Here is a 144,179-nt window from a genome sequence, read left to right as displayed (position 1 = left end):
GATGTTCGAGGGAGAATTCGCGACATGGAAGAAACGCGTGGAGGTATTCTTTAAAATAGGCTTTGCATTTCTTTTAATTATTAAATATGATTTTATAGCTTCCAAAGACCCATAAGGAAATGAAAAAGAAGAATACCAATGAACCAAGAAGGAGCAAGTAGACTTCGCAGCAAATGGAGGAGCTGAATTCCATCTGTTGAGCGTGCTACCTCCACAAGAAGTCAGCAGAATCAACACCTATGAATCGACAAAGGAACTTTAGGAGAAGTTCCTAAAGCTACACGAAGGTACCTCTGAAGCCAAGCTCATAAAACGAGATCTTCTCCGGAACCAACTAACCAACCTCCAGATGAAAGAAGGAGAGTCAGTGGCACACCTGCATGACAAGCTGAAAGAGTTAATAACCGAACTTATGAATCTCAGAGAATAGGTGACAAGCTGAGATTCATTAAGGTATGATTTAAATGCTTTCCCTAGGACACAAGATTGGACATCTATAATAGATTCTTATTATATTTCAAAAGATCTAGAAGTAAGTGCTTTAGAGATTTTATTTTTTACTTTAGAACTTTACGAATCTAGATGTACAGAGTTGAAAAAGGAGCCAGTCAGAACATTACTCTGAAGGCAAGAATAGATGATCAAGATTCCGAAACACCCATCAATGAAGATGAAGTGGCATTAATGGTAAGAAAATTTAGTATGTTCATTAAATCTAATAAATTTACTAAGTCACAGGTGAAAAAATACTTTCGAAGCAAAAGGAAGGTTCGATGCTACAACTTCCATGGAGAAGGGCACATAAAGGACGATTGCCCTGATCTAAAGAAGAAGAAGAAGGAAAAGGGTAAAAGACCAACAAGATCAAAGCATAAGAATTTGAAGGTCACATGGGATGAATTATCGCCCTCCAAGTCCGAGATCGAAGTTTACGCCGGAATAGCCCTGATGATAGATCACTAGAGGGACATTAAAAGTTCTTCCGAGATGAGCATTGACGAAGGGAGAGGATGCTATGAAGAAAGCAATGACGAAGGGGAGCATCAGAGCACGAGGTAAGTGAGGTACGTGCTTTATCTTCTGAACAATCTTAATTACGAGTTTATCAAAATACTTTCAAAAAATATGTGTAAATTAGAAAAAGAAAATGTTGATTTGAAAAGACAATTAGCTAATGCATGTCCACTAGAATTGTTTGATAATTTAAAATTAGAAAATAAAAAATTGAAAACACAAATAGAAAATTTAAAGATAACCATGCATGTTCTAACTATTTTCAAAAATCAAAGTTTAAAAAATATGGTAGAATTAATTGATACATTAGAAATTACTAGGGACAAATTAGGAAAATTCTTAAAAATTATGTATCTTCCAAATTTTTAATAAATCCAGTAGGCAGGAACCTATATTGGGTTTCAAAATTCTTTTTAAATTAAACTCAATTATTTTATTAGGATAGAAATTGTCTCAAATTAGAAAAATATTTTTCTCTGTTCATATTTTGAGTTGAAAATTTGTTTCTATGCTATCTGATGACTTTGAAATTTAAATTTATTTCACAGACTTAAATTTTAAAAATCATATTTTTATGTGATAAAATATAATATTCTCTATCCTTGTAAATATTTTTAATTTTTTTTTAATAATGTTGGATTTATTATAAATTACTTTCCGAAAAGATAAATGTTAATATTAAAAATTCAAGAAAATGGAAATTTTAAAAATTTTATTTTTTTGTTATTCAACAATATGTCTTATACATCCAGGAAAAATAATAGAATTTTTAGAGTTGATTTTTTTTAAAAAAAAAGAGAGATTTATTTTTAAAAATTACTATCTATATTGAAATAATTTATTTATTTTAGAAAATAAAGTATTTCTTTGTAAAAAATTTTATACTACTCTAACTCATTCTGTTTTTCTTCAAAAATATTTTTAGGATTTTTCAAAATCAATAAGTAATTTTTAACATTATTTTTGTCAAAAATGGAGATCAATTAGTAAAAACAGCATCTTTTCTAAAATTATTTCTGAAAATTATTAGATTAATGGTAATCATTGTTATGAGCCCCTAAAAAAAATTCAAAATTTTCTAATAGCTTATTTTATTTTTTGAAGTGATCAAAGGGAAAGAAATAGGTAAAAGTTAAGAGGGATTAAGGGGGAGTTAGGATAATTTTTTAATTATCCTTGTACTTATTTTATTGTACTTATTTATCATAGTTAACTTCATTTATCATGTTATTACTTGCTATTTAACCATAACTTTAACTTGGGTTGATGCACATCAAAAAGGGAGAGATTGTAAGTGTAGGGGATCAGACGGACGGCTAAAAAAGGGGTTGGATAGACAGCATCCCCAAATCGATTGCTTCTTCCTACAGTTATTAGTTATGTAGCGGAAATACAAACAAACAAGTAGAAAGCTAATCTAAATACAAGACAAGAAAGAAATACAAACCACTAACACGTTTGTTTACGTGGTTCGGAGATAGCTTGTTTCTACTCCACAATCTCTCAGCATTCAGACCCTTACTTTTATAACTCACTTGACGCTTCTTTGCAGCCTTGACCTCTTGCATTTAAGCCTACTTCCTTTGGCTCTCATCCCTCGGATGCATTCAAGCCCATGGCTCATCCCCAATTCCATCCTTCGTGTATGCCTTGAAGTCCCTTCCCTCGACCCTTATCCTCATTGTCTTGTCCATGGTCCCTCGGATGCTCCATCCTTCACCGGACCCGAAGCCATCAACCTGAGTCACATATGTATCCTGCAAACCTGCACACTCAAATACATATATCAAATACAAGGGTGAACCTAACTTAAACCCTTTACCCAAACACCAAAACACATAGTCATACGGACCATTGGGATTGCTCCAACAATCTCTCCCTTTTTTATGTTTGTCAATACGTTTAAGTTAGGGAAAACACATAGCAAATAAACATGCTAAGAATAATAGACTTACGTTGCCAAGGCTACACACTTGGACTTACACCGCCGAATGGACTTAAGTTGCCAAGGCTACACACTTGGACTTATATCGCCGAATGGACTTACGTTGCCAAGGCTACACACTTGGACTTACACCGCCAAATGGACTTACGTTGCCAAGGCTACACACTTGGATTTCTATCGCCAAATGAATAATGCAAACATGCATTGGAACCTATCCCAAGGCTCCCCCTACACCTAAGCTCCCCATTGAGCTAGGAATTTTACCACAGGGCTATTTAAGAACCTATCACAAGGCTCCCCCTACACCTATGCTCCCCATTGAGCTAGGTATTTTACCATCGCAAAGGTATTTTCAGCTTTTTCTAACTAAACCTTACTTCTCCCCCTTTGCCTAATATCAAAAAGCTCCAACAATATCCCAATTATCGAAACTTGATCACCAAACTGACCATAAACTCGTGTATTTATCCCCCATGGATCTCATACACATATACGAGTTGACCTGGTCAAATCCAATGCTAAAAATAGTTTCAGGCTGGTATCAGTCGACTACCAGAAGTACCAGTTGACTGCCCTTATCGAAATCAACACACAGAAGCATTCTGTATTCGATATTCACTGTTACCAGTTGACTGGTAATTGTACCAGTCGACTGTCACTCTTCTCCAGCCCTTTTCAATATTCTGAACCCAATTTCAGAAATGTGACAATAATTCCACAGACATCCAAAAATCTCCATATTTTATGGAGAGGTGTATTTTATCAGTGTTTACTTGGAAAAAATACATTTAAAATGTATATATCTCGGATCCTAAGATTGATACAAAACTCAAAACTAGCTAAATGGTTCAATTGAACCTTGACCTAAAGTCCTAGTTTTGGCTTCCTCTTGATGTATTTGCCCATTCTAACCCACAATACACCCCTAGCATTGGTTTATATGGCATCTATACATCCAAAATCAATTATTATGCAATATGACCTCAATGTCATATTTTCAAGCATGAACCCCTACTCAATTGTGCCAAATCTCTAGGTTTGAGACTCAAGCCCGTCTCTAAATCTTTTGCCACATTTCATGACCCAATCTAGACTTCCAAGTAAAATTCACTTGAGATTCATTGGCCATGGGTCCCAAATTGACTCTTTGAGCTCTCCCTAGAGCTCTTAGCCTTAGCCACCTCCCTAGGAAACTCATCCACAATCGCTAGGCCACATCGGTGTACCTCCGGTAACACTTAGCCAACAAACCTAACCTTCTTAACCTTGGACATCTTGTCCTTGGTTAATTTCTCCTTACCTTTAAATGACTTTCCCTTGTCATTTATTGACTTCTCCTTGCTATAGTCATATGCAACCCTAACATAAGACTTTCCCTTAGCCTTGGAGATATTATATCAGTATCCTAAACCTGATCTATCATTGTTGAGATTTTGGCTACCCAACACCATACTTAACCCTCTAAACCCAACATTGAATCTATCTAGGATTTTCTCCAATTGATCAAGATTTGCCTTCAAATCTTGATTTTCCCTTTCTATGTTCCTAACCCTAGAATTGGCTTGTCCACATTGGACATTCCTAGACCTACTCTTCTTAGGCATGTGTCTCCCCTTCTTGGGATTAATGTCTTGGTTCTCCTTAGGTCTATCATTTCTATATTTTTTATGAATTGATCTCCTAGGGTTATCTCTAACATTTACCATATTCCTATCATGATATCTAAAGCTAAAATTTTATATGGGTAAATAATGGAAATTATTTCTAGCATACATGGGAGAATAAACATTTGAATTACACTTCAAATTAGGGTATACCTCCCTTACCCTTGAAGCTCCCCCTTGAGTCTTTCTTTTCTTCTTCTCCCATTTCTTTAGACGTGCAAGCTTCTTGATCTCGCTCTTCTTGGGACATTTGGTGTGGTAGTGGCCCTTCTCCCCACACGTAAAGCATACAATGCGCAATCTCTTCTCCTTATTCTTCTTGGCACCATCATTCCTACAACCCACATTAGTATTTAAAATAATTTGAGTGAGTTTAGGAGTTACCTCTTTCTTACCCAATGGGAATCTACTCTTGTAGTGTCCATTTTCATTGCACCCAAAGTATATTATGTGGTCCTTTGACTTTACTTCGGTGAAGGTGCTCACTAGGTTGATTTCCAAGACTTCTTCTCCTTCTTTACTTGTCATGGATTTTTCTTCAACCTTTGAGGATGTAGATGATGCCTCATCTTCCTCCTCCTCCTCCTCGGATGTTGAGCATGGCTCAACTTCCGTTTGCTCCTCCTCAACTTGAGCAATTAAACCCATCTCCTTGGGTTCTCCTTCTTCGTGTGTAGGTATAGGTTCTTTCCAAGGAACCTTTTTTATCTTGCTCCACAAGTAATGGATATTCTCATATTCACCTACACGACTCATCACATCATTAGAAAAAATATCAATTAAAATCGATATTACCTTATCATTTGCCTTCGAACACGATCGTTGCTCCTCAGTCCAATAACGCAGTCAGAGTATTTTTCCCTTCTTGTCTAGTGGAATTTCAAACGGCTCCTTGACCACTATCATGGTGTTCTAATCCGTATCAAAGAAGACCTCCATCTTCATCATCCAATACGTGATGTCCCATAAGCCTTCTCCTTCAAACTTCAGCGGGACAATCAACTCAGCCATCTTCTTAAGCATTGCTCTTCTCGACGGTTAGTCCGGTGAAATGCGTCCTCGATTTGATACCACTTGTAGGGGATCAGATAGCCGGCTAGAAGGGGGGTTGGATAGACGGCGCCCCCAAATCGATCGCTTCTTCCTACACTTGTTAGTTACGCAGTGGAAATATAAACAAACAAGTAGAAAGCTAATCTAAATACAAGACAAGAAAGAAATGTAAACCACTAACACGCTCATTTACGTGGTTCGGAGATAGCTTGATCTTACTCCACGGCTATCCGTATGGTGGACGATCCCTTAATTCGTCAGTGGATTAATCCTTAGAAACTCCGGCTAGCACAATTCTCCTTGTCAGTGGAGAAACCTCGCCACAACTCAACCAAGAGCAATCGGATTGCTAGAGCACTAGTTGACTACTAATTAAGGTTAACCACCATTGATTTCGCCAACTATAACCAAGCTCCCAAGACTTGGTTATATATGCCATGGGTTGAAAAACCCCGCCTACCAGTCGACTAATGAAAGTGTCAGTCGACTGCCCTCTGTGGAGATTCGACCGTTATAGTCCAACGGCTCGATACTAGTCGACTGGTGAAAGTACCAGTCTATTGCTCCACACTGGTTGAGTGATCAAAAGCATTCTATTCGCTCTCAGTCGACTGCCCAGTCGACTACACTTATCAACTGATGAAACCACCAATCAACTGATATCCGAGTACAATCTCTTATCATTCAGACCCTCACTTTTATGACTTACTTGGCATTTCTTTGCAGCCTTGACCTCTTGCCTTCAAGCCTACTTCCTTTAGCTCTCGTTCCTCGGATGCATTCAAGCCCATGGCTCGTCCCCAATGTCATCCTTCGCGTATGCCTCGAAGTCGCTTCCCTCGGCCCTTATCCTCGCTACCTTGTCCACGGTCCCTCGAATGCTCCATCCTTTACTGGATTCGAAGCCATCAACCTGAGTCACATGTGTATCCTGCAAACCTGCACACTCAAATACACATATCAAATACAAGGATGAACCTAACTTAAACCCTTTGCCCAAACATCAAAACACATGGTCGCACAAACCATTGAGATTTCTCCAACAGTAAGTACCCCGTTGTGGTTTGGATGTGGTCAACCCAGTTAAGTTAGGTCCTATTGTGTTTAATCATTGTGTCTAAGTGTGCAGGAGCTTAGGAACACAAGAAGTTGAGCGAAAGATGCAGCTAACGAGAAGGATAGCACAGGAAGGGAGTCGATGGGCTCGGGTCATCCGAAGAATGAAATACTGTGAAAGAGTACACCGGCAAACGAGAAGGGTGTGTACGGTAGTTCGAGGGACGAGAAGCCAGGGAGAAAAGCTGCTCAAGGAGAAGGTCGGAGTTGGGTTCAGGTAAGCTCAACTCCGATTAGCCGAAGAATCACTTACGCAAAGAACTACCTAAAGAGATCGGCGTTTAGCTGAGTTGCACTATGGAAGGCACCTTCCATGGATGGAAGGCACCTTCAATGAACAATACAAAGACACCTTTCATCCATGGAAGGCGTCTTCCGATAGCCATTTACCGCGGATAGAGTTTTATCCATTGTGGATAAAACTTATCCGATAGAAGGCACTTTGGACCATCTTGGAGGCGCCTTCAAGCTGCGAATAGAGTTTTCCAGGGGTTATAAAAAGACCCCTGGACTTCTAGTATTCATTTTCTAGTTCTTTTCTAAGAATTCAATGAGTGTAAGAGTCTTCTCCACCTTAAACAAAGGAGATTTTTAGTGCTTTTTCATTTACCTTAGATTAACAACCACTTAGATTGTAACCAAATAAATTCTTCTACCTCTTTTATTTTGTAGGTGTTCAATTAACCTGTTATAATTGTGTGATTGCTACTAATCTAAGTTGAGAGATCGGGAAAGGTTTCTTTTTATATTTGATAGGCAATTCACCCTCTTTTTACTGACCCTGCAACACCAATAACAGTAAGTCCTTTGATGTTTGTTATTCTTTATAGGAATTACCATATCACGAGAAGAAAGTGAAGAGAAGACTTCGATGTTATTGCTCTCAGTTGTGAGGTGAATTTCTATGGCCACATCATTGTGGTGAGATTTCCACGCCGCAACCATTTCATCCCTTGATCTTGGACTAGGGTGCCGTTGTGGGAGAGAAAGAGTTAGCCGTTGAAAGGTGTGGTCCGAGACCAAAAGAGTTAAAATCGATGCTGATGGAGGTTTTGGTCCGAGACCAAGGGAGTTATTGTTGAGTTTTGTGTTTTTAATTCAAACTATTTTTCTTATTTTTTGTTGTTGTTATGGTAATGCATATGTGTATGCATTTAGTCCCACATTGCTAAGCTAAGAAGGTTGGAAGACCTTATATATGGAGCCCTTCCATCCTTGCTTAGCAATGTTAAGGGGACCTACACGCATGCACGGGCCGAGCCCAAATCAAATGGTTTCGGGGGGTTCGAGCCGGAAATCTATAAACCGGGCGCGACGCACGCGATCATCGTGCTCAAGGGGGTGCAAATCTCCGGCTCGTGGGTCTCACGCTTGTAGGCGGTCTGGTTTATTTTTGCCAGTCTTTGGTTTGGTTTGGTTCTGTCCCGCTCGCATGAGGAAGTGACGCACGGTTTGTTCTTGTCCCGCGCGCTTGAGGAAGCGACGCATGGTTTGGTTCTGTTCGCGTATGAGGGAACCAACGTGAGGTTTGGTTTTGTCCCATATGAACCACGCGAGGTTTGGTTCGCTGGCAAAGCAGTGCTTCGGTTCGCTGCAAAGCAGTGCTTCTCTTCGGAGTGAATAAATGTTGCACTCTCAAACAGTCTGTTCCACATTACTCTGCTCTCTGAGTTTTGCGTGCACTGCCTTCTCTTCTTTTCCGAGAGCTTTGTATGCGCTACCTTCTCTTCTTTTCTGAGAGTTTTCCCTGTCCTGAGGCTTGGTGTTCCGCGATCTAAGGTTGGGTCCGAGTGCGACGTTCGTCTTGGAGTGCACCTACGGACGACGCAAGTGGTTGTCAGATCTTGGGAGAATTTTGCTGGAGAGCCTCTGCACCGTGAGCGACAATATATTCTCTAAAGACAGTCGGCACGCCGACGCTTCAACCGGGAGATAACAATTTCTAGACCTTACTCTTTTATTTACTTGTTTATTGCATGCTTGCTATCTTAGTGCAAACAATCTACAACAACTTTAGAGAATATATTGTGCCAGCATCAATAGACATGGTAAATGATAGGGTAATGGGGTTTGATGAGGCTAGCGCCAGACCCGAGAGATTTTTCGGGCAAAACTTCAGACGTTGGCAACAACGGATGAAAGTTTGGCTTACTACGCTAGGGCTATTCTCCGTTATAGAAATAGATCCTCCTTCACCTAATGAAGAGGAACCTGCCTATAGTGCTGTCTTACAGAGGTTTAAGCAAAGGGATTATCTCTGCCATGGGAGGATCCTGTCTGCCCTCTCAGACGCACTATTTGATGTATATTGCTCAACGGCTTCGGTTAAAGAGCTATGGAAATCTTTGGATAAAAAATACAACTCCAAATATTCTGGTTTAGAAAAGTGCACTGTGGTAAAATTCCTAAACTTCAAAATGGTTGAAGGGAAATCTGTGGTTAAGCAGACACATGAATTCCAAGTTCAAATTCTTGGTCTTGCTGAAGTAGATATGTCATTACCCGAAAAATTTCAAGTCTTGTCTATCATTGAAAAATTGCCTCCGAGTTGGGAAGATTTTGGCATGACTCTTAAACATAGGAGAGGTCGAAACTCTCTAGAAGATTTGATGATTGCCTTAAATATCGAAGAAGAACATCAGAAGCAACATAAAGATGATGATAAAACAATGCCTATGGATTTTATTCCAAAGGCAAACGTAGTAGTCTCATCTGACAAGAATAAATTCAAAAAACAGAAAATGAAGAACAAGATGAAACCCAAACCAAAGGTTCAAAAGAAAAATAGAACCAAGCCGTGCTGGGCATATGGACAAGTTGGACATTATGTCAAATTCTGCCCTAAGCAAAAGGACAAGAAGAAAAACCAAAGCAATACGTCCAACACCAAGGCACAAGCCAATGTTGTGACTGCTAGTGACGGCATCAGCAATAGGTTTATTACCTTCAAACCCGAACTAAACTTGATCTATCAACCCAATGAATGGTTAGTTGATACAGGTGCTAATGTGCACTATTGTGCTGATCGCTCTGCCTTCCTTACTTATCATGTAATTAAAGGCACTTCCGTGACTATGGGGAACCATTCTGCAGCTAGGGTGTTTGGGATAGGACAAGTTGACCTGAGGTTCACCTCTGGAAAAGTCCTGTCACTGCATGAGGTGCATCATGTTCCAACGGTCCGTCGAAATTTAATTAGCGGGTCAAAGTTAGTCCACGCTAGTTATCAGTTGAACTTTAAATGTAATAAAGTTGTAATATTACATTTAGGAACATTTATTAGAAAAGGTTACCTTAATGAAGGTTTATTTAAACTCAATGTAGAAAATGTTACCTTAAATAAATCTACTGATATTAGTTGTTCATATAACATTGAGTCTTATGACATATAGCATGACAGATTAGGACATGTCAATTTTAATATCGTAAAAAGGATGATGAATCTAGACATGATTCCTAAGCATGCTATAAATGACAAGAAAAAATGTGAAGTTTGTGTGCAATATAAACAACCCCGTAAACCCTTCAAATCAGTTGATAGAAATTCTGATATTTTAAAATTAATTCATACTAACTGTTATGAGTTTAACGGTGTAATAACAAGAGACCATAAAAGGTATTTCATTACCTTCATTGATGATCACTCTCGTTATTGTTATGTTTATTTGCTGAAAACTAAGGATGAAGCTTTAGATAAATTTATGATTTTTAAATTTGAAACTGAGAATCAAACAAATAAATCTATTAAGAGGTTAAGGTTTGATAGGGGTGGAGAGTTTACCTCGAACCTATTTTAAAAATTTTGTCAAGATACAGGTATAATTCATGAGGTAACTGCTCCATATAGTCCTCAATCCAACGGTATAGCAGAACGGAAAAATCGAACCCTTGAAGATATGATTAATTCCATGTTAGCCAGTTCTGGGTTACCCAACTTCATGTGGGGGGAGGCTCTATATACTGCATGTCATGTATTAAATAGAGTCCCCATGAAGTCAAGGGATAAAAATCCATATGAGCTTTAGAAAGGCCGGAGGACAAGTTTGAAATACCTTAAAGTGTGGGGGTGCCTTACAAAGGTACTAGTACCTGAACAAAGAAGGAAAAAACTTGGTCCAAAGACCGTAGATGGTATCTTCTTAGGTTATGCTCAAAATAGTATTGCATATAGGTTTCTGATTGTTAAATCAGAAATTTCTAGAATAGATGTGAATACTATTGTAGAACTTCGTGATGCTACATTTTTTGAGGATATATTTCCTATGAAGATGAGAACACCTCAGTCTATATCTAGAATTCCTACTAGAGATAAGCCTGCTTCCGTAGAGGTCTCATTATCTGTAGTAGGTACACCTTCCTCAAGTCACTCTAGACTAGATGAATCTAGTGAGTATACAGAACTGAGAAGGAGCAAGAGGCAACGTGTGTCTACGAATTTAGGCCAAGATTTTATCACCTATAATATAGAAGGTGACCCTGTGACATATAGAGATGCTATGGCTTCTCCTGAAGCTAAGCACTGGAAAGAGGCCATTAAAAGTGAAATGGACTCTATTATCTCTAATGCCACTTGGGAGTTGGTAGATTTACCTCCTGGGTGTACTACTATAGGATGTAAATGGGTGTTTAAGGAAAAACTAAAACCTGATGGGTCAGTAGATAAATTCAAAGCCCGCCTAGTTGCTAAGGGATTCAAACAGAAAGAAGGGATTGACTATTTTGATACTTATTCTCCTGTTACCAGAATTACTACAATCCGAGTGTTAATAGCATTGGCATCCATATATCATCTTGAGGTTCATCAAATGGATGTCAAAACGACATTCCTTAATGGAGATCTTGAAGAAGAGATATATATGGATCAGCCTGAGGGACATGTAGTTTCTGAAAATGAGAATAAAGTCTGTAGGTTAGTCAAATCTCTTTATGGTTTGAAGCAAGCCTCAAAGTAGTGGCACGAAAAATTTGATATAGTTATGCTATCGTTTGGCTTTGAAATGAATGACTTTGATAAATGTGTGTATGCTAAAATGAAAGGTGATAATTGTATTATCTTATGTTTATATGTAGATGATATCCTATTTTTTTGTTCTAACCTTTCTATTATTAATGACACTAAGGCTCTCTTAAGTGGTAAGTTTGATATGAAGGATATGGGTTGTGCTGACATGATTTTAGGGTTGAAGTTGACTCATTCAACTGATGGAATAGCAATTTCTCAGTCACTCTATGTTGAGAGAGTATTAGAGAAATATGGCTATAGCCAAGTTAAATATGTCGTCACACCCTATGATCCTTCAAAAACTCTCCACAAGAATAAGAGTGGTGTGGCAGTGTCTCAATTAAGATACTCACAAATAATAGGTAGTCTAATGTATTTAGCAAATTGTTCTAGACCTGATATTTCTTTTGCTATAACGAAATTGAGTAGGTTTATCAGCTGTCCGGACAGAACGCATTGGGATGCATTAGATAGAGTACTCAGATACCTAAGAGACACTATATCCTTGGGCTTGTGGTATGCAAGATTCCCTGCAGTCCTGGAGGAATATAGTGATGCTAGTTGGATGGCTGACACTGCTGAGTGTAAAGGCGTTACTGGTTATGTCTTTACACTTGGAGGCGGTGCAGTTGCTTGGAGGTCTGTTAAATAGACGATTATAACCCGTTCTACATCTGAGGCAGAATTATGTGTTTTGGATACCACAATAACTAAAGTTGATTGGCTTAAGGGTCTTCTTTCTGAAATTTCCTTGATGATGAAGTCAATACCTTCTATTTCAGTACACTGTGATAATCAAACAACAATAGCTCATATTAGAAGCTCCAAGTATAACCAGAAACAGAAGAGACATGTACGAATAAGATTAAAGTCTATTCGTGAGTTAGTGTCTCTTGGAGTGGTGTCATTGGACTTTGTAAGTTCAAAGGACAATATTGCTGATCCACTCACTAAAGGACTTGATTCTGAAAAAAATCAAGATATCCATTAAGGGAATGAGACTGAGGCATATCCTGGTTTCATCTATAGCGGCAACCCAACCTATCTGATTGGAGATCCCAAGAAATAGGTTCAATGTGATATAAACAAGTTATAAGGGTGAACCGTAAGCATCAAATTGATTGAGATGTAATCTCACAGTCTCTTCCCTAGATAGATACTTGACTACTAGTAAGGATGAGCTTAGGAGCTCTTAATGAGTTCAAGGTCTTAATGATAGGATGCTCGCAGTACATCCTTGGAGAACTCACCTATGTAAGTGTAACTGTGGGACCGCAGTGTGGGGGGTCTAGGCAACTCTCCTTAGCACTTATGAACAAGATTCGGTGGCATGGCCGTAATGCACCAACCCAGAAGGATTCAATCGTCACCCATGATGAGTTGTTACCAATTGATTTTTCACATATAAAAGGTTTAAGTTCAAAACTGAGTGCTCTTCAAACATATGTGAATAAGATTGGTGTACTTAGGTGAAAATTCAAACCGGAAGATATTTTCACTAAAAGCTCATTGCAACCAAGCTTCAGGACAAGTCTTTGTTTTCGACCAAAATAATTTGAATTAGTGGGGGATTGTTGAGTTCTGTCTTTTTAATTCAAACTATTTATCTTATTTTTTTGTTGTTGTTATGGTAATGCATATGTGTATGCATTTAGTCCCACATTGCTAAGCTAAGAAGGTTGGAAGACCTTATATATGGAGCTCTTCCATCCTTGCTTAGCAATGTTAAGGGGACCTACACGCATGCGCGGGCCGAGCCCAAATCAAGTGGTTTCGGGGGGTTCAAGCCGGAAATCCATAAACCGGGCACGACGCACACGATCATCGCACGCAGGGGGGTGCAAATCCCCAGCTCGTGGGCCTCAGGAGGTCTGGTTTGCTTTTGCCAGTCTTTGGTTTGGTTTGGTTCTGTCCCGCGCGCATGAGAAAGCGACGAGGTTTGGTTTGTCCCGCATGAACCAATGCGAGGTTTGGTTCGCTGGCAAAGCAGTGCTTCGCTTCAGAGTGAATAAATGTTGCGCTCTCAAACAGTCTGTTCCACACTATTTCGCTCTCTGAGTTTTGTGTGCGCTGCCTTCTCTTCTTTTCTGAGAGTTTTCCTTGTCCTGAGGCTTGGTGTTCCGCAATCTGAGGTTTGGTCCGAGTGCGACGTTCATCTTGGAGTGCACCTACGGACGACGCGAGTGGTTGTCGGATCTTGGGAGAATTTTGCCGGAGAGCCTCTGCACCGTGGGCGGCAATATATTCTCTAAAGACAGTCGACACGCCGACGCTTCAACCGGGAGATAATAATTTCTGGACCTTACTTTTTTATTTACATGTTTATTGCATACTTACTATCTTAGTGCAAACAATCTACAACAGTTATATCTCTAAAAAGAAAGTTTATTTTATAACCTCATATGGTCATATAAACTGCAACTAACAGATACAAAAACAAGTCCCGCCGATACAAAGGGCACTGCACAATGTTCGACAACCAGCCCTGCAATCTGAATCCCCCTGGCAAGTCGACCCCGTGGGTCATCCGAGCCGGTATGGGACGGGAGTTGCTGCAATGAGGCCGCCGGGTCGAAACTCAGTGGCAGCGGGGGAATAAATCCCCTATCCCTGTATCCCACCCGGTCCGTCCCATACTAGCTCGGGTGCTGTGATTTACCTCCCTCACGATGGCCGTGGGTCCGGTCGGTGGGGGTCTTGGGGGCGAGGGCTTCGTCTTTTTGCTGCAATGAATCCCCCTGACAAGTCGCTAAAACTTGGTCACCACCTGCATCATCAGCTTTGCAGACCACAATACCTTCAACAACAAAATCAAACATTACTATGATATATGAATATCAGTGTGTTTGTGTTTATTAACAACAAATCAGGACTAAGAAAGTATGACTCACTCGGAGTGGTGGCCACTAAGAGCACTAGCAAGAAGCAAGCAAGAAAAGCCTTGTTAGCCATGAAACCTTCTTTGATGTTTTCCTGTGAAGGTGAAGAGGGTTTACATGAGTTTATATAGGGCAGAGGAAGGATATGGAAAATGAGGAAAGTAGCCATGTCTAGCTTAAATACAATGCTTGAAATGAATAAAAATATCTCTTTTTGTTAATATTAATAAATTGTTTTTTTAATTTTGTATTCAAATCCTATAGTTTATTCTTACTTAAACATATTTTTCTTTTTTTTTCTAAATTAAGGTTAAAAAATATAAAAAATAATATTTATGGTTCAAATGGATTGACGTGTATGGATTCCTCTCTATTAAATGTCTTTTTTACTAATATTTATCTATTTGAAAGATCTTTGGAAAAGTCAAAAACAAATGGTGAATTGATTATTTCCAATTTGTTTTAGAATTAAATCAACAAATATATTATATATGATTAATAGATTTATTTATTAAGTAAAAACATATTAGTATTATATATTTTGTTACTAATTGATGACTAAGAAAAATGTGGAACCGTCACATCAGCGGTCCCCCTAGAGCCGGTCCCATGGATATGGAGGGAGGTAAATGCAGATACACAGGTGGAAAGTGCATGGCGGAGACGTTAACCCCAGGCAGTGACACCCTGGGGATCGACCCCTGGATCTTTCAGCCACAGAATCATGCACTCCCCATCTGTACTACGCCCTGGGGACTAATTGATGACTAAGGCTTCATTTGGAGGGTGAGGAGAAGGTTAATTAAGGAGAGTGGAGGGGAACGAAAGGAAAGGGAAGAAAGGAATGGAAAGGAAATATGGAAGGGAGGGATGGTTGTTACCTTGAAAAGAGAGCTGAATTAAGGTTAAATATATAAATTTATAAGGATATTTTCATTTCTTATCTTATATATTAATTTATTTTTTTCATAGATAAGATTAAAATAAAAATTATTTTGGATTATTTTCAACTTCTCTTCTCAAATTAAGGTTGGATTATGATTGGAAGTTTGGGAGCTATATTAGGATCGGATTATATTAGGATGGATTGGGTTGAATGGATCCGGATTGACTTGAATTTAGAATTCAGAGATTTTTAGGGTTAATTAAATTTTATTTTAAAAACTTAAGACACCTATATAATAGTTGAAGCTTGTATATAATAGTAGAAGCTTAGTATATTATGATGAAATATTTAAGTAGGATAACGATGAGATAAAAATAAAAAATATTAAAAAAATAATAAAATATATATTTTTTAAAAAAATTGGATCCGTCGGATTATTCAAGTTGGTTATCAAAATTTGAATTAAAAATTTTTAGATGTGGTTTGAGTTCATATCCTATACATCTGAATTGACACCCAATGGCCCTACTACATCTCCTACCAAGCCGAGCTAAATAGTACTTTATTTGTTTAAGATGACAATCTTCGCACTAATGTAATCAAATTTATAATGTATATAATATATGTAATCTTTGATTATAAGGATGATTATATTCTTTTGTTTGATATCTATTATTTTTTTATAAGGAAAGTCGTATTCTTATAAAATCACAAAAATATCATGCGACTTCTATCGGCCGTCGTTGCACCTTTGCCGGAGCTACGGCAGCCACCGGCAACCAGAGGGCGCCATCGCCGGCAACCGTAGGTCACCGCCGTCAATAACCGCCGGTCGTGGCCAGCGGGCGATGACGACGGCGGCGGCGGGGGTGTCAACGGTAGGTGGCCGGTGGCGAGTAGCGGGCGGCGACCGGCCGGCAGGTTGAGGCCGACAGTCGACGAGCGACAACGAACTAGGTATATATTTGGCATTCGAATTTTTGATTAAACGATGATTTCATAATGTAATCGGATTACATAATATATGCTTTGTAATTCATATTACAAAACTTTACTATTTTTTTGTAATCGAGATTATATTATAAATTTAAAAATAAATCAAACAAAATAATTAATAATTGTAATCAGCTGGACACGTTACACTCTACCAAATTAAACACCACCTAAGACTCTTCGGAAGCTTGCCCGAGAAAGACACTGTTTCATTTCATGGAATGTGGTCATATGTGGATTTGTACAAAATGGAGGAGCCGCCAAAGCTAGCTCTGTGACTCTTTGATGAACTGATTCAGGTACACAGAAATGAAGTCATGCCGGATCATGTCACCTTTGTTGGTGTCTTGACCGCATGCTCCGATCCCATGCCGGGCTTATCCAAGCATGCAAACAGCACAAAAACTTGGTCATGTCAAAGCGCATGCATCTCTGAGCAACTCTATGTGTCGGAACCATTGAATTCTTCCAATTACGTTCTCCTCGCAAACTTGTATGCTGAAAACAAAGAGTGGAATGAGGCGATGAAAGTTAGGAATAAGATTTTGACAGTTGGAGTTCAAAAAGTAGTCAGCAGAAGTTGGATCGATATCAGAGGTCAACCTTATACTTTCTTATCAGCTGACACACATATAGCACAGTTTGAGCTAATCTCCGGGTTACTGGAGACACTGGGATTGATAATGCTTGACGAGGAACGGACGACTTAATCGATAAGGATGAAGTGTGGGTGATGCAATGATTCCCTTGAGGTTTAAGTTAAGCACGACTCATAAACTACATTCAACAAGTTTATTTCCCAGATAGAGATAACGGTTGTATTATTCTCTTCTCAGGTCCTAGGATTCAAGAAAATTGTTAGTTACTAATCAATCAAATTTATAGTTTGTGCGGCAGAAATCTACCACCTTATTCAAGATGACAACGAATCTTTTGAGATTGCTGAAGACCCCTCCTTCCGACGTGGTTGAATATGCAAAGAAAAAACACACGTAAGATCATTTGTTGGATCGCGGTGACCGGTTAGAAGGAGGGTTGAATAGTCTGAAAATAAAAATGCTAACCCTTCTCGAACTCTTAAATTAACACTTGCATAAATTAGCTAAAAGAAAATAAATCAGAAAAGACAAGGCACACCGGAATTGACTTGGTTATAACTGGGGAGGTTGTTAATCCAAGGAAGATGATCGCACTAAAAACTTCTTCGGATGGAGAAGCCTCGTACAGCGATAAAGCGCAGAAAACAGAAGCTATTCTAGAAATGGAGCGTACAAGTGTTGGATTACACAATTTCTGAGTTGTTGAAAAGCTTCTGGACCAAGGCTATATTTATAACCTTGGTCGGGGCACCCTGAGGGTTCCGAGCGCCCTAGGGGAGAATAAACTTTATCCCCCAACGTTTAGATTGAGTCAAAACTCGATCTAGTCAAAAGTCAACTCTGGGTGCCCCGGTACGCTCCGCGCGCCCCGGGCGGGAAAGTCAACCCCGTTGACTTTTTCAGCCCGGGTCTTCTGCTCCTATTCCGTTCGTCTCAAACCGAGTCTTTTGCTCGCTTGGGTGATCTCTGCCATCCGGAATAGGGCTCACCCGAACCCAACTTCCGGTCTTCTCGAGCAGGCTTCCGCTCCGGCTTCTCGTCCCTCGGAATCGCCGCGTGCTTCATTCTCGTCCGCCAGCGTACTCATCCACAGTTTTCGTCCCTCGGTCGCCCCCCGTGCCGACCTTCTCGCTAGCTGCGTCTCTTGCTCCTCGAGCAGTCTTCCGCTCCGGCTTCTCGTCCCTCGAAACCACCGCACGCTTCCTTCTCGTCCGTCGGTGTACTCTTTCGCAGTGCCTCGTCCCTCGGATGCACCGCATGCCGCCCTTCTCGCTAGCTGCGTCTTCCGATCGACTACCTATGCTTCTAAGCTCCTGCACACTTAGACACAAGGTTAAAAACACACAGGACCTAACTAAACTTGTTGATCACACCAAAATAACCTTAGGGTTCCAACAGAAGACACCTTCCATGGATGGAAGGCGTCTTCAATGAACAATACGAAGACACCTTTCATCCATGGAAGGCGTCTTCCGATAGCCATTTACCGCGGATAGAGTTTTATCCATTATTGTGGATAAACTTATCCGATGGAAGGCGCTCTGGACTATCTTGGAGGCGCCTTCAAGTTGCGGATAGAGTTTTCCAAGGGTTATAAAAAGATCCCTAGACTTAGGAAATAAACAACAACTCTAGTATTCATTTTCTAGTTCTTTTCTAAACATTCAATGAGTGTAAGAGGTTTCTCCACCTTAAACAAAGAAGATTTTTAGTACTTTTTTATTTACCTTAGATTAACAACCATTTAGATTGTAACCAAGTAAATTCTTCTACCTCTTTTATTTTGTAGATATTCAATTAACCTGTTATAATTGTGTGATTGCTACTAATCTAAGTTGACAGATCGGAAAAGGTTTCTTTTTATATTTGACAGGCAATTCACCCTCTTTTTATTGACCCTGCAGCACCAATACCAGTAAGTCCTTTGATGTTTGTTATTCTTTATAGGAATTACCATATCACGAGAAGAAAGTGAAGAGAAGACTTCGACGTTATTGCTCTCGGTTGTGAGGTGAATTTCTGTGGCCACATCATTGTGGTGAGATTTCCACGCTGCAACCATTTCATCCCTTGATCTTGGGCCAGGGTGTCATTGTGGGAGAGAGAGAGTTAGCCGTTGAAAGGTGTGGTCCGAGACCAAAAGAGTTAAAATCGATGCTAATGGAGGTTTTGGTCCGAGACCAAGGGAGTTATATCTCTAAAAAGAGAGTTTATTTTATAACCTCATATAAACTGCCACTAACAGATACAAAAACAAGTCCCGCCGATACAAAGGGCGTTGCACAATGTTCGACAACCGGCCCTGCAATCTGAATCCCCCTGGCAAGTCGCTAAAACTTGGTCACCACCTACATCATCAGCTTTGCAGACCACAATACCTTCAACAACAAAATCAAACATTACAATGAATATCAGTGTGTTTGTGTTTATTAACAACAAATCAGGACTAAGAAAGTATGACTCACTCGGAGTGGTGGCCACTAAGAGCACTAGCAAGAAGCAAGCAAGAAAAGCCTTGTTAGCCATGAAACCTTCTTTGATGCTTTCCTGTGAAGATGAAGAGGGTTTACATGAGTTTATATAGGGCAGAGGAAGGATATAGAAAATGAGGAAAGTAGCCATGCCTAGCTTAAATACAATGCTTGAAATGAATAAAAATATCTCTTTTTGTTAATATTAATAAATTGTTTTTTTAATTTTGTATTCAAATCCTATAGTTTATTCTTACTTAAACATATTTTTCTTGTTTTTTTTCTAAATTAAGGTTAAAAAATATTAAAAAAATAATATATATGGTTCAAATGGATTGACGTGTATGGATTCCTCTCTATTAAATGTCTTTTTTACTAATATTTATCTATTTGAAAGATCTTTGAAAAAGTCAAAAACAAATGGTGAATTGATTATTTTCAATTTGTTTTAGAATTAAATCAATAAATATATTATATATGATTAATAGATTTATTTATTAAGTAAAAACATATTAGTATTATATATTTTGTTACTAATTGATGACTAAGGCTTCATTTGGATGGGTGAGGAGAAGGTTAATTAAGGAGAGTGGAGGGGGACCAAAGGAAAGGGAAGGAAATATAGGAGGTAGGGATGGTTGTTACCTTGAAAAGAGAGCTGAACTAAGGTTAAATATTTGAACTTATAGAAATATTCTTATTTCTTACCTTATATATTAATTTATATTTTTTTTAGAGATAAGAGATAAGATTGAAATAAAAAATATTTTGGATTATTTTCACCTTTTCTTTTCAAATTAAGGTTGGATTATGATTGGAGGTTTGGGGCTATATTAGGATCATAATGTTATGATGAAATTGGTTCGAATGAATCCGGATTGACTTGAATTTAGGATTTAGAGGTTTTTAGGGTTAATTAAATTTTATTCTAAAAACGTAAGACGCCTATATAATAGTTGAAGCTTGTATACAATAATAAAAGTTTAGTATGATTATGATGAAATATTTAAGTAGGATAATCATGAGATAAAAATAAAAAATATTGAAAAATAATAAATATATATATTGTTTAAATTAGATCCGTCGGATTATTCAAGTTGGTTATTAAAATTCCAATTAAAAATTTTTAGATGCGGTTCATATCCCAGACATCTGAATTGACACCCAACGGCCCTACCTCATCTCCTCCCAGGCATAGCTTAATAGTACTTTATTTGTTTAAGATGATCTTTACACTAATGTAATTAAATTTATAATGTAATTTTAATTACATTATTATGTTTAGTAATATAATATATGTAATCTTTGATTACAAGGATCATTATATTCTTTTATTTGACATCTATTATTTTTTATAAGGAAAGTCGTATTCTTATAAAATTACAAAAATATTATGCGACTTCTATCAGCCACCATTGCACCTTTGTCGGAGTTTGCTGCAGCCACCGACAACTAGAGGACGCCACCGCTGGCAACCGTCAGTCAGTGTCGTCGATAACCGTCGGTCGTCGCCAACGGGCGACGACGACAACGGCAGTAGGGGCATCGACAGTAGGCGGCCGGTGACGGGCGACGGCTGGCTGACAGGTTGAGGCCAACGGCCAACAAGCGACAACAAACTAGGGGTATATTCAGTATTTGAATTTTGATTAAACGATAATCTCATAATGTAATCGGATTACATAGTATATACTTTGTAATCCAAATTATAAAATTTCATTATCCTTTTTTAACCGAGATTATATTACAAATTTAAAAATAAATCAAACAAAATAATTAATAATTGTAATCAGCTGGACACGTTACACTCTACCAAATTAAACACCACCTAAGACTCTTCGGAAGCTTGCCCGAGAAAGACACTGTTTCATTTCATGGAATGGGGTCATATGTGGATTTGTACAAAATGGAGGAGCCGCCAAAGCTAGCTCTGTGACTCTTTGATGAACTGGTTCAGGTACACAGAATTGAAGTCATGCCGGATCATGTCACCTTTGTTGGTGTCTTGACCGCATGCTCCGATCCCATGCCGGGCTTATCCAAGCATGCAAACAGCACAAAAACTTGGTCATGTCAAAGCGCATGCATCTCTGAGCAACTCTATGTGTCGGAACCATTGAATTCTTCCAATTACGTTCTCCTCGCAAACTTGTATGCTGAAAACAAAGAGTGGAATGAGGCGATGAAAGTTAGGAATAAGATTTTGACAGTTGGAGTTCAAAAAGTAGTCGGCAGAAGTTGGATCGGTATCAGAGGTCAACCTTATACTTTCTTATCAGCTGACACACATATAGCACAGTTTGAGCTAATCTCCGGGTTACTGGAGACACTGGGATTGATAATGCTTGACGAGGAACGGACGACTTAATCGATAAGGATGAAGTGTGGGTGATGCAATGATTCCCTTGAGGTTTAAGTTAAGCACGACTCATAAACTACATTCAACAAGTTTATTTCCCAGATAGAGATAACGGTTGTATTATTCTCTTCTCAGGTCCTAGGATTCAAGAAAATTGTTAGTTACTAATCAATCAAATTTATAGCTTGTGCGGCAGAAATCTACCACCTTATTCAAGATGACTAACGAATCTTTTGAGATTACTGAAGACCCCTCCTTCCGACGTGGTTGAATATGCAAAGAAAAAACACACGTAAGAGGGTTCGTCGAGAGTTACCCTGGAAAGGGCTATCCGATGCCCAAATCATCATATTGTCTCCGAGAGAGGGAGAGAGTCTGAGAGTTCCTTTGCTACCTTTTATTTGTGCGAGAGAGGTAGACACCTATGAATATCATAGAAAGGTAGGGAAAAAATTATGAGAAAGTGAGGTTCGTGACCCATTTGTGCTGGTGGTTTGCGCACCTTGGCTAAAAGTATTAGTTCCTATAAAATTTACGCCGCATGAATTTTAGACAATCGAAATAAGAATTCGAATAAAAAAATAAGCCACGTGAATTCTAGATAATCGAAATAAGAATTCGAATAGTAAAAAATAAGAATAAGAATCTAGTTTCATTTGTAAATTTGGCATAATAATTAAAATACAAAATTCTGTAATTACGAAGAATCTGAATGCAGGAGAATTGTCATTGTTCTTCATATAGAGCTCGTCGATCCGACAATCCTGTGGAAGAATAAGGAGAAGAAAGTTGGTCTTCCGGAAGAGTAAGGGTTGACAGCGTCGAATGCTCTTCGTCAATGAGGAATGAAGAGACGTCTCAAAAGATGTCTAAATCCTCTGGAGACCCACCCATTATAAAGTGCACATCCATTATCAGTCCATAGATGATAATAGATGGAGGTAATTAGTTCTACACATAAGATCTATATCCAATAACCTGAAAACCCAATAAATTTAAGTTAGATCACTTAAATGAGTTCAGATCATATTAGCATATACAAATTGCAATTAAGCTCATGTAATAGAGATAAAATCCAGCAATCTCCCACTTAGGCTATTTGTGATTTGTATAAGATATACAAGTAAACTTTAGTTGATATCAAACCTTATGGGTATAGAGTACCCTTATAAATAATCTGGTTCATTAACTTCATTGGTACAGGACTAAAGAGCTCATAGCTATTATATATGATCGTAACAAGCTCCAACAATAATCACAATATCAATGTCATTAATGACATATATCAGGATGTGGATGTGTAGATAGGAATTATATGAAATGTAATCAACACATGTCAATTTTCAACTGGTCCTAAATGACCCAAAAGGGTTTAATCATATTTGCAAATACCGTATGCTAAACTATAATAGCAAATTATAATCTAAACCTTATGATTCCTAAATGAAATCTATATCATATTTACAAATACCAAATACTAAACAACAGCAGTAAATCATGATATTATATTTCAGAGTGTCCAACAAATAAATAAAATCTCATGAATATTTTGAACTTTATGTATGTACAATAATCAAAATAAATGTTCGACTTTATTAATTAACATAGAATAATAAAATAAATATAGGCTCCTACTAGATGAGTTCTTCTTCCATAAGAAGGATTCTCATATCCACAACATACGCATGAAATATCTTAGGCACCAAGCTTTTGGTGAGTGGATCGGCCAATATGTATTTGTGCTGATATGTTCTACGATGATCTGACAACTCTAAATTCTTTCTTTCACCGCTAAAAACTAGATGTCGATGTGTTTAGACTTTGATGAACTGCTGTTGTTCTTGGCATAAAGTTCTGCGGCTTTTTTATCGCAGTAGATCCTCAATGATCTGTTAATATAATCAACGATCTGTAATGCTGTGACAAAGTTTCGTAGCCAAATCCCGTGATTAGATGCTTCATACCATGCTACCAACTCTACCTCCATAGTAGAAGTGGCTACTAGCGTCTGCTTGACGCTCTTCCAAGATATAGCCCCTCCAACAAGCACGAAGATATAGCCCGAAGTGGACCTCCTACTATCCAAGCATTCAGTAAAATCGGAGTCTGAATATCCAATCACTTCTACATGATATAATCTCTGATACATGAGCATATGTCCTTTAGTTCTTTACAAATACCGCATCACTTTCTTTACTGCTTTCTAGTATAATGGTCATGAGTTACTAATATATTTGCCTAACATCCCTCACTATAAATGTTATATCTTGTTGAGTACAAACTTGTGCATACATGAAACTTTCCACTACTAATGCATATGAGAATTGTTCCATCTCCTTTATTTCAAGTTCAAGTTGTGGACACTACTACAGGCTGAACTTATCACCTCTTAACACGGTGTGACACTAGGTGTACAATTGTGCATACCAAATCTTATAAGGCCCTTTTCAATATAGGTCTGTTGTGAAAGTCCGAGAATACCTCTTGAACGATCACAATAGATCTGTATGCCTAAAACAAAGGATGCTTCACCAAGATTTTTCATTTCAAAATTATCAGATAGAAATGACTTGGTTTGATATAGCAGACCCTTATTATTGCTCGCAAGTAATATATCATCCATGTACAAAACAAGTATAACAAACTTACTCCCACTGAACTTAACATATATGCACTAATAAACAAAGTTCTCTTTAAATTCAAATGAGATAATCATTAGATCAAATTTCTAATATCACTGACGGGACGCCTTCTTTAAACCATAAATGGACTTCTTTAATCTACATACTAGGTGCTTTGAGTCCTTAGACTCAAATTTCTTTGGTTGCACAATATATATAAACTCCTTTATGTCTCCACTAAGGAATGCAATCTTTACATTCATTTGATGTAACTCTAAATTATAATAAACTATAAGTATCATGATTACCCTAAGGGAGTCTTTCATCGACACAAGTGAGAAAATCTCCTTGTAATCAATGTCTTCTTTCTGAGTGAATCCCTGGCAACAAGATGAGTCTTATACTTTTCGACATTGCCTCTTGAATCTCGCTTGGTTTTAAATATTCATTTACAACTAACGAGCTTCTTACCTGCAGGCCTATCCTAGTTTTCTCTTACAAGATTTTCAACGATAAAAAAATTATATTATACTAGAAAAACTTAATCTAGCATACAATCAACAAATCGATGAAAAATTTAAACTTTATTGCCAATAAAAATGACGAAACAGAAATTTAGCTCTGATACCAATTGTTAGTTCTTATAAAATCTACGCCGCATGAATTCTAGACAATTGAAATAAGAATTTGAATAAGAAAAAAAATAAGAACAATAATTTAGTTTCACTCTTAAACTTGACATAACAATTAAATACAAAATACTGTAATTACGAAGAACCTGCATGCAGCGGAATTGTCATTATCTTCGTCTAGAGCTCGTTGATCCGATAATCCTATGGAAGAAGAAGGTTGGTAGTCCGGAGGAGTTAAGGTTGACGGCGTCGAATCCTCTTTGTCAATGGAGAACAAAGAGACGTCTCAAAAAATACCTTAATTCTCTAGGAATCAACCCATTATAAAGTGCATATCCATTATCAGTTCATAGATAATAATAAATACAGATAATGAATTCTACATATATGAAATCCATATCTAATAATCTGAAAATCTAATAATTTTAAATTAAATCATTTAAATGGGTTCAGATCATATTAATATATACAAATGATAATTAAGCCCACGGCCTAATTACTTAGCAACTCGCTTACAAGTTAAATCCCGGATCATCTCGGGCCAATATAGGCTAACTAGACAACTCGGGGTAGGCGTGTATCGCTTCGCTTGGACACTTGGATCAGTTAGATACCGACAGTATTATCTGTCATTATTAAATTTTCGATCAAAGATATTCGTCATGCAATATATTCAAAATTTAGCTGTCTAAAGCGATAAATTATATTCCAAGAAAAATAGTTGTAAAATTCGCAAAAAATAATACTTTTTGGACTATTTAGTAAATTCGAAAAAACATGGGAGTCGTTTTAAAATCTTCTCAGATATAATCCCTAAAACCTCTTCCGCGTCTTTCGTTCTCTCCGGTCCCCCGCAACGTTTTCCATCCTCTTTTCTTCTTCATCTCCACACGCGACGACCGCTGCTGCGATGCCCTAGGTAAGCTTCTTCTTGGATCTCTTGATCCTCTTTCTTTTTCCGGCGAGTGCGACTGCTTGGAGTCTTTCGATTCATATCTGTACCAGTTAATAGCCCTGGGTATTGATACCACAGAAGGAGAAGTTCTAGGCGGTCAGTGTCAGTGAGAAAGCCTTCCTTATCTTCTATATGTAGATTTTGTATGGCATATACCATTGTATTCAGTTCAACTGGAACCTCTTCTTACTTTTTCGTATCTATCACCTGTACTCCATCACATAATTTCTCTGAGGTTTTGTGATAGAACTGATTTTTTTTCTCCTTTTTCAAAATGATATTTTGTATGTGATATTTTGTAGATTCTTAATGGCTCGATGGGATGAAATTTTGACGCTCCCAGTGCAGAACCCACAAACTTTGGAGTTCTCTGCTGCAGATATTGTGTGGTCAAGAGTGGAAGGATGGAGAGACAAAATGGATCGGCTTGCGCTTATTCCCTTCTCAAGGGTGAATGATTTTGTACGAGGTGAATCCAATAACAAGGAATGCCCAACCAGGTTCCATGTTGAAGCACGTAGGAGGCGCCCTCCTCAGATGGCATACAAACCAAAAGTCGATGGGATTCTTGAGTATATTCTGTAAGTGGTAATCCAGAACTAGTATACTGCAGTTGGCCTCTTCTGTGATTGTGGCAGATAGAAAGGAAAACCTGGACTTATTGGCCAGGGCCATACTGTTTAGTATATTTGTTATGATTATTATGATATGCAGGGATATCCTTCTTCTCTGACAAAAATGACTATTATCTGGGTGATTATTGATTGTCTCTCATGATAGTTGTTTTAAGTTTGTGCAGCTTTGCCATCATTTGATTTTTAAACTACAGCCATTTTTACACAAATAATTCCTGTGCCACTGACTTACTGATATCTTAGTTCAAGTTTACCCTGGATCAAGGACACCTATTTACATTTGTATGAGCAGATGCATTGTCGATTGTTTGGACTTTAGTTTCTTTTATTGATCTATTTCTAAGCATAGAATTCTATTGTAGATATTGGAACTGTTGATTACCTATTACAGACATATTTCTATATACATAATGGTTTTACCATGATGCAGATATTGGTGTTCGTTTGGGCCAGATGACCATAGGAAAGGTGGTGTAGTTCGCCCTAGCAGGCATTATACTACAAAGAGGAAATCTCCTGCTGGACGACCAAACACAAAGAGAGGTTGTGTATGTCATTTTATTGTAAAGAGGTTAATAGCCGAACCTTCTCTTGCTCTTATCATATACAATCAAGATAAACATGTTGACAAAAAAGGGCTACCTTGCCATGGTCCTCTTGACAAGAAAGCTGCTGGGACACGAGCAATGTTTGCACCTTACATTTCTGATGAACTTCGTCTTGAAATTATCTCACTACTCTATGTTGGGGTTCCTGTTGAAACCATAATGCAGAGGCATACTCAAATGGTCCAGAAGCAGGGTGGACCATGTACTCGAGATGATCTTCTCACCCATAGGTATGTGCGAAGGTTGGAGAGAAAGATTAGGCGTTCAGCCTTTGAGCTGGATCCAGATGATGATGTTAGCATTGGCTTATGGATTGAAAGCCATAGGGATCACATTTTCTATTATGAAAATTTCTCAAGTTCAGATCCTTTTATTTTAGGCATTCAGACAGAGTGGCAACTTCAACAAATGATTCAATTTGGCAACCACAGTATTCTAGCATCTGATTCAAGGCTTGGCACTCACAAATTAAAAGTATGAATGGTTTGTACACTTTCCACCAAAACTTGTTAACTTCATCCTACAAGTTGAATTCTCATTTTTTTTTTTTTTTTGCTTTAGCATCCGGTACACAGTCTCCTCGTCTTTGACTCAAACAATAATGCTATTCCAGTTGCTTGGGTCATTGCCCCAAACTTTGCAAGTCGGGAAATATTTAGATGGATGGGAGCCCTTTATGATAGAGTTCATTCTAAAGATCCAACATGGCAGTTGGGTGGTTTTATTGTTGATGATCCATTAGCTGATGTGATGTCTATCAGGTATTTAGTATTCTCCTAATACAGAATGATCTGTTATGTAAATTAATGCATTTGATCTGTGTTCAGGGAAATATTCAACTGTTCTGTAATAATTAGCTATTGGCGTGTTTTGCATGCATTTCGTAAAAGCTTGTTTAATAAATGTTTTGAGAGAGAGGTCCGAACTATGATGTCAAAACGCCTTGGAGAAGCATTGTCCAGCATTTGCAAAGGGCATGGCGGCATGGATCTTTTTGAAGCATTCATGGAAGATTTTGTTGATTGCCGAGAGTTCTTGGACTACTTTAGTGCTACTTGGTTTCCTAGACTTGGTTGGTGCAGATTTGATCAGAAAATATCAATTAAAATCTTCATGGTTCTTATTGCTGATCTTTCTCTCTTTCTAAAAAACAGGTGCTTGGATTGCTGCTTTAAAATTTCTTCCATTGGCTAGTTCAGAAGCTTCAGCAGCTATTGAATCATATCATCATCTGCTGAAGCTCAGGCTCCTAAATGAGTTGGACTCGAGTGTTTACCAGCGTGCAGATTGGCTGATAGATAAGTTGGGAACCAAAGTACATTCATACTACTGGCTGGATGAATATTCTGAGAAAGAAAGTTTCACCCGCTACTGGAAAGATGAATGGAGAAGCGGATTCACATCTTGGCAGCAGGCACTCAGGATTCCTGATTCTGATGTTCTCATTGATGGCAAATGTGCCAAAGTTGTGAATCAGAAAAACCGAGAGAAGCTGCATGAAGTATGCAATCCTGGTTCTGAGTTTGTGATATGTGATTGTGACTGGTCTAGAATGGGGAACCTCTGTGAGCACGCTATCAAACTAACTAAATTCCTTCGTGATAGAGGATTGGCTGCACCATCATCAAGCCTCAATGAGTTTAACCGGATTTTAGCAAGTATTTTACATTGTCCACCACATGATTCTGTGATGCGTGATCATGCAGTGGCTTTGGCTCTCTCTGTTCAAACACAACTAAACTCACTCATTGTCCTGAAAAATAATAGTGCAGTTCTTAACAATGAGGTTACCCGGGTCCAGCAGATAGACGATGATACGTTATTGTCCAATGTTGAAAATTCTAAAAATGCTGATGATGTAAGTACCATGTGTCTGTCAGTTTCCAATGACACAAGAGACACTTTGGGTAGTACTGAAAACACTGCACTGGAAACTTCTATTGATAGAGGAGATGCTTGTATGAAATCTGAGGCAAATTCAGGTGGCCTGCAACCAAAGAAAGAGTTGGTTACTTCAGTCCCTATAGACTGTGATTATGCAGGTTGAAGTAGCACATTTGTTTAATTGATACTGTTAGTTGGTCAGTGATTTTAGATGTGAGTCAACAATTTGGTGGTTCAACAGAATATGACGAACATCTGCTTTTTCAGTAATTGTAGTTAATTGTTTCTCATTTGTATTTGCTATCTTTTTTCTATGAGTCAGAATACAAAAAATGTGTTGATTAAAGGTGGCAATTGAATAAGCATGGTGTAGAGACAATTCACATCCAACTAGTTTAATTCAATTGTTGAGGGCAAGATCTCATTAAATGATTTGAAATTTCTTGAAATTGACAAATAAGTATGGTCCATTGATACATTGATGGTGATTTCTAAAATGCCCCTTGATATATATATATATATATATATATATATATATATATATATATATATATAAAGTTTGATGGCGGCATTTGAACAATAAAATTAAACTTGTGAAAGCATTCTGATATTAAAGAAAGGCTAAATAACTTAAAGTCCATTTTGTGTTCTATCAATTAATACTTTGTTCTTGTATTTAAAAAATAATATTTAACCCCTTTTGGCATGAAATCAAGAAGAAAAATAATAATAAATCATTAAAATAATCCATTATTTTACTGATCTAAATTCTAATTCTAAAAGTCAAAATTATTCCGACTAAAAAATAATAATCTAGACTTCTAGACAAAAAATAAAAGTAATTTCATATGGTCATGTTTAATCTTAACCAAACCTGATATATATATAGATAAAAATTTTCAGTTGTTCTTGGAAAAAAAGAGACAAAATTTATACATATACCAGTATAAACAATATAAAAACAGCAACTCTAAAAAGGATAATTATCCAAAAAATCATTCCACCACGCTCATTAAACCAAAAAAGAGAATTTTAAATTGACAAACTAAAAACAAATGAAGATGAAATAAAGTTTATCATTAAAAATCTTCTCTTCATCATCAAATGTGACATATAATAAAATAAGAGTGAAATGTTGGTATTACAAAATTGAACGAATACGCACATCAAAGACATTATAAAATTCAAGAAGGAAGTTTAGTGCCCATAAAATTAGTGTTCAAATATCTTAATATACCATATAAAAGCAAAACCACAAACATATGATGGATGTCAACTACTATTTGCAAATAGAAAAATAGTGGATGTAGGTTCTTCCGATGGATGGATGAAATAGAAAATGAAACATAATACTTCAATAGCTTCACCTTCCAAAAAATTCAGGTTAAGGTTAAGTTTTTAACGATGATATGAGATTTTTTATTTTTACTTTTTTTTTATCTAGAAGTCTAGTTACTTTTCAGTAAAAATGTTTCAGTTAGAATAATTTAAACATTCAGAATTAAAATTTAGGTTAACAAAGTAATGAGTTATTTTAGTCATTTAATATTTTTTTTTCTTTTTTACTTCATGCCAAAGGATTAAGTATTATTTTTTAAATATTAAGGGTGGGGTTAAATTGCTACTTGATAGAAATAAAACGGTTAGACGGGCAAACTCGTAGCCATTTGGTGAGGTGTGCCGACCATCATCTTGGCAGATTGGGAAATCCCCAACCTAATTCAATGTAAGGCGGGTTGCGGGTTAGGCAGGTCAATCCACATGCCCATCAAATTTTTTTAAAAAAAATTTATAAAAAGTTTCATATCTTCGGATTTCATCAATCAAATATATTTAGAAAGAAGTATTTTAAACACAAATGGACACAAAAGAGTACTCACATTCAATGAAAAATATTATTTTTATTTTAAAATTATAATAAATTGAAATAAAATTTAGTTTGTATGTGTTTCTCTATTTACGGACTAATCCAAACTTATTGTGGGCTAATCCATATTAGTCGCAGGCTTAGGTTGGTCAATCCATGATAAAATTGAATTAATAAAATTTTAATTTAATCTATTTAAATTATTTAGCAGGATGAATTAATCTGATGGCTATAATTTAAATTGTCAGTTCTAAATAGGAAGCACATGAGGTCCAATGAAATGTTCAGATGTGGGAGTTGAATTAATAGCTTGATACCCATAAATTAAGTTGTTAGATGTCAAATATATAAAGTAGATCTGTGGCCATAATTTTTACACGTGCAAGAAAACGACTAGCCATAATGTATAATTAATAATTGATGCTTTATATTTTGAAAATTATATATATTGCTGTCTTTTCAAGTGCCAAAAATTCCAGGAAATTGGCATGTTCATTGAGTGCTCTGTTCTTGATTGATATCTATCATTTTCTTTATCTTGATTTCTTAAATTATTTGTTAGGTTTGATTTTATCTTGGGTGTATAATTCAACGCTAATTAGTTGAATGTCTTTTGTGTGTGTATATATATATATATATATATATATATATATATATATATATATATATATATATATATATATATATATATATATATATATATATATATATATATATATATATTTTGAACTAAAGTTAAAATAATTATCAAAATTAATTTAAGATTTTTAAAAACTTGAGTTTAATTAACTCTCATTAAATTTGCTTGTTTAAAAGTTTTTATATTTTTAAATTTATTTAGTTAGTAAACTTGATTTTGAAAATTTATTGTTTTTTTACTATATCTGATAAGAATTTTATTGAACTTTATTTATAAATATTATTCAATGTCATTATCAAATTTAATTCATTAACTACTCTAAACCAAAAAAACTATTGATATTTATCTCAAACGACTTTACATTAAATAATCAATATATTTGTTTTTCAGATTGTTAGGTGCTTGATAGCTAACATTCAGGGGCGTAGCTATATAAAGCTCAGCGGTCGCACCCCTGAATGTATCCCTTGAAATTCAAGAAAAATATTAATATTAAGGGGAAAAAATTTAAAAAAAATATATAATCATAAATTTTGAAACTTTCTCATATTTTTATCAAAAAATTTCAATTAAAACTCTTTCAACCTAACCCATTTTCCTCTTTTCTCAAGTTAATTTTTTTCTTTATCCATTTTTCTTCTTCCTCCTCTAATCTCGAACTTTTATTTTCCTCTTTTCATTTTTTTTCTTCCTATAATTTCTTTCATATTCTTTTTCTAACTCTAATTTTACCCACAAAATTTTTTGCGACATGTCGCTGCCGTTATAACCCAAGTCATTATCATGGTCGTTGTCTTCACTTGTCTAACGTCGTCGCTTCACCGATGCTCCATAAAAAAATACCTTTTAATTGAGGTGAAATTTACTTAATTGATTTCTTTCGCTTAGTCGATACTGTTGTTTGCTGTCAACATCATCGTCATCGTTTGCCGACTTCGTCGCTTTGCCACTCCTGAGTGAAAATCCTAACTACACCACTGCTAACATTGGTCCACTTAATTTAATTGATGAACACTCCTATGTTTTGCTAAGAGTTTGGTCAACTTAGTGTTGTTTTTTTGAATGATCTTGTAGTTAATATATACGGTACTGTTATCATAAAATTGACATAGCCGAGGAAAATACTTTCCTCATACACGTTAGTCATTATTCCAAAGATTAATAATCGCTCATAATTTATTTCCTTCGTATTGACATTAGGACGAGTTGACGGAGACGAGTATAGTCGTCTTTTGCCACCATGAATTTAGTCAACTTATTACATATGCAAATACTTGAAGAAATTTTTTTCCCACTTTTTAGTTATTTAAAGATGGACTATAAATTAATCCTATGATTTATATCCCTTCACTTAATCTAGAAATGAATTATCAAGATATCTAGGATAAACATAATTACTTTTTTTTATAATTTTACTACAAATTGTTCCAATAGTTTAGTGAATTTATTGAAATAATTTTTTTAAAGGCTCTTCTATGGCGGTTTTATATTTTCTGAAAGAAGGTAAATTATAAAGACATTTATCTTAATACAAAGACATTTTATATGGAGAAAATTAGACACTTAATAAAATATTTTATAACCATTAAAAATTAACTTCAAGATCGATTAAACTAACTAATAATTTATTCAATTTATTACTTCAATAGTTTAGTCAGTGTGATCATGCACACGCGTTGCATGTGTAATATAATAATATATAAATTATTTGGATCTTTGAAAATCTGAATTGGTTGGATTTTCTAATATCACCCTTATAAACCAAGAATTAATTATTTGGATAAGATTCGTCAAACACATACAATAGTGGTGCTAGAGAATCCTAGTAACGAGTTTCCCTATGCAAAAAATTATTTTAATTTAATATTATACTTGTCTTAGTAAAAAAAACTAAGAAAAATATATTTTTTAACATTGTCAGCCTAAAATATTTATAGAACCTTCTTTGATCATAATATTGTCAATTCTAAGATATGAGATTAAAAAGAATTATATTTTTTATATAAAACAACCAGATAAAATTAATGATGAGAAAAATTCATAATAATACGATGTAGCTGAGTCTCGAACTCTAGATCACTGATTGTTTCGCTTGTAGAATTATTAATAAACCTTAGAATTATTTTTAGTGTAAATAGAAAAAAAGACATTAACATAAATATATTTTAGATTTTACCAAAATTAATTAATAAAGGAGGAAGATTTTTAATAAAATAGTAATATGCTTACAAGGACCAACTCCAAACCTTTCAGACATTTTGATTATAATCATTCCTACTGTAAATTTTTGAGAGGGTGTACCTCCAGTTCTGAAATAGAATAAGAAAAATAAAATAAAATAATCTAAAGTAAAATAGAGTTGAAGTATTTCTCACCTTGACTTTTTGAACGAGAAGAGCATGCAATAAATGTTTTTAGTATTCTGCAATGACTTTAAAAACCTTTATATTTTTCAAGCTATATAACATAAAATCTTCAAAGAGAGTTTAAGAAATCTTTAAAATTACAAAATTATACTATAAAATATTATGATATTAATTCATCTAATCATAAAGTTGAAAAAGATGACATACTAGTCACGATAGTTGAATAATTGACTGGAGAAGGATTTTTCTCTTCTTAGAGAGAGATCTTGTGATCTTACACATACGTCGACGATTCGATAGAAGATTAGTGATCAAAAATTAAGGAAGAGGATCCCTGGTAAGATCATTCGGCGTTCAAGTTAGTACAGTCCTGGATGAAGGAATTGAAGAGAGAGTAGTCGCGCGAGAATAGGGTTCGGATGATGTAAAATTGCATACCTTGCCCACGGAGAGGAACCTCCCTGTATATACCACCTATCATAACTTATGTAATCATGAGATGGCACCGAGCATCGGAGTTTGCTAGTTTGTTGTGTAATAAGTATACAAGAAATCTTTTATTACCCACAGATGTACCTCTTTTGTCTTTTATGGCTTAGTCATTTAATGAAGTTGTTACAGAGATATGCTATCATAAATGGTCGCCCAATCGGAAACAGGATAACCTCTGAAGGAGTTCTTAAAGGAATATTCCCCGATAATCCTGACAGGTTGTTAAAATGTTGTTTATTGCTTATCTGCTGAATATATCTCGATCGGCTAACAAAGCTGACTGTCTTTATACCTGCTCTTGTATTGTTGGATCGAGGAATTCACTAAAGGGGGCGGGTGGGAGGGGTGAATAGCGATTTAAAAATTCGTTTAGAGTAAGCAGCGGAAAAGTAAAATCACAACGGTAACAAGAACCGTTTTACTTGATTCGGAGCCTTTGTCGACTCCTACTCCAAGACCCGCACTCGTCGAGTGCTTTCAATGGGCAATCGACTAGCAGTTCGAAAATGATATTACAAATGAAAGTACAGAAATGCATAGAAATAAAATACCGACAACAATTAAGTAAAGAGAGAGCAGCACATTGTCGAAGAAGCTTCGTAGCATCGCAGGAGCACAGCGCAGTAGAGCAAGCGTTGGAAGACATTGTTGTGAGTTATATTTTGCTCCAAGGCTCACCCTCCTTATATAGGAGGCTCCGGGCGCCTGGAGTGTGACACAGCCCAGCCAACCGTAGAGCTCCACGTGGCGAAGCGGCGAGGAGGATGCAGGTCACAGGAAACGAGGTCCACATCGGCCCGTTCATTTCAAACCGCCGATGTCCCCTCGTACACGTCGCAGAGCCGTACGATAACGCCAGCGGAGGCACCACGTGGCACCATGCCACAGGGGCGCATTTAATGAGCGCCATTATGGCGCGTAGCGCGCGTGCTCGGTCTTAATGGAGAGGATTTACACGAATTCCGAGGAGATCTGAAGGGCGTCAGCGTTGACCATTGACACGGTTGCAAAGCCAGCAGTAGTAAGGAGACGAACGACCGTGAGGAGGAACATTCCCGAGAGTGGGAAAGCGGTGTCACTCCGGCCGACTGGCAGTCCAGTTAGTCGGACTTAGCGCCTCCTTCGACTAGACTTGAAGGGGAGGCATGTGATCTGGTGGTAAGGATGAGGGATCCTCGTTGGCGGAAGGTTAACGGCACGTGGAGGTCAAAGGTCAAGATATTCAACCCCGAGACCCGACCGACCGGACGAAGCAGGCCGACGACCGGACGAAGCATGTCGACCGGCCGTCAAGAACCTGCCGAGTGAAAGACAACCCGACTAGGGGTCGGGTTTCCGATGCTCAAGGTAAAAAGGTTTCATGGCCGAGCTGGTTGTCCGTTCAGCCGGGCACGAGGCAACAAAGAGGCAGGAGTAATCGCATCCGAGCATACGACCGGGAGTCCTCTCGGTCAGACTGATACCTACAACCGGGGCAGAAGGGATATGCCTGCCGAGCGCCCGAACCGCTCGGCCCTGGAACAGATAGGAGGCGCAAGAGGACAAAGGAGACAGGGGATAACATCATCCTCGAGACATCTGCCACCGACAAGCAGTAGAGTTGGCGGCCAAGCCGTACACAAGATCATACGGCGGAAGCTTCCACCGTCACATCCAGGATATGCTCGGACGATTGCGGAATGACTTTAGAGGTGCTTTTCTGACATGGGCTCGTTAAGGTATGTTTGGGGAAGCGTGCACGCATCGAGAAGCATGCCCGCGCCTCCCCGGATCCTATATAAGGACCCCAAGACGTCGACGAAGGTATGCGCGATCCCTTACTGTCGCCACAGTTACGCTGCCTCTCTCACTTCTCGTTGTCTGACTTGAGCGTCGGAGGGTCATTGCCGGGAAACCCCTCCCGGCTCGGCTTCTTTGCAGGTTCACTGGACATCTACACCACCAGTCGGAGACAACGGAGCGTGCCACATCCCCAGCGTCCGTCGACTCAGCGCTCGGACAGGATCAAATTGGCGTCGTCTGTGGGAACGCACCTGAATCTGAGCCAAGAAGATGGACGTCAACTTCTGGTAATGCTCTCCCCAGAAGAACTCGAAGCACTCATCCAGGCGCGAGCAGCAAAAATCGTGGAGCAGCAACAGAAAGCTCAGGCTGAGCGGGCAGCGCAGCAGGCGACATCAGCATGGGGGGGGGGGGGCGAGCGGCACCCGAAGAGAGGCCGGAGCAACTCTCAATCTGGGGGCAAAATAAGGGACCGACTGACACCCAAATGGGAGCGCCGCCCGCCCCGATACCTTTTCATCGAGCTCTATTCCAGACGCCCTCGGAGGTCGCGCAAGCTAATCAGGACAAAGGATCTTCATCAGACGAAGCACCCGTCCGGGACGACCGAAAAGGAAAAGCGCCCCGAACGGACTTGTCACCCGAGCGGATCAACCGGCAGTTCTCAGATGCCATCCTGCATGATCCGCTGCCGAGGCATTATGTGCCCCCTGCGATCGGGGAGTACAACGGGACAACCGACCCAGATGACCATCTGGGTAAGTTCGACAGCACTGCCACTCTGCATCAATACACCGATGGTGTGAAATGTCGAGTGTTCCTCACCACGCTCTCGGGATCGGCGCATCGGTGGTTTCGGAGATTGTCGGACGGATCTATCACAAGTTTCAAGGAATTCCGAACGGCGTTCCTCCATCATTTCGCAAGCAGTAGACGCCACCAGAAGACAAGCGTCAATCTGTTTGCCATCAAGCAAGGTGGCCATCCGGAAGCAACGGTGATTTCATGGGCATTCCAACGGTCACCTCGGAAACAATGATGAACGCGTTCACGCAAGGGCTCATGGACGGTGATTTCTTCCGCTCGCTCATCCGGAAGCCGCCTCAGGACTACGACCACATGCTGCATAAGGCCAACGAATACATCAATGTGGAGGAAGCCCAGGCGGCGAGAAGAAAGGAAGCCCTGAATGACCAACCAGTTTTCGCCGAGCGGAAGCAGCCCGTCAGTCACCAGCCCCCCAGAGGACCGCGAGCCGAAACTGCCTGTCCTCATCAGCACACTTGGCCGCACGCCGTCTAACAAGTTGCGGTTGATCGGCCCAAGCCCAAGGGGAAGGTATGGACCCCAATGTTTTGTTCACTCCATCAGTCAGTTACTCACAACACCCGTGACTGTCGGAGCCCCCCCCCCCCCATCTCTCATCCAGCGCCAAGGAGCTATCGCCGCCGATCACCCTCACCAGATCGGCGACATCGACAACAGAGCCCTGTTCAAAGGATAGAAAGGAGGTCCCCCGAGTGGCAGCATCGTCAGCAGTCTGGAGCCCACCATCGGGCATCGCATGAACGACCTCAACCTTCCGCTCGGGAGGAGGAGAATAGGGGCAACGCATCTCGGGGCGAGATCAACATCATTGCCGGAGGGCCGACTGGAGGAGACTCCAATAAAGCCAGAAAGGCACACGCAAGGCAGCTGAGGATACATGCGGTCGGCTGCAGCCAGGAAAGGGCGAGCGGATCCGAGATCAGCTTCAGGCCCAGGGACCTCGAGGGAGTCGAAGTCCCACACGATGACTCCCTGATCATTTGAGCGGTAATAGCTAATTATACTATTCATCACATTTTCATTGACACAGGCAGCTCGGTCAACATAATATTCAAAAGGCCTTCGACCAACTGCAAATCGACCGAGCTGAACTTCTGCCAATGACGACCCCCCTCTACGGGTTCACTGGGAACGAAATCTTGCTGGTCGGCCAGGTCCGGCTGGCTATCTCATTGGGCGAAGAGCCGCTTAGAAGGATAAGGACCACCACCTTTATCGTGGTTGATGCTCCTTCTACGTACAATGTTATCTTGGGACGACCGGCGCTCAACGAGTTCCGGGCGGTCATCTATACCTTCTGCCAGAAGATCAAGTTCCCGGTGGAAGATCATGTAGGGGAGGTGCGGGGAGACCAACTGGCGGCTTGAAGATACTATGTGGAGATGGTCCGAGCCGAAGCCAAGTCCGCTCGAAAAGTGCCGCGAGTCGAGGTAAATACTATAATAGAAAAACCACCTTCTTTGGTTTACGAAGAAAAGGAGGAGGTGCAGATTGACTCTTCCCAACCGGAGGCCACCACCTTCATAGCATCCGATCTGGAGGAGAAGCAGAAGGAAAAGCTGATTAAATGCCTACGGTGAAATTGCGACGTCTTCGCTTGGTCGACCCATGAGCTGCCAGGGGTCTCGCCAAGCATAGCGTAGCACAAACTTCACGTCCGGTCGGACGCTCGGCCAGTGAAGCAAAGGAAGAGGGACTTCAGCGCTGAGCAGAATGTAATTATCCGGGCGGAGGTAGAGAAGCTTCTGGAGCTCGACCACATAAAGGAAGTGCAATTCCCTAGTTGGCTCACAAATGTGGTTCTGGTCTCCAAGCCGGGCAATAAGTGGAGAGTTTGCATCGACTTCCGGGACTTGAACAAGGCATGCCCGAAGGACTTCTACCCCCTGCCCCGGATCGATCAACTGGTGGACTCCACGGTCGGGTGTGAGCTGATATGCATGCTGGATGCATACCAAGGCTACCATCAAGTGTCGCTCGCCCAAGAAGACCAGGAGAAGGTCAGCATTGTCACGGCGGACGCCACCTACTGCTACAATGTAATACCGTTCGGGCTGAAGAATGCAGGAGCCACCTACCAGCGTCTGATGAACAAAGTCTTCAGGGAGCAGATCGGACGCAACTTGGAAGTGTGTGTGGATGACATACTTATCAAGTCCTTCCCGGCGGCTGATCTCTATGCGGATATGGAGGAGACCTTCCAAACATTAAGAAGATACAAAGTCAAGCTTAATCCTCAAAAGTGCCTGTTCGGAGCAAAAGGCGGGCGCTTCCTGGGTTACATCGTGACTGAGCGGGGTATAGAGGCGAACCCCAGCAAGATAAAGGCCTTGCAAGACATGCCGCCTCCCAGAAATCTTCGAGAGGTACAGCGTCTCACCGGTCGGATAACGGCGCTGTCAAGGTTTATGTCTAATACCGCCGACCGGAGCCTGCCGTTCTTCAAGATTCTACGTAAAGCTACCAAGTTTCAATGGGACGAGGAGTGCGATCGGGCATTCGAGGAACTGAAGACTTACCTGAATTCCTTACCCGTGTTGGCGAAGCCGGCCGTAGGTGAGCCACTCCGCATTTATTTATCTTCAACTGAGCATGCTGTGGGCTCAGCATTAGTTAGGCCGAGCGGCGAAGAACAGCCGGTGTACTTTTTAAGCCATATCTTAAAGGATGCTGAGTCTCGCTACACCGGTCTCGAAAAGTTGGCCTTCGCCTTGGTCCTTGCCGCTCGGAGGTTGCGCCCTTACTTTTTGGCGCACACCATTATTGTGATGACGAACAACCCGTTGGGAAGGGTACTCCTAAACCCTGAAGCATCCGGACGACTCATCAAGTGGACGACGGAGCTAAGCGAATTTGACATCCAATACCAACCCCGCTCGGCGATCAAAGCACAGTCCTTGGCAGATTTCGTGACTGAGGTACAAAAGCCCGAGCCCGAAGCTACATGGAAAATATATGTGGATGGATCATCCACTCGGCTCGGAAGCTGAATTGGGATCCTGCTACTTTCGCCTCAGGGAGAGCGGATGCATTTGTTTGTCCAGCTGGACTATCGGGCAACAAATAATGAGGCAGAGTACGAAGCCCTCATAGCCGGACTGGAGGCCGCACGACATGTTGGAGCCAGCCGGGTGGTGATCCACTCAGATTCCCAACTAGCCGCTCAACAACTCATGGGTGCCTTTGAGATAAATAACGCAAGACTCAGATTGTACGCGGAGGCCTTTGAAAAACTCAAGACCAGCTTCACCAAGGTGGTGGTCTAGAAGATACCCCGAGCGGAGAACCAGGCCGTAGATGAATTAGCCAAGCTCGCAAGTTCGATATCGTCGGTCGTCATCCAGCAACCAATCGAGCAAGTATCCTTGGTAGCGCACGTGGATCGGATGGAAGGCTTCACATTCCCGAGCGATTGGAGAACAACCATCATGGAGTTTTTGCGCTCAGGGGCCACGCCGTCCGATCGGGAGGAAGCCTAGCTACTGAGGAGGAGAGTCGGCCGATTCACGCTCATCGGAGATCAACTTTACAAAAAGGCGTTCTCCCGACATCTGCTGAAGTGCGTCAGTTTGGAAGACGCCGAGTACATTCTCCAGGAGGTACACCAAGGATCTTGTGGAGGTCATCCGAGCGACCGGTCCTTGGCTAGGAAGATCCTGCTGGACGGATACTTCTGGCCAACTCTACACGAGGACGCCGCTCGGACCGTCGCAACATGTCTTTCCTGTCAGAAGTACCACAACTTCTCTCATAGGCCGACGGAGGAAATGAAAGCGTCCACAGTGTTCTGCCCGTTCGACCAGTGGGGCATGGACATCGTAGGACCCTTCCCTATGGCAACCGGACAACGGAAGTTCCTATTGATGGCAGTCGATTACTTCTCCAAGTAGGTGGAGGCTGAGCCATTGGCCAAGATAACCGAGCAGATGGTCAAGAAATTCATCTGGCAACACATCATCTGTCGGTTCGGCATTCCGCGTCGGCTCGTGTCGGACAACGAGCGACAGTTTGTCGGAAAGCAGCTCGAGAAATGGTGCAAGGGATATAGCATTGAGCAGCACTTCACATCTGTGGCCTATCCCCAAAGTAACGGTCAGGCCGAAGTAGCCAACCGGGAGATCCTCCGAATTCTTCGGGCTCGGCTCGACCACATGGGAGGAAGCTGGGTAGACGAGCTGTCGAGAGTCTTATGGGTCATCCGCACGACTCCTAAAGAGGGAACGGGAGTAACACCGTTCCACCTGATGTATGGAGGCGAGGTGGTCGTCCCAGTCAAAGTCGGCATAGAGTCCGTCCGGATCCAGAACTACGATGAGGCAAATTCTGAGCGGAGACAACTAGAATTGGACTTGATCGACGAGGAGCGAGCCAAAGTGTTCGTTCGGCTGATGGCCTACAGGAAGAGAATGAAGCAGAACTACAACCTCCGCGTAATTCCATGAGCCTTCCAGGTGGGTGACTTGGTCTGGAAGAAAGTGAAGTCGGTCGGGGACGTAGGCAAGCTGGAGGCTCCCTGAGCAGGACCCTTCAAAGTCGTCGAGAAGCTCCGATCGGGGGCCTACTACTTGTAGGATGAGGATGGATGACGGCTAGATAGACCATGGAGTGCAAACCACCTCCAGCCCTATCGGGCCGGATGAAAGGTGCGCCGATGTAATACATTTTATGAATATTCCGTTCGGCTGTATCCTTTGGTTGCAGGAATAAAAGCTATAAGAACAAAGTAAAGGCATGAGCATTGTGCACCAAGCGGGTAGCTGCATAATGGTGTGACCAAGACCCCGTGTCGTTCGGCCGGGTGAATATTATCCGAGCCACAAGCTCGATACGCGAGGACCCCGTGTCATTTGTCCGGGTGAATATTATCCGAGCCACAGGCTCGATGCGCGAGGACCCCGTGCCGTTCGACCGAGTGAATATTATCCGAGCCACAGGCTCGATGCGCGAGGACCTAGTACCGTTCGGTCGGGCGTATATTATCCTAGCTATAAGCTCATTGTTGAAGACTGTCGAGCAGCGACGTTAAATCTTAGAGTCGAACCGGCGATTATAAACCCTCCGGCCGGAAGACCGTCGAGCAACGACGTTAAATCTTAGAGTCGAACCGGCAACTATAAACCCTCCGGCCGGAAGACCGTCGAGCAGCGACGTTAAATCTTAGAGTCGAACCGGCGACTATAAACCCTCCGGCCGGAAAACCGTCGAGCAGCGACGTTAAATTTTAGAGTCGAACCGACGACTATAAACCCTCCGGCCGGAAGACCGTCGAGCAGCGACGTTAAATCTTAGAGTCGAACTGGCGACTTCCGACCGGAAGACCGTTGAGCAGCGACGTTAAATCTTATAGTCAAACCGGTGACTATAAACCCTCCGGCCGGAAAACCGTCGAGCAGCGACGTTAAATCTTATAGTCGGACCGGCGACTATAAACCCTCCGGCCAGAAGACCGTCGAGCAGCGACGTTAAATCTTAGAGTCGGATCGGCGACTATAAACCCTCCGGCCTGAAGACCGTCGGGCAGCGACGTTAAATCTTAGAGTCGGACCGGCGACTATAAACCCTCCGGCCTAAAGACCGTCGAGCAGCGACGTTAAATCTTAGAGTCAGACCGGCGACTATAAACCCACCGGCTTGAAGACCGTTGAACGGCGACGTTAAACTCTAGAGTCGGACCGGCGACTATAAACCCCCCGACTTGAAGACCGTCGAGCGGCGACGTTAAACTCTAGAGTCGGACTGGCAACTATAAACCCCCCAGATGAGGCAGCGTCGCGTCGAAGCACTTCAGCGAGACAATGGCAGAGAATCCATGAAAAAGGGAGAGTCGTTTGATCGATCGGCGCAGTAAAGGAAAACACTAAGCGAAAAGCTATTAGAAATCTCTACTGGAACGTCGTCTGACCGATCGGCGCGGTAAAGGAAAACACTAGGCGAAAAGCTCACAGAAATCCCTACTAGAAGGTCGTCTGACCGATCGGTGCAGTAAAGGGAAACATTAAGCGAAAACCTCATAGAAATCCTTAGCGGAAAGTCCACTACAACAAAAATGACTTTCCGCAGCGCATCATCAACAGCGTGCAATTAAAGCATGCCGTTAATAATAGTTTTTACGGCGTGCCTAATTATGTGTCTTGCGGATAATATAATATTTATATAAATGACAGCGTGCAGAAAAAGTATGCTGTTAATACACCTTTCTACGGCGTGCAAAGTGCGCTGTTATAACATAATTATTAACAGCGCGTGGAGCGCGCTGTTAATAATTATTATAGATATAAATAATGGCGTAAAAAAAAGTATGCTGTGAATAGATATTATTTACGATGTTAATAAACTTTTTCTACAACGTGCAAAGTGCGCTGTTAAAACTTAATATTAACAGCGCGCGGAGCGCGCTATTAATAATTATTATATATATAAATAACAGCGTACAAAAAATGTATGCTGTGAATAAATATTATAAAATATTAGCAGCATGCAATATGCGCTGTTAATAATCTTCAAAATTTTCTAAATATTTAACCAAAAATTTATCGCTGAAACAAACCTCCCGCGAATATTTTTCCGCGCATCCTATCTGCCCGCGAAACATCTTCTCACGCCCGAAACATATCTCACGCCCGAACTCCCCCGAACTGCCGAAAGCCTAAAATCGCGACTACCTCTTCACTCGTTCGTCGGAATCTCCCTGCCGCAGCTCCTCTCAGCCAACATCTTCGCCCATCTTCTCTCCGGCGAAGCCCTCCTCCTCAGCCGAAGCCCTCCTCCTCAACCGAAGCCCTAGCCGAAGCCCTCCTCCTCAGCTGAAGCCCTCTTCCTCACGCGAACTATCTCCGCCAAAACCTCTCTGCCGCAAACCTAAATCCTCTCTACCGAACATCTCGGCCCATCTTCTCTCAGATGAAGAGCTCTCCGGCGAATCCCTCTCATCCGAAGCCCTTTCGTCGGAAGCTCTCCACTGAATCAAACATCTTCTTCGATCCTTCCGTTTCTCAGGTTGAAATTTCTTTTTGTTTTCTTGTTTTATGTTGAACATCTACAACTCTTTCTTGTATTTACTTTCCTTCCTCTTCCTGGCATTCTCCATCTTAGTAATGAGACTCTAATTGATTTAGTTGCATTGGCTTTCATTGGCTTTAGTTGTAGAATATAAATAACATTACCTTCTTGTACTCTTTTGTTGAAACAACATGAACATGAAGGTTCTGTGCATCTATTTTAGAATAGAATGAAGTTGATCCTTTCTATATTTTCCATTATCAAATATAGATGCACAGAACTTTCATGTTCATGTTGCTTCAACAAAAGAGTACAAGAAGGTAATGTTATTCTAACAAAGGATCTTGATGCACAGAACCTTTGATAATGAATTTTGACCCACTTTCCATTATCAAATATAGATGCACAGAACCGTAGCATCTTGATGAACCACACTTTGCAAACTAACAAAGTTTTACCTTGGCGAACTAGTTGCTGGTACTTGTCTTATGTCAATGTCTATATGTTGTCTCCCTTCCAACCTAAACCAGCCAAAAACCCCTCAGGTCTCCACTTTCATCCACTTGATCAGTTGAGCCTTCTCTATCGATCATTCACTTCGTTCCCTGGAATGCAATTTAGAATTTAAACCCTCCCTCCCTGGCCTGTAATACGTGAGCCACTTAGTTGCAATTTAGAATTTGACCCACTTAGTTGGTATATGTCTTACCTTGGCAAATGACCCACTTAATATGCCTTTTTTTCACCTTTAACATTGCAATTTGCACTCTCCCCATTTTGTTTTCTTTCAACTTTCATTTTCTTTTATGTATATTAAATAAATATATAAATCTTATTTTGTATTAAACATGAAATATTTGTATGTTAGGGTTTGGTTCATTTACGAAATGGATAAGGAATGGATACATTTGCCTTCAAGGCCTATACCTGAGTATGAAGGTGTACAAAAATTTCTTACACAAGCTAAGAAATATGCCAAAACACGTGAAGTAATCTTATGCCCTTGCAAGCATTGTAAAAACAAAAAGTATATGAAATTTGACCAAGTGTACGATCACTTAATTATTAAGGGGTTTGATCCTTCTTACACTATTTGGGTCTTCCATGGAGAAACTTATAACCGACAATATCAAGGTGAAGGTAGTTCAGGAGAAATTCAGAAAGATGATGAAAGTAGAAAGGCATATCACTTATATAAGGATGCCTTTGTGCCAGAAGAAGAGGTTGGATACACTATGTCTGAGGCAAAAGATAATGACTTTGCTAGTTTATTAGAAGATGCAGAAACTCCCCTCTTCCCTGGTTGCACATCTTACACAAAGTTATCAGCAGTCGTCACATTATACAATTACAAGTCTACTAATGGTCACACAGACAATAGTTTCAATGAGCTCATTAAGATCTTAGGTGACATGCTTCCAGAAAAAAACACACTTCCAGAAACTGTTTACTCGATGAGAAAATTGTTAAAACCATTTGATTTAGGATATGAGAAGATTCATGCTTGCCCAAATGATTGTTGTCTATTTCGAAAGGAGCTTAAAAATATGGATATGTGTCCAAAGTGTGGTTCATCAAGATGGAAGGTGGACAAAGTCACCACCAAAGTTTTTAAAGGGGTTCCAGAAAAGGTGCTACGGTATTTTCCGGTGATACCAAGATTTAAAAGGATGTTTAAATCAAAAGAAAAAGCTGAAGAGTTGATTTGTCACTCCAACCACAAAAGTCCAGATCACATGATGCGTCATCCAGTTGATTCAGTAGCTTGGGATACAATAAATCATAAATGGCCAGATTTTGCATCAAATCCTAGAAATATGCGCCTTGGTCTTGCAACCGATGGATTCAACCCTTTTGGCGACCTTAGTTCTAGATATAGTTGTTGGCCCGTTATTTTGGTAAATTATAACCTTCCTCCATTGATGTGCATGATGAAAGAAAATCTTATGTTGGCATTACTAATTCCAGGTCCAAAGCAACCGGGAAATGATATAGATGTATACTTGGAACCCCTTATCGAGGATTTAAAGGAGTTGTGAGAGACAGGTGTAGAGACGTATGATGCATTCAGCAAGTCAATGCTCAATCTAAAGGCTATTTTGATGTGGACAATCAATGATTTTCCAGCTTATGGAAACCTAGCTGGATGTGCCACAAAAGGGAAACTTGGTTGCCCAATATGTGGGGAAGACGTATGTTCTATGTGGCTTAAGTATAGCAGGAAGTTTGCATATATGGGCCACAGAAGATTTCTTTCTCCTAATCACCCATTTCGTCAGAAAAAGAAGTGGTTTAATGGAAAAAAAGAAAGAAAAGGGAAACCTAGACCTTTGAATGGGTTAGAAATTCTCAATGCAATGATAGATATTGAAAAGGACTGGGGTAAAAAGAAAAAGGATGTGAATGTCAATACTTCGGGGAAAAAGAGGAAGAAATAAGATAGTTCAAAAGAAATGCAAAAATCTATTCAACAGTGGAAGAAAAAGTCAATCTTTTTCAATTTGCCATATTGGAGTGTAAGTTATTTTGCACTCTATTCATTAGTTTTTGTCCATTTTAAATTTCCATAACTAACATTATGAAACATGTTGATGGTTACTTGTAGGGGCTCCTATTACGTCATAACTTAGATGTGATGCATGTTGAAAAGAACGTTTGCGAGAATATCATAGGCACACTATTAAATCTAAAGAAAAAAATCCAAAGATGGTGTGAATGCTCGCAAAGATTTGATGCACTTAAACATTAGAAAAGAATTACATCCTCAAGAAAAAGGAGAAAATAAATATCACTTGCCTGCTGCACTGTACATGTTGTTTAAAAAAGAAATGGATGTATTTTGCTCCAGGTTGAAGAAAATAAAGTTACCCGATGGCTATAGCTCAAATATTGGTAACTGTATTTCTTTAGAAGAGCGTAAGCTTAATGGGCTGAAATCTCATGATTGTCATGTTCTAATGCAACAATTGCTATCAGTAGCATTGAGAAATCTTCTACCGAAAGGTCCAGGTAATGCTATATTTCTGCTTGGTTCATTTTTCAATGAATTATGTCAAAGAGTGTTAGACAGGAATCGTTTAGAAGCACTAGAGGAGAATATTGCTGAAACTTTATGCATGTTGGAAAGATATTTTCCACCTGCCTTCTTTACCATCTCGGTTCATTTGACAATTCATTTAGCAAGAGAGGCTCGCGTGTGTGGGCCAGTCCAATTCCGTTGGATGTATCCATTTGAAAGGTAATAAATAATAATTTAGTTTTTCTATCAATGGTTCTTCCATGTAATTTTTTTTTTATGATTTAGATTTATGAAAACACTAAAAGGGTATGTGAAGAATCGAGCAAGGCCAGAAGGTTGCATAGCTGAGTGTTACCTCGCAGAAGAACGAATGATATTTTGTAGCGCTTATATAAAAAAGGCTTCTAATATTGGTGTTCATTTAAATCGAAATGATGATTTGGATAATGGATTAGTGGAGGGTCGTCCAATTTCTCAAGGAAAAGAAAAGATTTTAGAAGATGACATGATGCAAATCGCACATCGATATGTGTTGTTTAATACTGCAGAAGTTGAACCTTACTTGCAGTGAGTGTAATTAATTGCATACTATATTAGTCTTGATGTATTACATATCTTGTATATTCTAATATCTACATTCAATGATTTTCAATAGGATGCACATCGAGGAGCTTAAACAAACAGATAGTCGTTTCTTAAGTAATGAAACATTGTTACAAAAGCAACATATGGAAACATTTGTTGAATGGTTATCAAAACATGTTCCTTTTAACTCTTCAGGCCGAATTCAATGGCTAGCATATGGTCCAAGAAAGCATGTTACATCTTATACGGGTTATATTATAAATGGGCATCGGTTCCACACAATTGATGTTGGAAGGTCGACACAAGATAGTGGAGTTTCGATTGAAGCCGATACTGTTTGTCAATCCAATGCTAATGATTATTCACATACAGTAAAAAGACTATCATACTATGGAGTTATACGGGACATTATTTTACTAGACTACTCTTCAAAGTACCTATTTTTAGGTGTGATTGGGCCAATCATGGAAATGGTATCAAAATGGAGGATGGCTTTACACTGGTTAACTTACACCAAGGACTAAAAACTTTTGAAAATGATCCTTTCATTTTAGCATCACAAGCCAAGCAAGTATTCTATTCTAGGGACAATGATGAATCAAATTGGTATGTGTTGCTAAAAGCACCGCCTCGAGGTATTTATAACATGAATGTGGTTGAAGCAGATGCCTATACATCATCAACACCTCTTGACGTGTCCCAACTTGAAATTAACATTACCGAGAAAGAACCATATGCAAGGAATAAGTGTGAGGGAATTGATGTGACTGAGACATGACTGAAATTTTGAGATGTAGATTTTATAGTTATTTATTTCAATTGATAAATGTTCTTCTCAATTTATATAATTCTATATTACTGTTGCAATATATTTGTCTACATAATTACTGTGTTTGTTTATTCATTATGTCATATTATATGTTTGATCAATTCATTATATAGCATTCAAAAAGATGGGCAAAAAGAGCAAAAAGCATAGCTTAGCATCTCCAAATGAAATTATTTCAGGTGATATTTTACTCTTTCAAAAATCTTAGTTTTAGTAAATAAACTACACTTGTACATTTCAATATATATTTTTGTTATTTTACAGGAAACTATAGCATCACATGATTTGCATGGTGAAGAACAAATTAATGATGACAAACCTCCTAAGAAAAAGGGAAGGGGTCCGTCCAAACTCAAAATGGTTAGTGGTCAAGACAAGTGCAAAGAGTTGGAGCGTAATGAGTTAGGACAACCGATTGGAGATAATTCGGTAAAGTATGCTTCTTTTCTAGGGTGCATGATTAAGGAATTTGTTCCATATACATTGGATGGATGGAATGAAATAGGTGAAGAAGTAAAGGATAGGATGTGGAGTTGTCTTCAGGTAATATCTTCAGACACTACATTTTTCATTTCCATTTTCTATAACAAAATGTATATATATTTTCATGTTTATTAATGTACAGCTGAATTATAAAGTTGAAGATTGGGAAAAGAAAGTAATTTTTCAAAAGTTAGTTAAATTGTGGCGTGATAGAAAATCCAAATTGCAAATACTTGTACGAGAAGCTAATACAGGTCGAGCGGCTTCACGAGATCTCAATCTTTTGAAGCCTGAATTTATGGAGCAAAATCAATGGGACTTGTTTGTGAAGAAGACACTATCAACTACCTTTCAAGTAAGTATTTATTAACTTTAAATAGTTTTTTGAAGGAGATGTATAAGTTTAAATCAATGGGCTATTCTTGTATGATTTGTTTTGTTTTGTGTGATCTGAGTGGATTTTGAGTGGATACCAGGGGTGTGAGGTCTTCTGTTCGATTTGTTCAGGGCTGCATATAGTTCTTTGGTGGAGTACATTTGCTTTTGTTTCATTCTTCATTGAATTATTCAATATATTTATATTTAGCTCTTCTTGATAGGTATATAGATACAACTGTTGATTGTTGTTTGTTGTTATTTGATATTTGTCAGCTCTTCTTGTTTGTTCGATTTGTTCAGCTCTTTTGTTCTTCTTGATATTTGTCAATCTGTTGATTGTTGTTTAGATATAAGAACTAGATGTGCATTTGTCAAGTATAGTGTGCCATTTATTTTAATGCATAGATGTTTATTATTAAATGAAGTATGCTCACCATTTGTTATATGTACCAATGACGTGATTGCAACACTAAGAAATGGACCCCAGCTTTTGTCATGACTAAGAAATCTACCCAGCATATTGTAATTATTTATGTGGTTCTACTGCATATTGTAATTAAACTGCATATTGCAATCTTGTTATTTCTTCATTGACGTGATTACAATGAATTCTTTATGTGGTTCTACTGCATATTGACATAATTCTACTGCATATTGCAATTTTGTTAATTGCAATTTAGAATTCTACTGCATATTGTAATTCTACTGCATATTGCAATCCTATTATTTCTTCATTGACGTGATCGTTTTGTCCTGTTCACATATATTGAGGATAAAAGGGGGTTTTCTCTTTTTGAGTTCATGTCTGGTTTCTTTAGAATGCTATGATTTAATGCTATGATTTTTAGACAACATGAATGAGCAGTAGCTATGATTTATGATGACTAAAAATACTTGTAATAAATGTCTTATTAATGCTAAATGTAAAATAAATGTCTTGATTTGTTTGGTAAATGTCAGGAAAAGAGTGCGAGATTTAGAGCAATGCGAGAAAAATAAGATCACAATCACACGATGAGCTGGAGAGGTTATGCTCGTTTGGCTCACATTATGGTAAATATTATTTTTAATACTTTTAAATTAATTATTGAATATTGTTTCTAACTTTTTTTTTCTAATATTTCTATATCTAAGGAAAAAACAAGTCCGCCAGATACACAAATTACAAGATCACAAGTTTGGATTTCAGATCACAAGAAAAAAAATGAGGAACCTAGTACTCAATCAGTTGGAGAGAAAATGGTAATAAATTTATGTCTTTTTTATTTGAAGAAGTTCATAAGAAAAAAATTGGGTAACTTAAATTTGTTATTTTCTTAAAATTTAACTTTTTTATTTGTAGAAAGAAATACAAGAATGTCCACCAGAATCTCAAAAGACTACTAACATTGCTGATGATGCAATTAGCATTGTGTTTGGCAAGGAAACAAGAGGTAGAGTGCGTGGATTGGGCTTTGGAGTTACACCATCAAAAGTTGGAGCTTCTGTGCAACAAAATCAAACTGTTAAACAACTCCAAGCTATGGTACATAACCTTCAACAAGAAATGCAAGAAATGAAGTCTATGTTTTTACAAAGTATGAGGCAACAGAATCAACAAGAACAGGTTAGTAATTAAACAACATACATAAAATAAGTTAATTTGGAATCTACACTTATATGTTGCCATTGTTTGACACAATTTATTTGTAAAATTAGGTTGGCAGTGGTGGCATTGGTAGTGGTATTGGGAATGAAGTTGGTAGCAATTGTGATATCAATGATGCTGCAAAAAAAAATTGGTGATTTTCATAATGTTAATAAACATTTAGCTACTGCTCAGGTAAATATCTTCACAATATGCATTTTTAAATTACAAAATTATTACAAAAATTGGCATGATAGAATTAATAACTTGTATTATTTTTTTACAGTCAAATTTGAAGAATGTGAGTCGTGGAGATATCCGTGCTAATACTACATACAAGTTGCTTCATTGGTGTGTTGATGGATTATTTGTTGCAGAAGGTCGAATTACGTCCACAGATCCAAACACAAAAGTGCATCATGTTGTTCTTGGTGGATCTTGTTGGAAAGTTTGGGTTGACAAGATTTTGGTGGAGAAGGTTGATCTAATTCGACCAAATGAGGAAATGCAGTTTTTTGATGATGCAATAGGAAGCACAGTCGCATGGTTATCTAAATTTATAGTATTGTGTGATTGATATAGATTATACTAAATTGTGGATTGAAAGTTTTTAGCTAGTTTGTGAGAGATTATGCATCTTGTTTTTGTATTGAATCTTTCTATTTGGATGATAAAAACTAGTGACTTTTATTCTGTTTTATCTTTAGCCATTTTTTCTGTTTAGTTTTATTTATCAATTTCACATTTTGGGTTTGAGTTTATTTTGTTGAAGTATTTGTTAAATTGGAATTCAAGATTGTTTGATATGGAGCTATAGCATTTTTCAACTGCAAAGCATGCTGTTGATGATTGTTTTTGCGGCGTGCATTGCACGATGTTGAAACATGTATCCACAGCGTGCAATGCATGCTGTGGATAGTTGTTTTTATTAGTTTTCGCAGTGTGCATCGCTTGCTGTGGATAGTTGTGTTTGATAGTTTTTGCAGCGTGCATTGAAAGCTGTGGATAGTTATTTTTGATAGTTTTCGCAGCGTGCATCGCATGTTGTGGATAATTGTTCTTGATAATATTTGCAGCGTGCATTGCTTGTTGTGGCTAGTTTGTTTTCACGGCGTGCAATGCACGCCGTCGATAGTTATTTCCGCGGCGTACATAGTATGCTGTCGATAGTTATTTCCGCGGCGTGCAATGCACGCCGCCAATACTAATGACTTTCAACAGCTTTAAACTATGCAGCGTGCATTGCGCGCCGCGGAAGGTGATTTTGCACGCCGCGAAAAGTCATTTTTGTTGTAGTGGTCGTCTGACCGATCAGCGCAGTATATACAAACACCCCAGCGACAAACTTATAGAAGTCCCAGGCATAGTAGGAGGTCGTTTAATCGATCGGCGAAATTAAGAAATTCCCTGTGGGAAAAGGGTCGAGCGATCGGTCGGCACAGTTAAAAGGAACACTCGAAATGAAAGGTTAACACAGCAAGAGCGGGCATTCATTTAAAGATAGCATTTAAAAGTTACGGATGCCACATGAAAACAAAAGACTCACCGATCGGAAGCATTCATGAAAATACTTCACTCAAGGAAGTCAAAGATATGCTTTGGGATGGTAGTGAGAAGCGCCGCATGCTCCGTCGCGGGGATGACCACGGACTCGGGGAGCTGACCCTTGGCCTTCAGATAATCCGCTGTGGCTGTGATGGCCAACTCGAAGGCGAGGACCAACCGGTCGCACACCTTCTCTACAAACTTCGCCGAGCGGATGTAGTTTTGCCTCAAGGCGGCGACGTGGCCCGGCTCCGCCTCTTGATACTCCTTGAAGGCAGCACGGGAAGCTTCAAGAGCCTCCTGCAGGTCCTTCAAGTCGCCCCTGAGCTTAGTCACCTCCTCCGAGCGGCCTTTCTACTCCCCTTCCAGTAGATCGGTCAGCTCATTCACACGCTGCTCCAGAGCTCGGGCTTCTACATTCTCTTTTTCCAGATCAGCGATGACGGTGTTCTTCCGAGTGGTGGCCAGCTCAATCTTGCGGTCATAGGATTTGACCTTTTTGTCCAGCTGATCCAACATGTAAGCCTGATCGGCCGTCTTCTTTCTCTCGGCCTCTAACAGATCTTTGGTTTTGGCGAGCTCCTTCGGCAGCTCGGCATAAGAAGGGCCTCAGGAAGATGACGGGCCGCCCTGACTCTTCAGCTCGTCCTCCACCATCGTCAAGCGGTTGGAGACAGTAATCTCTTCCACCCATCGCTGGTGTACACAGAAAGATTAAAAGGCTGATCGGGAAGGTTATATAAAGAAAAGGAAATGGAGCTTACCCCTGTGGACTGCTGCATGTAGCTATCAGCCAACTTGTCGAGTGGTATCATGGCCACACGGGCCCGAGCGTCCGCCCACATTTCAGCGAGGGGCCCCTTCATAGTGATCATATGCTCAGGGGTCATCGGCCGATCGGACTCGGCCATGAAAGCCTCGGTAGGGAGATGCAGAGTAGCCCTAACAGTACGGCGCTGGCCCGGAGACGTCTGAGCGGACGCCAAAGGATCGGAGGCTGGGCTGGACAGGGTGGACAAAATGCCCGAGCGGAAGACTCGGCGTGGTGCAGGAGGAAGGGAGGCAACCGGAATCGCTTCGATGGGAGCCGCAGGCGCCTCCAATTGAGAAGGAGTCCGATCGGAAGATAGCGCCTCGACCGATGGTGCTTGGCCGCGTGGGGAGGCGGTGCCCGTCCGCTCGGACGCTTGCTCTGCGGAGGTTGCCGAACGGAGGGGCTTCTCAACTCCCCGTCTTTTCCTGTTGAGTGGGAGCTCGTCCTTTGGATTGGAGCTTTCCTCCCGAACGGTCGGTTCTTTGCCAGAAGTTACACCGCCGGTAGCATCCATAGGTGAAGCCTGAGCGGCCGACTCGCCTGCCTGCACTTCACTCTCGTCCTCATGAGAACCGACCGGAGCAATGCCTAGTTGCTCCATTTCCTTGGCCGCTGCCGCTTCGAGCGCGGCCGCTTTCTTCTTCAAAATTCTGAACAGCACCGACTCCATTATGATATTCGCTGCAAAGAAAAGAGAATGAAATCAGTTAGAACTCAAGGCAAATGTACAAGTGAAGTTCTTACCGAAGCTGCTCGGGAGGGGGGTCCGGCTCGGACTCAAACCAAATATGTACATCACTAGCTCCTTCAGGTAGGAGCTTGTTGATGTCGAGCTTCAGATCGGCTAGCAGATTCGCTGCTTGGAGATAGTCCGGTCAGGTCTTATATTTTTTCAGCTCGGGAGAGATGGGCGGTCCAACCTGCCATTTCGTACGGAAGGGGAGCCGCCCGGGAACACGAAGGTAGAAAAAGTTCTCCTTCCAGTGTTTGTTGAAAGAGGGCAACTTATCAAAAAAGACTAAGCCGGGCCGAGCTTGAAACAGATAAGTGCCCGACTCGAACTACTTGGGGTAATAAAAATAATAGAAGACCTCCGGACGGAGGGGAATGTTGTGTATCTTAAATAAGACCACAACCCCGCACAGGAGGCGAAAGGTGTTGAGAACCAGTTGGGCGAGTGGAATGCCAAAAAAGTTACAAACTTCAACAATGAAGGGGTGGAGGGGAAACCGCAGACCGGCTATGAATTAGTCGTGAAAAAGACAAAAGGCGCAGCTTGACGGTCTGTGCGGCCGAGCGAAAGGTGAAGGTAAAATTAGCTCAAAGTCGGAAGGGATATCAAAGGCGTTAAACAGGCTCTCGGCATCGCGCCGATCGAACCGCGACTCTATGGTGGTATACCATGGGCCGAGAGCCGGGTCCGCAGGTTGAGAGGAGCTTGCCATCGCCAGAGCAATGGAGGAAGCAGAAATCGAAAGGGAAAGCAAATGCGCAAGCGAAAAAAGGAGTAAAACAGTAACCAAAGGACGAAACGCGGCTGAGAACGCGAAGAAAACACAGGAATAAAAGGAAGAAAGGAGGAAGAACCTTACAAAGGAGTTGAGGATTAAGGGAAGAAGGCGGAGAATAGTTGAAGAAGGGAAAATCGGAGTCGCCGGAATGCTGAAGCACCGAGGAAGGCTGCGGGACACACGAAGGCAAGGGTGCGACGGAGGAAGAAGGCGAAGGCTTTATAAGGTCGGGCCCGATCGGCCTCGACCGTCGGATGCAGGTCACAGGAACCGAGGTCCACATCGGACCGTTCATTTCAAACCGCCGATGTCCCCTCGGACACGTCGCAGAGCCGTACGATGACGCCAGCGGAGGCACCACGTGGCACCATGCCACAGGGGCGCATTTAATGAGCGCCATTACGGCGCGCAGCGCGTGCTCGGTCTTAATGGAGTGGATTTGCACGAATTCTGAGGAGATCCGAAGGGCGTCAGCGTTGACCATTGACACGGTTGCAAAGCCAGCAGCAATAAGGAGTCGAACGGCCGTGAGGAGGAACATTCTCAAGAGGTGGAAAGCGGTGTCACTCCGGTCGACCGACAGCCCAGTCAGTCGAACTTAGCGCCTCCTTCGACTAGACTTGAAGGGGAGGCATGTGATCCGGTGGTAAGGACGGGGGATCCTCTTTGGCGGAAGGTCAACGACACGTGGAGGTCAAAGGTCAAGATATTCAACCCCGAGACCCGACCGACCGGACGAAGCAGGCTGACGACCTGACGAAGCATGCCGACCAGCCGTGAAGCCCCCGCCGAGTGAAAGACAACCCGACTAGGGGTCGAGTTTCCGATGCTCAAGGTAAAAAGGTTTCATGGCCGAGCGGGCTGTCCGTTCGGACAAGCACGAGGCAACAAAGAGGTAGGAGCAATCGCATCCGAGAATACGACCGAGAGTCCTCCCGGTCGGACCGATACCTACAACCGGGGCAGAAGGGATATGCTTGCCGAGCGGCTGAACCGCTAGGCCCTGGAACAGACAGGAGGTGCAAGAGGACAAAGGAGACAGGGGATAACATCATCCTCGAGACGTCTGCCGCCGACAAGCAGCAGAGTTGGTGGCCGAGCCGTACACAGGATCATACAGCGGAAGATTCCACCGTCACATCCGGGATATGCTCGGACGATTGCGGAATGGCGTCAGAGGTGCTTTTCTGACATAGGCTCGTTAAGGTATGTTTGGAGAAACGTGCATGCATCGAGAAGTGTGCCCGCGCCTCCCCGGGATCCTATATAAGGACCCCAAGACGTCGACGAAGGTATGCGCGATCCCTTACTGTCGCCACAGTTATGCTGCCTCTCTCACTTCTCGTTGCCTGACTTGAGCGTCGGAGGGCCGTCGCAGGGAAACCCCTCCCGGCTCGGCTTCTTTGCAGGTTCACTGGAGATCTACACCACCAATCGGAGACAACAGAACGTACCACGTCCCTAATGTTTATCGACTCAGTGCTCGGACATGATCAATTAGTAAACTTGATTTTGAAAATTTATTGGTTTTTTACTATATCTGATAAGAATTTTATTGAACTTTATTTATAAATATTATTCAATCGTCATTATCAAATTTAATTCATTAACTACTCTAAACCAAAAAAAACTATTGATATTTATCTCAAACGACTTTACATTAAATAATCAATATATTTGTTTTTGAGATTTTTAGGTGCTTGATAGCTAACATTGGTCCACTTAAATTAATTTAATTGATGATCACTCCTCTGTTTTGCTCAGAGTTTGGTCAACTTAGTGTTTTTTTTTTTTTTTTTTTTTTTTTTTTTTTGATGATCTTTTAGTTAGTATATAAGGTAATGTTATCATAAAATTGACATAGCCGAGGAAAATACTTTCCTCATATGTTAATTATTATGTCAAAGATTAGTAATCGCTCATAATTTATTTCTTTCGTATTGACCTTAGGACGAGTTGACGGAGACGAGTATAATTATCTTTTGTCACCATGAATTTAGTCAACTTATTACATATGCAAATACTTGAAGAAATTTTTTTCTCACTTTTTAGTTATTTAAAGATCGACTATAAATTAATCCTATGATTTATATCCCTTCACTTAACCTAGAAATGAATTATCAAGGATATCTAGGATAAACATAATTACTTTTTATTATAATTTTACTACAATATTGTTCCAATAGTTTAGTGAATTTATTGAAATAATTTTTTTAAAGGCTCTTCTATGGCGGTTTTATATTTTCTGAGAGATGGTAAATTATAAAGACATTTATCTTAATACAAAGACCTTTTATATGGAGAAAATTAGACACTTAATAAAATATTTTATAACCATTAAAAATTAATTTCAAGATCGATTAAACTAACTAAAAATTTATTCAATTTATTACTTCAATAGTTTAGTCAATTTATGCGACACTCACGGCGTTATCGCAAGTATTAATGAGAAACAATTAAGTTTTTTTGTGGGTTTAGAAGTAGTTAATGAATTAAATTTGATAATGATGATTGAAAAATATGGTTAAACTAGTGTGATCGTACACACGTGTTATATGTGTAATATAATAATATATAAATTATTTGGATCTTTGAAAATTCGAATTGGTTAGATTTTTAGTGTCACCCTTATAAACCAAGAATTAATTATTTGGGTAAGATTCATCATACACATACAATAGTGGCGCTAAAGAATCTCAGTAACGAGTTTCTCTATGCAAAAAATTATTTTAATTTAATATTATACTTGTCTTAGTAAAAAAACTAAGAAAAGTATATTTTTTAACATTATCGGCTTAAAATATTTATAGAATCTTCTTTGATCATAGTATTGTCAATTCTAAAATATGGAATTAAAAAAAATTATATTTTTTATATAAAATAATCAGATAAAATTAATGATGAAAAAAATTTAAAGTAAAATAGAGTTGAAGTATTTCTCACCTTGACTTTTTGAACGAGAAGAGCATGCAATAAATGTTTTTAGTATTCTGCAATGACTTAAAAAACTTTTATATTTTTCAAGCTATATAACATAAAATCTTCAAAGAGAGTTTAAGAAATCTTTAAAATTACAAAATTATACTATAAAAAATTATGATATTAATTCATCTAATCTTAAAGTTGAAAAGATGACATACTAGTCACGATAGTTGAATAATTGACTGGAGAAGGATATTTCTCTTCTTATAGAGATATTGTGATCTTGTGCATATGTCGACGATCCGATAGAAGATTAGTGATCAAAAATCAAGAAAGAGGATCCCTGGCAAGACCATTCGGCACTCAAGTTAGTACGGTCCTAGATGAAGGAATTGAAGAGAGAGTAGTCGCGCGAGAATAGGATTCGGATTATGTAAAATTGCATACCTTGCCCACGGAGAGGAACCTACCTTTATATACCACCTATCATAACTTCTATAATCATGAGATGACACCGAGCATCGGAGTTTGCTAGTTTGTTGTGTAATAAGTATACAAGAAATCTTTTATTACCCACAGATGTACCTCTTTTGTCTTTTATGGCTTAATCCTTTAATGAAGTTGTTACAGAGATATGCTATCATAAATGGTCTCCCAATCGGAAACAGGATAACTTCTGAAGGAGTTCTCAAAGGAATATTTCCCGATAATCCTGACAGGTTGTTAAAATGTTGTTTATTGCTTATCTGCTGAATACATCTCGATCGGCTAACAAAGCTGACTGTCTTTATACCTGCTCTTGTATTGTTGGATCGAGGAATTCGCTAGAGGGGTGGGGGTGAATAGCGATTTAAAAATTCGTTTAGAGTAAGAAACGGAAAAGTAAAATCACAACGGTAACAAGAACCATTTTACTTGATTCGGAGCCTTTGTCAACTCCTACTCCAAGACTCGCACTCGTTGAGTGCTTTCATTGGGCAATCGACTAGCAGTTCGAAAATGATATTACAAATTAAAGTACATAAATGCATAGAAATAAAATACCGACAATAATTAAGTAAAGAGAGAGCAACACATTGTCGAAGAAGCTTCGTAGCGTCATAGGAGCATAGCGTAGTAGAGCAAGCGTTGGAAGACGTTGTTGTGAGTTATATTTTGCTCCAAGGCTCACCCTCCTTATATAGGAGGCTCCAGGCGCCTGGAGTGTGACGCAGCCCAGCCAACCGTAGAGCTCCACGTGGCGAAGCGGCGAGGAGGATAAAGTTTGCAGTCCGAGCACCCGGACCCCTTCCGGGCGACCGGACCTCCAGGCGCCCGAATCCCTTCCGAGTGCTCGGACCCCATTTTCCAGCAGCTTCAACTCCCTACAAGAACATGTTAGTCTGAAGCACAATGTAAATTATATTACCCTACAAAACAAAATGTTAGTACATTTATAATAATCAAATAGAGTATTAATTAGATTTCATCTCACCGAGACCGAAATCTAGTCAAGATTTCAACTTAGAGTTCCGAAATGGTTCTAAGTTGGATCGGCGTCTAAGTTTCCTAACTGGGAACGCGTCCTCACCAAGTCACTCCCCTCTAGTGACTTACCTTAACTTACCTGCCAGACATCCGGTCAGCCTGTCGACCCGTCTGGACTTCGTGCCAACTTTCAGGTCAGCCCGTCGACCTAGCTGGACTTCGTGCCAGACGTCCGGTCAGCCTGTCAACTCGTCTGGACTTCGTGTCAGATATCATATCAGCCCGTCGGCCTAGGTAGACTTTGTGCCAGACATCCGGTCAGTCCGTCGACCAGTCTGGGCTTCTCCTGCACACTTAGTTAAAGTGTTTAGATCATAATAAAATTAACTTAACCTACTTTGTCATTCATCAAAATCCGGGTTAGACCATTAGTACTAACCGCACCAACAATCTCCCCCTTTTTGATGCAATGACAACCCAAGTTAAGTTAGTGAAAACATATGCAAAAAGTAAGCAATCAATTAAGATGGTTTTTAGGTTAGGATTTAGGATTTGATATTTTGTATTTTGTTTGTTAACTAACTTAAACCCACCTAACCCTTCCCTCCCCTTTGACATTATCAAAAAAAAGTATAGAAAGTTTAAGTCAGAGAGAGAGAGAGAAAAAAAAAATTGAAATTGTGAATTTGAACTAAAGTTAGATTGACTTAGGGGAGTTTAAAGTAGAAAATATAGAAAATTTAATTTAAACTTTATCTTTTAGCTTTTCAAAAATAGCTAAGTTTGAAAAAAATAGCTAACTTAGAAAATCAACTTTGCAAAATTTAAATATTTATCTACTAGCCTTTTAAAAAGATTTAAAAACATAAATTTTTATAAAGGCTAATTTTTAAATATACTTACTTTAAAAAAGTAAGATTAACAAAAGTCAAGTTTGTAAAATCGAACTTTCAAATATATCTAATTTTCAAAACTAAGCTTGTAAAATTGAATTTTCAAAATTAGGTTTGTATATAAATTTTATATAAACGTCAATTTTTTAAGAAACATAAGATTCTAATTTTCAAAGACTTAGTTTTATAAAAACTAGTTTTCAAAAATAGATTTATTGAATTAGATTTGCAAAAATAAGGTCAGATTTAAAAAAGAATATTTTTAAGGAAATAAAGATATTTTCAAAGCGGAGAAAATAATTTTGATACTAAGTATGAAATAATTCTCCCCCTGAACTTGACATCAAAACAACTGTCTAACTGATTAGTTACTCGCTAACTATCAGAGGATAGCAGCTTTCACTTGGTTAGTCAGATTAAGTTAATTGCAATCAGTTAGTATTTAACTAAGCTGAATAACTTAACTTGACTGATATATGTTTTGTATTTAACGCTCAGACTTATGTCGATGCACTGCAATAAGCATCTTAAGTCTAGACAATCTATCTATATATCTCACCCCTTTCTGAGTTCAGAAATACATAAACAAGTTAGCCTTAGTGTGTTGGTGAGATGCTCAAACCTTAGATCTATAGGAGCATACTTTCTAAGGGATTGATCTATTCTAAGGCTAAAGTTGATTTTCGAAAAAATCTTAAAATGGAAAATTTTGAAAACATAAAAGTTTTATCCTAGAATTTAATAAAAACATTTTTGAAAACAATTTTGAAATTTTAAAAAATCTTAGTCTATTAAATACATTACTAATTTCCGACGTAGATTGCTAAACTCACTTTCAAGGAGGGGTTTTGTAAATATGTCAGCTAAATTAGACTTGGACTAAATGTATTTGAGTTCAATATCTCCTTTAGTGACATGATCCCTAATAAAGTGGTGTCTAATTTCAATGTGTTTAGTTCTTGAATGATGCACAGGATTTTTTTGTTAAGTTAATTGAGCTAATATTATCAATTAATACTTTTACATTTGTAATATTTAAATTAAAATCTTTTAAGGTGTGTATCATCCATAGTAGTTGTGTGACCCACCTCCTATAGCTATATACTCTGACTCAGTTGTAGATAGAGTAACACAGCTATATACTTGCTTTCTACTAAACCAGCTTACAAGTGATAGGCCTAGTAGTTGACATCCATCACTTATACTTTTGCGGTCTAATTTACATATCTGAGTCAGAATAGCCTATTAACTCAAAATTGTTAGTTCTATAATACCAAATTCCTACATTTGACATTCCTTTAAGGTATCTAAAGATTCTTTTGACTTGAGTCAAATGAGATTATGTAGCACAAGTTTGATATCTAGCACACATACTAACTGCAAATAAAATATCGGGTCAACTTGCAGTTAAGTACAGTAGACTACTTATGATACTCCTATAGTATTTTAAGTCAATTGATTTTCCATTAGGGTCGTCATCTAAAATTATGTTAACTGTCATAGGTGTCTTTATTTCTTTAGTATTTTTCATCCCGAATTTTTTATGTAATTCTTTGGTTTATTTTTGTTGATAGATGTAATTACCCTCATTTGTTTATTTGATTTGTAATCCTAAAAAATAAGTTAATTTTCCTACTAGACTCATTTCAAATTCTTGTTCCATTAGATTCGTAAATTCTTCTAAAAATTCTGAGTTGGTTGAACCAAAAATTATGTCATCTACATATATTTGGGCTATAAAGATATCCTCTTTTATTGATTTAACAAATAAGGTTGGGTCGATTTGACATTGGTTGAATCCTTTGGATATTAGGTAAGAGATTAACCTTTCATACCATGCCTTAGGTGCTTGTTTAAATCCGTATAAGGCTTTCTTTAACTTAAAGACATAGTCAGGGTGGTTTAGATTTTCAAATCCAGGTGGTTGTCCTACATAGACTCCTTCTTTTATTAGTTCATTTAGAAAGGCGGATTTGACATCCATTTGATATAGTTTGAACCCTTTGTGGGCTACATAACTGAGTAGCATTCTAATGAACTCTAATCTAGCTACTGGGGCATAAGTTTCATCATAATCAAGTCCCTCTACTTCACTAAATCCTTTAGCAACTAGCCTAACTTTGTTTCCAGTAATTTCCCTAGTTTCACTTAATTTATTTCTAAACACTCATTTTGTTTCTATTATCTTCTTATTTTTGGGTGGTGGTACTAAGTCTCAAACTTCATTTCTCTCAAATTAAGTTAGTTCCTCTTGCATAGCTATGACCCAGTCTGGGTCAAGTAAAGATTCAGTTATGGTTTTAAGTTCAATTTTTTAAATCAGAGATATTTGACTTAGGTTTCTAAAGGATGACCTAGTCTGCACCCTTAGGTCATGATCACCAATTATTTGGTCAATTGGATGATTTAGGTTGACTCTTATGGTTCTAGGAGATTGATTTTCTTGAGGTTCTTCTTCCTCTTCATGATTTAAATATTCATTAGTTCCTTCTTGATTATTGTTGCCTTGAATAAACTTAATTGGTTGAATTTAGATTTGTTCAAGGTTTTGGTTGGATTCCTCGAATTTTACATTTGAGGTTTCTTCAATCCTTAATGTAACTTTATTATATATTTTATAACCTCTACTGTTCAGTGAATATCCTACAAAAATTTTATTTTCAATTTTAGAGGAAAATTTTTCTAAATGTTCTCTTGTGTTTAGTATGAAGGCTGGGCACCCAAATACACTAAAGTATTTTATATTAGGTTTTTTATTATAATATATTTCGAAGAAGATTTTGTTATGTGTTTTATTTAGTGTTGTTCTATTTTGTACATAACAAGTTGTACTAACAACTTTTGTCCAAAAGTATTTAGGTAGATTATATTTATTTAACATTGTCCTAGAGGCTTCAAATAGAGTTATATTTTTTCTTTCTACAATTTCATTTTGTTGAGGTATTTTAGGACACGAAAATTCGTGATGGTATCCATTTTCAAGACAAAATTTGTTAAAATTGTGATTTTTAAATTCACCCCCATTGTCACTTCTAATTCTTTTAATTTTAAGGTCTTTTTCATTTTCAACTTACTTGCAAAAATTTGTAAAAATTTCAAAAGTTTCATCCTTATTTTTTAAAAATTTTACCCAGGTAGACTTAGAGTAGTCGTTTAGACAATATAAACTTCCATTTATTGATTTGATCCCATAGGAGTCAAATAAGTCTAAGTATAAAAGTTCTAGTATATAGTTTGTTTGAAGTTGATTATGTTGGTGCAATATTCCCTAGGGTCAAGGTTGACTAGGATGACTGAGCTTGAATTGGTTCAAGCTCGAGTCTTGATGTTTGAGTTTTGATGTTTGACAATACATGGAAACAAGACATGGAGATTGCAGGTGCAATTGTTCATGTGAGGAGATTGTTGGTATAATTCCCTTTTGGTCAAGATTGACCAGTTGAGATTGTGAAGGAGAGTCAAGTAGGTCAAGGTTGACTGGATACTTGAGATGGAAAATCTCGGTAAGTGAAGTCAGGTGAAAGTCCTAACTGGGAGGTTAGGCAGAAGGAAAGTCTTGGTGAGTGAAGTCAGGCAGATGAGAAGTTCTAGTGAGTGAAGCCAAGCAGATGAGAAGTCCTAGTGAGTGAAGCTAGGCAGAAGGAAAGTCCTGGTAAGTGAAGCCAAGCAGATGAGAAGTCCTGGTGAGTGAAGCTAGGCAGAAGGAAAGTCTTGGTGAGTGAAGCTAGGTAGATGTGAAGTCCTAGTGAGTGAAGCTAGGCAGAAGGGAAGTCCTGGTGAGTAAAGCTAGGCATAGGAAATCCAGGTGGATCAAGGTTGATCGAACACCTGGTGGAGATAAGTCCAAGTGGGTCAAAGAGATTGACCGGATACTTGGCACGAGGAAACCAGATGGGTTAAGGTTGACCAGACATCTGGTAGAAGTCCAAGTGGGGCAAAGGGATTGACCAGACACTTGATGAAGGAGTCCTAGAAGGTCAAAGGTGATCGGATGCTAGGCATGATGTACCAATAGGTCATGGTTGACCGGATGTTGGTTTAGGGGACTTTGAATTTGGTTTTGGGCAAAAACCATGAGCTGGATCGATCAGCCGATCGATTGGCTCATGCCCAATCGATCGGCTGAGCCAATCGATCGGCTGATCGATTGGGTGAGTCCTCGCGAAAAGCCTCCTCCCAATCGATCAGTGGATCGATTGGGAGAATCTTACGATCGCACAAAACAGCTCTGGATCGATCGACCGATCGATTCAAAGCCTCCAATCGATCGACCGATCGATTGGGAGCTTCGCTTCTGCGCGATAAGCTCTGGATCGATCAGCCGATCGATCCAGGCATTTCCCAAGAGCACAGAGGCGCTCTGGATCGATCGACCGATCGATCCAAAGCCTCCCCAATCGATTGAGAGCAATCCAATCGATTGGGATTCGACCGTTGGCTCAGATAAAGACGTTGGCGAACGTTTTTCTCAGCACTTCTTCGATTCCACTCCACGAGCGACACAGGCAATTTCTCCACAGCTTTCTTTTCCACTCTCATGCCAGTTCTTGTAGGATCTTGGAGGCATGTCCAAGTCAAGAGGCGAGTTACAACAAGAAAAAGAAGCTAGGGTTAGGGTTTATTATGTAAATCTTGTAAGCTTTTCCCTTGTATTTGCTTCTCTTTATTTCTTGTTGTATTGAGAGTGTTGTAAGGCTTCTCCGCCTTTGGTAGTTACTGTAAAGGAGTGTTTTTATAGTGGAGGGTGTGTGAGTGTGTGGATCCTTGGATTGGTCACCTCTTCTTGAGGTGGATACTAAGTAAATCCTCGAGTTAGCGTTGTTGTATTTGTTTTCTTGTATTTTTCGCTGCGCATCATTGAAGAAACGAGCAACGACGAGCACGAGATTGCACCGAGCTATTCACCCCCCCCCCCCTCTAGCTACATTTTCGGTTCTAACAAGTGGTATCAGAGCGAAGCCACTCTTCACTGGAATCATCGTCGGAAGGGGCAACAAGGCTAGAGGGTGTAGAAGTTGGAGCAAATTCTATCAAGTCAAAGACTTCATCATCAAGCTCAACTTCAAATGGAATTCCAAGATGGACTTGGATTCGATACGAGGGTGCCTCCACCATTCACAATGATGAGCTTCGATCTTTGGAAGTTAAGGATCGAAAATTTCTTGATGATGGAGATAGAGCAATGGTTTACTCTAATGAAAGGCTTCGAAGCTCTAACAAATTCAAAGGAAAAAATTCTCAAGAGGAGTAAGTGGAGCCAAGAACAAATTCAAAGGTGCGAGGCGAATGACAAAGTAACCAAATTATTGGTTAATTTATTGGCAAGCATCATTCTTTGCAAAATTGGAGAATTTGAAGATGCAAAGGAATTGTGGAGAAAGTTGGCCAAACTTTATGAAGAACCCTCCACTGTACCAAACCAAGATAAATCCAAAGAAGACAACTCATTGGAGCAAGACCAAGAGCAAGATGACTCCGAAGTTGAGAGATCCGAAGAAGAAGAAGTCCAAGAAGCCTCATCTTCAAAGGAATACAATGAAAAGGATAAAGAGGGAGCATACTCTTTGTTCCATATACAAGATGAAGATGAAGAAGTCTCCACCTCTAGGATTGAGAGGGAGCGATTTTCGGTGACACCGGATCAAAAAAAGGAGAAGCTTCTACATCCGGGTCAAAAGGAGAAGAAGATGATGTATCCTTCAAAAATCAAGAGACATCAAATGGAGGATCAAGTGTCATCCCTACATGTGAAGGTATAAATATTTCATTTAAAAATAAAGATCATATCATATGTTTTGAATGTAGGGAACATAGGCACTACAAAAGTAAGTGCCCTAAATTGGCCAAGAAGAAGGGTCAAGTGGCACCAAAGGGCAAGGAGAAGCCCAAGGAGACCGCTCCCGGAACAAAGAAGAGCAAGGAGCACATTGTGTGCTCTTTTTACAATCAAAAGGGACACTATCGTAGTCAATGTCCCAAGGGGGAGAAAGCGGTCAAGGCTCAAGGAGGAAGCACAACTCAAGGGAGAGCCTCCAAGGTAAAACGCAAGGTATCATTTGTTGAGTCTACCCCTTTAAATAATGGTAAAAATCATGCTAGTTCTAATTTATATCATTTTAATACAATTTACCATAAAAATAGGAAGCATGATAGCATTAAGGAAAAACATATAGTTCTTCATACTAAAACTACCACACTTAGGTGTAGGAAGGTAGATAAAAATTTATGCAAGAATTCTAAGAATTTTAGTTACAAGCCTAAAAATAAAATTGCTCAAGAATTAAATGAAAAACAAAAAACTAAGGATTTAATGAGAGAAAATCAAGTCTTGAGGACAAGACTTGATAAATTAGAAAAGACCCTAAAAAGGATGGAAAATATCCTAAAAGAGTAAAATGAGAAAAATCTAGGTTTAGGATAACAAGGGTCATCCAAGGGTCATAGAGGTTTGGGATACAAACCTAAAATCAAAAAGGATGTGTCCTCTTACCATAGAGTTCCATATAGTTATGTAACTAACCCTAAGCCTAGTGGTCAACTCAAAAATACAAGGAAAGTTATCCCTAAAAGTATTTTTACAACAAACATGACTAAGACTTCTAAGAAGTTCAAGAAAGTCACAAAGAAAGTCACAAGGGAAGAAATTCATAAAGTTGACGTAGGAAATGTGACCAAGGCTTCTAAGAGGTCTAACAAGGTCACTAGGAAAGTATCTAAGGAGGTTATCCCTAGTGAGTACCTAGAGCATCCAAGGAGCACCAATAGGTTTTGGGTTCCTAGGAGCATTTTCTCTACTCCTTAGATGGGATAGAGAGTGTCAACTCAAATTGAAAGGGTAGTTAACCCAATCATGATAAAGCTGACACTCTAAGAGCATCTTCAAGGTTATTGTTAACCTTTGAAAATGATAAGGATTATTGATTTACTCTTGGAAGGAGTAAAATGTGCCATAATTTGAGTATTTGGATATAATTTTTAAATGGCACAAGAAATCAAGCGTAAAGAAATATCAAGTTGGGATTTTGGCATTTTATTGGGAAGTTAAAAGTAAATCTAAGCCTTGTGTTATTTGGTTACTTTTGAAAGAGTAAATTGTGCCAAAATTTGAGGAATATGCTTAATTTAAATTGGCACAAAATTTATAAAAGCAAAAGAAATGTCAAATTGGGTGTTGGCATTTTCTTGGGAAATAATGGGCAAATCTAGGATTTAAACTTTAAGTTAGCTAAGGTTTAAGGATACTTAGATAGTCATTCTAGGTATTTTATTTATGCTAAGTTGTCATGCTTTGTTTGCCCATTATATGTCATGACATCATATTTATTCTTGCACTCATGCCTTATTATGAAAAAACACAAAAATACCATGTCATGTCATACATACATCATGTAGTTATAAGAAATTTTCTTTTGAAAATTATTTCTTTTTGATGTATGTCATAACATATCATGCATTATGCTTAATTCCTTGCAATTGAGGGCAAATGGCATTTATTAACAAGTTACATCCTTAGTGGATGTTCATAATTCAAAATGCCTAGATAGATATGCATGATCCCTAATTTAGGTCAAAACCAAACTTTACATCTCACTAAAGAATTATAAGGTGACTTGTATATGTTTTTGTACACATTAGATGTAAGTGAGATGTTAGGATGATGAATAAAACTCAAGATGTTGATTTAGTGTATTTTTATGAGTTTTAGGTTCATCAAAACACATAGTTATATGTTTTCCAATCATTGGGAAAGCTAGTGTACAAGTCATGTACATTGAGCCCAAAGAACATGGTTGGATATTGGTTTTGAAAATGATTTTAAAATGCTTTTAGAAAACCTTGATAAAGACTATCTTTTGATAGTAATCATCATTGAAAAGTTAGACACAAACTAGAAGAAAATACTAAAGTTTTTACAAGTTTTCAAGTTTGTGTCAGTCTTGGAAAATAGAAAGTATTTTCATAGAAAACTATTTTTCATTGATAATATATACCCTAAGTAGTGTCTACATGAATTTTCATATTTTTTGAATTTTGTAGAATTTTCTAGGGGTTTCTGAAGTTGACTGAAATGAAATTTCAGCAACTTCAGACCTTCAATCGATCACCCGATCGATTGAAGGGTCTCAATCGATCAGGCGATCGATTGAGAGTGAGCTTCTCACGAACAGAAGCTCACTAGATCGATCCACCGATCGATCCACGCAGTCTGAATCGATCAGTGGATCGATTCAGATGGGTTCAATCTATTGGAACCCAACTCCAATCGATTGGGAATGCTAATTTTGGCTGGGAAAGGCTAATTTCAGCATTTTGAACCACCTTTAGTCTATAAAACCATTCCTATCCCCTCAAAACACCTTTGTATACATTTAGGGGGAGTTTTCATGATGAAAACAAGGATTGATTGGTTAAGGAAGACTAAGTAGAGGTTTAGGTTGAGGTTTGGTTTCAATATTGAATTTTTGAACCTCAAAACTTCTAAATTTGGGTTTCCTATATGTTTAGGGATTCCAAGTCATTGTTAGTGCAATGACAGAAGTAACATGCATGTCTTTAGGGGGAGTTACACTTTAAGGACATGAAAATCTATTTTTCATACACCTTGAAAGGTGGTTAACCTTCTTTAGTGAAAATGCTCAAGGTTTGGCATTTGAATGTAATGGAGAGTGGATATCTTCATTATTCAAGTGGTGTATGCTCACGAATGAGCATTTGATGACAATGAAGGGTATGAGACCTTCATTTGAATCGTGTGTGAATATACCAAGTGGTATATGCTCAAGGATGAGCGTTAGGAATAATGAAGGGTATGGGACCTTCGTTATTGTGTTGTGAACAACGAGTGAAGTTGTAAACAACGTTAGGTAACTCTTCAGAGGGAGAGTTTTTTATGTGTGCCGATAGGGGGAGAATGTAGAGTTTAAGTTAGGCCTTCATTACTTAAGAGAGAGTTTGCCCTCTAGGAAAGGGGAAGAATGAAGGAAACCATCATTCATATATTGGCATGAAGGGACTTGAGGCTATGAGATTAGCCTAACTTAAAGATATTGTCAAACATCAAAAGGGGGAGATTGTTAGTGCAATGTTCCCTAGGGTCAAGGTTGATCAGGCTGACTGATCTTGAATTGGTTGAAGCTCGAATCTTGATGTTTGAGTTTCGATGTTTGACAATACATGGAGATAAGACATGGAGATTGCAAGTGTAATTGTTCATGTGGGGAGATTGTTGGTACAATTCCCTTTTGGTCAAGATTGACCAGTTGAGATTGTGAAGGAGAGGCAAATATGTCAAGTTTGACTGGATACTTGAGATGGAAAATCCTGGTGAGTGAAGTCAGGTGAAAGTCCTAACTGGGAGGTTAGGCAGAAGGAAAGTCCTGGTGAGTGAAGCCAGGCAGATGAGAAGTCCTGATGAGTGAAGCTAGGCAGATGAGAAGTCCTAGTGAGTAAAGCTAGGCAAAAGGAAAGTCCTGGTGAGTGAAGCCAGGCAGATGAGAAGTCCTGGTGAGTGAAGCCAGGCAGATGAGAAGTCCTGGTGAGTGAAGCTAGGCAGAAGGAAAGTCCTGGTGAGTGAAGTTAGGCAGATGTGAAGTCCTAGTGAGTGAAGCTAGGCAGAAGAAAGTCCTGGTGAGTGAAGCCAGGCAGATGTGAAGTCCTAATGAGTGAAGCTAAGCAGAAGGGAAGTCCTGGTGAGTAAAGCCAGACATGAGAAATCCAGGTGGATCAAGATTGATCGGACACCTGGTGGAGATAAGTCCAAGTGGGTCAAAGGGATTGACCGGATACTTGACACGAGGAAATCCAGATGGGGCAAGGTTGACCAGACATCTGGTAGAAGTCCAAGTGGGTCAAAGAGATTGACCGGACACTTGGTGAAGGAGTCATAGCAGGTCAAGGGTGATCGGATGCTAGGCATGATGTACCAATAGGTCATGGTTGACCGGATGTTGGTTTAGGGGACTTTGGACTTGGTTTTTGGCAAAAACCATGAGCTGGATCGATCAGTCGATCGATTGGCTCATGCCCAATCGATCGGCTGATCGATTGGGTGAGTCCTCGTGAAAAAACTCCTCCTAATCGATCAGTGGATCGATTGGGAGAAGCTTACGATCGCACAGAACAGCTCTGGATCGATCGGCCGATCGATCCAGAGCCTCCAATCAATCGGCCGATCGATTGGGAGCTTCGCTTCTGCGCGATAAGCTCTGGATCGATCAGCCGATTGATCCAAGCATTTCCCAATAGCACAGAGGCGCTCTAGATCGATCGGCCGATCGATCCAAAGCCTCCCCAATCGATTGAGAGCAATCCAATCGATTGGGATTCGACCGTTGGCGCAGATAAAGACGTTGGCGAACGTTTTTCTCAGCACTTCTTCGATTCCACTCCTCGAGCGACACAGTCGATTTCTCCACAGCTTTCTTCTCCACTCTCACGCCAGTTCTTGAAGGATCTTGGAGGCACATCCAAGTCAAGAGGCGAGTTACAACAAGAAGAAGAAGTTAGGGTTAGGGTTTATTGTGTAAATCTTGTAAGCTTTTCCCTTGCATTTGCTTCTCTTTATTTATTGTTGTATTGAGAGTGTTGTAAGGCTTCTCCGCCTTCGGTAGTTACCGTAAAGGAGTGTTTTTATAGTGAAGGGTGTGTGAGTGTGTGGATCCTTGGATTAGTCACCTCCTCTTCTTGAGGTGGATACCAAGTAAATCCTCGAGTTAGCGTTGTTGTATTTGTTTTCTTGTATTTTCCGCTGCACATCATTGAAGAAACGAGCAACGACGAGCACGAGATTGCGCCGAGCTATTCCCCCCCCCCCCCCCCCTCTAGCTACATTTTCGGTCCCAACAGATTAGTTGGTTTGTCAGTGGATTTTGTTTGCTTTCCTTATTGACAAGCATTACAGACTGTTGAGTCTAAGTTGGGTAATTTTGGTAATCCTCTAACTAATCCATTTAATTTGTTTATATTCCTGAAGTTTGTGTGTGACAATCTTCTATGTCATAACCAAGTTTCTTCTTTTTGTGTTAAGTAACATTTAAGTGAAGAAGTGGTTAGGTTAATTACATAGATGTTGTCTCTTCTAAACCCTTTTAGACTTATTATGGGTTTATCTAAGTGCTTGATTAAGCATTCTGAAGATAGGAACCTAACCTTATATCCAGTGTCACATAATTGACTAATATTGAGAAGGTTATACTTGAAATTTTCAACAAGTAACACATTTGTAATAATAAAGTTAGTTTTAAGTTCAATATTACCTATGTCGATTACCTTGAGTTTGTCGTTGTTCCCAAAGGCAACTGTTCCTAAGCTTTTGTAGGTAAGTTGAGTGAATTTGGTGTGATCTCCAGTCATATGTTTGGAGCAACCACTGTCCAAGATCCACTTGATTCCCTACAATAGGTAGGAGTTAGGGTTAGTCTGAGTTTGATTTTACTTGAAATAATTGTTTGGTTAAGAATAATTTTTAAGTTAAAAGAATTAATTTTTAAGTTAAATTAATTTTGTAAAGTGATTTTTAAGTTGAATTAATTTAAGATAATTACTAAATTAAATTTTAAGTTAAATTAATTTTAAGCGAATTTTAAAGTTAATCTGAAATTAAATTTTCAGTTTTAATTAATTTAATTTAATTTTGATTTTGGTCCTTAGTCATATCACCCGATCTAAATTTTCAACCAAGGAATCCTATAATTTTGTGAAATAAGTTAAATTCGATTTTTAGGGTTTGGTTTAACTTTGTGTTAGATTCAGGTTTAGCTTTGGGCTCAACAAACAAACATTCTTCGGATAAACTTCTGGGCTATGGTGAGTCACTTGGACATCAATAGAGTAACCATACCTTCGAGGTTTTTCGAATAATCCTATCCATTGAATTTAATATAAAACCTTAGTCTAACTGGTTAGGATCCATAAAGGGTAGTTTTGGTTAGTTCCACTAAGCCAAATGCACCAGGTCGAAGTCATATCTTCCTAGACATGCATAGACAAAGTTTCCCTAACGTACTATCATCCAAAATTTCACCAATACCGTTGGTCAAGTTAAACTGTTATCTCTTTTTAAACTAATGCTAGTTACCTTGTTGGGTAGGTTAATTTTTGGTTACCTTGTCGGGTAGATTAGTTTTGGAGGTGCCAGCTATTCTGGAGTCTCCCCCTGAATTATTGATCAGATTTAGGTTTTAGTTTTGGATTTATATTGATTACTTTTATAATTATATTTAACTTGATGATAGGCTGATTTTTGATACGTTCTAAAATAGTTTGTTTTTAGTTCAGTTGGTCTAAGTTTGGGTTTTGGCTTTTTGATTTGGTTTATTTAATTTTACATAATATATTTTATCTTTAGGTATATATTTTATCTTTGTACAACAAAAAGTCATTTATAAATTTTTCTAAAAGCCCTTTTAATTTATTAATTTATATTTTTAGTGTGGAATTTTCCTCCTCAAGTGTTAAATCTTGAGTTGGATTATAATTTGTAATTTGTTCCTTGAGGTTCTGGGTTTCCTCAAGGAGCAATTTATTTTCATTTTCAATTGTAGTTAATTTTTTATCCAAACAAGCAATAATTTTAAAAAAAAATTCCTTATTTAAGCTACGATATACCTCTTCGGGACCTTCGGAAACGAGTACAGACTCGCGGCTCGATTCAAGTTCGGACCCGTCTTCTGATTCGTCCTCCAATTTTTCTTCGTGATCCATCAACGCGAGGTAGCTTTGAGCTTCTGATCTTCGGCCTCAGATTCTTCTGAAGATGAGTTGTCCCATGTTGATTTGAGAGCCTTCTTCTTGGTTATCTTCGACTTGTCGCTCTTCAACTTTGGGCACTTGTTCTTGTAGTGGCCTTTCTTATTGCACCCGAAGCAAGTCACGCTTCTTGGTTCAGTTGGGGAGTTGATCTTCTGCAGGTCCTTTTTGTTGAAGTTCTTCTTCCTCCTAGTGAACATCTTCCTTACCAGGTTCACCAAGTACTCTTCGTCTTCAAAATCTTGGTCGGACTCGTCTTCAGGTTCAAGCTTGGTTTTTGTCCTTTCCTTGGAGGAACCTGCAAACAAAGCAATACCTTTCTTGGTGCTGGCGTTAGTCTGCTTGTGTAATTCAAGTTCACAAAATAACTCGTCTAATTTTAATTTAGAAAGGTTCTTTGAAATCTTGTAGGCATCCACGATGGATGCCCACAATGTATTTTGCGGAAACGTATTTAAGGCGTACCTGATTAAGTCGTGATTCTCCATTTGATGGCCTATCACGTGAAGTCCGTTGAGGATGTCTTTGATCCTCGCATGAAGTTGACTTGTCGTTTCTCCTTCCTGTATTTTAATATTAAATAACTTATTTAGAAGGAGATCACGCTTAGTTACCTTGGTGTCGCTCGTTCCTTTGTGTAGTTCGACCAGCTTGTCCCATAATTCCTTCACATTTTGGTGTGGACTCACTCGATTCAACTCTTCCCTCGTCATCCCACATTGCAATATGTTGAGAGCTTTGAAGTCCATCAAGGCTTTCTTTTTCATGTCCGGTGTTCACTGTTCTGGGTGCAGTGGATTTTCGGAGTTGTCGACCGACGCCTTGTAGCCTCTGGTGATGCTAAACCACTGGTCAAAATCGATCTTCAAGTATACCTCCATTCGCTTCTTCCAGTAGGGAAAGTCGTCCCCATTGAATAGCAGAGGACGGACTGTGATGAAGCCTTCGATTTGAGACGGTTTTTACCTTGCACACACAAAAAAACAAGAAGTCCCAAGACTTGGTCTTAGATTAGTAGTGTGGTATTTAAATAAAAAGTATTTAAGACTGAATTAGCGTTGCAACAATTCAGATTAATTACTACGAGAAAATTTCTAAAAAGGTAACGATACCAGTTTGGATTATAACGTAAAACTGAAAATCGAAAAAAAATTGAAAAAGAATTTCACCCCCTTGTCTGATTGGTGGTTGCACCAAATCAGAGTGGTACCTACTCTGATACCACTTGTTGGATCGAGAAATTCACTAGAGGGGGGTGAATAGCGATTTAAAAATTCATTTAGAGTAAGCAGCGGAAAAGTAAAATCACAACGCTAACAAGAACCGTTTTACTTGGTTCGGAGCCTTTGTCGACTCCTACTCCAAGGCCTGCACTCGTTGTATACTTTCGTTGGGCAATCCACTAGCAGTTTGAAAATGATATTACAAATGAAAGTACAGAAATACATAGAAATAAAATGCCGACAACAATTAAGTAAAGAGAGAGCAACACATTGTCGGAGAAGCTTCGTAAGAGCACAGCGCAGTAGAGCAAGCATTGGAAGATGTTGTTGTGAGTTATATATTGCTCCAGGGCTCACCCTTCTTATATAGGAGGCTCCGGGCACCCGAATCCCTTCCGGGCGCCTAGAGTGTGGCGTAGCTCAGTCAACCGTAGAGCTCTACGTGGTGAAGCAACGAGGAGGATAAAGTTTGTACTCTGGGCGCTCGGACCCCTTTTTCAGCAGCTTCAACTCCCTGCAAGAAAATGTTAGTTCGAAGCACAATGTAAATTATATTACCCTGTAAAATAAAGTGTTAGCACAGTTATAATAATCAAACATAGTATTAATTAGATTCTGTCTCATTGAGACCGGAATCTAGTCAAGATTTCAACTTAGAGTTCCGAAATAGTTCTAAGTTGGATTAGCACCTACGTTTCCTAACCGGGAACGCGTCCTCACCAAGTCACTCTCCTCTAGTGACTTACCTTAATTTACCTGCTAGACGTCCGGTCAGACCGTCGATCTGTCTGGACTTCGTGTCAGCTATCAGGTTAGCCCGCCGACCTAATTAGACTTCGTGCCAGACGTTCGGTCAGCCCGTCGACCCGTCTGGACTTCGTGCCAGCTATCAGGTCAGCCCATCGACCTAGCTGGACTTCGTGTCAGACATCTGGTCAGTCCGTCAACCAGTCTGGGCTTCTCCTGCACACATAGTTAAAGTGTTTAGATCACAATAAAACTAACTTAACCTACTTTATCATTCATCAAAATCTAGGTTAGACCGTTAGTGCTAACCATACCAACAGTATTAAACTGCTTTATCATGCATTGAATATTGTCATAAGTTCAGTCAGAAATCCGTGTGACGCATTGAGCATGCTAAAAGTCTGTTTAATCAATCCTTCAATAAAACTGTGTGCACTAAAGATTCATTTGGAAGTAGATATGCAACTAAGTCTCTTAACTCCGAGTGGCTTTATGGCCGGTCGTACGTGAAGGACTTTACGAAGTTAACTCCCTCGAACCCAGCTGACATTTCATCTGGCCATGCATATATGGAAATAACTATGAGGCTATAAGCCTTGAGCCTGGCCGATTTGTCATTTTGTTGAGCACACACAGAGAGATTTATAAGATAAAGTGACTCAAGTCCAGTCGGTCTTTCATCCAGCCGGGCGCATATAGATTTATGAGGCTAAGTGCTTTAGGTCCGGTCGATCTTTCATCCGACTGAGCGCATGTAGATTTATAAAGCTAAGTGCATTAGGTCTGGTCGGTCTTTCATCCGGCTAGGTGCATGTAGATTTATGAAGCTAAGTGTATTAGATTCGGCAGGGCACATATAGATTTACGAAACTAAGTGCATTAGGTCTAACCGATCTTTCATCTGACCTGGTGCATGTAGATTTATAAAGCTAAGTACATTAAGCCTAATCGATACTTCATCCGCCCAAGTGTAGTTCGCTCGGGCTAATCCAAAATTCCTGATACTAAGTCGACCACGAAACTAGATAGAAAATACACTCCTGTTAACTAGATAGTAAATACACTCCTGTCTCTATTTTGACTACTACATCATCTTGACTTTGACTATCAGATCAACTTAATCTCAACCACCAAATCACTTCCTAAAACCGTTTATTATAACCAGTATCATTAATATTATGATAATTAACCTTATAATCTTTTATTGATTATGATAATTAATTAGATCCATAAAAATTTTTTCCCCGGGATAATGCAAATTCCACCAACTAGCTACCCTCATTAATGCTGTCCGTCTCTCCATATCTAACTCTCCATCGCCTATGTACCAATATATTTGCGATCCATGTTGCTCCCGCTCAACAAACTCATTTATTACATTGGCAAGGAGATCAAGAGAGAATCGATGGAGATAGAAGTACGAGCCTTGTCCAGGGAGGTTCCACGGCAGTCGCCGGCTGCCGCCGCAGAGACGGCCTACTTGGTGTGGGAGGACCTGACGGCGGTGCTGCCTAACTACGGCAGCGGCCGGCCAGTGAAGAAACTGATACGGGACTTGAGCGGCTATGCGGTGCCCGGCCGGATACTGGGCATCATGGGGCCTTCCGGCTCCGGCAAGTCGACTCTTCTAGATTCCTTAGCAGGTCAGGTGCCCCAACCAATTATAGCAATTGCTGCTTTTTAGATTTGGTTAGTTAATTAATTTTCTAGTACGATCGATCTGTTTGGGCTCCAGGGAGGCTCGGAAACAACGTTGTTTTGCATGGCAGTGTGCTGCTCAATGGGAAGAAGAGAAGGTTGGATTACGGCGCAGTGGTAAGTTCTACTAGCTGCATGTAATTGTTGTTAGATTCGCTTTATTTTGGTGAATTCAATGAAGTATTAATTGACACTGGCAGGCATATGTGACACAAGAGAACGTGTTCCTGGGGACCCTCACCGTCCGGGAAACCATCACGTACTCGGCCCACCTTCGGCTGCCGGGGCACATGAGGAAGGCGAAAGTGGCGGAGGTGGTGGAGGCAACGATACATGAGATGGGGCTGCAGGAGTGCGCCGATCGGACGATCGGGAACTGGCATCTGAGGGGTATTAGCGGCGGGGAGAAGAAGAGGCTGAGCATCGCGCTGGAGATTCTGACGCGGCCGAGGCTCCTCTTCTTGGACGAGCCCACAACCGGACTTGACAGCGCTGCCGCCTTCTTTGTGATGCAGACGCTGAAGCAGATGGCGGTGGATGGAAACAAGGTCATCATCTCCTCCATCCACCAGCCCAGCAGCGAGGTCTTTGGCCTCCTTGATGACCTCTGCCTCTTGTCCTCCGGAGAGACGGTCTTCTTTGGAGACTCTAAGTTGGCCACCCAGGTGAATACTGTCAAACTCAGAGAGAATAAGTTGTAGAAATTTAACGGATTTGGTGTTTGTAGTTCTTTGCAGATGTTGGATTTCCCTGCCCTACAAGAAGAAATCCTTCAGATCACTTCCTCAGATGTATAAACTCTGATTTTGATCACGTAAATGCCACAATTAAAGTCTCATTGAAGTTACATGGGGTATGAATATTGATTTCTACATCACCATGCACTTCCTTTTCTGAAAAATCTTACATAATCATTTTGGTGTTTTGTTCTTTTGTTCATCAAGGAAGCAGAAACATCTTCAGATCCTTTGTCAAAATTAGCTACTGCACAGATTAAAGGAATCCTCATTGATGCATACAAATGCTCAGAGTATGCCATGGACACCAAAAAGCAGATTCAAGAGATATGCAAGATTGTAAGCTTCTTATTTATAACTCAAATTCACCTTTTTTTGGTAGCTGTAAACAAATAAAAACATTTTCTTTATTTTTCTTTCATTGAAGGAAGGACTCACAGTTGAATCAGAGAAAGGTAGCCAGGCCACTTGGTGGAAGCAGCTCACAATTCTCACAAAGAGATCCTCTGTGAACATGTCCAGGGACATTGGATACTATTGGCTAAGGATCATCGTTTATATGCTGGTCTCTGTGTGCGTGGGCACCATTTTCTTTGATGTTGGCACGAGCTACACAGCCATTCTAGCAAGATCTTCTTGCGGGGGCTTCGTTTCAGGCTTCCTCACATTCATGTCCATCGGCGGCTTCCCATCCTTCATTGAAGAGATGAAGGTCTTCAAACGTGAAAGGCGCAATGGCCATTATGGAGTTGCAGTGTACACACTCTCCAATTTTCTGTCTTCAGCACCTTTCTTGGGGGCCATAGCTCTCTCCAGTGGTTCAATAACATACTACATGGTGAAGTTTAGGACGGGCTTCTCTCACTTTGCTTACTATACTCTCACTCTCTATGCTGGCATTGCTGACATAGAGAGCCTGATGATGATTGTGGCATCACTTGTGCCTAATTATTTGATGGGTATCATAACTGGAGCTGGCCTCATTGTAAGCAACTCTTTTACAGGCATTTGGGGAAGGATCCTATATTTATGCACATTGTGTAACCACTTTGATTTTGCATTCTAAATTTCAGGGAATTATGATGATGACTGCAGGCTTTTTTCGATTACTTCCGGAGCTTCCCAAGATTGTTTGGCGATATCCTGTTTCAATTTTCAGCTACGGATCATGGGCATTGCAAGTGAGAAACCTGCCATTGTATTATAGTTAGTGCTTAGAGTGGAAGAGTCTACAGGTTCATGTACTCACCACATTCATCTAACCTTCTGTGTGTAGGGAAACCTCAAGAATGATCTGATCGGACTCGAGTTTGACCCGTTAGTACCTGGAAGCCCCAAACTGAGAGGAACATACATAATCGAACACATGCTCGGGGTCAGTTTGAAGCATTCCAAGTGGCTAGATTTGATGGCTTTGTTTGTGCTGCTCATTTCATACAGAACCATCTTCTTTCTCATTCTGAAGCTGAGAGAGAAGGCATCTCCACTCTTTCAGATGATGTATGCAAGAGCTACTGTAAAGCAGGTGATAAAGAAACCTTCCTTAAGGAAGAGGCTGAGTTCAGTGTCATCAAGGTACCAACCACAGCATCCCATGGCTTTACAGGAAGGTCTCAGCTCTCCTCTGCCATGATAAGTTGATAACTAAAACAAATGTAAGACACTATAATCAAATTGTATGAAACAGACTGAATGATACGATTACTTTCAATGTGCAACCCTTATATATTATCATAAACTTTCAAGGTCATGCAATTTAATTGTCTGAACAAAGTTGTTCAACGTAGTCATATGGGTCTTGGTTTCTGTTTATGAAACAAACATTACAACAAACATCGATATCCTTGTTTATCCACATACACTCCCAATGTCTCTTTGAAATTAGTTGTAACAAGTCAGTCTAACAAAATCTTCCATATCCTTGTTTTTTTTTTTGGTTCACGGTATCATCGAGAACACATGTAACGCAGATTACAAAGTTTAAATTAGCATTACACATATAAACTCATGGTAAGCCATTTCTTTTTCCCCGGATGAATGATTTTGATTCCCCAAAAGCATAACCGTATGTAGCTTATAAAGTTTCTGCACAATACACACTCACTGTTTTCACGACTTCCATCAACAAGAGGAACAATGTCTACCTATATGCTGCATCCACCTCAAACATATGATGAGGAGCTTTGGTGCTTCAAAATTTAACTCCTCAATGGCTTCCAAGTGGAATGGTATGTATTTCCAACCAAGTTGAAATATGTTTTTAGTACTACTATTTTCCATTGCATTGCTGCCGTACTCTCCTTATTGGTGCTTAATCTATAGGGATACTACTCAGCTACAAATGCAACAAACATCACTGATTGACTCAGATTCTTGAGCAAAGGTGTAGTCCTTGTGTTGAGTGCTACAAATCACAAAAAAGGGTCCTCTGAACTTCACGCCGTTCATATAGCTTGCCTTATCAAAAGCTATTATTCAACATACAATTTAGTGTAGGGTAAGTCAATTGCTTGGTTTAGCTACTACAGCCAAGGCATCAAGGTACTAATTTGCAGGGGAAGCTCAAAAGAAAGCACGCTGATTCCTACAGTATGTCCCAGAATGAAGGTTCAACTACGCCGCAAGCACAGAAAGTAGAAAGCAAGTAAAACCCTAAAGTTGAAATTATTGACTAATCAGGGATGCCGGCAATCCAAAACGCTACCAACCAAGTAAAATCCCTAGCGAAATCTCGGAACAAAATCGAACTGCGGGAGGACACTAGAGTTCTTACGGAAGGGTTGGTGGTGGTGTTGACGGTGAAGAGTGAGATCTCGTCGACCATTGGGCGGAAGATCGCAGGGGGAGAGCTGCAAGGTCCATTACTGGTTGAGGTAGAACATGCTGATGTCGGAGAAGGGAATCCCAAGGATGAATCCCTCCTGCGGCCGGGCCGTCGCGTCGTCGCACGGGCCGAAAACGCCGTTGCGGTCGCCGGCCTCCGCCAGCCCAGCCATCAACAGCATCGCCGCCGTTCGATCTCGATTACATGCTCCTCGTTCTCGATCGGATTCTTCGCTCTCTTCGTTTCCTCTCCGTGATCGATTCGATGGAGTGAGCGATCGAAGAAGAAGCAAGCGGAAATTTAAAATTAAAGTATAATGTTACATTTAATATTATAATTATTAATCAACCAAACTATTTTCCCTTTTTTTAGTTAAGTCGGGCACTAATTTTAACTTCCACGTTTCAATATCTTAACCGTCTCATTGCTGTTAGTCGAAATCCTGGCCGTCCGTTGACATCTGACAGCCCTTTCCACGCGAACCTTGGCCTCTTTCCTGTTCCTCTTTCTCTGCGTTCCTCGACCACTGCTCGCCTCGCTCCGGTAAATCGTGATCTCCTCCCCTCGATCGCCTCCTTCCTTCGCCAGTTCTTCCTCCGGTAGGACTCCGCTTCTGCTTCGACGATGTATAGATCGGCGCCTAGGGAACAGGTTAGGAATTTCCCTTTTCCGTTTCAGGTCTTCTCTCTTGATCAATTCGATTTTTCGTAGAATTGATAGGGTTGAACTCGTTGTTTATGTATCAAAGGATTTTTATCTGCTCTTCATTGATTTTGATTGTATTTTTGTTCGATCAGATTGGCAGTTAATGCGTGATCTTGTGCTTATTGCTAAAAATTGAAAGTTTTTGTTGAGAAAAATTGGGCGTTTCATGTGATAGAACGATTAGGCCCCTTCTGGAATATGAATTTGATCTTTATCAAAATGGATGTAACATTTCTCTGAAATTTGAGAGGATGCGTACGAAGGGACACTAAATGAAACACTTGAAAAAGGAAAAATTTTGTCTCCAATTTTTGTTAAGAGATTATAGGAAGAATATAGTTAAACGTATCACCTGGTTAAAATTAAGAAATGATAATGGTTGAAATACAAAAATAAAGAAACTATACAATTCGTCTTAGCATGTGATAATGTCTGTGTTACTAAATATAATTCCCTGTGCGACTTTGTTTTGTTTGATGTGATTCTTAGTAGAGTCTTTCTCCTAATGTTTTCTATTCTCTCTTTTGTTATGGTAAAGATGTCTTTTAGTTTTGTATCCGATCTCTGGTTATTTTTCGATACTTTAACTTTTGTTATTGAATACTAGTGATCGTGCGTGTACGTTTATAAATATAATGCAAATACTGAGGGACTCTCTTCTTATAAAAAATTAATTTAATATTATATTTAATCTTTTTAATGTCGCTGGCCCAAGATATTTAAAAAATTTCTTTACTGTTGGCAATCCTAAGGCGTGGGACTAAAAAAAACCATAACAATACATATTTTTAATGAGAAAAATTCTCAATAGTACGCCGCTGAGTCTTGAACTTTAGATCCTTAATTGATTAATGAGAAAATTCTCAATAATACGCTGCAGCTGAGTCTTGAACTCTAGATCACTGATTGATGCAGTTGAGTTTTGAACTCTAGATCCCTGATTGATGCACCTAATAAATCTTGAAATTATTTTCGATGTGAAAAGAAAAAAAAAACATTAACGTAGTTTAATTTTAAGATTTACCAAATTAATTGAGAGTTAGTAAAAGACTCGAATTCTTATTAAAATAGTAATAATAAGATAACAATTTGCTCAGGTGAAAAGAAACATTTCCTAATAATCGTAAAGTTCCATCACTGTGTACCCAATTATAAGGCATTATTAAATCTTCAAAAAAAAAAATTGTGAAAAATGCTTTGCTGATTGCTTCTCCCAAGTGTTTACCTTATAGTGTTCATGCAGAACTGGATATTTTGCTAATTCTTTAATTCGCTTGATGATTTGGCAGCATTTTCATCATAGGAGTGAAAAGTATGATGAGTATGAAGAAGCCTATGATGAATATGAGGAAACATCAGAACATGAAAGAGAAGAAGAGCCCAAACCTCGGAAACCCACCAAGGAGGAACAAAATTTTCTTAAATTGAGAGAACAAAAGAAGGACCAGATTAGAAAAAAAAACGAAACAACAAAATGCAAGTGCATCTGGGTGGCAATCTCAAAGTCAACAGAATAATAGAACAACTGATGATAACAAGTGAGTAATTCCATATCTATTCTTGATCAAGAACGTCTTACATAATTTATGTTTTAGACTCAAGAAAATTCATTCTTATGCATATTGTAGCACCTAACCTCTGTAATTTGATCTGGAAAGTACTTTTCTTTTAACATCTAAGTTGTAATCTTCCATGCTTATTTATTTCCACTTTAGTCATTAGAATCTAGTCTATTATGAAATTGAATAGTTTTGACATTTTTTTTTTGTCAATGTCATATTTCACTAGATTTGGCTCCTTCTTTGGCCCTTCACAGCCTGTTATTGCCTCAAGAGTTATTGAGGAAAGTAAGTCCATTAGAAGACAAAGCATATTGTCAAGGCATTAGTTTGGTTTAAGTAGAATAAGGACTAATAGTATCAGTAAAAGATTAATATGATCCTTGTTTCTGCAGCCGAAAAGAGAAGGCCTGTCCTCAGAGGCAACTATATCAAATCATCAACATTGCCAACAACCAAAAGTTGTAAGTGAGGTAGCAGCAATTTGACTTAACCTTGTGGTATGCTATATGTATCACCAACAAGTTCTAGTTATATATGCTAAAACATCTATTTTGCAGATCAAAAGGAAAGCACAAGTGCTAAAAGACATGCGTGATTACTATTTTCAATTGTCTGATGATGCTGATCTTCCTGATGCAAAAGAGGAGATTAGACCTAGGAGTTCAGCTCCAAAAGCTAGGATGAACACTGTTTAGGTCGACTTATGGAGGAGCACTTTCATTGGTGAATGATGTGTACTCAATGCATTCTGTTTCAATGGCAGATAGCCAGTCTGTTCAACGACTGCCACCAGTGCAGAGCAAGTTGCCAATGGACAAATCTGCTAACTCAGCCTCCATTTCCAATGGATTGAGGAAAGCAGATCCAAGCAAACAGATTATGCAAAGAAAAACTTGTCTGACAAGGGAAGCTCCAGCAACCGACCAAATCCAGCTCCAGCAGAGCCAGATTCAGCAGAATCTAAGACAGGCACTGTCAGAAATGCTTCTGGCAAGTCTGTAGGGAATAATATGATGCAGCGTAAGGTTGCCATGCAGGTTGTCGGTTCAAATAGGTCGGCACAGGTTGTCAGTTCAAATAGGCTTGCGCAAGTTGTAGGTTCAAATAGGCCCCCTAGCAAGGTAGCAAATGATCTAAGATTAAAGAAGGGCATTTCAACTGTAAAGCAACAACTTCCATACCAAAAGCATCATCCTGAACAGAGAAGACCTACACAAGGAACTGATCCAGTTGGAAAAATAGTGAAGCAGCCAATGCCTCATCCAAGACCTCAGGTTCTATTCTCTTTGACCATTTCAATTAGCACAAAAAGTGAAAGGGCACAAGTCTTCCTTATCGACAGTCTCATAATTGGCTTCTCATGCCCTCTTGACGATAAATACATGCTGACATATAACTTTTAATGATGTATTTTGGCTTTGTTGTGTGCTTTTTCATTCCTGACAGCGTTTTTTGATTTGATGCAGCATGCTAAACAAAACTTGTCTCGTGGCAACTATGATAAACGCCCAAAAAAGAGACCTGCACCAAGGAGTTTAAGCAACGATGAAGAGGTTGATTATCGAAGTCTCATCAGGGGAATGTTTAGGTAAATAATTGGAAAAAAAATTCAGGTACTTTTGCTTCTTTATTGTGTTGCTGAAGGATGTGGTTGTTGTTTTCTTTAGTCTGCTACTTGCTAATTGAGAAGCAGTATCGAGTTCTCTGGCTGTGCAATAACTCTATTCTCATTTTTTATGCAGGTATAACCCTGACAGGTATGCAGGGGATGATGAAGATGACAGTGATATGGAAGTTGGTTTCGATATGATACAAAAAGAAGAGCAAAGAAGGTACAGTACATTTCCTTAGTCTTCATTTGGATTAGTGCAAGTCATGCTTATCCCACTGATTTGCCAACAATCCCTTTCGACAATGTCTACAGCTCCAAGATTGCCAAAAAGGAAGATGAAGGGCAGCTTCGCCAAATTGAAGAAGAAGAAAAGCGGGAAAGACAAAGGAAAATGAAGAAAAAACTCAAGCACGGCTAGTCGATGCCCTAGGGGGTCAAAATGATATCTCAGTTTATCGAACAGATCATCCCTGCCTATCATTCACGACTTGCCCATTCAACGATGACTGTTCGACCATTCGACGAGCACACTCTTGTTTTGGTTTCTGATTCACGTCTTGGAAAACAACTCCAAGCCATCATCGAGATTGATTCATTGATTTAACATTAGTGGAAAATTGGGTTGATGTTGTTGCATGTTCGAACGATAGTTATATTTTATTAATTTCATCATCCTTGTCAACTCGTGTGATTAGGCATTTGTTGGTTTATGTGGAAAATGGAGATGATGGATTCAAAGGATTGAAATCATTTTAGTAAAGAAAGGAAGAATGAAAAGATAAATTTCAAGTGAACTCTGCCATCCCTTGTGCCATAGTATTTGCGGTAGCTAGATTGTATAGCTTGTTTTGAATGAATCAAATTATCAAATCAAAATTGGGTGTTTTGGTTTACAAAATACTGGCGTCCTTTCCTAATGCCTTGTGTCATGAGGAAAAAACCAGTTGTTGGATATTTGTTTTGGTGTACCAGCGATGTAGTTTGTTAAATACAGATTGCGAATAGGAAATTCTACTAATGTCTCGAGCTTGTTTTTTATGTATCTGGTACAAAAGGAATGCTTTAAAGCATGGATACAAAGTACAGGAATGTTGAGATCTTATCAGAAAAACACACAACTCGTAGATCTCTGGTTAACTTTGTTCAGAAGATTAGTGTCATATAGTTACAACATTCTGCTCTGCTAACACTAGCACAAATAAATACTTTGATGTTGTAGGTAAAGGCACTGGCTCATCCATTTCTAATTTTGATTGCATGATTTTACTCTTTTCATCTGTAAAATGACACTGAAATTTCACCCCCAGCACCGGAGACTCTTTTCATCTTGAGGCATACATTCACTTTCAGCTTCAGTTTCCATGTTGAGATTTGTCACCAAGGAGATGTTGGTGCATCTACCTTCCTCATCATCTAATCCAGCATCTTTATTCTTTCTAAATGAAATCAGAAGCCTCAGAAACAGCTTGCGGATCATAGTAGATCCATCGATAACATCTGGCAGTGTTGTCACAAAGAGGAACTTCAATATCTTTCCAATTTGCCCTTTTGCTAAGAATATAACCTAATTTGTATTATGTCCATCTGTATAATGTAGTGTTGTTGCCTTACAATCAGAACGGCAATCACAGTTACAAAATAGGTTGTAGAATGATGAAGTCATAGCTAGTTAGTTAATCAGCAAGCCCTTTGTATTGCAAGCCAGTTGGTTATGTAGCCGATGGTGCGAGTATCTAACCATGTTTGGACCTACAAAACAGAATGGCAGAGCTTTACCTTTCCTGGATGAATAACAACCAAGTTAGGCAGCCGTGCTGAAAGCAGTGGTATTTCGACCAAGTGTAGAATCCCGTTTCAGGATGAGCGTAAAGAGTAGCTCATTCCATGTGTCTGGAACACCTGGCAGGCACCAATGGCTGCAATCTTGTTTGTAGCGAGGGGCAGTCCTCGAGGGGCCATAATAAAATACGGAAAGATGGCCATCTTTTCTTCTAGCAGTCATCTGAGTTACATTCAGCAGATCCAACTCAAAATCCTGAGTTGGGTATGAATTTTTCAATGGAAAGTTTTTGAATGGTTCCAACAAATGTGCCCATGCTGCTTCTGGGATCATAGGTGAAACTAGATCAGGAAATGTTTCTGAGTGGCAATTCCCTCCAGTTCTCCAGTCGCCGCCTCTGCAATCATCCACATTAAGACTACTTAGAACCTTCACATCGAGTAGATAATTGTTATATATAATAAATACAAGGTAAAGAACCTCTAGAACCTCCATTTTTAATCAATTGTTATCTGGTACGATACATAAGAGGGCTGGAGTAGGAAACTGATCCTAAGAAACAAATAATAAGAAGAAAAATAGTAGATCTGCACAAACCTGAAATGAACAGGAGCATAAGTGCGAAAGATAACATGAGTCTTGCTCCTATCAATTTCTTTATGAATCCATTCAAACAATGTCTGTATTGATCTCCGATATGCATCGTCGACACTAATTTCCATCCTTACATCATTCCCTTCTTGGAAATAGCAACCACTAAACAAGAAGAGCAGGTAATTAAGTGAAATAATAGTTGAATATTCACAATTAATAATCTCAGGAAAGATATAATAAATGCTATTCTAGTATTCTTTTATTCACAAAAATTTAAAAACCTTGAACTAAATAAGTAAATAGATTGATTTATAAGGTGTCGTCCTTTGTTTTCAAGAAAAAAGACAAATAAATTGATGAATGGTAGATAGGTTTAAGGACTTAGCTTAATTGGCTTCATTTTTCTTCTGAGTTATAAGAAAAGAAAAGTTACAGACAACATAGTAAATTCCTTTTAACAATTTAGTTCTATGTAGACTAAAATCACTATAATTACTCTAGAACCTAGAGAGAATTATTTAACAATAACAACAACCAAGCCTTATCCCATTAGATGGGGTCGGCTATATAGATCCTTCTATGTCATTGGATTCTATCTCCATACTATATCATCATCTATATTTAAATAAATTTTATCTTATTTTATTATTGTTAATAAATCTTTTTTTTTGGTCTCTGATGTGCATATTTGTCATTATTTCACATCAATCCCGACTGTCTCATTAATATTTTCTTTTCTTATTTTGTACATCTACACATCCACCTTAACACCCTCATTTATATAACTCTCATCTTTTGCTCATGTGCTCAAATCATAGTGCAACATTCAACTTCATATAATATAACATATCTAAATGTCATTTTGTAAAACTTCCCTTTAAGTTTAGCAATCACATAGAACATTCCACGATCTCTTCCATTTCAACCAACTTGCTTGTATTCTATATAAGACATCTTTCAATTCCTCCATCCTTCTGCAAAAAAGATCCTAATACTTAAAGCTCCTAGTTCCAAATAACTCGTCTATCTCCTATCTTAATATTTATATTATTATGTCTAATATTGTTAAACTTAAATTCCATATATTTTACAGCTTAAAATCTGAAGCTCTAAAACCCTAAACCCTAGAGAGGACTATTCAAGCAAGAAGAAAATACACATAACATGACCTTTACCTTCTGAGAGTCTTCTCGTAGTTCCACCAGTGCCCAGTATTAAAAACAAGCACATCGGCATCTCTCCACCGAGAAGACGTCCAATCGAGGACATCTAATCTGAGTGTAGTCTTAATTTGCTTTGGTAAACCCGGCGGAGCGCGGCTCTGGAGAACCAGAAATGGTGCCCTATAATACTCAACCGTGCAATTGTACTCTTCAAATTTAAACACTAAGAAGCCCATATGCTTTGTAATTGGGTTGTCATTAACTTCATAAATGGAGGTCTTGTTGGAAACCGCCATGGAAAGCATACAGAGGAGGGACTCCCACTGGTTCCTCCCAATGGAATCACCAACAAACGCCAACCTTCTGTTCCTTAACCACTCTAGCATCTTCTTGGGATCAAACCTAAATGCGATCGAAGATCAGTATGAACCAATACAATCTTCGCAACATCTGAACAAACGAAGAATGAGAAGAAGAAGAAGATGATAAAAGGAAAACAAAGACAGAAATTGGAAAAACCTGAGGAGATTGCAGCGGGCGGGCTGCCACCGCCACTTGGTGTAGAACTGATCGGGCCTGCCGTTCTCGGAGCAACGGAAACCCACGTCCATGAAACCGCAATCCCTGGACTCGTACAGCGGGTACCTCTCGTCCCACACCCACTCCCCCTCGAACCAATCGCATTCCCCGCCGTCGAGGCTCCTCCCTCTCTGCCCGTTGGCAACCACCTTCACCGATCTCCACGCTCCACTCCCATCCCGGCCGCTCCACCACCAGCCGTATTCCAAATGGACGAAGTAGAGCAGAAAAACGAACAGGAGGGCGGTTAAGACAAAGAAAACTAGAAGGCCGACGTGCTCGAAGGGCTTCACTCGTCTCACCAGCCGCCGAAGTGACTCCATGCCTTCCTCAGCCGGTTCGGCGGCGCCTCCGCCATCCCCGGCCCTCCACCTGGGAGAGGACATGGGGAAAAACAGCGAGAATAGCCCCAGTAGATGAGGCAGAGCTCACAATCTGCCAGTGGAACAAAGGGAAGGGGGGTTACGTCTTCTCGCTGCTCCGCTCTGAAAATAAAAGCTCGCTTCTTCACTGTATTAATTTAGCTATGTAGGAATGATAGCGATGGTGGACTGTGTTGCCTTATAGAGGGACTTTGTGGCTGCCAGAAAGGCAGGGTTCTGTCGCTTTTGTCGGGCAGCGAAGCTAGCGGCGAGGCGGTGGTAGTGAAACAAGTGCTAGTTCTCGAGTAGGGACGGTAAGTGTCGTTGAATTTTCCATCGACTGGATGTCTGGATCTACACAAATGGTACTGAGTTTATTTTGGTATATTAAAAAAATTTTATATGATATAATATTGTATTAAAATTTTTGATATTAATATTAATATAATATTTATATTAAAAAATTTAATATAATGTATTAATATTAAATTAATATGATTTTTATATATACTGAATATATACTATATACGAAAAAATATATATTTTTAGTAAACCACCTACATAGATTTCCTTCCCTCGTCGATAATCTCTTTCTTTCTCCTAATTTTGTTTTTCTTCCATTACCATCATAAATTAAACTAGAAGAAAAATTAATTTTTCTTTTTTTTTATAAATTGCCGAATATGTAAATATGTAGCCGAGTAGAAGCCCTAATCCATATCACTTCCCTGAACGGAGTAGGGTTTCTTCGATCAAATCTGTCCGTTGAAGAAGCGGCGCCAGAATCACGACCGTTCATTTGAGCACGGCTAGCCGCTTGTATTCCGTTTCATCTACCTCTTTCGTCAGTTTTTCAAGGGGATTCCATGGACTGAAAGGAACAGTTTGGCCGTCAGGTGATCTCTCCGTCAAGTTATTTGCTTTCCTCGCGAATCAAGTCAGCCATATTGTTCATGTGCTCCTAAAATTTTTAGAGCGAGTAGTCATCGCCTGTTCTTGGAACTGATTGCCTTGCGTCTGTTTGTGATTTTATTATGCTCAATGGCTGGAGCTTGAAACTAGAACCATTGTTTCTGTTTGCTTGTTCCCATACGCCTAGTTACTGCGCTTTTGCTTGTTCCTACTGCAAATTTACCTGCTTCAGGTTCCAATAAGGCCGCACTGCCCAGTTTGTTTGTTGATCTGGTGGCACACATAGATAGTAACATCCGGCAATGCGAATTTCCCAACTTCAATTTTGTATTGCCCTGTAATAACTCTTCAAGTAGAATATACTAGATTAAACACATTGACTCGTACAGTTTTGAGTAGTTTTCCGAAGCCATTTTCTTGAAGGCATATTGCATAGCAGAATAGAAAATATCAATGTTTAAATGTCTGAGGAGTACTTTTCAAATGAGATGCTCTACTTGCCTGCCCTACGATCTTCTAAACCATACTCGAGGACCTACAGAAGCAGCTATTCTTGATGCTTTAACATTGCAAGAGCATGCAACAACTTAGTCGGTTGCATGCAAAATTAGTTGTTAATGGCTTCTTCTACAAAAATGTACTCATCACGAAACTTCTCTCCTGCTGCATTGCATTTGGGAGCATATCCTATGCATCTCTAGTGTTTAACCAGGTTCTGGAACCAAATACGGGCAAGTTTTCGTGGTGATATGCCAGGGAGGTCCGTTTACATCTGTAGGTCTAGTTTTTGTATAAATATCTATTTTGAAACATTTTAAAATGAGAATTATTTTAATCAAATGTTTACATTTTATATTTATATATATGTCAATACAGTTATCCATTTAATTTATATTGTAAATAACATGGTGTGTGGTGTCACACAGAAGATCATATTATCAGTTCTTTATAAATTATAAATAATAGTTCACAACCAAGATGGATTTGGACAAATCATTGAAATGATTGTAGTATAATTTGGTATTAGTCTGTCTTGACTATAAAATTACACTAGTGCACTATGTGTGTATTGAGCAGGACTGTCTGAGGTTGTTCGATTTATACTGACTATATAAAAGAACAGAACCTCTGTTATTATGGATGTGCATCCTCTTAATCTCTATATAATAACAAGCACGTATACTTACTATTTATTTCTTTAACTTATCAATGAGTGAGATTTATTCGTTAAATCAATAGATCCGATGAGTTGGGAAATAGTACTGTTTATATTGTGTGTTGTTGATTATAGAAGGAAACTGTGTCCTAATTATTTAGGTTGATGATGTCCCCTTGAGAAGCTCATAAGGATTATCATTTAAACTCTGCAGATGGACTTAATCTGGCATGATAATAAAGTTGAGTAGTACTACTCTTGGACTCCGATGTTAATTAACTGAGTTATCAGTAACTCAGTTAATTAACGGACATGCGATATCTTAAACACGGGGATTAACGCACTCATAATAAGAAAAAACTTATATTATAATATGGGATTGGTGCGGTAGTTCAATAATAACCCTTTAGTGGTATGTGTTATTATTGATGGACTTGAGTTGGGTGTTCGGGGCGAACACAGGAAACCCAAGCCCATCGGGAGACCTAAATCAATTCCTTCTCTAGGTTCCTGTTGTAGCCTCTATATATAAAGTCTCACATCCATCCTTCCATAATCGGGTTTGGTTTAACTTGATTTGGTTTAACTTAACTTGGTTTGGTTTAACTTAACTTGATTTGGTTTAACTTAACTTGGTTTGGTTTAACATAGTTTGTTTAGATTTTTTCTAAACAAAATTTTGTTAATTTTTCTTTTCTTGTAACTGACAACAAGTCTATAAAAAAGAGTAGGATGTGACCCCTAAAACCTAACTTTCTATTATACCATAACTCTCTTCTCTCCTTGTGGTTGCCGCCCCCTCTCCTTCTCCTAGGGCCGGCGGCATAACCCCCTCTTCTCCTCCTTGTGGCCGACACCCTTTCCCTCTCCTAGCTTAGGGTCAGCACCCCTTTCCCCCTCCTCCTCCTTGCTTAGGGTCGGCGCCCTTATCCCCTCCTCCTTGGTGGTTGGCGCCACTTCTTCATCTTGGTGGGTGGTGGCTTGAAGAAAGGGAAGAAGAGGAAGAAAAGCAAGAAGAGGAAGAAGAGAAAGAAGAGGAAGAATAAGAGAATGAAGAAGATTAAAAGGTGCCCCATCATAGAGACTCCTTTTGTGACCGGCGTTTTGGAAGAGAAGAAAAGAAGGGTGGTGTCATCTTGGTAGATCGTCACCCGTACGACGTCCAAGAAGAGGAGAGGAATACGACAGAAGATCAAAAGGTCTTTAGCTACGAAGAAAGGTACAACTAGTTCTTTAATTCCGCTGCGTATCTAATTTTGTTTTCTTAGTATCGATTTTGGATAACGATTTTGAATACCAACACAAGAGGTCAGCAATATTGTATTTCGATCAAGTTGTGCTTTGATTATTCAAAAACTTGCTTAATTGATCAAACACATGTCTGATCGAACGTGCGGATTGCTAGGAATAGTTCTGTACTTGTACAATTTTTTTACGAGAAATTTAAACAGAACAAAATTCCTGCACCCTTCACCTATAAGGGGTGATTGGTTGCTAAAGGATTTAAGAAGATTCATGATATAGACTATGATGAAACATTTTCACTAGTTGCAATGCTTAAGTCTATTCGGATTATTTTTGTTATTGTTATTTACCATGATTATGAAATCTGGCAGATGGATGACAAAACTGTATTTCTGAATGGAAATCTATTCAAGGATGTGTACATGACACAACCTGAGAGTTTTGTATATCCAAAGGATGCTGAAAGGTATCTAAGTTGCAAAAATCCATTTATGATTAAAGCAAGCTTCTAGAAGTTGGAATCTTTGATTCAAAGATGCAATCAAAGCTTTTGGTTTCATCAAGAATGAAGATGAACCTTATGTCTACAAAAGGGTTAGTGGGAGCACAGTCACCTTTCTCATATTGTATGTAGATGACATACTTCTCATTGAAAATGATATCCCTACACTGTAGTCTGTGAAAACTTGACATAGGAATTATTTTTCAATGAAAAACTTAGGTGAGACAACCTATATTTTAGGCATCAAGATCTATAGAGATAGATCTAAGAGATTGTTTGGTTTAAGTCAGAGTACATATGTTAACAGTGTACTTAATTGATTTGCCATGCAGAATTCTAAAAAGATATTTATGCCGATAGCATATTGTGTGAGTCTTTCGAAGACTCAATCCCCTTCTTCTAAGGAAGAAAGGGACCGTATAAATCAGATTTCTTATACAACTGCTATAGGATCTATCGTATATGTCATGCTTTGTACTCGCCCTTATGTCTCGTATGCATTAAGCATGACAAGAAAATACCAGTTAGATCCAGGTGAAGGTTACTGGACAATAGTCAAGAATATTCTTAAATACTTGAGAAGAATGAAAGAATATTTCTTGATATTTGGAGGCGATGAAGAACTCGCTGTAAAGGGTTGCAGGGATGCAAGCTTCTAAACTGACAAGGATGATTCCAAATTGCAATCAAGGTATGTATTTTACTTACATGGTGGTGCTGGTTATTAGATACTACAGTGGTTTCATCTCATTCGAGAGATCAAATACTACAACGGTTCTATCTCATTTAGGGATGTAAATGAACCAAGCGTTCGTGAACAAGCTTGGTGTTCGGCTTGGTAAGAGCTTGTTTATGTTCGTTCAATATACATAAGATTAATTAAACAAACAAGCTTGAACAGCTCGTTAAGCTAAACAAACAAGCTTGAACATTTATGTGTTCAGCTCGTTAACGTTCGTGAACAACATTCGTGAACAATGTTCACAAACCATATTTATTAATAACTCTTTTCAATATGCTAAATAAACAATAAAATAAAATAAATTAATTAATTAAAATTATCAATCTTAATAATCAATCAAACAATTAAAAGTTTCAAACAATCAAACAAACTTGAATTGAGAGCTTGATAACATCTAAACGAATCAAGCTCAAACCAAGCTCAAGCCAAGCTTGAATTTAGAATTTGATAACATCTAAACGAACCAAGCTCAAGTCAAGCTTCAAACAAGCTCAAGCTCATAAAAAATAAACCAAGTCAAGCTTGAACACTCATTTCAAAAGCTTGGTTCATTTTAAACTCGGCTCGGCTCGGCTCGGTTATCTTATCAAACAAGCTTGAACACCCCAAAGCTCGGCTCGGTTCGGCTCGTTTACAACCCTAATCTCATTCGAGAAATCATCAATAAAGATGTAAGGATATGCAGAGTACCAACTGATGCTAATATTGTGGATCCTTTGACCAAGACTTTGGCATTGAGGAAGCATGATGGTCACACTAGGTCAATGGATATTAGATATTTCTGTGATTGACACTAGTGACATAAAGAGATTTTTAGTGTAAGCCATGAGGGTCAATCATGAGTTGATTAAGTTAGGACATATTGTATCATATTTCATTAATAAAAAGGCAATGGTTATTATATTTACTTCAAATCTGTGTCAAATTAATCAATATAATAATGTCCTAGGATAGTAGGTTCTAGTCTATAATATATCAATTGGTTGAATTGATAGTGGGAGATGAAATATATAGACACTACTCTTAACTATTCATAGTCAAGTATTAATATATAAGGATAATATTAATGTATTGAGACTAGCATATAGGGCAATGGATGACTTAATCTCACAAGTCATAGATATGAAATATCATGTTGACATATGGACATATATTAGAAAATATATATTGAATGACCCGTTATGAGAATGTTTCATGGATCGTTATATGAGTGTCATAAATATTCTCATAGTGACTATTAGTGTGAATAGTCCTTAGACTTGAAGTCGTTACGATTTCCTACTTAAGGAGTTGTATATTTTAGTATCGACAAACGTCACCTGTAACAAAATGGACTATAAAGTCGATCATGGGCTATGCAATACGTTGTGTGGAGGGATGTGATTGATATTGATGGGATATATTCCTTTCATATGACGGAAGCGATATTTGTAGGCTCCTTGATTAGTATGACACAAAAATGCATGACCATGCTTATATGAGTCAATATGAGATATTGAGCTTATTTGTTTGAGTGTTATCTACTCAGAAATCAAGAAATACAAAAATTGATAAGAGAATGACACAGTCTATGTCTCATTGACCAATCTTGATATCAAGAATAAAAGGATTAAATTATACAAGATAATAGACACGGAAAGGTTAGATCGGATCTCAACATTTTCATCGCTTGGGTAGCAATGATGCATTGTTAGATGTCACTCATTGTTTATGTATCTAAAATATTGATTTGTGTACATTGTCAACGTTACGAAAGCCTATTGGATCACACACAAAGAACGTATTGATTTAGAGATAGGTTTATTCTAGTTTGACAAAAATACCATAGACCTTAAGAATAATGGGTTAATCCAAAGTGTTGGTGTCATCTTTGTGGTGATTGACATTAGTGTTAGTGGGAGATTGATAGTATTAGTCCTAAGAGCCAATTATAAGATAATTAGGCTTTTTGGGTTACTCATTGAGTTAGACTCAAATGAATCCACTCATTAGATTAGGCTCAATCCGAATTAAATACATTGGATTAATGAGTTAAACTCATTGAGTTATTGGATTAATAGTTAATCCAATATAATAATCTAACCCATTAAGGGGAATACAAAGAGACAAAACCTCTTGGAATTCATTGGATGAATATAAATAAGTTTTTTGATTAAATTTTTCATACAATGAAAAATGAGGCTCTTGATCTTCTCCTTCTTCCTCCTCTTCTTGTCGAATTTTTGCTCTTGGCTGAACCTCTAAGTATGGCTAGCACCACAATGGTGGTTTATCTCTGAATCATGAGTTCATGAGAAAGACAGAACATGTTTGTATGGATATCATAGAGGTGCACGCTTGATTGTGCTAAGATCCTTGCTGTTGAGAATTCGTGTCTACGCTACAAATGTATAACTCTCTCCAACAAACTTAATATATGATTTTCTTTTACATAAATCTTTTGGATAGGATCTAATTAATTTTTTTGTTGTGCTTTCTACGTATTTAGTGCTCTAGATCTTTACAATCAAAAGCCTCAGAAACAGCTTACGGATCATAGTAGATCCATCGACAACATCTGGCAGTGTTGTCACAGAGAGGAACTTCAATGTCTTGCCAATTTGCCCTTTTGCTAAGAATATAACTTAACTTGTATTATGCCCGTCTGTATAATGTAGTGTTGTTGCCTTACAATCAGAAGGGCAATCGCAGTTACAAAATAGGTTGTAGAATGATGAAGTCATAGCTAGTTAGTTAATCAGCAAGCCCTTTGTATTGCAAGCCAGTTGGTTATGTAGCCGATGGTGCGAGTATCTAACCATGTTTGGACCTACAAAACAGAATGGCAGAGCTTTACCTTTCCTGGATGAATAACAAGCAAGTTAGCCAGCCGTGCTTAATGCAGTGGTATTTCGACTAAGTGTAGAATCCCGTTTCAGGATGAGCATAAAGAGTAGCTCGTTCCATGTGTCTGGAACACCTGGCAGGCACCAATGGCTGCAATCTTGTTTGTCACGGGGGGCAGTCCTCGAGGGGCCGTAGTAAAATACCGAAACATGGCCATCTTTTCTTCGAGCAGTCATCTGAGTTACATTCAGCAGATCCAACTCAAAATCCTGAGTTGGGTATGAACTTTTCAATGGAAAGTTTTTGAATGGTTCCAACAAATGTGCCCATGCTGCTTCTGGGATCATAGGTGAAACTAGATCAGGAAATGTTTCTGAGTGGCAATTCCCTCCATTTCTCCAGTCACCACCTCTGCAATCATCCACATTAAGGCTACTTTGAACCTTCACACCAAGTAGATAATCGTTGTATATAATAAATACAAGATAAAGAACCTCTAGAACCTCCATTTTTCATCAATTGTTATGTGGTACAATACATAAGAGGACTGGAATAGGAAACTGATCCTAGGATGAAAAATCTTTAAAGAAACAAATAATAATAACAAAAATAGTAGATCTGCACAAACCTGAAATGAACAGGAGTATAAGTGCGAAAGATAACATGAGTCTTGCTCCTATCAACTTCTCTATGAATCCATTCAAACAATGTCTGTATTGATCTCCGATATGCATCCTCGATGGTAAGTTCCATCCTTACATCACTCCCTTCTTGGAAATAGCGACCACTAAACAGGAAGAGCAGGTAATTAAGTGAAATAATAGTTGAGTATTCACAATTAACAATCTCAGGAAAGATTTAATAGATGCTATTCTAGTATTCTTTTATTCACGAAAATTTAAAAACCTTGAACTAAATAAGTAAATAGATTGATTTATAAGGTGTCGTCCTTTGTTTTCAAGAAAAAAGACAAATAAATTGATGAATGGTAGATATGTTTAAGGACTTAAATTAATTGGCTTCATTTTTCTTCTGAGTTATAAGAAAAGAAAAGATACACACAACATAGTAAATGTCTTTTAACAATTTAGTTCTATGTAGACTAAAATCACTATAATTATTCTAGAACCTAGAGAGGATTATTCGACAATAATAGCAAAAAGTTATCCCATTAGGTGGGGTCGGCTATATAGATCTGTTTGTATTGGGTTATATTCCTCCACTATATCATCATCTATATTTATATATTTAGATAAATTTTATCTTATTTTATTATTGCTAATCAAGTCATTTTTGATATTTGATGTGCATATTTGTCATAGTTTCACATCAATTCTGACTTTCTCTTTAATATTTTTTCTTTTTATCCTATTCATCTTCATATGTACACATATCCACTTTAACATTCTCATTTCTACAACGCTCATCTTTTACTCATGTGCTCAAGTCATAGTGCAATCGAGGTCTCTTTAATATAAGGATCTAAATGTCATTATGTCCTCATCCATTTTAACTATTTTGCTTGTATTCTATCCTTTTGCAAAAAAGATCTCAATGCTTAAAACTCTCAGTTCCCAATAACTCATTTTCTCCTATTTTTATTATACTAAGCTTAAAATCTGAAACTCTAGAATCCTAAACCCTAAAGAGGATTATTCAAACAGGAAGAAAATACACATAATGGGACCTTTACCTTCCGATAGTATTCTCATAGTTCCACCAGTGCCCGGTATTAAAAACAAGCACATCGGCATCTCTCCACCGAGAAGATGCCGGATCGAGGACATCTAATCTGAGTGTAGTCTTAATTTGCTTTGGTAAACCTGGCAGAGCGCGGCTCCGGAGAACCAGAAATGGTGCCCTATAATACTCAACGGTGCAATTGTACTCTTCAAATTTAAACGCTAAGAAGCCCATATGCTTTGTAATTGGGTTGCCATTAACTTCATAAATGGAGGTCTTGTTGGAAACTGCCACGGAAAGCATACAGAGGAGGGACTCCCACTGGTTCCCCCCAATGGAATCACCAACAAACGCTAACCTTCTGTTCCTTAGCCACTCTAGCATCTTCTTGGGATCAAACCTAAATGCGATCGAAGATCAGAATGAGCCAATAAAATCTTAGTAACATCTAAACAAACGAAGAATGAGAAGAAGAAGATGATAAAAGGAAAACAAAGACAGAAATTGGAAAAACCTGAGGAGATTGCAGCGGGCCGGCTGCCACCGCCACTTGGTGTAGAACTGATCGGGCCTGCCGTTCTCGGAGCAACGGAAAGCCACGTCAATGAAACGGCAATCCTTGGACTCGTACAACGGGTACCTCTCGTCCCACACCCACTCCCCCTCGAACCAATCGCAGTCCCCGTCGTCGAGGTTCATCCCTCTCTGCCCGTTGGCAACCACCTTCACCGATCTCCACACACCACTCTCGTCCCGGCCGCTCCGCCACCAGCCGTATTCCAAATGGACGAAGCCGAGCAGAAAAACGAACAGCAGGGCGGTTAAGAGAAAGAAAACTAGAAGGCCGACGTGCTCGAAGGGCTTCACTCGTCTCACCAGCCGCCGAAGTGACTCCATACCTTCCTCCGCCGGTTCGGCGCCGCCAGAAAGGTTACGTCGGCTGGGGCTTAAACAAAGGGAAGGGGGGTTACGTCGGCTGGGGCTTAAACAAACGGAAGGGGGGGTTACGTCTTCTCGCTGCTCCGCTCTGAAAGTAAAAGCTCACTTCTTCACTGTGTTGCGTTACAGAGAGACTTTGTGGCTTCCCGAAAGCTCGGGGCTTTGTCGCTTTTGTCGGGCAGCGAAGCTAGCGGCCAGGCGGTGGGAGTGAAACGGACTGGTGCTAGTTCTTGAGTACGGACGGTCAAGTGTCGTTGACTTTTCCGTGGTGCGGCGGCGCACGACCACGTGCAAGTATCCATCCAAAATATGATGGCTACAAGCCACAGGATTTCAGATTTCTTTCTCTCTCCTAATTTTGTTTTTCTTCTATATTTTACTAAAAAGTATATTGTTTTTTCAAAATATCTTTTCCGCCCATTACCATCCTAAATATAAGGGCATCCACAACGCCGCGTTAAAGCGACGTTATAACGCCACTGTTGCTTTAACGCGGCGTTGTGGAACGCCGCGTTCATTCAATTAGCTTGAACGCGTTCAGTATTCTGAACGCGTTCAAGCAGCATTGGGGTGGGCCAGGGCTGGCCCACCCCATGCTATATTTTATTTTTTTTTTTAATAAAAATATAAACTCTAAAATTAAAAAAAAAAAAACAACGGCAAAAGCAACGGCTAATTCAAAAAAAACAATTATTTAATTTAAAATTTTTAATAAAATGATTACTTTTTAACGGCTAGTTAACGGCTAGTTTGAAATTTTAACTATAAATATCCATCCATATGTGCACATATTTTCATTCCCACTCACTACTCTTTCAATTTCACTCTCTAAATTCTCTCCCCGTCTATTTTTTCAAGTTCCTACCATCTTATTTTCTATCCGAAATGGATGAAAATAATAGGGCATTTTTTTCCAATTTCTTGAATTCTACAAACAACTCGCAAGAATATTCATCTTCCCAGAATCCACAAATTCCACCAAATTATCAATACCCATATCTATTTCCCAGTATGCCGTTTCCTCCACAAAATCTTCAAAATGTCCAAGGGTTTGGAAATTATGCCCCTCGAGGTCCATATCAACCGCTTCCAGCCGAATATTGGCAAAACATGAGTCATCCATATTTCACGTCGTCGGTTGTTCATGGATATGGTACCCCGCACACAACTGGTATGTCTTTCACTCCTTCAATGTCGAATGAACCTGCAACTCCGACTTTTGTCCCGGAAACTCAACCTTCCGACCGTGAATCCCCAATTGAGGTGGTCAATTTAGAAAAGACGGTTTCAAATGCTGAGGGTACAAGAAAGCGTTCAAGTTGGACAAAGGTTGAAGACGAGGTCTTCACGAGAAGTAGTGTGACTCTCCGTGATGATCCAATAAGCGGCAATGATCAAAAGGCGGATGCTTTTGGGGGACGGGTTGCAAGCTACTACAATGAGAATCTTCCCCAAGGTTCAAACACCAGAAGTGCAAATGTTATACGGTCACATTGGCACAATACAATCCAAAAGAAGGTATATCGATTCAACGCAAATTACAATAGTATTTATAGTTCATATCGAAGTGGTCACAGTGATGAAGATATATTGAGGTTTGCGTACGAAAAATATCTATCTGAAAACAATGGTGTTGCATTCAATCTCGAACATGTGTAGAGAATTGTCAAAGACCGTCCAATGTTTACTCCACAGTCCGTTGATCACTTTGTGGCGACAAAGAAGACGAGGACCTCAGAGTCTGGAGCAAGCAACACCTCCTCCAACCAAGATGTGAGTATAGACCTGGATTATGAAGATACTCGTCCAATGGGGCAAAAGGCAGCAAAAAGAAAGGGGAAAGACAAAGTAAAATCGACCATGGAGGATCTGACAGTAAACTACAACAATATTATCACAAAGTTCACTGAGTACACAAGCGTGAAGAAGTCCGAAGTCGATTTGAAACAAAAACAACTTGAAGTAGAGGAGATTAAGGCAAAAGCTGCATTGTCCAAATCTGAAGCTAAGAATCGTCGCTTGAAGTTGAAGGAGTACGAAATATTGAACAAAGACACCTCGCAGATGACAAAGGAGCAGCTTATCATACATGAATGCCTATGCAAGGATATTAGGTCGAGATGGAATATCTAAATTGTTTACTTAACGTTCATTTTCTAGTATTATTATATTTTTGAGTGATTGTAATTTTTAATTATTGTATTTCTCATTTCGATTAATGTGATTTTTAATTATTATATTTTTGTAAAATAGTCGTTATAAACAAGTCGTTGGAAATTAGCTGTTACAACTAGCCGTTGGAAACTAGCTGTTACAACTAGTCGTTGGAAACTAGTTGTTACAACTAGCCGTTGGAAACTAGCCGTTACAAACTTACCGTTACAAATTAGCCGTTGCAACGCGACGTTGCATACTCATCATTGCAAACTAGCCGTTGCATGAGAAAAACAATATATATAGACCATCATCCCATTTCTCAAACACATATACTAAAACGTGTTTCCTCAAAAAATGTCTCATTCTACAAGCAGCTCTAGCTCAAGTTCCAGCTCGACAAGCGAAGACGAAGTCCATGTTGAAATCGATGAGCAAGCTTATGATCCGGGTGAAGAACTTATGTTATTGGTTCTTCAACAACACCAACAACTTATGGAAGCATATCAAAGGAGGGACATGCGCAGAAGAAGGTTCGTCCAAAGAAATCGTGAAGCCGGGCATGAGAGACTTGTCAATGATTATTTCTCTATAACCCCGGTATATCACGATGAAATATTTCGAAGACGATTTCGAATGCGAAGAGAGTTATTCCTCCGCATAGTAAATGCATTAGATAATCATTCAGCATTTTTTCAACAAAGGGATGATGCTGTACGAAGAAAAGGGTTGTCACCACTACAAAAATGCACCGCTGCGATTCGTCAACTGGCTTACGGAGTCCCTGCCGATCATCTTGACGAGTACCTACGTATGGGTGAATCAACTGCCATCAGGTGCCTTTTCAAGTTCTGCGAATACGTTGTTGAAATATTTGGTGATAGGTACTTGAGAAGGCCAAATGCTGATGATGTTCAACGTCTTCTTCAAATGCATGATGAGAGACATGGCTTTCCTGGCATGTTAGGTAGCCTTGATTGTATGCACTGGAAATGGAAAAATTGTCCAGTTGCTTGGAAAAGTCAATTTACAAGGAGGCATGAGTCACCAACAATCGTACTTGAAGCGGTCGCGTCTCATGACTTGTGGATATGGCATGCATTTTTTTGGGTCGCAGGTTCACGTAACGATATTAACGTGTTATATGAATCTCCCATATTCAACAACGTCTTGCAAGGAAATATGCCGGCGATTAATTTCACGGTGAACGACACTACATATACGAAGGGCTATTATCTAACAGATGGAATATATCCCGAGTGGGCTACTTTTGTTAAGGCTTTTCCTTGCCCGGAGGATCCTAAGAGGAAGTTGTTTAAGGAAAGACAGGAGTCTGCAAGAAAAGATGTTGAACGGACATTTGGGGTGCTCCAATCTCGATGGGCGATTATCAGAGGTCCAGCTCGGTATTGGTATAGGAAAAAGTTAAAACAAATCATGTTAGCATGCATTATTTTGCATAATATGATTGTTGAGGATGAGGGAGGTCACGTGACAAATTGGTACAGCGAAGAAGGTGACGAACCCGCACAACCTATCCATGGCTCAAATCGAGGATTTCAGGATTATCTTCGAACAAATTCTGAGCTACGTGACACTCAAGTTCATCACCAACTTCGCGCCGACTTAGTTGAGCATATCTGGGGGCAATACAACAACAATCCATGAATTAATATTTAAAATAAATTTTATTTTCCCAACTTTGTAATTTTAGCCGCTCAGTTGTAATTTCGTTTTCCCAATTTTATAATTTTAGGTGTTCAGTTGTAATTTCATTTTCCCAACTTTATAATTTTAGGTGTTCAGTTGTAATTTCGTTTTCCTAACTTTACAATTTCGTTTTCCTAACATTCTAATTTCGTTTTCTCACAAACATTTATTTTATTTAATAAATATATTTAAAAAATTAATATTATTTTTGAAAAATAATAAAATTTTATTTTTAAACGTAAAATTATTATTAAAAATAATAATAATTTAAATATTTTAAAACATATTTAATACATATTTATTTAATATGATATAATGTTAAAATGAGTGAGTGGACGGTGGGACCCATGAATAATGGGTATTAACGTTAAAATGGATGTGGGTGAAAGAAGGATGTTGTTATAATGAATATGTGACAGTGGGTCTCATACTTTTTGATGATGTGGTGGGTGTTATAATGCTAGAGCATTGTGGATGCTCTAAGAAGAGGAAAAATTAAATTTTCGTTTTTTTTTTATAAATTGCCGAATATGTAAATTTGTAGCCGATAAGAAGCCCTAATCCATAGCAGTTCCCTGAACGGAGTAGGGTTTCTTAGTTCAAATCTGTTCGTTGAAGAAGAGGCGCCAGAATCACGACCGTTCATTTGAGCACGGCTGGCCGCTTGTCTTCCGTTTCATCTACCTCTTTCGTCAGTTTTCAAGTGGATTCCATGGACTGAAAGGAACAATCGGCATTTTCGTCGATTTTCGCCGTCAGGTGATCTCTCCGTCAAGTTATTTGCTTTCCTCGCGAATCAAGTCAGCCATATTGTTCATGTGCTCCTAAAATTTTTAGAGCGAGTAGTCATCGCCTGTTCTTGGAACTGATTGCCTTGCGTCTGTTTGTGATTTTATTATGCTCAATGACTCGAGCTTGAAACTAGAACCATTGTTACTGTTTGTTTGTTCCCATTCGCCTAGTTACTGTCCTTTTGCTTGTTCCTACTGCAAATTTACCTGCTTCAGGTTCCAATAAGGCCGCACTGCCCAGTTTGTTTGCTGATCTGGTGGCACACATAGATAGTAACATCCGGCAATGCGAATTTCCCAACTTCAATTTTGTATTGCCCTGTATAACTCTTCAAGTAGACTATACTAGATTAAACACATTGACTTGTACAGTTTTGAGTTGTTTTCCGAAGCCATTTCCTTGAAGGCATATCGCATAGCAGAACAGAAAATATCAATGTTTAAATGTCTAAGGAGTACTTTTCAAATGAGATGCTCTACTTGCCTGCCCTACGATCTTCTAAACCATACTCGAGGGACCTACAGAAGCAGCTATTCTTGATGCTTCAACATTGCAGGAGCATGCAACAACTTAGTCAGTTGCATGCGAAATTGGTTGTTAATGGCTTCTTCTACAAAAATGTACTCATCACGAAACTTCTCTCCTGCTGCATTGCATCTGGGAACATATCCTATGCATCTCTAGTGTTTAACCAGGTTCTGGAACCAAATACCACCCTCTGCAACCAAATGATCAGGGCAAGTTTTCGTAGTGATGTGCCTGGGAGATCCCTATACATCTACAATAGAATGAGAAGTAAGGGAGGGAGAGAAGATACACAGCCGAATAGTTACACCTATGCCTTCCTCCTTGCAGCATGCACCAAGGCAGGGCCAAATTTCTTAACACAAGGGGAACAGTTGCATTGTAGGGTTATATCTGGTGGCTTTGGTTCCAGCATTTATGTCCAAACAAATTTAATTAACATGTATTCTGGCACCTCTAGTGATGGCATTTCTAAGTCCCATATGATATTTAAAGAGATAGTCAATCCAAATATAATATCATGTAATTCCATGTTGGCTGGATTTCTGAGGTCTGGCAATGTGCTATTAGCGAATCAGTTTTTCCATGACATGCCCGCTAAGGATAAAGTTTCATGGACTACTATGATTGCAGGCTATGCCAAGACTGGAATGAGTGATCAAGCACTCAAATGTTTTAGTCAGATGAGGACTCATATAAAGCCTGATCAGGTTACGATGATCGCTGTCCTGACTGCATGTGCGAACTGGGGAGACTTGGAACTTGGTCGCTTGATGCATGGTTATAGCTGCCAAATTTTGCATGGACAAAAATGTTTGGTGAATCTGAATAATGCTCTAATCCACATGTATGTGAAATGTGGAGCCATCGATGATGCTTTTCAGGTCTTCACCCAAATGTCTCAGAAAAACACTGCCTCGTGGACGACTATGATTGCAGGACTTGCAAAACATGGTTGTGGCAATGAAGCATTAGATCTCTTTCAGAGAATGCAGGAAAATGATGTGGAGAACGAGAAGCCTGATTGGTTAACCTTTATTGCAGTCCTATGTGCATGCAGTTACCTAGGTATGGTGGACAAGGGGCTTTTCTACTTTGAGCAGATGATTACAAATCATCGAATCATACCAAGGATGGAGCATTATTGCTGCATCGTCGACATGCTCAGTCGAGCAGGACACTTAAATCAAGCTCTAGAGATGATAAAAAAGATGCCAATGGAACCTAATTTTGCTATTTGGGGTGCTTTATTGGGTGGCTGTTGGATACACAAGGATGTAAAACTTGCTGCTCAGATAATTGACAAACTTATGGAGCACGAACCGGATAAGGTGGCTGGCCACCTTATCTCAGTATCCAATATATATGCTGCAGCTATGAAGAGAGGTGTTAGTCAAGAATTCAGGGAGATGATGTTGGAAATGAGCATTAGAAAGCCCACAGCAAGTAGCTTAATATATATGCAAGGAGGTAATGTTTGAACTTCCTCACGAATGATTTGCGATACTACTATCCTGGTCATTTTGGTTAAGAGTGTTTGATCATGCCAACTATATAGAGCTCACAAGAAATTTTCAGCCCTACAAGGATGAGGTTACTTCAGAGGTACACTGAGTTGTTCGTCTCTCCTGTTACTTCATTGCAATGTTGACCAAAATCAACAGAAAAATCACAAAGACCACAACCATGGTCTACGGTAGTATTTTCAGGCTAGAGATTATCACCCAACACTACAGCTTGTGTTGAAGCTGTGGCTGAAAGTAATATCTTGATCATCTGTTAATAGATTTCTGAAGTTTGATGATCAAAATTATTCAAATATCTTAAAATGATTGTCAATTTTTCCATCCTTCAACAAGTCATCCAGTGATTTGGATGATTTTTCTTAATACCTGTTTTCTTTTACTAAAGTTTTGCCTTGACATTTGTGTGTCACTTGTGTTCCAGTGACTGACCTTTGTATTATTCCTCTGCTTTACAATTTGCTTACTCAATTCCATTGAAGCAATATTCTATGTTGTAATGATCATAATGTACTTGTAACTCGATCAGATAGTTTGCATGTGTCAGTAAATGTTGATAAATTTAGTTGACAACAGTTATCTAATTTTTTGTAATTAAGATTCGAATCTTAAATATTTTGATTATCTATGATGATAAATATTTTGATCAGATAGTTTGCTATAATAAAGCATGTTGATTTATGACACACCCAGGTCATTAATGTTTTCATATCCACAAGCTTAACAGGGACTCTCCAAATGTGACTCAAATGTTGAAAAATGAGAAACGGTAGGTGGCAATTAATGAAAAAGATAAGAAATTTGATTTAGCAAAGAGAGAAAAGCTAAATTGCTTCCAACTAAATTAATCTGATTATGCTGATCAAAAAATATATTTAAAAAATCAATCAAAAGTAAATATAATTTTTGAAACAACAAAAAGAAGGTTTAAGGCTATAATCATTAATCATGCATCTAAAATTTAATTTTTCTTGTGGTACATTGTAAAAATTTTTCTAAGATGATAAATCTAAGAACATTATCGTTTGATTGGTCATTGTAAATAATTCCGTCCAGAAATTGAGTCAGATAGAGATCAACGAAGGTGGTAGTAGCATTGACTGAGAGAGGACTTGAAAGTACCACGGGTACACACATCGGAATTAGGGACTCTCGCGTGCGGTAGGGGGAGGATACCAGCGGAGTCGATGGTACTAAGAATCTGCACATGCACAGACCAAGCACCCAAGAGCGTTAGAGCCCAAAAACTAGGAAATGAGTCCCTGACGTAGGTCCTTCGACACTCAAGTCAAGTCCTTACGCAACGAAGCAGTGTACGAATAAAGAAAAAAAAAGGAACCTTAGTAGATGCGTGTGTATGTGCACGTATCTGACTAACAGAGAGAACCTCCGTTTTATACTGCTCTGTGTAACTTTTGGCCTAGTGCAGTGTCAGAGAATGTCGGATGTCAGGATATGTCTGGTGGTGGAAAATGTATGACAGATTCTTATTGGGTAGAGGAAGGTTCCGCTGCAAGTGCGTGATAGAACATCCGAATATTTTTTGACCAATGATTATTATTTTCTGATAGGCAGTTATGATTCTCTAACAATATTATCTTTTATTGTTAGCTACCTAGCCCTGGTCCGCTCGTGGGTAAATAGAGACGGATGTTCAAGAAAGATGAAGGAACCGATCGAGCCTTGATGACCCACCCGGTGTATAGCCGACCAAGAGTTAATTGGGAGCTAGGCCCAAGTGAGATGAAGGGACTGAGTCCTTATGACCCGCAGGGCGTATATCCAGTCAAGAGTTCAACCTTAGTCAGGACTTGGAAGGCCTGGCTATCACTTCCCTAGATCGTTGACTTCCACATCTTCTTGATCCTTGACTTACACGTCCTATTGACCACAAAGCATTGCTGGGATCCTCCCTCATTAAGCATTTTGGAAAATTTTCGATTTGGATCGGTTATCTTCATTTTTAGCCAATTTGAGGAGCTAAATGCCTGAATTATAAAAATAAAGAAAATGGAGGGATGAAAATGTTCAATTCTTCTTTGGCACGAAAGGGTAAATCTGATAAAGAAATCTGGCCACCGGCCATGCGAGGAAGTAGTGAGCAACTCGTCCAATGCTGCACTCCTCAGTCCTTGTCTGCATCAGCTGCAGACTCATGACCCCACGGATCATCCGAATTGATAAGTAATGACATATTTGTCATATGAGGTCGTGAGGTCGAACAGTAAAATTATCAAGACGTAGATTCTTAGATCCTGTGCACCTCATTCCATCACCATTTGCCCATTCGATATGATTTATTTTCTTTGTGATAATTTAGGGTCAGATGCACGGACGCTGGGACAAACGATTTCGCCATTTGCCAGCTGCCGACTCATCAATTATTGGTGTCGTTTCAACGCTTTGCGTACACACGCGCGCATACTCTCTCCCGCATGACCGCGCATACACATTACAAACACAAACATGCATGAATATTATTAAATGCCGGCCAATAAATTAATAAACGTAACCGGAATTAATGCAATGGAGGTAACGTCCTTAATAATTCAAACTAATCACCCAAATCTTGAAATTGTAGGTTGAGTTTAAACTTATCCAACCCAAACCACCACCACCACAACTTTTCCTTCGACGACGACTATAAAGACCCTACGAGACACATATGTACAACTAACTTGACAGGACGCATGCAGCTGCCTTCCATCATGCTGCTCCTCCTTCTTCCCCTCCTCTTTTCCTCTCCGTCAATCTCCACCGCACAAGATTTCGACTTCTTCTACTTCGTCCTGCAGGTAATTAATTGTATCTCTTAATTATTATTAATTCTTTCTTTTAATACTTAATTAATCGTATTACAGTGGCCGGGCTCTTACTGCGACACCAAGCAAAGCTGCTGCTATCCGACCGCCGGAAAGCCCAAGGCCGACTTCGGCATCCATGGGCTCTGGCCGAATTACGCCGACGGATCTTATCCATCGAATTGCGATTCCGGCAACGCCTACGATGCCTCTCAGGTCGTTCGATCGTTTTGCGATTATATATTATTTTGTTTAATTAATATGCATTTCATCGAATTTCATTTATAGAACGGAAATTAATTACCAAAATGCAGATCGGAGATTTAATAGGGAGCTTGAGATCGAAGTGGCCCAGTCTGGCTTGCCCCAGCGGCGACGGCTCCACCTTCTGGAGACACGAGTGGGAGAAGCACGGGACGTGCTCGGAGTCCGTCCTCGACCAGCACGCCTACTTCCAAGCCTCCCTCCGCCTCAAGAGCCAAATCAACCTCCTCCAAGTACTGCAAGATGCAGGTTCGAATTGATTCCGTTTAAAAAATTAACCTCCCGATCGAGAGAGAGAGAGAGAGATTGTTTGTTCACATTGATTTTTGGTGCGTGATTGGTAGGGATACGGCCGGATGGGGGATTTTATAGCATCAGGGGGATATCGAGTGCGATCAGGGCCGGGATCGGCTTCGAACCAGGGGTGGAGTGCAACGTCGACGAGGCCGGGAATCGGCAGCTGTATCAGGTGTACGTGTGCGTCGACGCGACGGGGAAGCGGCTCATCGACTGCCCGGTTTTGCCCGCCAGCAAATGCTCTTCCCGCGTGGAGTTCCCGCCGTTCTAGTACAAATGATCGTGTGTTTATATATAATGCATGGTTAATTAATTATAATGTAGATGGATTCCATATTAAGAAATATTAAATATATATTTATATTGAACTTTAACATTAGTGTCAAGATGGCCGAGTTGGTCTAAGGCGCCAGTTTCAGGTACTGGTCCGAAAGGGCATGGGTTCGAATCCCATTCTTGACAAAAAAAAAAAAAATCCACTTTTTTCCCTTCTGTTTTCTTTTTCATCTTCGAGACTTCGAATACGATTACAGAAATTTATAATTTTCATTTTTCAAATTCAAAAAAAAGAGAGAGAGAAATTGATATCATTTATTTCCCACTTTTCTTCTCTTACTTTCTCTCCATGTAACTAGGATTCATCTAGTATCTTTCTTATAATCCTTCTTCCTCTTTCTTGTGCTATCTCCTCAAGTAAACACTGATTTCCTATAGTTGTATTTACCTACAAGAAATGAGAAAAAAAAATAAATTCAATTTCATCAAAGATTTTCCTCAGTAAATATATAATTGGTCCATACTACTTTTTCTTCGTTAAATCAGTTCGATCTACCAGTGCCATCCACCCGAACCTATTCTGCAATAGGTAGTTTGATCAAATTGGTGCTACAATCCAAACTTGTCTCACGCTGAAGGCCTCTCCAGTCACTCTAAGCTCACGAGGCATTAATGGTGGCCACCAACAACAATGTCATGTGAACCATTACTGTACAAAAAAGCTCCTTTTCGTTGATGATATTATGAGTATGACAAGTGATGCAGTTGAATTTAAGACCCCCATCCATCCATATCCATGCACGATGCATCCCTATCCTTGCACTGTTAAACCCTTTAATCAAGACAGCCAAAGATTGTTTCAAGTCAATCCACTCGATCGAGGCATGGAGGATGAATTATGAATGTGTAATTTACAGGGAAGAAACTAGATCAACAAGGAAATTCCAAGAAATTACAAGGCTCCCTAAAGACCTTCCTTTCTACAAACTTGATTTTGCTCAGTTTCTTGTGACACCACAGCAGTTGCTCAGTTGTAATCCTTGGCATCCGCAGGACTCTTCCCACCAGCTTCAAGTCTACTTGAGAGAAGAAAACATCTTCATTTGATCTGTCTTCTTTAGGTTTCTTGAACTTCTTAACCAGACAGTTTCCTGTCCTTAGAATGTCCTTAAGCTTCTTCTCCTTCTGCACAATGTGTGTATATATATATATATAACATGGTTAAAGTTACTAGAAGAAAAACATAAGAGAATGATATCCACAAGTGTAATCTATACCTTGTGTAGATCGAATTGGATGTCTTCCACAAGGTAGAAATCTGAAGGGTCTTGTAGTTCCACATGAGTGCCCATGAACCCTCTGAGAATCCCTGGAGTTTCATCCTTGTCAGCTTTGACAAACTCCCAGAAAATTCTGATTGATTCCTCCATGATTTCTTCCATCTTTTCGCCACTCATTCCTTGTCCATCCCCCAACATTTTGTCCTTCAAGCAATCCTCTGAAACAAATAAAATAGCTCCCATCAATCTATCTATATTTCTAAAAGTTGTAGAGTCTGTGCAGTTTAGATTACCCTTTAGTAGAGGAACTTGGAGGAGATTGTGAAGAACGCATCGGTTTTGGATGAAATTACGCAGCCTTGGTCCTTGGAATGCCTCATTTTCAATGAACCTCTGAATGTTCACTTGGAATTGTTGGAATTCTCTGGCTGCTTGGTTATAGAAATGATTCCCAAATGGATCAGAGAGTTGAGGCATTTCCCTAGCTTTCTCATATTGCCATCGCAGGAACTCCCAGGAAAGGCATGTTTGCCCAACATACACCACTTCCAGATCAGTTTGGAGCTCCTTGATGAGTCTCTCAGACGGATTTACGTTCGACTTTCGACGAACTGACCAGGAGCTTTGAGCAAAAATGGATTGGAATGCCAGTCCTAGTGTCCTCCTAGATCCTACTGACTGAAGAGGATCATCCTTCAGTTGGAGAAAACCTGCGAGTTTAGCAGAAATATAATTAAGATACAATTTAAAGAGAAGGAATCAAGTAACCATTCTGTTTCTACTAACCTATCGCGTACATTTTTTGATAGTTCAGTATGTCGAGCTTCCTCATTCTTTCTCTGTAGCTCCAATGGAACTTCTGCATCTCGTCCATGGAATCCTCATGCATGAAACTCTCGTCCATCATCAATGGCTTCAAATCCTCTACTGTTATAGGGCTCTCTGGCTCTTCTAAAATGGTCGGCAGGCCGATATCTTTCAGTTTTCGCAGTTCCATCCTGAGCTGCTCAATGAGCTCCTGGTGCTCCCAGAGTGACTCCAACTCGTGACGATCCTCATTAACAGAGCCCTTCACTTGCGCCTTCTCCAACTCGTGTGTTTGCTCATCCAGATAGCTCTTTTGCAGATTAGCATCCATTTCGAGATCTAACAATGAGCTTGAGCTTGAGCTTGTGCCAGTGGAACTCTTTGAGGCATCATCTGTCTCTTTCCTGGCTGAATACTTCTTGTTCATGGTAGTGACTTCATCATCATCGTCGTCGTCGTCGTCACTGCTGGAATCAGTAAATTTCAAGTTCATTTCTTGACATTCTTTACTCGATTTCAGTTCATCATCCACTTCGAGTTCCCTCTCGGACAAGAACCCATCAGAATCCACAACAAGGTCATGCACCGAGTAGCCATCACTCACGCTGATGGAATCGCATTCTGAATCAAAACCTGAGAACTCTTCGGACACAGCAGCCACCACATTGTCTCTCACAACCTCATTAAACAAATCAGTCTCGTATACTTTTGGCTCTTCGACGAAGGCGCACAAATCTTTCTCGCACGAGAAATTGTACTTACGAACGCAAGCTTTGGAAGCAGAATTGACTTCTTCAACGACAACAACCGGCATCAAACCTTCTGCATTGCTTTCGCCATGTTGATCAGGAACCTGATACTGAAACTTGAAAGCCAAACGTCCTTCTTCTTTCTCTGCAGATGATGACGATTCATGATTTCTGAATTCGAACGATGATTTCTCTTCTGAAGTGGCTCCTTTTGCCCTAGTTCTGCACGAAAATATAATCAAACAGTCAGAAACTAAAACAATCAACTCGCGGTTAGAAATTCGGTACCTGGAAACATGTCCGGCAACAAAACTGATCAAGAGGATAATGGAATTGGCAAGCACGGCCATCTCGCACAAGAACCAGAAAGAGAAGGCAAGCGCAGCCATCTCCCACGAGAACAAGAACAAGAACAAGAACCAAAGCAGCTATTCTTATCGACCCACCATTCCACTGCAAGCAATCACCCTGGTCGTTTTCTGCAGGAGAAACAGACCCTTCACTTATAATTAACGGCATGGAAGAAGAAGAAAAAATGAAGATTTGGAGCAGGAAGACGTGAAGATTGGTATTGGAAAACGGAAAAATTGGAGGCTCAAGTCCCACCTACTAATCGATGTGATACGAGACAAGAAACCTTTTGTGTTGTTTTATGGAGGAAGTGAAGGTGGAAAGAGGATCGATCGCAAGCAAAGCAGGGTTGCTTAAGAGCCTGTAAGATTTCCAGGATCTTATCCAACTGATGGAGATTTAGACGTTTTAGGTAGTTTTTCTTGTCCTACCAAACCGGTCAAGCTGCCTGCGACTCGACCTGATCCAGGCAGCGTTGGGCTGGGCCATGTCTAGAAAATGCATGGAGTTGAGTTGTAAGGGCTCGGCCTGCCTGCCTACCGGTTGCACCTAGCACAATGCAAGCTCGGGTTGTACTAAACTCGATATGAACTTAATTAGCTTAGCTTCTCGATCTTTCAACTCGAATTAGTAATGCAATTATAACAGAAACAATAACTTAAAGAAAAACAGTAAAAGACACCAGCATTTACTTGGTTACAATTTAGATGGTTATTGATCCAAGGTAAATGAACACTCACTAAGAATCTCCGTCACTAAAGGTGGAAAAGCCTTTTACACTCGTTAATAGCTCAGAAAAAAATTAGGAAACTGAATAGTAAAATTGTTATTAATTTCCTAAGTTGTTCTTCTGATGTAGCTCCCCCTTCATCAATGCTCATTTCGGAAAAACTTTCTTCGTGTTCGTCTTCTTGAAGACTTGCCATCAACGCAAGTCCAGAAAAGATTTCAACCTCCGATTTGGACGACGTTTCATTCCACTTCGCCTTTAGGGTCTTGTATTTGTTCTTTTGAACAGGCTTCTTGTTCTTGCCTTTGTTCTTCTTGTTAATTTTTAACTTAGGATAGTTGTCTTTAACGTGCCCTTCTTCATTAGAGGCGCTTTGGAGCGCATTGGAGATGTCTCAAAGCGCTTAGCACACAAATAGAAACCGCAGGCATCAGAGCTAATAGAGGCCGACGAGTGTGCAATCAAATTTACAGTTAGAGGCGCCTCAGATGAGGTTGGAAGCACCTTCAACACTCTTTAAATGCTCTGTTCGGCCAGCACTTCAAATAAAACATACACAATCTCTAACAATCACTCTACAACTTCATGTTCACACTGCGTCTATACTGCTACTCTATTGCGCTCGACTGTTGTCGGAAGATTGACACCAATACACGAGCACATCTGGATCTCTATCTTCAGTGTATTATTTTTAATACTTGGTTAAAGGAAGTGTAACTTGTTACACTATCTTATATTTTTTTTATATTCGAACACTCTACAGGGAGTTTAATTACTAGTAGAGAATTTAGTGGATTATCCTTCCATAGGTTCGAGAAACCTGAGTCTTGAAGTATTAATCGCCAAAGGCTCTAAACCAAATAACCGAACGTATGCTTTTGTTTTCTTACTTCGTTTGTTTTATTCCGCTACGCACTTGTTTTAAAAGTTTGAAAAAGAAACGTTTTCTCCTCCTCATGTGCATCGATCCTACTGAGAGAACCCTAAAAAAGGGTATTTGCGGAGGATTGAAGCACGATTCTTAGCTGCCAGTTCTTGAGCTCTCAGAGACAAGTGTTATTACATTTTCCAGGCATGAAGAGACATTTTCCAAGCAAGAAGAAAACAAGCAAAATAAGATTCAAGTATTGTAAAATTATTTTTGATTTCCATTTGTATTTAGTTCTTCTCGTCTTGGCATATTCTCATATTGGTACTTGTACGAGACTTCTCCGCCTCTCAAAAGGAGGTATTCATAGTGGAGTTGTGAGTGTGAGAAGCGGATTATGGATTAGTCATCTTATGGAGATAGATACCAAATAAAACGAATGTGTTAGCATTACTTCGAGTTTATCGCTATAACAAATCATCAACAAAGTGATTGAAGTTAATTATTCACCCCTAGCTCTCAAGTATCCTAATAGAATCCATATTTGTTGCGAATATGCACCAAAAATAGTATTTGCCGCCAAGTCTAAGATGCAATGGGGAATCATTGAAAATCAGATTTGGCAACGAATATTATTGTCGTTGCCAAATCTGCGACGAAAACCAGTCGTCAAATTTAGGATGAAAATAGAATTTCGTCGTAGATTTGTATTTGGTAACTTTCTGATAATTTTTTTTTCATTGTAAATTTGTAACGAATTTGATCACAAGAATAAAATTCATCGTAAATTCTATGATGAATTTTCATGTTTTTGTAGTAGAATTTGGTGACACCTAATTTGTAACGAAAATTTTTTTATCACAGAATTCATCACAAAATTCATCTAAAAAGCTTTTTTTTTAATGGTCTGAATCTGAATATATGATTCCCTTTGGTTTATATTTGATCCATTTTAATTTTGACAGACAGTTTAACATAACTTTTAATTACATACATATAATTCGTACTCCAAGCAACCAATAGGGTTTGGGAGACCTAGCTACCAACTAGGTCTCCCAAACCCTAGTATGAAGTAGGTAATGGTTAGTTTTTACATCATATCAGTTGGCACTGTCAGATGTTGATGGACAAGCTTTACAACTGTCATTTCTTTCACCAATTCAAGATTTCATTAGCATACACGAAGCAGGCTCTCTACTTTTGATGGATCATTCATCAAAAGTGCTGTTCGGTCGTAGTTGGCATGCAGTGATGTGTATGCATGAATGCTCACAAGAAACTCTAAGATGGCGTTGCACCTTTGTAGCCACATGTGCGCATTTTGATTCAAATTTAATTTCTTTAAACAAATGAGACTTATTTGCCAAACTATCATACAATATATATTTTCCTTAATTTTTTCCCTATTATATATATATATATATATATATATATATATATATATATATACTAATTCCATTACTGTTAAAAAGGAAGGAAAACCTAAAAAAATGATAGACATATAAAAAATTACAGGCATGAACACTTATACGAAGGGAAGGGAGTAAGCTTGAAGAAAACATCGATTAAGCTGTGAGCATCCCAAGAAACAGGAGCGTTAATAAATCGCTTTCTTTCCTAGCTAAAACTAACTGATGCATTAAATGTTACCACCTTGATATGGAATTTGCCACCTGATTTTAACCAAACAAATTGCTACTTGTGCCAGGGAATTCATGATTTTCGTGGGCTTTCAAACTTTGAAAGATAAATGAAATTAGTCAGAAACTATGCACTCTCAAAAATTACCAACCTTAATCCAAACCTAACCAAACCCCAAAATGTTAAAATACCCTACAAACTAATAATAATAATAATAAATATGCTAACTTGATGAATGAAGCAAAATATGATTTTACTCTGCTTGAGTATCACTCATCATGGGTGGAGATAAAGGGAGATAAATCACATACGGAGTGACCTACTAGATGGAAGAGTATTTAATCCTAAGAGAAATATACCCTGTGAGAATTAATCTTTCCCAATGAAGCAACTATATTATCCCAGTTTCAACTCTCCGTGAGAATCGATCTTTGTCCACTGAAATAATTCTGTCATCCGAGTACTAACTTGACTACATAATGGGTAATAATACTCTAAACTGATTGTAGTAAAAAGTGATTATACTCATCCCAAGTACCCCTCATAGTTGTTTCCAGGTTCTGTGAAAGAAGGTAAATCATAGTGTCAACTTATAGTCGATAGTTAAGTGGCTAGGAAATGGAAATAGTTTGATAATACTCTAAATCGATGATAGCAAAAGGTAGAATCCGTCACGCTAGTGGTCCCACAAGGTCGGCCATATGACCATCTGTGAGGAGGTAAATTGAAAAGTTGTAGTTGGCCATTGCGGGAAGGATTTTTTGCCTCGACTTTACTGAGATTCAAACTCTTGCCCTATGATAACAACTCTGTCCCATATTAACCAATTCAACTCAGTCCTGAGGGTAATAATACTCTAAACTGAATCTACAAAAGGTGAAATTTGTTGCCCTGACAACTCCTCACGATCGGATATAATATTCTAAATTGATGTGGCAAAAAATGATTCGCTTGATTTAATATCTTTGTCAATCCGTCCTTAGGTTAGTACGGAAGAGATAAATCATAGAGATAAATCACAGATGATTACTAATTATTAATAAATGGCTAAGAAGAAAAACATACTCAAATGATATAATACTCTAAACCGAGAACTATCCTCTGGTTGATCCTTGGTTGAATTTCTAAGAATTAAGAACTCGAATAGCATAGCAAGCGTTGTATGAGAAGCAGCACTGGGCCAAGGGGTTGACTCCTGGAGCCCAACACTCAAAATTTCTAAGTATAAAATAATAATAATAAGCAAAAAAAAAGTTTATAATAAAAAAAAGACACCATTTTTATTATAGTCGTTAAAGGGGTTATTATTTTTCATTTATTATAAAAAAAGGCATCCCATTCAATATATTTTTGTGTGTAAAACTATCCTTAACTTTTAGGTTTTTATAAAAACTTTTACATGGATATTTCAACTTTAATCAGTATAAATAAATTATAGATACTTCAATTTTGATTAACATTAATAAATTATATTATAACAATACTTCAATTTTAATCAACACCAACAATACTATATTATAGCAATTACAGTTCACTTGTAATATAAACGCTTTATCTTTGGTCAACAAAGATCAACATTATATTAATAACAACTATGGATCATAATTGTTATAACATAAATAATTTATTTTTTATATAAATATTAGTTAGCAGGGGTGTAGCCAAGAGGAGACGGGTACGACCGCCCCTGACATTTTTTTTAAATTAATACTATACCTCATTGCCACTTTACCCTAATTCACCATTGTTTATTATCCAAAAATTGAAATTGATCATATATTTAAAAGGTCATTAACTTAAGTTATTCATTGATACTACTTTTATAAGGAAATATCATGACTTGAAAGGTTAAATATTGAATTTTAAAAATAAAATATATAATAATAAACGGACGTACTAAATAGTAGAATACGAAATGAGAGTGTTAAATTAAAATTGGATATATAGTTCAAACTAAATCGAACGGATAGACATGGAGATAATTAAGAATTGTGTTAGTTCAAATCGGGATTGATTTGGAATTGATTTGATTAAGTTATGATCAAATTAAATTTAAGATTTAAATTAATTTGCTCTTTCTTTTTTATTCTCTCTTTTCTCTCTATGCACATTGAAGTCCCCCACCTTGTTGTATGCCACCATCATGTATTTTTCCATCTCCCTCTTTTATTTTTACCTTCCTCTTCTTTTTCATTTTCTTCTTTTTTCCTTCTCTTCTCCAATAACAATAAATCTGTAGTTTTTTTTTTCCTTTCCTCTTCTTAAGCGCAAGAGCACTCTTTTCTTCTCATTTCTTTTCTCCAACAAATAAGAAACGCAGCATCAGCTGTTGCCTTCTTCCAGCAACAAGAGCATCTCTTGATCCTTGCATCTTCTTCCTCTTCTCATGGTTTCTAAGATTTTGTTGACACCACAAGAATAGCCCTATTTTGTCATATCTTGCTCTCTTTGTGTCATTGTCAAGCTCATCGAAACTAGTCGAGGTTGCTAACGAATAAGATAAAACTCTCATCTTTTGTTTCTTCCTCTCTATTTTTCTCTTCTCTATTTTTTTCAAAAATAATGATCTTTTTATTTTTTTTTTTCCCAACGACTGGCCCTTTACCAACACTCCGTTCCCCTTTGCCCAACCATAACAACAAGAATAAGGGTAAATTATTCTTTCTTCTTTAAGTTTTATTAATTGAAGAAAAAATTATAAAATATAAATTTTATTTTATTAGATTATTACTTAGGATATTTATTTAGATCAGAATAAAGTTCTCATACATAAAATGTTACGTTAAATATTATAAAAAAGTAAACGATTATTTTGACTTTAGTTATAAATAAGCTCTAGGGATTGATGTATCGTGTCAACTAGAACCAAGTCCTAAATATTTTATATTGTGTTAATTTTTTTATTTATTAAATTTACTCCGGTTGGAAATCTTGACTACGTCATTATTAATCAGTATTATATTATAGTAATTATGAAATCATAATTATTATTGTATAATTGTACAGCTATAGAATGTATAATTATTGTGTAGCAACTATATATGATGACGTAGTTGCTATAATAAAATATCCAAAGGTTAGATGAGACGTTAATTTTATAATAAATGGAAAGAGATATGAAAAATATCCTTTTTAAGTTTTGCCCAAGTTTATAAGACACCCAAAGTTTATATTTCAAATAAACACGCCACAATATAAAATTTGGCATTTGCATTGAGATTAATTAATGTGACACGATACAAAGGTCCCATTTGCGATTGTAGAGTGGACCGCAGTAATACAAGAATTTAAAAGCACGGCAGACAGCATTGAATTCGAGAACTACATCGTAATAGCCACTTCCCTTGGAGACTGTCACACATGATCCACCATAATTTAATTTTCTTCGAACTAATTCGTGACTCCACTAAAATATACGCATCAAAAATAAATATATCTAAAAAAAGATAGTTCGATGCACGAAGTTTCGTCATGTGAGATCTTGATTATTTTTTGTAAGATGTATTTTTTAGAATTCGAACTCGTGATTTTTTGTTCACATGATAATAATTTTACTATTACGTCAAGATTTCCATTCCTGCATCAAAAATATATATATGTGAAATAATTAGAGATGCACAATTAATAATTACTTCTTAATGAAATCCAAATGATAAATTAATTACGGATGGACTGTATTTTCCCACCGTGCAAGAGGAGAATCATTTTCTTATCTGGTGCACAGTCACGATCACATTGATAATATTGGCCGGATCAAGCACACCGTTAACTAACTACTTGCCATTTCCTCCCAATTGAGGCTTTTTTTGTCTGATTAAACATTTAATTATAAATTGACCTAAATCCTTAAGGACAATAACTTTCTTGCATGTGAAAGTTATCAATAGACATGCCATCACTACTTAAGGATACACCTAAACTTGTCGAGTGAAACAATTAATTATATATATATATATATATATATATATATTAAAATTTAGGTTTTATATCTCCAGGTACAAATGCATTTAAATAGTTTTTGAGTTTTCAAATTTATATTTTTCAATATAATGGTTATCTATGATGACTTTAAAGGATAGTCCGGTACATAAAATTCTTGTTATAGGTCTTGAAAAAAAATCAGGCCATCAATGGATCTATTGTATATAGTCTTTGACATCGGACAAGATAAAGATTATTCCGTGGATTAATGAAAAGGAGAAAATTGAAGAGAATATAAGAAGAGAAATAATTATCCTTCATTTTTTTTTAAAAAAATAAAATATTATTTAATAACTGAGGTTAATTTCTCAAATAGCTAAATAGATATTTATATAGACTTTAAATTTAAGTTTTAATGAAAGAAATCCTGACATATAGATCTCAATTTCTATTTTATAAAAAAAGAAAATAAATCTCAACTGAAAGGAAAAAAGACTCATAATCTTAAAATTTTTAAACAGACTCAAAATCTAAAAATACAAAAAGATAGAAATTATCAAAATACCTAAAATATCAAAAACTAAAAAATTACCAAAAAATAATAAAAATATTTAGATCCTGCTGTATCAGTCACCTCTAGTTAAAAGAACTCGTTCTCGAATTTAAATTAGTTTTAGGTGGTAGCCTAGGAAGAGATCATATGGTATCTGATCCTGTCCGGAATCTGAATCAGATGAAGGCTGAGTGAGCTGTTACTGGCGTTGACGGAGGGGCAACTAGGACACCTTTTTCGTATGCGCCCGGAACAACACCCATGGGTCAGATCAAGCTGTTCCGGGCGACAATCTCCATTTTTCATGAGAAGATCAAATTCCCTATGGGAGACCAGGTTGGGAAAGTTAAAGGTGAACAATTGGTCTCCTGTAAGTGTTACGTTGACATGGTGAAGGTGGAGACTCGCAAGGCTCAGCGAACTCAGGATAGCAGGATCCACGTCATTCAAGAGGAGCATTTGCCTACAACAGAGGAACTCATCTCTCGGGAGGAGGTACAACTCTATCCTGAGCACCCGGAGAGTGTCACTTGCATATCTAGCGACCTATCTATCGAAGTCAAGATGGACCTGGTCCAATGCTTGACTCGTAACAGGGATGTTTTCGCTTGGTCCCCTGAGGAGCTGCCTGGGGTCAAGCCCGAGGTGGCTGAACATAGATTACACCTTCTGCCTGATTCCCGACTGATCAAGTAGAAAAAGAGGAATTTCTTGGCTGAGCAAATTAAGATCATCCGAGTTGAGGTGGATCAACTTGGGAAAGCAGGATCAACTTGGGAAAGCAGGTCACATTAGAGAGGTACAATTCTCGTCTTGGCTCTCTAATGTGGTCCTAGTAGCTAAACCCAACAATAAATGGAGAGTTTGCATTGACTTCTGGAACCTCAACCACGCTAGCCCTAAGGACTGCTACCCGTTGCCCAAGATCGGTCAGATGGTGGACTTGACCTCGGGTTGTGAAAGGATTTGTATTCTTGATGCTTATCAAGGATACCACCAGATCCCATTGGTGCAAGAAGATCAAGAGAAGGTTAGCTTCATCACGGCAGATGGTACCTTCTGTTATACTGTTATGCCCTTTGGATTGAGGAATGTCAGAGCTACCTATCAGAGGATGATGGATAAGATCTTCCGAGAGCAAATATGGTGAAATATTGAAGTCTATGTAGATAACATACTCATCAAATATACTCTGGCCATAAATTTGATCACTGACATAGAAGAAACCTGTGGCACACTACGGCAGTATGGGCTGAAGTTGAATCCCTTGAAATGCTTGTTTGGAACTTGAGGAGGAAATTTCTTGGGATACCTCGTCAGTGAGCAAGGAATCGAAGAAAATCCAGAGAAGGTCCGGGCAATTCGAGATATGAAGGTGCTTCAGAATCTGAAGGAAACTCAAAAATTAGTGGGCTGAATAACAACACTATCCTGGTTCATATTGTGGTCTGCGGATAAAGCCCTGCCTTTCTTTAAAGTACTCAGGAGAGCCGCCAAATTCCAGTGGGACGAGGAATGCAACCAGGCCTTCGAAGAATTAAAGAAGCACCTGGAGACTTTACCCTCATTGGTCAAGCCTACTATGGGAGAGCCACTTTGGGTTTATCTATCAGCCACCCCTGGGACTGTGGGGGCAGTGTTGGTGAAGGAGCAGGACGATATACAACGACCAGTGTACTTCTTTAGTCACTTATTAAAAGGGGTCAAGTCCCGATATATGGCCTTGGAAAAATTATGGATTGATACTCATGACTCGACGCTTGAGGCCCTATTTCCTGGCACAGCTCATCACGGTCCTGACCAACAGCACTATGGGTAAAGCCCTCACTAATGTAGAAGTAGCAGGTTGCCTCATCAAATGGACCACGGAACTGAGAGAGTATGACATACAATACCGACCTCGCACTATAATTAAGGCGCAAACTCTAGCTGATTTCTTGATGGAGGTTCACCAACCGGACTCCGAAGGAACTTGGAGGATCTATGTGGACGGGTCGTCTACCCAGCAAGGAAGTACAGTTGGGATTCTCCTGATATCCCCTCAAGAAGACATCTTGCCACTGGCAGTCAGGTTAAATTTCAGAGCTACGAATAATGAGGCGGAATATGAAACATTGTTGGCAGGGCTGCAAGAAGCTCGGCATGTTGGAGCCGCTCGAGTAGTTGTTTATTCAGACTCTTAGCTTGTAGCTCAACAAGTAGCAGGTAACTTCGAAGTCAACAATGACAAGCTGCAAGTATACAAGGAAGCATATGAGAAGATGAAAGAGGATTTTAAGGAGGTCATTGTCACTAAGATTCCTAGAGCAGATAATCAAAGAGCTGATAAGTTAGCTAAAATGGCCAGCCCTTTGACCACTTGGGTACTAGATAGGTCGATAGCCCAGACTTTCTTAATAGTTCAGACAGACCTATAGAACTGTTGGGACCGAAAAGTAGCTAGAGGGGGGGGGAAGGTGAATAGATTGTTGTGCGCTTCGTGTTCTTCGATGCTTGTTTCTTTGATGGTGTGCAGCGGAAATACAAGAAACAAAAACATACAATGCTAACAAATGGATTTTAATTAGTATCCACCTCACAAGAGGTGACTAATCCAAGGATCCACACACTGACACACCCTCCACTATGAAAACCCTCTTTTATGGTAACTACCAAAGGCGGAGAAGCCCTACAAGTTCACACTACAAGAAGAAAAGGAAAGAGAAACAAAATACAGCATAAGCTTACAAGAAAACCCTAGCTTTCTTCTTCAGCTGTAGATCCGCCTCTTGACTTGGAAAACCTCCAAGAACCTTCAAGAACTGACGATCTGAACTTTGTGGAGATGATGTAGGAGCTCTGTGGTGATCTCAGATGAATCGGTGAAGTCTCCGCTGAAGGAAACGCTCGCCTGCAGCTAAATACGACGCCAACGGTCGGATCCCGATCGATTGGATTGCTCCCAATCGATCAGGGAGGCTTTGGATCGATCCACGGATCGATCCAGAGCGCCTCTGTGCTCTGGAAAAACGCCTGGATCGATCCATGGATCGATCCAACACTTATCGCGTGAAGCAACAGCGTCCCAATCGATCCACTGATCGATTGGGACCTCTGGATCGATCCACTAATTGATCCAGAGGCTTTCTGTTCGCTGGGAAAAACCTGGATCGATCCACTGATCGATCAAGCTCTTGGTTTTTACCCAAAACCAAGTCCCAAATCTCCCAAACCAACATCCGGTCAACCATGACTTGTTGGTACATAAAACCTAGCATCCGGTCACCCTTGACCAGCTAGGACTCTCTCACCAAGTGTCCGGTTAATCTTTTTGACCCACTTGGACTTTTCACTTCTTGCCAAGTATCCAGTCAATCCCTTTGACCTACTTGGACTTTCACCAAATGTCCGGTCAACCTTGACCCATCTGGATTTCCCTTGCCTGGCTTCACTCACCAGGACTTTCACACTACCTACCTTCACTCACCAGGACTTTCATACTGCCTAGCTTCACTCACTAGGACTTCTCTTCTGCCTAGCTTCACTCACCAGGACTTTCATACTGCCTAGTTTCACTCACTAGGACTTCTCTTCTGCCTGGCTTCACTCACCAGGACTTTCATACTGCCTAGCTTCTCTCACTAGGTCTTTCAAACTGCCTAGCTTCACTCACTAGGTCTTTCACCTGGCTTCACTCACCAGGATTTTCCTCCTGCCTAACATCCCAGTTAGGACTTCCCAATCAAGTATCTGGTCAACCTTGACCTACTGGACTCTTCTTCAATCAACCTGATCAGACCCTGATCAGAGGGGAATTGCACCAAACAATCTCCCCAAATGAACAACTGTCTTATCAAACATCGAAACCCAAACCAAGACTCAAGCTTGGTCAACCAGGTCAGCCTTGACCTAAGGGATATTACACCAACAATCTCCCCCTTTTTGATGTTTGACAATATCACATTTAAGTTAGGCTAATCCCATAGCCTCAACCTTCTTCATGCCACTAGGTAATGAAGGCATAAGTTAAACCCTTCATTCTCCTCCTAAGAGGGCAAACTCCCTCTAGGTAATGAAGTCCTAACTTAAACCCTTCATTCTCCCCCTATTGACACACATCAACAAATGTCCCATCTTTGGGCACACATCAACAAATTCACTTGTTGAAAACTCTCCCCTTTGAGACTCTCCCCCTGAAGAGTTGCTCATCGTTGTTCACAACTTCACTCGTTGTGATCAACACGATAATGAAAGTCGCATACCATTCATTATCCTTAACCCTACATTCTCCCATTAATGTAGTCAAATGCTCATCCTTGAGCATTTTTAACTTAAACCACTTGAACAATGAGGATATACACTCCCCATTAAAGTTCAAATGCTCAACCTTGAGCATGTTTTGAAAAGAAGGTTAACCACCTTCCAAGGTTCATGAAAAATAGTTTTCATGTCTTTAAAGAGTCGCTCAAAAGACATGGTGGTAACTTCTGTCATTGCACCAACAATGACCTGAAATTCCTAAACCTTTAGGAAACCCAAATTTAGAAGTTTTGAGGTTCAAATATTCAATATTTGAAGCAAACCTCAACCTAAACTTCTACTTAGTCTCCCTTAACCAATCCATCCTTGTTTTCAACATGAAAACACCCTTTTTATGTATACAAATGTCCTTTTAAGGGTTTGGAATGGTTACCTAGACTAACCATGGTTCAAAAATGCTAAAATCAGGCTTTACAAGCCAAAATCAGCAACTTTGATCGATTGGAGTTGGGTCTCAATCGATCGGACCATGCTGAATCGATCCACTGATCGATTCAGGAGGGCTGGATCGATCGGTGGATTGATCCAGGAAGCTTCTGTTCGCGAGAAGCTTGCTCTCAATCGATCGCCCGATCGATTGAGACCCTTCAATCGATCGGGTGATCGATTGAAGGCCTGATATTTCTGAAATTTACTTTCGGTGAATTTCAGAAACCCCTAGAAAAATCTACAAAGTTCCAAAAATCATAAAAATTTGTGTAGACATTATTTAGGGTATACTTTATCATGGAAAAATAGTTTTCTAAGAAAATACTTCATATTTTCAAAGATTGGCACAAACTTGAAAACTCGCAAAAACTTTAGTGTTTTCTTCAAGTTTGTGTCTAACTATTCAATGGTGATTACTATCAAAAGATAACCTTCACCAAGGTTTTCCAAAATCATTTTTAAAAATATTTTCAAAACTAATATCCCACCATGTTCCTTGGGCTTAATGCACATGACTTGTACATTAGCTTTCCCAATGACGGGAAAACACATAACTATGTGTTTTGATGAATTTAAAACTCAAAAGAATGCACTAATTCAACATCTTACGTTTTGTTCATCATCCTTACATCTCACTTGTATCTAATGTGCACTAAAACACATACAAGTCATCTTATAGGTCTTTGTGAGATGTAAATTTTGATTTTGACCTAATCTAGGGATCATGCATATCTATCTAGGCATTTTGAGTGGTAAACATCCACCAAGGATGTTAATTGTTAATTCCACTTGTTTATAAATGCATTTTGTCCTTAATTTTAAGGAAATAAATATAGTGCATGATAATGTTATGGCATACATCAAAAAGAAATAATTTTCAAAAGAAAATTTCCTATAACTACATGATGTATGTATGTCATGACATGGTATTTTTGTATTTTCATGATAAGGCATGAGTGCAAAAATAAAACATGATGTCATGGCATATAATGGGCAAACAATCATGACAAAGTCTAGCATAAATTAAATACCTAAATTACCTATCTAAGTATCCTTAATCTTAGCTAATCCTAAAACTTAAACCCAAGATTGCCCAAAGTGCTTCAAGAGAGTGCCAAAACCTAAATGGGCATTTCTAATTCTCTTGATTAATTTATGCCAATTGAAATTAAGCTTATTCCTCAAATGTTGGCATATTTCATTTTTCCACAAGAGTAGCACTTTAAATTAAGGCTCAAATTGCCTTTAATTAGGGGTGTAATCGAGCCGAGCCGAGCCGAACTCTTGGATGTTTGAGTTTGGCTCGTTTATAATCGAGCCGAGCTCGAGCTTTATTTAACGAATATATTCATGGCTCACGATCTTATTCGAGCTTTTATCGAGCCTAAACGAGCTTAATAAATATAAATTATAAATTATAAATTTAAATATTCATTAAAAAGTAAATTATATATTTTAAACAAATTATAATATTCTTGTTAAAATTTATAATTTTATTCTAATAAATAAATTTAATATATTTGTCTATATTTTTCATAAGTAGAGTGTAAAATTTATAAATTCAATATCAAAACTATTATTTTTTTATTTAAAAATTGATTTATGAGCTTAACGAACATATTTACGAGCTAACGAGCCGAATATTGTGAAGCTTGATCTTGGTTTGTTTACCTTAACGAGCCTCATTAAACGAGCTCAAACGAGCTTTTATCGAATCGAGCTTCGAATAACTCACGAGCGGCTTGGCTTATTTACACCCCTACCTTTAATTTCCTAAGAACATACCAAAATCCCAACTTGGTAGGTCTTATGATTTTCCAATATGTGTCATTTTAAAATAAAACCAAAACTTCTCAAATTTGGCACATTTTACTCTTTCAAGGAGTAAATCATAAATCCATTTCATTTTCAAAAGTTGATAATAACCTTGAAAATATTCCTTGAGTGTCAATTTCTTCAAAGTTGGGTTTACTACCCTTCTTCTTAGAGTTGACACTCTCTAACCCATCTATGGAGTAGAGAAGATGCTCCTAGGAACCCAAAACCTATTGGTGCTCCTTGGATGCTCTAGGTATTCACTAGGGATAACTTCCCTAGATACCTTCCTAGTGACCTTGTTTGGCTTCTTAGAAGCCTTGGTCACTTTTTCTAAGTCAACCCTAGGGATTGCTTCCCTTGTGACCTTGTTAGTGACTTTCTTAGCCTTCTTAGAGGTCTTAGTCACGTTTGTCGTTGCAAAGATACTTCTAGGGATAACTTCCCTTGTATCCTTGACTTGACCTCTAGACTTAGGGTTGGTTCCATAGCTATATGGAACCCTATGGTAAGTAGGTACATCCTTTTTGATTTTAGGTTTGTATCCCAAACCTCTATGACCCTTGGATGCCCCTTGTAGTACTCCTAAGCCTAGGTTTTGCTCATTTTGCCCTTTTAGGATATTTTCCATCCTTTTTAGGGTCTTTTCCATTTTATCAAGTCTTGACCTCAAGACTTGATTTTCTTCCCATAAATCCCTAGATTTATGTTTTCTATTTAATCCTTGAACATTTTTATTTCTAGGCTTATAGTTATTGACCTTAGTGTTCTTGCCTAGATTTTTATCTACATTCCTAACCCTAGGTGTAGTGGTTTTAGCATAAAAAGCTACATGATCTTCTTTAACTTTATCATGCCTCCTATTTTCATGGTAAATAGCATTAAAATGATATAGGTTAGTACTAACATGCTCTTTACCATAATTTAAAGGGGTAGACTCAATAAAAGTTACCTTTCTTTTTACCTTGGAGGCTCCCCCTTGAATTAAGCTTCCTCCAAGAGCCTTGACCACCTTCTTCTTCCACTTAGGGCATTGACTTCGGTAATGCCCCTTTTGATTGCACAAGAAGCACACACAATGTGCTCCTTGCTCTTCTTTGTTCCGGGGATGGTCTCCTTGCTCTTTTGTGCCACTTGGCCCTTCTTCTTGGCCAATTTAGGGCATTTACTTTTGTAATGCCCTTTTTCCCTACATTCAAAGCATACAATATGATTTTTATTATTAATTGAAATTGTTATACCTTTGCTTGTAGGGGTGGCATCTTCTCCTTTTGATCCGGAGGTAGAAGCTTCCTCTTGATCCAAAGATGATACTCCTCCATTTGATTTTGCTTTACTTGTGGAGGTGGAAGCTTCATCATCCTCTTCTTCTTTTGACCCGGATGTAGAAGTATTTCCTTCTTCATGATCCGGTGTCACCAAAGATTGCTCCCCCTCAATCCTAGAGGTGGAGGCTTCAACATCTTGTACATGGAACAAGGAGTATGCTCCCTCCTTGTTCCCTTCATTGCATTCCCTTGAAGATGAAGCTTCTTCTTGAACTTCTTCTTCGGAAGTTGAGCATCTCTCAGCTTCGGAGTCCTCCTCCTCTTCCTCCAATGAGTCGCCCTCTTTGGATTCCTCTTGATTCGGTATAGTGAAGGGGATCTCATGAATTGATGCTAACTTGCTCCATAGCTCCTTGGCATCCTTGAACTCTCCAATTTTGCATAGAATTGTGCTAGGCAATAAATTAACCAATAATTTGGTTACCTTGTCATTTGCTTCGCACCTTTGGACTTGCTCCGGGCTCCATTTGCTCATCTTGAGAACTTTGCCCTTTGAATTCGTTGGAGCTTCGAAGCCTTCCATAAGAGCAAACCATTACTCTATCTCCACCATTAAGAAGTTTTCGATCCTTGATTTCCAAAGATCAAAGCTTGTAGATGTGTACGGTGTGTTGGTGCAACATCCCTCAGGTCAAGGTTGACCTGGTTGACCAAGCTTGAGTCTTGGTGTGAGTTTCGATGTTTGACAATGCAAGGTTGATTGAAGAAGAGTCAAGTAGGTCAAGGATGACCAAATACTTGACTGGGAAGTCCTAACTGGGATGTTAGGCAGAAGGAAAGACCTAGTGAGTGAAGCTAGGCAGGAGGAAAATTCTGGTGAGTGAAGCCAGGTGAAAGACCTAGTGAGTGAAGCTAGGCAAGAAGAAAATCCTGGTGAGTGAAGCCAGGTGAAAGACCTAGTGAGTGAAGCTAGGCAATTGGGAAAGTCCTGGTGAGTGAAGCCAGACAAGAGAAATCCAGATGGGTCAAGGTTGACCAGACATTTAGTGAGAGTCCAAGTAGGTCAAAGGGATTGACCGGATACTTGGCACGAAGAGAAAAGTCCAAGTGGGTCAAAGGGATTGACCGACCACTTGGTGGGGGGTCCTGGCAGGTCAAGGGAGTGACCAGATGCTAGGCATGATATACCAATAGGTCAAGGTTGACCGAATATTGGATTGAGAGGCTTGGGACTTGGTTTTGGGCAAAAACCAAGAGCTGGATCGATCAGTGGATCGATCCAGGAGCTGGGTCGATCAGTGGATCGATCTAGGCCTTTCCCAGTGAACAGAGAGCCTCTGGATCGATCCGTGGATCAATCCAGAGGTCCCAATTGATCAGCCGATCGATTGGGGCGCTGCTGGTTCGCGCGATAAGCGCTGGATCGATCCATGGATCGATCCAGGCGTTTTCTCCAGAGCACAGAGGCGCTCTGGATCGATCCGTGGATCGATCCAAAGCCTCCCCGATCGATTGGGAGTTTTCGAATCGATCGGGATCCGACCGTTGCGTCGTATTTGAGTTGTAGGCGTGCGATGGTTGCGGTATCCCTTCACGGTTTTCATATCAGATCTCTCGTCAGCTTCTCCACAGCATTCTCAAAGCTCAGATCGCCAGTTCTTGAAGGATCTTGGAGGTTTCCCAAGTCAAGAGGCGGATCAAAGACAAGGGAGAAAGCGAGGGTTAGGGTTTCTGCACTCATTGTAAGCTTGTAAGCTTGTATTTCATTACTTTTCCCTTTCTTCTTGTATTGAGAGTCTTGTAGGACTTCTCCGCCTTTGGTAGTTACCATAAAGGAGGGTTTTATTAGTGGAGGGTGCGTGAGTAGGTGTGGATCCTTGGACTAGTCACCTCTTGTGAGGTGGATACCAAGTAAACCAACCTTGTTAGCGTTGTGTGATTTGTTTCTTGTATTTCCGCTGCGCATCTTTGAAGAAACAAGCAACGACGAGCACCTAGCACGCGACGAGCTATTCACCCCCCCCCCTCTAGCTACTTTTCGGTCCCAACAAGTGGTATCAGAGCGAGGCCGATCTTCACCGGAATCATCGCCGGAAGAATCAAGCATAACAAGAAGAGTTAGAGGGTGAAGAGGTTGAAGCAAAATTGTCAAAGTCAAAGAAATTCAAAAGCTCAACTTCTACAATGGAATTCCGAGATGGGCTCGGACTCGACACGAGGGTGGCTCCACCATACACTTCCACGAGCTTCGATTCTTGGAAATCAAGAATCAAAAATTTTCTTATGATGGAGATAGAGCAATGGTTTGCTCTTATGGAAGGCTTCAAGACTCCAACGAACTCCAAGGGCAAAGTCCTCAAGAGGAGCAAGTGGAGCCAAGAGCAAGTCCAAAGGTGCGAGGCCAATAACAAAGTGACCAAGCTTTTGGTCAATCTATTGTCAAGCACCATCCTTTGCAAAATTGGAGAATTTGAAGATGTAAAGGAATTGTGGAGTAAATTGGCCAAGCTTCATGAAGAGATCCCCTCCACTGTACCAAATCAAGGAGAATCCAAAGAGGGCGACTCAATGGATCAAAACCCAGAAGAGGAGGACTCCGAGGTTGAGAGATGCTCAACCTCCGAAGAGGAGGTCCAAGAAGCTTCATCCTCAAAGGAGAGCAATCAAAAGAGCAAGGAAGGAGTATATTCCTTGTTTCATGTACAAGAGGATGAAGATGAAGAAGAAGGTGAAGTCTCCACCTCTAGGATTGAGGGGGAGCAATCTTCATTGACACCGGAACAAGAGCAAGAAGAATCCAGAGAGGGTGACTCTTTGGAGCAAGACCAAGAGAAGGACTCCGAGGTTGAGAGATGCTCAATCTCCGAAGAAGAAGTCCTAGAAAGAGCTTCATCTTCAAGGGAGTGCAATGAAGAGAACAAGGAAGGAGCATACTCCTTGTTCCATGTACAAGATGATGAAGTCTCCACCTCTAGAATTGAGGGGGAGTGTAGATCAATGAACCCGGAGCAAGAAGAGGCCTCCACATCGGGGTCGAGTGAAGAAGAAGAAGACGATGCCACCTCCACAAGTAAAGCAAAATCAAATGGAGGAGTATCATCTTCGGATCAAAAGGAAGTCTCTACTTCAAAGTCAAATGAAGGAGCAAGTGTCACCCCTACACAAGAAGGTATAAATAGTTCAATTAAAAATAAAAACCACATAATATGTTTTGAGTGTAGAGAAAGTGGGCACTACAAGAGCAAATGTCCCAACTTGGCCAAGAAGAAGGGTCAAGTGACACAAAAGGGCAAGGAGAAGCCCAAAGAGACCACCCCTGGGACAAAGAAGAGCAAGGAGCACATTGTGTGCTTCTTGTGTCAACAAAAAGGGCATTACCGAAGTCAATGCCCCAAGGGGAAGAAGATGGTCAAGGCTCAAGGAGGAAATAGTCAAGGGGGAGCCTCCAAGGTAAAGAAGAAGGTAACATTTATTGAGCTTATCCCTTTACGTTATGGTAAAAAGCATGATAATTCTAATTTTTATCATTTTAATGCAATTTACCATAAAATAGAAAGCATGAGGGCATTAAGGAAAAGCATGTGGCCCTACATGCCAAGACTACCCAACCTAGGATTAGGAAGATAGATAAAAATCTAGGCAATCACACTAAGGACCATAGTTATAAGCCTAGAAACAAAAATGCTCATGGGTGTAATGAAAAATCAAAATCTAAGGATTTAATGATAGAAAATCAAGTCTTGAGGTCAAGGCTTGATAAAATGGAAAAGACCCTAAAAAGGATTGAAAATATCCTAAAAGGGCAAAATGAGCATAACCTAGGTTTAGGGGTACAAAAACCATCCAATGGTCATAGAGGTTTGGGATACACACCCAAAGCTAAAAAGGATGTGCCTAGTTATCATAGGGTTCCATATAGTTATGGAACAAACCCTAGGTCTAGAGGTCAAGTCAAGGATACAAGGGAAGATATCCCTAGAAGTATCTTTGCAACCAAAGTGACTAAGACTTCTAAGAAGTCTAAGAAAGTCACTAACAAGGTCGCAAGGGAGTCTATCCCTAGAGTTGACCTAGAAAATGTGACCAAGGCTTCCAAGAAGCCCAACAAGGTCGCTAGGAAGGTATCTAGGGAGGTTATCCCTAGTGAGTACCTAGAGCATCCAAAGAGCACCAATAGGTGTTGGGTTCCTAGGAGCATCTTCTCTACCCCATAGATGGGTTAGAGAGTGTCAACTCCGATTAGAAGGGTAGTTAACACAACTTTGAGGAAATTGACACTCAAGGAGCATTTTCAAGGTTTTTGTTAACCTTTAAAAATGAAATGGAATTATTATTTACTCCTTGAAAGAGTAAAATGTGCCTAATGGTGGAAAATTTGATTTTATCTTAAAATGGCATAAATTGGGAGAACCTAGAGAAATACCAAGTTGGGATTTTGGTATTCTCTTATAAATTTAAGGCAATCCGGACCTTGATTTATGTGATTACTCTTGAGGAAAAATGGAATATACCAACATTTGAGGATATGCTTAATTTTTTTTTAAGTGGCATAAACAAATCAAGAGAAATATAAATGTCAATTTAGGTTTTGCCATTTCTTTGAAGTATTTAGGGCAATCTAGGTTTAACGTTTTAAGTTAAAACAAGTGGTATATTTTGAGTTAGCTAAGTGGTTAAGGATACTTAGAAAGGTAATCTAGGTATATTTTATTTATGCTAAACCTTGCCATGATTGTTTGCCCATTATATGCCATGACATCATGTTTTATTTTTTTTGTTTTATTATGAAAAATAAAAAAAAAATACCATGTCATGACATTCATACATCATGTAGTTATAGGATATTTTCTTTTGAAAATTATTTCCTTTTGATGTATGTCATAACATAATCATGCATTAAGTTTAATTCCTTGTAATTAAGGACAAATGGCATTTAACAAGACATATTAACAAGTGACATCCTAGGTGGATGTCCAATATCTCTAAAATGCCTAGATAGATATGCATGATCCCTAGAATAGGGCAAAACCAAAATCTCACATCTCACAAGGACTATAAGGTGACTTGTATGTGTTTTAGTGCACATTAGATACAAGTGAGATGTTAGGAAGATAAACAAAACTCAAGATGTTGATTTAGTGCATTCTTTTGAGTTTTAAGTTCATCAAAACATATAGTTATGTGTTTTCCCATCATTGGGAAAGCTAATGTACAAGTCATGTGCATTAAGCCCAAGGAATGTGATGGGATATTGGTTTTGAAAATTATTTTAAAAGGCTTTTGGAAAACCTTGGTGAAGGCTATCTTTTGATAGTAATCACCATTGAATAGTTAGACACAAACTTGAAGAAAACGCTAAAGTTTTAGCAAGTTTTCAAGCTTGTGTCAATCTTTGAAAATATGATGTACTTTCATAGAAAACTATTTCTCCATGATAAAGTATGCCCTAAATAATGTCTACACGAAATTTCATGATTTTTGGATTTTTGTAGAATTTTCTAGGGGTTTCTAAAATTGACTGAAATTGAATTTCAGCAATTTCAGGCCTTCAATCGATCTGTGGATCGATTGGAGTGCCTCAATTGATCAGCCGATCGATTGAGAAGGTATTTCTCACGAGCAGAAGCTCGCTGGATCGATCAGCCGATCGATCTACACATCTTGAATTGATTAGTGGATCGATTCAGCAAGGTTCAATCGATTGGAACCCAACTCTAATCGATCCAAGTTGCTGATTTTGGCTGAGAATGTCTGATTTCAGCATCTTTGAACCTATTTTAGTCTAGGTAACCATTCCAAACCCCTGAAAATACATTTGTATACATAAAACGGGTGTTTTCGTGTGGAAAACAAGGATGGATTGGTTAAGGAACGCTAAGTTGAAGTTTAGGTTGAGGTTTGTTTCAAATTTTGAATATTTGAACCTCAAAACTTCTAAAAATTGGGTTTCCTAAAATTTTAGGGATTCCAAGTCATTGTTGGTGCAATGACAGAAGTTACCACCATGTCTTTAGGGGGAGGGACTCTTTAAAGACATAAAAATTATTTTTCATGAACCTTGGAAGGTGGTTAACCTTCCGTTAAGAACATGCTCAAGGTTGAGCGTTTGAACTTAAATGGGGAGTGGATATCCTCATTGTTCAAGTGGTTTCAAGTGGATAATGCTCAAGGATGGGCATTTGCCTCCATTGGAAAGAATGTAGGGTTAAGGATAATGAAGGGTATGGGACCTTCATTATCGTGTTGATCACAACGAGTGAAGTTGTGAACAACGATGAGCAACTCTTCAGGGGAGAGTTTTCAACAAATGAATTTGTTGATGTGTGCCCAAAAATGGGGCATGGTTTGATGTGTGCCAATAGGGGGAGAATGAAAGGGAGTAAGTTAGGTTTTTATTACCTAGAGGGAGTTTGCCCTCTTAGGGGGAGAATGAAGGGCTTAACTTATGTATTCATTACCTAGCGGCATGAAGAAGGTTTAGGCTATGGGATTAGCCTAACTTACATGTGGTATTGTAAGTGATAGTGTTGATATTGTCAAACATCAAAAAGGGGGAGATTGTTGGTGCAACATCCCTCAGGTCAAGGTTGACCTGGTTGACCACGCTTGAGTCTTGGTGTGGGTTTCGATGTTTGACAATGCAAGGTTGATTGAAGAAGAGTCAAGTAGGTCAAGGATGACCAAATACTTGACTGGGAAGTCCTAACTGGGATGTTAGGCAGAAGGAAAGACCTAGTGAGTGAAGCTAGGCAGGAGGAAAATCCTGGTGAGTGAAGCCAGGTGAAAGACCTAGTGAGTGAAGCTAGGCAGGAAGAAAATCTTGGTGAGTGAAGCCAGGTGAAAGACCTAGTGAGTGAAGCTAGGCAATTGGAAAAGTCCTGGTGAGTGAAGCCAGGCAAGAGAAATCCAGATGGGTCAAGGTTGACCAGACATTTGGTGAGAGTCCAAGTAGGTCAAAGGGATTGACCGGATACTTGGCACGAAGAGAAAAGTCCAAGTGGGTCAAAGGGATTGACCGACCACTTGGTGGGGGGTCCTGGCAGGTCAAGGGAGTGACCAGATGCTAGGCATGATATACCAATAGGTCAAGGTTGACCGAATGTTGGATTGAGAGGCTTGGGACTTGGTTTTGGGCAAAAACCAAGAGCTGGATCGATCAGTGGATCGATCCAGGAGCTGGGTCGATCCAGGCCTTTCCCAGCAAACAGAGAGCCTCTGGATCGATCCGTGGATCGATCCAGAGGTCCCAATCGATCAGCCGATCGATTGGGGCGCTGCTAGTTCGCGCGATAAGCGCTGGATCGATCCGTGGATCGATCCAGGCATTTTCTCCAGAGCACAGAGGTGCTCTGGATCGATCTGTGGATCGATCCAAAGCCTCCCCGATCGATTGGGAGTTTTCGAATCGATCGGGATCCGACCGTTACGTCGTATTTGAGCTGTAGGCGTGCGATGGCTGCGGTATCCCTTCACGGTTTTCATATCAGATCTCTCGCCAGCTTCTCCACGGTGTTCTCAAAGCTCAGATCGCCAGTTCTTGAAGGATCTTGGAGGTTTCCCAAGTCAAGAGGCGGATCAAAGACAAGGGAGAAAGCTAGGGTGAGGGTTTCTGCACTCATTGTAAGCTTGTATTTCATTACCTTTCCCTTTCTTCTTATATTGAGAGTCTTGTAGGGCTTCTCTGCCTTTGGTAGTTACCATAAAGGAGGGTTTTATTAGTGGAGGGTGCGTGAGTAGGTGTGGATCCTTGGACTTGTTAGGACCAAAAGTAGCTAGAGGGGGGGTGAATAGCTCGTCGCGTTCGCTCGGTGCTCTTCGTTGCTTGTTTCTTGTTGGATGTGCAGCGGAAAATACAGAAACAAACACAAACACGCTAACACTAGGATTTTACTTGGTATCCACCTCACAAGAGGTGACTAATCCAAGGATCCACACCAACGCACACACCCTCCACTATGAATAACACTCCTTTATGGTAACTACCAAAGGCGGAGAAGCCCTACAACACTCTCAATACAAGAAGAAGAAAGGGAAATACAAGTTAAGCAAAAGCTTACAAGATATGCCGTAAAAACCCTAACCCTAACTTCTTCCTCTTGCAATAGATCCGCCTCTTGACTTGGAAAGCCTCCAAGAACCTTCAAGAACTGGCGTGTGAGAGCTGTGGAGGAGCCGGAATGAATCTGAGAAGAGCTCGTAAAGAGATGCAGAAGACCACGCTCGCCTGCGACGACGCCAGCGGTCGGATCCCGATCGATTCGAATGTTCCAATCGATCGGGAGCTGATCGATCCACGGATCGATCGAGCGCCTACGCGAATGCTGGATCGATCCACGGATCGATCCAGCGCTATCGCGCGGCAGCTCCCAATCGATCGCGATCGATTGGGACCTGCCGATCGATCAACGGATCGATCCAGAAGGTCCGGATCGATCCACCGATCGATTCAGATCTGGATCGATCCACGGATCGATCCGACTTGGTTTTGTCCAAAACCAAGTCCCAAACATCCCTAACCAACATTCGGTCAACCTTGACTTGTTGGTATGTCATGCCTAGCATCTAGTCACTCCCTTGACTGCTAGGACTCCTTACCAAGTGTCCGGTCAATCCTTTGACCCACTTGGACTTTTCTCTGCAAGTATCCGGTCAATCCCTTTGACCTACTTGGACTTTTCTTTCATGCCAAGTATCCAGTCAATCCTTTGACCTACTTGGACTTCCCAGCACCAGATGTCCGATCATCCTTGATCCATCTGGATTTTCTCTTGCCTGGCTTCACTCACCAGGGCTTTCACCTAGCTTCACTCACTAGGGTTTTCCATCTGCCTAGCTTCACTCACTAGGACTTTCACCTAGCTTCACTCACTAGAGTTTTCACTCTGCCTAGCTTCACTTACTAGGACTTTCACCTGGCTTCACTCACCAGGATTTCCATCTGCCTAGCTTCACTCACTAGGACTTTCACTTTGCCTAACATCCCAGTTAGGACTTCCCAGTCAAGTATCCAGTCAACCTTGACCTACTTGACTCTTCTTCAATCAATATCTTATTGTCAAACATCTAAACCTAAACCAAGACTCAGCTTGGTTACCCAGGTCAACCTTGACCTGAGGGATATTGCACCAACAATCTCCCCCTTTTTGATGTTTGACAATACCACAATAACACTTACAATCCCATATGTAAGTTAGGCTAATCCCATAGCCTCCTTCTTCATGCCACTAGGTAATGAAAGCATAAATTAAGCTCTTCATTCTCCCCCTAAGAGGGCAAACTCCCTCTAGGTAATGAAAGCCTAACTTACTCCCTTTCATGAGTCCTTTCATTCTCCCCCTATGACCTTCCCATAGGTAATGAAGGACTAAGCTTAACCATACATTCTCCCCCTATTGGCACACATCAACCCATCGTTGGACACACATCAACCTATGCTCCAATTCTGGGCACACTTCAACAAATCCATTTGTTGAAGACTCTCCCCCTGAAGAGTTGCTCATCGTTGTTCACAACATCACTCGTTGTGATCAACACGATAATGAAGGTCCCATACCCTTCATTTATCCTTAACCTCTCCCTCAATGTTGACAAATACCCAACCTTGAGCATTTTTAACCACTTGAGTGTCCACTTGAAATAATGAGGATATCCACTCCCCATTTTTCCCATTTCAAGTTTAAATGCTCAACATTGAGCAAGTTTACAACAGAAGGTTAACCACCTTCCAAGGTTCATGAAAAATAATTTTCATGTCTTTAAAGAGTCCCTCCCCCTAAAGACATGGTGGTAACTTCTGTCATTGCACCAACAATGACTTGGAATCCCTAAACCTTTAGGAAACCCAAATTTAGAAGTTTTGAGGTTCAAATATTCAAAATTTGAAACAACCTCAACCGAAACTTCTACTTAGTCTTCGTTAACCAATCCATCCTTGTTTTCAACATGAAAACACCCTTTGTATGTATACAAATGTATTTAAGGGGTTTGGAATGGTTACCTAGACTCAAAGAGGTTCAAAGATGTTGAAATCGGGCATCGGCCAAAATCAGCAACTTGGATCGATTGGAGTTGGGTTCCAATCGATTGAATCTTTTCGAATCGATCCACGGATCGATTCAGACTCCTGGATCGATCGGCTGATCGATCTAGCGAGCTTCTGCTGGAATTGCCGTTTGAATCGATCCATGGATCGATTCATGGAACTCAATCGATCCATGGATCGATCAGACTCGATAGTTGCTGAAATTCCATTTCAGTCAACGAAACCCTAGAAAATTCTACAAAATCCAAAAATTATGAAATTTCGTGTAGACATTATTTAGGCATACTTAATCATGGAAAATAGCTTTCTATGAAAATACATCATATTTTCAAAGATTGACACAAACTTGAAAGCTTGCAAAAACTTTAGTGTTTTCTTCAAGTTTGTGTCTAACTATTCAATGGTGATTACTATCAAAAGATAGCCTTCACCAAGGTTTTCCAAAACATTTTAAAAACATTTTCAAAACCAATATCCCATCATGTTCCTTGGGCATAATGCACATGACTTGTACATTAGCTTTCCCAATGATGGGAAAACACATAACTATGTGTTTTGATGAATTTTAAAACTCAAAGGAATGCACTAAATCAACATCTTGAGCTTTGTTCATCATCCTAACATCTCACTTGTATATAATATGCACTAAAACACATACAAGTCACCTTAGAGGTCTTTGTGAGATGTAAAATTTGGTTTTGCCCTATTCTAGGGATCATGCATATCTATCTAGGCATTTTAGAGATATTAGACATCCACCCAGGATGTCACTTGTCAATAAGTGTCGTTAAATGCCATTCGTCCTTAATTACAAGGAATTAAACTTAATGCATGATTATGTTATGGCATACATCAAAATAAAATAGCTTTCAAAAGAAAGATTTCTATAACTACATGATGTATGTATGGCATGACATGGTATTTTTGTATTTTTCATGATAAGTCATGAATGCAAAATACAAATAAGATAAAATATGATGTCATGGCATATTATGAGCAAACAATCATGGCATGGTTTAGCATAAATAAAATATACCTAGATTACCTATCTAAGTATCATTAATCTTAGCTAATCCTAAAACTTAAACCCTAGATTGCCCTAAAGTGCTTCAAGAAAATGTCAAAGCCTAAGTTTGCATTTCTTATTCCCTTGATTAATTTATGCCAATTAAAATAAACATGTCCTCAAATGTTGGCATATTCCATTTTTCCTCAAGAGTAGCACTTTTAAATTTAAGGCCTGGATTGCCTTAAATTGCCTAAGAACATACCACAAACCCAACTTGATAGTTCTTATTAATTTTCAATATGTGCCATTTAAGATAAAATCAATACTTCTCCAATTTGGCACATTTACTCTTTCAAGGAGTAATCAATAATTCCATTTCATTTTCAAAGGTTAACAAAAACCTTGAAAATGCTCCTTGAGTGTCAATTTCCTCAAAGTTGGGTTAACTACCCTTCTAATCGGAGTTGACACTCTCTAACCCATCTATGGGGTAGAGAAGATGCTCCTAGGAACCCAACACCTATTGGTGCTCCTTGGATGCTCTAGGTACTCACTAGGGATAACTTCCTAGTGACCTTGTTGGACTTCTTAGAAGCCTTGGTCACATTTTCTAGGTCAACTCTAGGGATAACCTCCCTTGTGACCTTGTTTGTGACTTTCTTAGACTTCTTAGAAGTCTTAGTCACATTTATTGCAAAAATACTCTTAGGGATGACTTCCCTAGTATTTTTGGCTTGACCACTAGACCTAGGGTTTGTTCCATAACTATATGGAACTCTATGGTAAGAGGGCACATCCTTCTTAGCCTTTGGTTTGTATCCCAAACCTCTATGGCCATTGGATGGCTTTTGTACCCCTAAACCTAGGTTATGCTCATTTTGCCCTAATAGGATATTTTCCATCCTTTTTAGGGTCTTTTCCATTTTATCAAGTCTTGACCTCAAGACTTGATTTTCTATCACTAAGTCCTTAGTATTTGACCCATGAGCATTTTTGTTTCTAGGCTTGTATCTAAAATCCTTAGAGTTTTCGCCTAGATTTTTACCTACAATCCTAGCCTTAGGTGTAGTAGTTTTAGCATGAAAAGCTATATGTTTTTCTTTAACACTATCATGCTTTCTATTTTCATGGTAAATAGCATTAAAATGATATAAATTTGAACTATCATGCTTTTTACCATAATGTAGAGGAGTAGGCTCAATAAAAGTTACCTTTCTTTTTACCTTGGAGGCTCCCCCTTGAATTGAGCTTCCTCCTTGAGCCTTGACCATCTTCTTCCCCTTGGGGCATTGACTTCGGTAATGCCCCTTTTGATTGCAAGAGAAGCATATAATATGCTCCTTGCTCTTCTTTGTATTGGGGATGGTCTCCTTGGGCTTCACCTTGCCCTTTTGTGCCACTTGGCCCTTCTTCTTGGCCAATTTAGGGCATTTACTTTTGTAATGCCCATGTTCCCTACATTCAAAGCATATGATATGATTTTTATTATTAATTGAAATGTTTATACCTTTGCTTGTAGGGGTGGCATCTTCTCCTTTTGATCCAGAGGTAGAAGCTTCCTCTTGATCCGAAGATATTCCTCCATTCGATTTTGCTTGACTTGCGAAGGTGGAAGCTTCTTCATCCTCATCTTCTCTTGACCCGGATGTGGAGGATTCTTCTTGCTCTTGCTCCGGTGTCAATGAAGATTGCTCCCCCTCAATCCTAGAGGTGGAGGCTTCACGTTCTTCCTCATCCTCTTGAAGATGAAACAAGGAATATGCTCCTTCCTTGCTCTTTTGATTGCACTCCTTTGAGGATGAAGCTTCTTGGACTTCCTCTTCTTCGAAAGTTGAGCATCTCTCAACTTCGGAGTCCTCCTCTTGATCTTGCTCCAATGAGTCACCCTCTTTGGATTCCTCTTGATTCGGTACAGTGGAGGGTTCTTCATGGATTGTTGCCAATTTGCTCCAAAGCTCCTTGGCATCGTTGAATTCTCCGATTTGAGCCAAAATGTGGCTAGGCAATAGGTTGACCAAAAGCTTGGTCACTTTATCATTTGCCTTGCTCCTTTGAATTTGCTCCAAGCTCCATTTGCTTTTCTTGAGAGGCTTGCCCTTGGAGTTTGTTGGAGCTTTGAAGCCTTCCATTAGAGCAAACCATTGCTCTATCTCCATCATAAGAAAATTTTCAATTCTTGATTTCCAAGAATCGAAGCTTGTGGATGTGTATGGTGGAGCCACCCTTGTGTCAAATCCAAGTCCATCTTGGAATTGCATCTTGAAGTTGAGCTTGATAAAGTCTTGAACTTGAAGAATTTGCTCCAACTTCTTCACCCTCTAGCTTTTCTTGATATGCTTAACCCTTCCGGCGATGATTCCGGTGAAGAGCAACCTGGCTCTGATACCACTTGTTAGGACCAAAAGTAGCTAGAGGGGGGGGGGGTGAATAGCTCGTCGCGTTCGCGCGGTGCTCTTCGTTGCTTGTTTCTTGTTGGATGTGCAGCGAAAAATACAGAAACAAACACAAACACGCTAACACTAGGATTTTACTTGGTATCCACCTCACAAGAGGTGACTAATCCAAGGATCCACACCAACGCACACACCCTCCACTATGAATAACACTCCTTTATGGTAACTACCAAAGGCGGAGAAGCCCTACAACACTCTCAATACAAGAAGAAGAAAGGGAAATACAAGTTAAGCAAAAGCTTACAAGATATGCCGTAAAAACCCTAACCCTAACTTCTTCCTCTTGCAATAGATCCGCCTCTTGACTTGGAAAGCCTCCAAGAACCTTCAAGAACTGGCGATCACGTGCTTGTAGAGAGCTGTGGAGGAGCTGGAATGAATCTGAGAAGAGCTCGTAAAGAGATGCAGAAGACCACGCTCGCCTGCGGCTTTAAACGACGCCAACGGTCGGATCCCGATCGATTCGAATGTTCCCAATCGATCGGGGAGGCTTTGGATCGATCCACGGATCGATCCAGAGCGTCCGTGCACTGAAGCGCGCTGGATCGATCCACGGATCGATCCAGAGCGCCTCGACAGAAGCTCTCCCAATCGATCGCGATCGATTGGGACCTCTGATCGATCCACGGTTGATCCGAAGCTTCTGTTGGGGCGGTGCGGATCGATCCAGCGATCGATCCAGATCTGGATCGATCCACGGATCGATCCAGCACTTGGTTTTTGTCCAAAACCAAGTCCCAAACATCCCTAACCAACATTCGGTCAACCTTGACTTGTTGGTATGTCATGCCTAGCATCTAGTCACTCCCTTGACCTGCTAGGACTCCCTTACCAAGTGTCCGGTCAATCCCTTTGACCCACTTGGACTTTTCTCTGTGCCAAGTATCCGGTCAATCCCTTTGACCTACTTGGACTTTTCTTTCATGCCAAGTATCCAGTCAATCCTTTGACCTACTTGGACTTCCCAGCACCAGATGTCCGATCATCCTTGATCCATCTGGATTTTCCCTTGCCTGGCTTCACTCACCAGGGCTTTCACCTAGCTTCACTCACTAGGGTTTTCCATCTGCCTAGCTTCACTCACTAGGACTTTCACCTAGCTTCACTCACTAGGGTTTTCACTCTGCCTAGCTTCACTTACTAGGACTTTCACCTGGCTTCACTCACCAGGATTTCCATCTGCCTAGCTTCACTCACTAGGACTTTCACTTTGCCTAACATCCCAGTTAGGACTTCCCAGTCAAGTATCCAGTCAACCTTGACCTACTTGACTCTTCTTCAATCAATATCTTATTGTCAAACATCTAAACCTAAACCAAGACTCAGCTTGGTTACCCAGGTCAACCTTGACCTGAGGGATATTGCACCAACAGGACTAGTCACCTCTTGTGAGGTGGATACCAAGTAAACCAACCTTGTTAGCGTTGTGTGGTTTGTTTCTTGTATTTCCGCTGCGCATCTTTGAAGAAACAAGCAACGACGAGCACCTAGCACGCGACGAGCTATTCACCCCCCTATAGCTACTTTTCGGTCCCAACACGGTGGAGCCACCCTTGTGTCAAATCCAAGTCCGTCTTGGAATTACATCTTGAAGTTGAGCTTCTTGAATTCTTTGACTTTGGTAATTTGCTCCAACTTCTTCACCCTCTAGTTTTACTTGTTTTGTTTGCCCCTTCCGGCGATGATTCCGGTGAAGAGCAACCTTGCTCTGATACCACTTGTTGGGACAGAAAAGTAGCTAGAGGGGGGGGGGGGTGAATAGCTTGTCGTGCGCTTCGTGTTCTTCGATGCTTGTTTCTTTGATGGTGTGCAGCGAAAATACAAGAAACAAAAACATACAATGCTAACAAATGGATTTTAATTGGTATCCACCTCACAAGAGGTGACTAATCCAAGGATCCACACACTCACACACCCTCCACTATGAAAACCCTCCTTTATGGTAACTACCAAAGGCGGAGAAGCCCTACAAGTTCAAATTACAAGAAGAAAAGGAAAGGGAAACAAAATACAGCATAAGCTTACAAGAAAACCCTAACCCTAGCTTTCTTCTTCAGCTGTAGATCGGCCTCTTGACTTGGAAAACCTCCAAGAACCTTCAAGAACTGACGATCTGAACTTTGTGGAGATGCTGTAGGAGCTCTATGGTGTTCTCAGATGAATCGGTGAAGTCTCTGCTGAAGGAAACGCTCGCCAGCAGCTAAATACGACGCCAACGGTCGGATCCCGATCGATTGGATTGCTCCCAATCGATCGGGGAGGCTTTGGATCGATCCACGGATCGATCCAGAGCACCTCTATGCTATGGAAAAACGCTTGGATCGATCCACGGATCGATCCAACACTTATCGCGTGAAGCAACAGCGTCCCAATCGATCCACTGATCGATTGGGACCTCTGGATCGATCCACTGATCGATCCAGAGGCTTTCTGTTCGCTGGGAAAAACCTGGATCGATCCACTGATCGATCCAGCTCTTGGTTTTTACCCAAAACCATGTCCCAAACCTCCCACACCAACATCCGGTCAACCATGACTTGTTGGTACATAAACCTAGCATCCGGACACCCTTGACCAGCTAGGACTCTCTCACAAAGTGTCCGGTCAATATCTTTGACCCACTTGGACTTTTCTCTTCTTGCCAAGTATTCGGTCAATCCCTTTGACCTACTTGGACTTTCACCAAATGTCTGGTCAACCTTGACCCATCTGGATTTCCCTTGCCTGACTTCACTCACTAGGACTTTCACACTGCCTAGCTTCACTCACCAAGACTTTCATACTGCCTAGCTTCACTCACTAGGACTTCTCTTCTGCCTGGCTTCACTCACCAGGACTTTCATACTGCCTAGCTTCACTCACTAGGACTTCTCTTCTGCCTGACTTCACTCACCAAGACTTTCATACTGCCTAGCTTCACT

General features: G+C 39.5%; 9 protein-coding genes, 1 long non-coding RNA gene, 1 other non-coding gene and 1 pseudogene across 15 annotated transcripts; 8 read left to right on the top strand and 4 right to left on the bottom strand.

Annotated features, from left to right (window-relative positions):
• The first annotated feature begins 26,053 nt into the window (after positions 1–26,053).
• LOC122053002 lies at positions 26,054–29,706 on the top strand. 4 transcript variants are annotated; one of them, XM_042614805.1, is made up of 7 exons: positions 26,144–26,285; positions 26,492–26,770; positions 27,255–27,662; positions 27,812–27,906; positions 27,994–28,193; positions 28,260–28,504; positions 28,587–29,706. In XM_042614805.1, the coding sequence occupies exons 3-7, from the start codon at positions 27,644–27,646 to the stop codon at positions 29,477–29,479; spliced, it is 1,452 nt and encodes a 483-aa protein (XP_042470739.1). In that variant the 5' UTR covers positions 26,144–26,285; positions 26,492–26,770; positions 27,255–27,643; the 3' UTR covers positions 29,480–29,706. The 4 variants fall into 4 exon arrangements, with proteins under 4 accessions (XP_042470736.1, XP_042470738.1, XP_042470737.1 ...); XM_042614802.1 differs by having other exon boundaries at positions 26,054–26,153; positions 27,255–27,906; XM_042614804.1 differs by having other exon boundaries at positions 26,071–26,153; positions 26,538–26,770; positions 27,255–27,906.
• A 46,727-nt stretch (positions 29,707–76,433) lies between these two features.
• On the top strand, positions 76,434–79,260 carry LOC122053000 (ABC transporter G family member 12-like). The gene is made up of 8 exons (XM_042614800.1): positions 76,434–76,723; positions 76,816–76,895; positions 76,979–77,443; positions 77,506–77,631; positions 77,723–77,854; positions 77,943–78,500; positions 78,589–78,696; positions 78,792–79,260. The coding sequence occupies exons 1-8, from the start codon at positions 76,486–76,488 to the stop codon at positions 79,146–79,148; spliced, it is 2,064 nt and encodes a 687-aa protein (XP_042470734.1). The 5' UTR covers positions 76,434–76,485; the 3' UTR covers positions 79,149–79,260.
• On the bottom strand, positions 77,899–80,651 carry LOC122053001. The gene is made up of 3 exons (XR_006132137.1): positions 80,289–80,651; positions 78,779–79,159; positions 77,899–78,705 (listed from the first exon to the last, which is right to left on the bottom strand). It is a non-coding gene; the product is annotated as an uncharacterized LOC122053001 (long non-coding RNA).
• Positions 80,652–80,816: 165 nt separating this feature from the next.
• On the top strand, positions 80,817–84,941 carry LOC122050815 (annotated as a pseudogene).
• A 376-nt stretch (positions 84,942–85,317) lies between these two features.
• Positions 85,318–88,873, bottom strand: LOC122052999 (protein trichome birefringence-like 11). 2 transcript variants are annotated; one of them, XM_042614799.1, is made up of 5 exons: positions 88,275–88,873; positions 87,768–88,157; positions 86,596–86,754; positions 85,995–86,395; positions 85,318–85,715 (listed from the first exon to the last, which is right to left on the bottom strand). In XM_042614799.1, exons 1-4 carry the CDS (start codon positions 88,718–88,720, stop codon positions 86,020–86,022), a joined length of 1,371 nt encoding a protein of 456 aa, XP_042470733.1. In that variant the 5' UTR covers positions 88,721–88,873; the 3' UTR covers positions 85,318–85,715; positions 85,995–86,019. The 2 variants fall into 2 exon arrangements, with proteins under 2 accessions (XP_042470733.1, XP_042470732.1); XM_042614798.1 differs by having other exon boundaries at positions 85,318–86,395.
• A 7,053-nt stretch (positions 88,874–95,926) lies between these two features.
• Positions 95,927–98,667, bottom strand: LOC122054181 (protein trichome birefringence-like 11). Its single transcript, XM_042615995.1, has 4 exons — positions 98,277–98,667; positions 97,773–98,162; positions 96,708–96,866; positions 95,927–96,490 (listed from the first exon to the last, which is right to left on the bottom strand). Exons 1-4 carry the CDS (start codon positions 98,657–98,659, stop codon positions 96,115–96,117), a joined length of 1,308 nt encoding a protein of 435 aa, XP_042471929.1. The 5' UTR covers positions 98,660–98,667; the 3' UTR covers positions 95,927–96,114.
• Positions 98,668–99,712: 1,045 nt separating this feature from the next.
• LOC122050814 lies at positions 99,713–100,834 on the top strand. The gene is made up of 2 exons (XM_042611689.1): positions 99,713–100,219; positions 100,361–100,834. The coding sequence occupies exons 1-2, from the start codon at positions 99,713–99,715 to the stop codon at positions 100,832–100,834; spliced, it is 981 nt and encodes a 326-aa protein (XP_042467623.1).
• A 378-nt stretch (positions 100,835–101,212) lies between these two features.
• On the top strand, positions 101,213–102,523 carry LOC122050813 (protein ALP1-like). The gene has a single exon (XM_042611688.1). It carries the CDS (start codon positions 101,213–101,215, stop codon positions 102,521–102,523), a length of 1,311 nt encoding a protein of 436 aa, XP_042467622.1.
• A 1,277-nt stretch (positions 102,524–103,800) lies between these two features.
• LOC122050812 (pentatricopeptide repeat-containing protein At5g66520-like) lies at positions 103,801–105,363 on the top strand. The gene has a single exon (XM_042611687.1). It carries the CDS (start codon positions 103,801–103,803, stop codon positions 105,361–105,363), a length of 1,563 nt encoding a protein of 520 aa, XP_042467621.1.
• Positions 105,364–108,065: 2,702 nt separating this feature from the next.
• LOC122054180 (extracellular ribonuclease LE-like) lies at positions 108,066–109,096 on the top strand. The gene is made up of 4 exons (XM_042615994.1): positions 108,066–108,200; positions 108,267–108,422; positions 108,521–108,719; positions 108,815–109,096. Exons 1-4 carry the CDS (start codon positions 108,096–108,098, stop codon positions 109,036–109,038), a joined length of 684 nt encoding a protein of 227 aa, XP_042471928.1. The 5' UTR covers positions 108,066–108,095; the 3' UTR covers positions 109,039–109,096.
• Positions 109,097–109,148: 52 nt separating this feature from the next.
• On the top strand, positions 109,149–109,229 carry TRNAL-CAG. Its single transcript has one exon. It is a non-coding gene; the product is annotated as a tRNA-Leu (tRNA).
• A 544-nt stretch (positions 109,230–109,773) lies between these two features.
• LOC122052997 lies at positions 109,774–112,613 on the bottom strand. The gene is made up of 6 exons (XM_042614797.1): positions 112,486–112,613; positions 112,168–112,358; positions 111,110–112,101; positions 110,617–111,033; positions 110,321–110,541; positions 109,774–110,228 (listed from the first exon to the last, which is right to left on the bottom strand). The coding sequence occupies exons 2-6, from the start codon at positions 112,266–112,268 to the stop codon at positions 109,974–109,976; spliced, it is 1,986 nt and encodes a 661-aa protein (XP_042470731.1). The 5' UTR covers positions 112,269–112,358; positions 112,486–112,613; the 3' UTR covers positions 109,774–109,973.
• Positions 112,614–144,179: the final 31,566 nt, after the last annotated feature.

This window comes from Zingiber officinale, chromosome 3A (genome assembly GCF_018446385.1).
Source record: "Zingiber officinale cultivar Zhangliang chromosome 3A, Zo_v1.1, whole genome shotgun sequence".
Taxonomy (NCBI): Eukaryota; Viridiplantae; Streptophyta; class Magnoliopsida; order Zingiberales; family Zingiberaceae; genus Zingiber; species Zingiber officinale.
The sequence above is the reverse complement of the archived record's forward strand: the minus strand, read 5'-3'. Positions and strand labels throughout refer to the sequence as shown.

Coding starts and splice junctions, on each gene's coding strand:
- LOC122053002 (XM_042614802.1), top strand. CDS start 26,499: ATGGCTCGATGGGATGAAATTTTGACGCTCCCAGTGCAGAACCCACAA. Junction 27,907..27,993: donor TTGGCACTCACAAATTAAAA/GTATGAATGGTT, acceptor TTTTTGCTTTAG/CATCCGGTACACAGTCTCCT. Junction 28,505..28,586: donor TACTTGGTTTCCTAGACTTG/GTTGGTGCAGAT, acceptor TCTAAAAAACAG/GTGCTTGGATTGCTGCTTTA.
- LOC122053000 (XM_042614800.1), top strand. CDS start 76,486: ATGGAGATAGAAGTACGAGCCTTGTCCAGGGAGGTTCCACGGCAGTCG. Junction 76,896..76,978: donor GGTTGGATTACGGCGCAGTG/GTAAGTTCTACT, acceptor TGACACTGGCAG/GCATATGTGACACAAGAGAA. Junction 78,697..78,791: donor ACGGATCATGGGCATTGCAA/GTGAGAAACCTG, acceptor TTCTGTGTGTAG/GGAAACCTCAAGAATGATCT.
- LOC122052999 (XM_042614798.1), bottom strand. CDS start 88,720: ATGTCCTCTCCCAGGTGGAGGGCCGGGGATGGCGGAGGCGCCGCCGAA. Junction 88,158..88,274: donor GCCCGCTGCAATCTCCTCAG/GTTTTTCCAATT, acceptor GATCGCATTTAG/GTTTGATCCCAAGAAGATGC. Junction 86,396..86,595: donor TATGCTCCTGTTCATTTCAG/GTTTGTGCAGAT, acceptor GGATGATTGCAG/AGGCGGCGACTGGAGAACTG.
- LOC122054181 (XM_042615995.1), bottom strand. CDS start 98,659: ATGGAGTCACTTCGGCGGCTGGTGAGACGAGTGAAGCCCTTCGAGCAC. Junction 96,867..97,772: donor TATGAGAATACTATCGGAAG/GTAAAGGTCCCA, acceptor CTTCCTGTTTAG/TGGTCGCTATTTCCAAGAAG. Junction 96,491..96,707: donor TATACTCCTGTTCATTTCAG/GTTTGTGCAGAT, acceptor GGATGATTGCAG/AGGTGGTGACTGGAGAAATG.
- LOC122050814 (XM_042611689.1), top strand. CDS start 99,713: ATGCCGTTTCCTCCACAAAATCTTCAAAATGTCCAAGGGTTTGGAAAT. Junction 100,220..100,360: donor ACAATACAATCCAAAAGAAG/GTATATCGATTC, acceptor GAACATGTGTAG/AGAATTGTCAAAGACCGTCC.
- LOC122050813 (XM_042611688.1), top strand. CDS start 101,213: ATGTCTCATTCTACAAGCAGCTCTAGCTCAAGTTCCAGCTCGACAAGC.
- LOC122050812 (XM_042611687.1), top strand. CDS start 103,801: ATGTCTAAGGAGTACTTTTCAAATGAGATGCTCTACTTGCCTGCCCTA.
- LOC122054180 (XM_042615994.1), top strand. CDS start 108,096: ATGCAGCTGCCTTCCATCATGCTGCTCCTCCTTCTTCCCCTCCTCTTT. Junction 108,423..108,520: donor ACGCCTACGATGCCTCTCAG/GTCGTTCGATCG, acceptor ACCAAAATGCAG/ATCGGAGATTTAATAGGGAG. Junction 108,720..108,814: donor CCAAGTACTGCAAGATGCAG/GTTCGAATTGAT, acceptor CGTGATTGGTAG/GGATACGGCCGGATGGGGGA.
- LOC122052997 (XM_042614797.1), bottom strand. CDS start 112,268: ATGGCTGCGCTTGCCTTCTCTTTCTGGTTCTTGTGCGAGATGGCCGTG. Junction 111,034..111,109: donor TCAAAAAATGTACGCGATAG/GTTAGTAGAAAC, acceptor CTAAACTCGCAG/GTTTTCTCCAACTGAAGGAT. Junction 110,542..110,616: donor CCAAGTTCCTCTACTAAAGG/GTAATCTAAACT, acceptor TATTTGTTTCAG/AGGATTGCTTGAAGGACAAA.